At 38.6% G+C, this 111,193-nt stretch overlaps 5 protein-coding genes across 6 annotated transcripts; 3 read left to right on the top strand and 2 right to left on the bottom strand.

Annotated features, from left to right (window-relative positions):
* Positions 1 to 305: 305 nt before the first annotated feature.
* On the bottom strand, positions 306 to 10,419 carry slc47a3 (solute carrier family 47 member 3). Its single transcript, XM_077207417.1, has 17 exons — positions 10,312 to 10,419; positions 6,073 to 6,174; positions 5,895 to 5,963; positions 5,656 to 5,804; positions 5,432 to 5,474; positions 5,127 to 5,171; positions 4,955 to 5,052; positions 4,759 to 4,856; positions 4,557 to 4,670; positions 3,661 to 3,728; positions 3,478 to 3,586; positions 3,248 to 3,323; positions 2,306 to 2,375; positions 1,959 to 2,091; positions 1,326 to 1,420; positions 1,176 to 1,218; positions 306 to 1,091 (listed from the first exon to the last, which is right to left on the bottom strand). Exons 1-17 carry the CDS (start codon positions 10,417 to 10,419, stop codon positions 877 to 879), a joined length of 1,635 nt encoding a protein of 544 aa, XP_077063532.1. The 3' UTR covers positions 306 to 876.
* Positions 10,420 to 21,251: 10,832 nt separating this feature from the next.
* On the bottom strand, positions 21,252 to 29,144 carry slc13a5b (solute carrier family 13 member 5b). Of its 2 annotated transcripts, XM_077207419.1 has the most exons (13): positions 29,043 to 29,144; positions 27,396 to 27,524; positions 27,171 to 27,307; positions 26,839 to 27,055; positions 26,272 to 26,278; positions 24,412 to 24,583; positions 24,195 to 24,317; positions 23,902 to 24,114; positions 23,554 to 23,660; positions 23,300 to 23,421; positions 22,444 to 22,605; positions 21,708 to 21,845; positions 21,252 to 21,377 (listed from the first exon to the last, which is right to left on the bottom strand). In XM_077207419.1, the coding sequence occupies exons 1-13, from the start codon at positions 29,142 to 29,144 to the stop codon at positions 21,252 to 21,254; spliced, it is 1,755 nt and encodes a 584-aa protein (XP_077063534.1). The 2 variants fall into 2 exon arrangements, with proteins under 2 accessions (XP_077063534.1, XP_077063535.1); XM_077207420.1 differs by lacking the exon at positions 26,272 to 26,278 and having other exon boundaries at positions 26,844 to 27,055.
* Positions 29,145 to 32,031: 2,887 nt separating this feature from the next.
* Positions 32,032 to 45,692, top strand: wdr81 (WD repeat domain 81). The gene is made up of 12 exons (XM_077208295.1): positions 32,032 to 32,275; positions 33,245 to 33,643; positions 34,105 to 37,640; positions 37,778 to 37,885; positions 38,003 to 38,196; positions 38,390 to 38,571; positions 38,692 to 38,857; positions 40,318 to 40,483; positions 40,572 to 41,399; positions 42,198 to 42,343; positions 42,477 to 42,659; positions 43,870 to 45,692. Exons 2-12 carry the CDS (start codon positions 33,285 to 33,287, stop codon positions 44,194 to 44,196), a joined length of 6,195 nt encoding a protein of 2,064 aa, XP_077064410.1. The 5' UTR covers positions 32,032 to 32,275; positions 33,245 to 33,284; the 3' UTR covers positions 44,197 to 45,692.
* Positions 45,693 to 45,988: 296 nt separating this feature from the next.
* Positions 45,989 to 53,532, top strand: serpinf2b (serpin peptidase inhibitor, clade F (alpha-2 antiplasmin, pigment epithelium derived factor), member 2b). Its single transcript, XM_077208296.1, has 10 exons — positions 45,989 to 46,220; positions 46,349 to 46,378; positions 47,345 to 47,416; positions 47,508 to 47,585; positions 47,670 to 47,958; positions 50,304 to 50,447; positions 51,214 to 51,402; positions 51,577 to 51,719; positions 51,804 to 52,008; positions 53,003 to 53,532. The coding sequence occupies exons 3-10, from the start codon at positions 47,360 to 47,362 to the stop codon at positions 53,332 to 53,334; spliced, it is 1,437 nt and encodes a 478-aa protein (XP_077064411.1). The 5' UTR covers positions 45,989 to 46,220; positions 46,349 to 46,378; positions 47,345 to 47,359; the 3' UTR covers positions 53,335 to 53,532.
* Positions 53,533 to 54,435: 903 nt separating this feature from the next.
* rpa1 (replication protein A1) lies at positions 54,436 to 103,336 on the top strand. The gene is made up of 17 exons (XM_077208307.1): positions 54,436 to 54,618; positions 55,062 to 55,109; positions 55,698 to 55,776; positions 57,416 to 57,524; positions 62,165 to 62,253; positions 66,550 to 66,624; positions 75,150 to 75,267; positions 75,378 to 75,480; positions 75,555 to 75,623; positions 75,745 to 75,937; positions 76,507 to 76,643; positions 77,744 to 77,892; positions 86,226 to 86,355; positions 91,911 to 92,087; positions 92,708 to 92,815; positions 93,122 to 93,208; positions 102,718 to 103,336. The coding sequence occupies exons 1-17, from the start codon at positions 54,586 to 54,588 to the stop codon at positions 102,820 to 102,822; spliced, it is 1,809 nt and encodes a 602-aa protein (XP_077064422.1). The 5' UTR covers positions 54,436 to 54,585; the 3' UTR covers positions 102,823 to 103,336.
* The last annotated feature ends 7,857 nt before the right edge of the window (positions 103,337 to 111,193 follow it).

The following is a 111,193-nucleotide window of genomic DNA, read 5'->3' on the forward strand; positions in this document are numbered from 1 at the left end:
AAACATTATATTTAAATATCAACACAATATGAGCAAGAAGCCTACAAAATGACCCCATGTCATGTAAAAACAGAACAATGCACTGGTACTTAAAGCATGGACAACATCTGAAATCCCGGAAAGGTGTCCTGCTTTGAACCTACTTTTTAGATACTAATGGCGCTTTTCCACTGCATGGTACGGTATGGTACGGCACGCTTTGCCGCTTTTCCACTGCATGGCACGGCCCACTTTGTGGCGCTTTTCCACTGCACGGTACGGTACAGTACGGCTCGCTTTAAATGGAACCACCTCTGTTGAGGTTCCAAGCCTACCGATACTAGAATGTGACGTGGAAACACTGCAGATCACTGATTGGTAAGACAGAATCGTCACTACCATCGTCATTGTATTTGCGAGACATCAAACCCGCTAGATTTAAATAGCCAGTAACAGCCACCGCTGTAGCAACTGTTTTAAAACTACTTGGTTGACTTGCTTGAAGAAAAAAGAAAGAAAAAAAAATTCCAAAAAAGAAATGGCTGAATCGTGGTCAGTGGACGAAGTGCAGATGTTCCTCTCGTTGGTTGTCGAGGAGCGGATAAACTATAACGACAGTCTATAATCCCACCCACTTTGAAGTGGTACTAACTGCAGTGGAAAAGCAAACCGAGCTAAAGCGAACCGAGCCGTGCCGAGCCGAGTCGTAGCCTACCACGCAGTGGAAAAGCGAAGCGAGCCGAACCGTGCCGAGCCGTACCATGCAGTGGAAAAGCGCCAAAAGTGGACATGTTGCACAGGTGCGCACCTTTTGGGTGGCATCCTACCATAATCTGGGTGGACTGTCTGTCTGCTTTAAGACATTTCCCCAATACCAGTCCTTCGGGTGTTATGCTGTCATCTGTTAAGAAGGAATTTAACACCGAGTCCAGCAGCGAGGAGCAAAAGCATAGCTACCAGAGCCAGGCCACGGCGCAGCACTAACACCCTCAGTGGCAGCTGTATCCTCACTGTAACAACTATCATATCATTCTGATCATCCAGCAGCCCATCCACATCTGAATTATTATTCTCAGCACAGTCCTCAATATGTCCGCCATCCTCTTGTGCACCTGTCAAGAAAATGACTCCTATTACCATGCCTCATTAAATATAATCAGACTTTTGAATCATTAGCGTCTAAACAAACATATTACCATCATCCGTCCTTATAGGCAGCACACCAGCCCTGATCTGTGCCTGAAAAGTTCACATTTAGATCAAGCTTCACTCAAATGCACTGTAAAAGAACTAAAGCAATTTAAAGTTGTAATGCTTTTAATAAAAGGAAATCCTATATCCATCACCTCTTCAGATACTTTTTTCCAGTTCAGTTTGAAAAGAAGGACAATGAGGAACACTGACTGAAGGAAGACTGAAATTAACAGGCCAGTCCACAGACCTTAAGGAGATTAAAACAATGATTTACATAGAATGCAAGACTGTGAAACAGAAAAAAATATAATTAGATATATTACCATATACTGCACATGTTTATATATGTAAGATTAATAAAATGTGTGTATGTATATATATATATATATATATATATATATATATATATATATATATATATATATATATATATATACCCTCTCTCTCCATATGTAACTGTAGAGAGGAATGATTTACATAAAATGTAAGAAAATGAAAACAAATTACATGGATTGTTAAATATCATAAAAATGTTTAACATTTTAAATACAATTTATGATTATTTATATGTTTATATATTATATGTAATATATATATATTAATAGATATTATATATAAAAAATATATATATATTTATATATATATATGTGTGTATGTATATATATATATATATATATATATATATATATATATATATATATATATATATTATTTAATAATAGAATATTACAATACTGAGAATAGAACATTTGAAAATGTATTATATTATATCATATATGTCTCACCAAAAATTCCCATTTTAGCAGCAAACATCAAGGATATTCCAATTGGACAGCCAACACCGTAATATCCCACAAGGTTGCAGATTGCCCCTAGTTTCTGTTTTCCCAGGCCTTTCACTATACTGCCACCTGCTGCCTGATTGGATTAAAGAAAGAAACAATAATTAACATCATCTCCCCAGATTACCCATTCCAGTGCAGTCTCAGATTTATTTATGTGTGAAGGACAACATCCAATGTAATTAAGGTTTGAACTCAACTCTCTCATGATCATTGTGTTGTTGTCAGTTTTGTTATTAACACTTAATGAGTGCTGTGAGTGCTCTAACACAACTCAGCTAATGACTTACCGCTGTGGCATCAAGAAGATGGAAAGGAGCGTATAAAACCATTACCGTAGCAACCCTCGCTCTGATGTCTCTGTGAGAAGGAAATTTATTATTTTTGTCAAAATGCTGGTTTCAAGAAACATTTTTTTGCTATTTTATGACTTTGAGGCTATTCATTTTATGAGTTTGGGGATTTGAAAATATGTTATTTCCAGATGCAAAATCTAGAATTATTATAAAGAAAACTAATTATTATTAAAAAGTATATACAACTATTGAGAAAGCAATTTAATTATAAAATGTATATTTTAAATAACTTGTATACTGCATACATAACTTGTTTTTGTATCTGGAAAAATGTTCATCAAAAACTTCTTTTGAGCAAAGATTTTGAAATGCTTTCAAAATATAAAGTTAATAAACGGAGCAATTCCAATAGGGTCCTCTCGCCATCGGTGCTCGGGCCCCAATAAAGCATCACCTGAGCAAAGTTCATTCTGGAGTTCCAATTTAAGTACTTAAGACAGATTAGGAGCAAATTACACAGAAGAGAATTACGGAACAAAGTTTCAAAAACATAGTTCAGGCATGAAACTCTAACCGAGCGCTGATTGGTTCTTCCAACGCAGTGGCATCAGCCAATCAGAAGTACTTCCTAATCCACGTAACCATATGTCTCGTATCTTAGCCTGCATTGCCCTGCTTTGTGATAATGAAAACTTCTGTCTATCCCTCCTCCTCCCCGGCACCACCTGTTGACATCTGCTACAGTGGTTCTACCATTTTCTTGCAGCAGCCTGTCCTTTTTGTTTGTTATTTTGACTAAACTGAACAAATACTTGCATTTGTGCAGCAGCAGTGTAGCAGATCTCTTTCTCCAAAATTAAGCTCATGTCCCATGCAAGTAAATGCTGGTTGAAATAATCCACTCTGAGAGTTTTTAACTAAAGGAAGAACACTCACTTGTCATTTGTGAAGATATAAGCAATTACATTCTTTGAGGAACCAATGACAGTTGCCAAAACCACTGCAACAGAAACTGTAAATAAAATATAAAATCATAATTTACACATTTCTCATAAGAATAAGAAGAAATGTATAAAAAATAATGAATAAGAAGAAAAATGGATAAGCAACCTATTTGCAAACAACATATCCAATACAGCGGGACATTTGTTCTTTCTTAGCATTACCTGCACAAATCATAGAGAGTCTAGCTGAGAGCTTGGCTTGAGCAACATCTCCTGCTCCCATGGCATTCCCCACTCTCACACTGCCAGCCACACTGAAACCTATAGGGAACTGAACACAGGCCACTCACTTATAGTGTTCATACAAGCTTGAAATAAAACACTTCCACACTAATGAATATATACCATGAAAGCAATATTTGCCAGTCCATACACAACTGACTGAGCTCCAAGCTCCACTTCACTTATCAGACCTGCCATAAAAATAAAAATAAGAAATCAAAGGTCAGGAACAGGGTTCTGTGCAATTCAGAACTGGATTGAAAACCCCTTTTAAATTTCAAATGATTTCCTGAATTTGAATTGAGAAGGACTGCAGACTTGTAATTCAATTTAGAACATAACAAAGTAGAATTAAAATGAAATTAAATTCCAGGAAATTAATTTAACTGCTATGAGAGTCGTTTTCCAGAATTCTATCCCACAGCCTTAAAAATGGAATAAAAAACATACTAAAGGTCATTCATCTGTGTTTAATTTCTTGTCATTGCAATACTTAAAGTGTCAAAGTGTCTATTTACATTAAGAGCAAATACATAGCCCATCTTATTGGAAGAGGCTATTTACACTAACTCCGCCCACCAATTGTCTGATTGAGCCAGACAAAATTACAAAAGTAACCCGTCTGTTAACAGGATCATTGGAGTGTAGTGCAAGTCTAGTGGTGCTAGCTTTTTTTTTTTTACAAAAGTGAAAATAAAGTGCTTAACAGGTATTTAATAGTGGGAATAAAGTGTTTTACTGGTAGCGTTACGGAAAGGGAAAAGTAATGTCCCAATAAGGCAGCATCCAATTATGATTTTAATAAATATAATCATATACACTGAATATGTTTTTATTACGGCATACTGTTTTATTATATACTACAATAAACTTTATGCAAATAACATCTAACTACTATTTACACTTAGTGCAAATAGCTGGTGATTGTTAATTCCTCTTTCCGTAATTCCAATTCAACATCCCGTGGGTTCTGGCCTATTTGTTGTATCTGTAAATGTTTGAGAAGCATGCACTCTAACCTGACAGCAGCCCTCCAATCTCGTACGTCCACCACTCTGCACACAACATGAGCATACTTGGAATGGCCAGATGGATGAATGAGTCCCACTCCTGCAAACAGTCTATCGACCAACCTATACGGCGACAAAGAAGTGCTTTAAATGTATCCGTCAACTTTCATTGGCTTTCGCATGCACATAATAATACAGCTTTTGAACTGACCAGCCCATGTGTCCTTATGAAGACCTTTGCATCGGATGTAGACAAACAATATGATCGCCAAACTGTACTGAGAGATGGTATTAGCAGCTGCTGATCCTCTGAAGTTGGAATACACATGGTCAGTAAGCTATCATGTCTTTGATTTACATTTTACTTTCTGTCCTGTAGTGTAAGAGCAAATGTTATGGAAACTCACGCAACACCCATGTCCACAACAAAGAGGAGGATATAGTTGATTAAAACATTTAGCACATTTGCCAGTATTCCAGTTATGACCAGGGGCCAAATTATTCCCTGAAATGAGAGATTTCATTAAGTTTCACATTCATGCTTTCTCAGAGCAGTTCATTTTCATGTTTTTCTACTACCTGATTCTGTAGATATTTCGCTTCAATAATGAACATAAATGCAGCCTATGAGATAAAAATAATATGGTATTATTTTTCTACACTGAGAGCCCCTTTAAATGATTTAAAGTACTTTAAATGATATACCTGGTCATACAAATGTAGTATTTTAGTCACAGAGTTTATGAAACAACAACCATTAGACCATAAGTAGTGAAAAATACCTTTTTTAAACATTCAGTAGCTTTGAGATGTGACAAAATAAGAGTGTGTGTTACATTGAAGTGTGGTAACTTTTTCAGATAATGTGTATATGAAGAACATACCGGAAGACCAGGCAAAAAAATGTTCACATACTGCTGAGATACTCTGAAACAGAATAAGGTTAATGATGATATATTATGCTCTATCCTGTTCTTTCTTTGATAACTAATTCCAGTTAAGTACAGAAATATGTTCCATAAAGCTATGACTAACATTGCATGGACTATTGTAGTCTATGCTTGTCTCCAGTCCCTGTTTGATAATGCCAGTCTTGTATAGTGCTCACCTGGCAACCTCTGGGCTTTGTCCCACAACCAGCAATATTGATTCTGTATTGATAAGAAGGGCGCAGCATGGAAAACATGCGAGTAACAGAATTAAAATTGCTCTCTGAGTTATAACACCAACTTGATGCAAGTTACCAGCTCCATAAGCCTGCAAAGACAGAGCGACAGTGTGAGACAAATAATGTTGTATTTGTTTGTGTGTGAATGAACCGGGTAATGCATTGATTGCAGCCTCTACCTGAGAAATAAGTGTGTCACATGCTGCAGTCAAGCCATAGCCAATACCAATACCCATAACACTGATGGCCTGTTGGTGAGAACACAGCGAAATGTATTATTATTACTCTCTTATTACGCTACATATATATTTAAATTACATTACACATTTGAAGAGGAGATAAATATTTTAAACTCACAGCTATGGCAAGCGTCACACCATCAAGCTCTACCTTTCCCAAGTGTCCACAAAACACAGTGCTTACAAAAATTATTAAATAGTCGAAAAGATAGGACAAAAACTGAGAAGAAAGCACAGAGACAGTCTAATGGGTAACATGGCTATTAATAAAGGTGAAGTGTGTAATTTCTGTGATGCTAGCCAAACTCAAAAGAAGGATTTATATAAACTTCTTCTGTTGGCTTGCCTTGAAGCAATAATGTAATGTCAATTTTCTATTTATTTATTTATTAGCTATTTCTCTGGGAGGAGAAATAATGTAAGGTTTTTTACATAACAGATGCAATTCTGTTAGCTTCCGCTGGGGTAAAAAATGACGTCACTTCACCTTTTAAAGGCCCACTGATGTTCCTTGAAACGCGCAGCATGTGTATGATGTATTGGCGTAATTTCCAAGGGGGTAATCCATCAGCCGGAAACTGAATCCTCGCGGGAGCCGCCATTGTAGCAGAACTAAACCTGCTGTTAGCATTCTATTGACTCCCATTCATTTTGGCGTCACTTTGACAGCGAATAACTTTACATCTGAGGCGTCCAAAGACTTAATTTGTCCATTATTTATTTATAAAGAAACTCGACAATGTACAAAATGCTATCTGACGTATCTTACGTTTTGGCCCCGTAGAAGCCGTTTTTGCAAAAATAGGCTAACGATTGCGTCATAACCACGCAACTTTCTGTCGCGCAATAGAGAAATTACCGTATAGACAGGAGGAGAAGCACGCAGGCAATCTTTTACTGTCTATGAGGCAATCGGGGGGACATAGAGGCATAAAGTCAAGGGAGAAGTCCATAGACAGAGAGTCCATAAAAGCAACAGGACAAAATATTTCAACAACGTTTTTGAGGAATTAGGTGATTTAGGTTTGTCTAGGTACAGCTACTAGAAGATTTACAACTGTCAAACTGTGGTCAAGCTCAGTTTGAGCCTGCACAGTACGCTCAGCCATCAGGAAGTGAGTGGTCTAATCGGGCTTCAGTTTTCTCCGTTGAAATCAAGGGGGACGCTGTGTCCATTTCTTTTACTGTCTATTGTAATTTCCACTGAAACAGGAAGCTAAGGTGAGACATATTGAATGTCTCCTGCCCCTTCTGAAATATCCAATAGAGAGCCCTCCCCACCGCTTCCGGCTCATGCGACCTTATTTCCGAAAAAAATATTTAGTCAATGGCGAGAGACAACTTATCTTTTCATTCCGTCTGAACTGTGCCCTGAATTACACATATGATGTTTGTCAATTTAAAAGATAATTATGAAAGTCAAGAAAGTCACAGTTTGTCATAAAACAGAAGAGTAACATTTAGTTTTATGTGAAAATGGTGGCCGAGAGGTGCAAAACAAATCACAATTATAAAAACAAAATAACAAGTCAGAAAACACGACAATTCAGAAAAACAAAATAACAATTCAGAAAACACAAAAATAATTAGTTGGTTCAGATGATTAGGTTAATAGCTCGTTTAGAGAACCTTTTCATGATATGCTAATTTTTGAGATAGGAATTTTGGGTTTTCATGAGCTGCATGCCAAAATCATCAGTATTAAAACAATAAAAGACCTGAAATATTTTAGTTGGTGTGCAATGAATCTAAAATATATGAAAGTTTAATTTTTATCATTACATTATGGAAAATAATGAACTTTATCACAATATGCTAATTTTTTGAGAAGGACCTGTAAAGTCAGAATTGTGAGATATAAAGTCGCAGTTGCGTGTTATAAAGTCAGAACTGTGTGATATAAAGTTGCAATTGCGTGTTATAAAGTCAGAATTGTGAGTTATAAACTATTCTGAGGGGCAAAAAGTCATTTCCCCCCCCATAGAATTGGACTTTATAACTCGCAATTGCGAGTTTATATCTCAAAATTCTGAGAAAGTATGTCAGAATTGCGAGATATAAACTCGCAATTATGTGTTATAAAGTCGGAATTGCGAGAAAAAAAGTCAGAATTCTTATTTTCTCTCTCGTAATTCTGACTTTATAACACGCAAATGCGACTTTATATCTCACAATTCTGACTTTATATCACGCAATTCTGACGTTATATCTAACAATTCTGACTTTATATCACGCAATTGCGACTTTGTATCTCACAATTCTGACTTTATATCTCGCAATTGCGACTTTATTTCACGCAATTCTGACTTTATATCACGCAGTTGCGACTTTATATCTCACAATTCTGACTTTACATCACGCAATTCTGACGTTATATCTCACAATTCTGACTTTATATCACGCAATTTCGACTTTATATCTCACAATTCTGACTTTATAACACGCAATTGTGACTTTATATCACGCAATTCTGACTTTATATCTCGCAATTCTGACTTTATAACAGGCAATTGCGACTTTATTTCACGCAATTCTGACTTTATATCTCGCAATTCTGACTTTATATCTCGCAATTCTGACTTTATATCTCGCAATTGCGACTTTATTTCACACAATTCTGACTTTATATCTCACAATTCTGAGAAATAAAGTCAGAATTGCGAGATATAAAGTCACAATTATTATTATTATTTATTTATTTAGTGGCGGAAACAAGCTTCCATAGAAAACGGAATAAAACTCGAGCACTTGAGCACAAGGGCGTAGATTTGGTTTGAACATTGGGGGGGTTGAAGTTTGGGTATGCCTCCTGATATTGTGATCATGGTATAAATAATGGGGGGGTTGTAATGCATAGATTTAAATATTGGGGGGGTTATATCCCCCCCATCCCCCCCACAAATTACGCCCCTGCTTGAGCAACCGAACACACATCTCCAACCCATATTGCTCCGTGACGTGTCTGTCAATGGTAGTGCTGTCCGGTTTGTGAACGAACCAGTTCACCAAATCGAACTGAATCGTTCAAAACAGTTCGCGTCTTGAAACAGCACTTATCCAGTTTTCTAAAGTTACTCACTTTCGGACGTGCCTGACAGTCACTCTGGCACAAAATAAACCAAATATCCTTGAGTAATGTTACTCAGTAACTCCGACAGTTAATAGATGGAATTTATGAATTATGAGCAGCTGACACGTGTTTACTAGGCTACCGAACAGTCAGGTACAGCCACGGCACGGTCGCTTTGGCCAGGTAAATTTATAGCAAAGGGGGCGGGACACTTCAATTTCTAGAGAGAATTTGATTGGACAGAAGATGTGATGAGAAGCTGAAGTCCGTGGTGACGTCTTAAAACTCCGTGATCCATTTTAGCGGAAGCGAGAGACTAAAGGCTTGTTTGAGATGCGCCTTGCCTCGCCTGAAATGTAGTCGAGAGTAGGCGGCTGCAGTGAGAGGAGGAGTGAAAAAAGCGAGGCAAGCCGGACAGTTCTCGCTTCTCGCAGTAGATCTGACACCTGCGAGATCAATGATGGATATCGCGGGATTCATGGGATTCACAGTGTTGCTTATAAACTGGATGTAATTTAAGTTCTGTTGCTTTTATATGAAAATAAATATAATGAACAAGACACCCAAAGTACTTGTTATTTAATTCCATTCCAAATAAGTGTTTATCAATCATTTTTTCTTTAATACAGACATAGGCTATGTGTTTTTTATATATATATAATAAAATGACATTGCGTAACCCATAGAGATCGCACTGTCCGAGAGTTTGGGAATATTCACACATAACATATAGCTACACATTAAACATGATATCCGACTTTTAAAATTAAACATTTTTATAAGAGAACAATACATCCGGTTGTTTAAACCAATCAACATTAAGCTGTGTCGTCAGCAAGTCGTTTCCCATCATGCTTTTGATCAGCGCAGTCGGTGGAGAGCAACTCCACACGACTGCAGAATCCGACACGTCCGCCTTGCGCTCGAGAGAGTTTTTTTTTTCTGTCAGCATGACATTAGATCAAGGCGGACCGCACTCGGACACATTTCTAACCGGCATGCATTACGCAGTGATCACCGGTGATCGGTTCTGCGCAGATTTTGCTCATCTCAAACAAGCCTTTTGAATGCTTATCTCCTAAATGCGAATTTTGTAATTGCTTTGGAACACACCAGCTTTTACTTTAAGAACGGAAAATTGATTTTTTTTAAATAAAAAGGCTACTGGTTAAAATAATAAAGAATACTAATAAAATTATACTAACATTAATAAGTTAATCGATTAAACCATGAAGTTAAAAAGCAATTTAGAGTTAAAATAAATTACTGTAGGCTACCTGTACTTACCACGGGCAAAGCTATACAGCACAAGTTTACTATTTCTCTTGTGAATTCCACAGGTAAAAAACATCTCGAGTATCCTTGACATGTGGATGTATTTTCTGCTTCGTTCATCTTTAAAAAATGTTTGATGGCTGATTCACAGAAACCTGCCTGGAACACATGCCGTGAAAAGCCGTTCAGATGATTGTTCACTTTTTATCTATAGGCTATGCTTAGTTCAACCGCACTTTTCATTCCTGGTCCCAATAAATGAGTCACAGATCGTAGTCCAATCCAGCTCACGTGAGATGGGCGGATCGATATTGAAATATTAATATTTCGGATTATTTTAGGCAAAGACTTTGGCGATTGTCGAGAGGATCTGCGTATTGGCTATAGGGCCTACTATATGAGTTTTCAAACTGATGGTTTTATTATTTGTTTATCGTCCAAATGAATGCGTATCGTAAGGCTTGAAGTGGGGGAAAAATGTGCTAGCAAACAGTTTTTAATGATAGGAACCACTTATTTTGCTTATTTCAAAACGTAAAACTGAAACACACAAACAGCAGTAAATAGATTCAAATCTTAGTGAGAAAGAGCACACCCACCTCTAATTGTGTTCATTTACTTTTAAAATAGTTTGTAGTATAATAGCAAATGTGACCATCAGAATAAAGAACCGCAGCCACAGAACCGAAAATGATGGGCGGGGCTTAATCAGTCATTTTCTCTACACACATACACGCAATTTTCTTTTGATAAAAGCTGTTTTCACATGGATTTTGGTCGGATCTATGTCTACAATATTATTACAAAACAACAATACTTTTAAATAAAGTAACTTTTCTGTTCATATAATATGCATTAGATCATGATGTAATGAGCAAATTCATCATGATCTACCCCCCCCCCCCCCCCCCCATAATAATACATTCAGTTATTATTATTATTACTAAAATTATTAATATCACAACTTTCCTTTCCAACCAATATCCAACAACTGTACTACGTCGGATGTTGACGTCAGTTTGACGTTGGATGTTGACGCCAACCCAACTTTCGGCACTGACCCCCAAATAATTGCAAGAATAAATAAATAAAATGTGAAACATTCAGTTATTATTATTATTATTATTATTATTATTATTATTATTATTATTATTATTATTATTATTATTATTTTACTATCCTCAAAAGTAATTCATATTAATAAACTTATATGACAAGTTTACATCAATGTTAGCTCAAGTAGAAAAAAAATCTTACAAAATCAGGTAACCATGCACTCTATAAATGATAAATTATGACTTGTGAACCCAAATGTTATAGATAACCTGCTGCAAGTATGCAACATTAAACATTTTAGAAATAGTGAACCCAAATGTTACAGGTCAGGAATACATCTGTTTCACTTCAAGATACCATATACATTTAAACAAAGCATGCTTTAAATAAATAAACATAATGTAAATAATAAACTTTCAACAAAACATTCAGGGAATTTAGAACGTTCTGATGAAAGGGTATATATAGGCCTAGGCTAGAAATATGTTTGAGAATGAATCGCTTGTTTTAAAAGAAAAAAACATATTTGCATAGGCCACTTTGTAAAAAAAAGTTGCAGAAAGAGGCAGATGTAAACGAGTGAGTTTCTACATTTTACTTTCAAAATAAAAACCTTACAAAACCATATTGCTACAGCGATGTTAATTCAAGACCAGTCTAAAACCTTGTCATGTTTGCATTTCATTTTTCAATTGGGGGCACTAAAGTATGGCGCGTACTCCGTGCCAAAATCAAACATCCGAACGTCTATCCGAACGTCTTGTACTTTTGAGTGCCTTACACGGTAAGCTTTATCACAGCTTAATCCATTTGGATCTGATCTCATTTCAATCTCTTATTTCAGTCTTCTGACTCAATTATGCTGTATGGTAATAGCCCTACCAGTTCATTTGTGTATAATTGTGAATTTTAAAATTCAAAACAGAAAATTGTTTGGTCAAAAGTGACCAAAGAGCACCATGACAGTATGGACTTTTTTGGACTTGTAACATTTGTTGTAAAAGTAAATGAATTATTTTAATTATTCTATATAAGATTTTCTTCAGCATTATTGCTCAGAGATTGTCAACCTAACTATTAAAGAATGGCTTCATTGACACTTCAGTTCAAAAAGCGGGCATTCCAGGATTCTCAGGATGCTTAGAACACATCAGTGTTATCTGGCAACGAATTCAATTAGCTAAAAAGGAGAGGAAGGAGCTCCACGTGACATTCCTGGATTTGGCTAATGCATATGGTTCAGTGCCACATGAGCTTCTTTGGGCATCATTTGATTTTTTCAGGGTACCGATGTCGATAACAAATTTAGTGAAAGCCTATTTTGGAGATTTGCAATTTAGTTTCTCAACTCCAGAATTCAGCACTACATGGCAATGCTTAGAGGTTGGAATAATGGCAGGATGCACCATTTCTCCACTGGCTTTTACCATGGCAATGGAAGTAATCATTAGGGCATCAAAATGGGTAGTAGGAGGAGAGCGCTTGGCTTCTGGGATGCGACTACCACCAATCAGAGCATACATGGATGACATGACAACCATGACTACAACGGTAGCCTGCACTAATCGGTTATTGGGGAAGTTAACAGATAATATTGAATGGGCACGAATGCAATTTAAGCCCTCTAAATCAAGGAGCATCTCCATAATTAAAGGCAAGGTAGTAGATAAAACATTCTTCATTAATGGTGAGGCAATACCAACAGTTTCTCAGAAGCCAGTGAAGAGTCTAGGGAGATGGTACGATGGGGATCTAAAGGACACAGTTCGAGTGGGAGAAGTTAGACGACAAGCAGTGGAAGGGTTGAAGAGCATAAACAGCTGTGCTCTACCAGGCAAACTGAAACTCTGGTGCTTTCAGTTTGGTCTACTGCCAAGGTTGCTGTGGCCACTGACTGTGTATGAGGTTTCTTTGACAACAGTGGATAAGCTGGAAGCGTTAATAAGTTCATACATCAGGAAATGGTTGGGAGTTCCACGCTGCCTCAGCAGAGTGGGACTTTATAGTAAAGGAGTATTGCAGCTGCCAGTCTCTGCTTTAACCGAGGAGTTTAAGTGTGCCAAGGTCAGACTGGAAATGACTTTAGCAGAGTCACGTGACAAATGTGTAAGGGAGACAGCCCCTGTGGTAAAAACTGGTAGAAAGTGGTCAGCAAAGAAATCTGTAGTAGAGGCAAAGTCTGACCTTCAAATTGGGGATATCGTGGGACAGGTACAGCATAGAAGAGTGGGTTTTGGGCTCAGTTTAGCTCCTCCTAAATGGCACAAGGCAGGCCCAGCCCAAAGGAGGAAGCTGGTAGTCAACGAGGTGCGAAAGCAGGAGGAGAGGATGAGATGTATAAAGGCCATTTCCCAGGCCAAGCAGGGAGAGTGGATGAGATGGGAGAGTGTGGAACAACGCAAAATGGGCTGGCAAGACCTTTGGTCAATGGAAGAGAGTAGGATCAGTTTCCTTATTAGGTCAACATATGATGTTCTCCCATCACCGCAGAACCTAAACCTCTGGGTAGGAGAGGATCCCTCTTGTCCTTTGTGTTCATCACCTGCCACATTAAGGCACATTTTGACAGGATGTAAGGTGGCTCTTAGCCAGGGTCGGTTTACTTGGCGCCATGACCAAGTATTGCGATGTTTGGCTTTAGCATTGGAAGGCAAGCGTAGTATGACCAATAAATTGCCGCCTGTTCTAGCAAAACATTACACGCAGAAGACAATATTCCTCCGCCCAGGCGAGCAACCACCAAGAAAAGGTGCTAACACCAATTCTCACCCAGGACAACTGGAAGCTGCTAGGGACTGGAAGATGCTGGTTGATCTTGATCAACGGCTTATTTTCCACCTGAGATTGCCACCACTAACCTACGGCCAGATATTGTTTTGTGGTCTGGATCAGCACGCATTGTTCAACTGATAGAGTTAACAGTGCCATGGGAGGATGCGGTAGATGAGGCATATGAGAGGAAGAAACTGCGGTATGCTCATCTGGCCACTGAAGCAGAACAGCGAGGATGGAGAGTCCAGGCTTATCCAGTGGAAGTGGGTTGTCGTGGTTTTGTGGCACACTCTACAACCCGGTTCCTCAGAGACGTCGGATTCAGTGGCCAAGAGTTGCGTCGTACAGTAAAGAACTTATCTGAAGCAGCAGAAAGGAGCAGCAACTGGCTGTGGTTGAGACGGAAAGATTCTAGCTGGCTGTGTACAGGCCGCCATGCTACGGTTTCGTAGAATTCTTGAAAACTTGAAAGGTCTGTTGGTTTATTTGTATAGGTTGTATAGTATTTACAGTCATTACGTTCCTGTGTATATTGCGTGAATGACGGGTGGTTGGGCAGATATTGTGTTTTGCGGTAGGTGGTATGCCATACGGAACCGTTGCCACTGAAACTGCATATTAACGCACCAGTGGGGCTCGACAGCCTTAGTCAAACGGGTTGGCGCGTATGGTTGGGTTGCGGAGAGATTGTGAGATTGTGGTTAGGTCTCAGCAGCAACTGTTGGTTTATTTGTATAGGTTGTATAGTATTTACAGTCATTACGTTCCTGTATATATTGCGTGAATGACGGGTGGTTGGGCAGATATTGTGTTTTGTGGTAGGTGGTAAGCCATACGGAACCGTTGCCACTGAAACTGCATATTAACGCACCAGTGGGGCTCGACAGCCTTAGTCAAACGGGTTGGCGCGTATGGTTGGGTTGCGGAGAGATTGTGAGATTGTGGTTAGGTCTCAGCAGCAACTGTTGGTTTATTTGTATAGGTTGTATAGTATTTACAGTCATTACGTTCCTGTGTATATTGCGTGAATGACGGGTGGTTGGGCAGATATTGTGTTTTGTGGTAGGTGGTATGCCATACGGAACCGTTGCCACTGAAACTGCATATTAACGCACCAGTGGGGCTCGACAGCCTTAGTCAAACGGGTTGGCGCGTATGGTTGGGTTGCGGAGAGATTGTGAGATTGTGGTTAGGTCTCAGCAGCAAGAGGGAAGTAGAGGTCAGTAAGCTGGGCTGAGTTGAGTGGGGGACGGAGGGGGGTGACTCTGGGACGCCAGAGTCACTGTCGAGCCCTCTTGAGGTGTCGTGGGCTAGTCGACGAAACACTGAGGACGGAAGATGCCCACTTGAAGCCCTAGAGATGTTCCCTACTCCGCTCAATCCAGAGGGTTGTTATGGGGGACCGCACTGTGGTTGCAGCCGTTGTGTGTGCTGACGCGCAATACACTGTATTAACACCAGACAGAAGATTCACGTCACTAGATGGAAAGAAGCGTAAATGGATGGAGAAGCATAGGTTACTGTAAAGCTACGTCTTAGTTGGTGATTATCTTGGCGAAAGCCGAGTACAAATCAGCATGAAGTTTTAACATCTACTCTCGTGTAATGGAAATCATTATAAAACTGCTAATTTCAAGACGCTGACATCATGTCAGGTCGTCACGTGGGTCATCCGCTCGGTAAAACACTCAAAAGTAGGCTACAAGCCGTTCGGATTATGGAACGCGAACGGGGTCAATAGTCTTTAAACAAAACGCGTGAAATTTGATCGTGTCAACATGCACTGTTTGTCCGCGTTAACGCGCCAATTTTTTACGTGTTTCTGTTGAATGTGTAGACACGCTCATTCTGGTCGTGTTAAGGCGTCAGTTGTCGTCACGTTACATTAGTGCATGTAAAGACGCACAGTTTTCACTTTCACACGTTAAGACGACAAATTTGAACGTGTTGCTTTACGCGAACATTCTGTAGCCTACATATTGAAGTGTAATATTTGAAAAAAGCAGACTTACCTTTAGATGTTCCTACATATTAATCCTTTAGTTTATTGTGGCATTGCTTTACTGACTACTGAGTAAAGTAATGTTACAATGTATATTAAGTAAGTGCTAATTATCCATATTATACAATTATTATAATTTATCTGTATGGGTTATTATTTTTTTTGTTTTAAAAAGTATTATAGGGTAACTTACACAGTACATATTTATAACTGGATCCACGCACGCACGCACACACACACACACACACACACACACACACACACACACACACACACACACACACACACACACACACACACACACACACACACACACACACACACACACACACACACACACACACACACACACACACACACACACACATTTATTTTTAGTTGGTTGTATAGTTTATGCTTATTGTTTATGCTGTTCTGTCTATATTGTTTCCAGGATCATCATCTTGGCTGCTGCAGGCTGATGAGTGCTATAATAAAAGTACTACATTATATTTAAAATGTGTTTTGATATTCATTATATTTTTATTATTAATATTTTATTTACCCTTAAACTTGTCTTTAGAAAACCATAAGTTATAGTGGCAAGAATAACTTTGTTAAACCTTTAAGGGCGGTTTCCCAGACAGGGTTTATATTAAGACAGGAGTAGGCCTTAATTTACTTAATCATGTTTTAAAAACACAGATTAAGTACAGATTACTAACAAACAGATTTCCAGATTTCTTTTATTTTATTCCAAAGATGATGTGTGCAATTTTTTTACATTTTTTTTGCTTGAATTAAAATAATTGTCTTGTTTTTTTTTATTGCAGTCTTTTTTGTTGCTTTCATTCATGCTTCTCAGTTCCATGCAATTTTAAGATTCTCTTGGTTCACTCCATAGGCGACTTCTGTCACAGTTTGTTTTACTTTTTTTTTTTTTAATTGCTAAGACACTAAAAGTGGAATTTGAGGCTCACTTGGTGAAACCATTCACTCATGTACCGAATCTTCAGACAAAGTCTGCAAAAATACATGGTCATTATATGCTTTGCACTCAGTTTCAAAATTAACAGCTCATGTGTTTCATTTGGGAAACATGCCATTTAAATGCCACATTAATTTACTGATGACCTACAGCCAATAATCATGTGGGAAAATACTTGTACATAAATTGATCACTTAGAAATCAATCAATTCTGTTTTTAGTGTAAATATATATGTTCTATAAGTGTATGTATGTATGTATGTATATATATATATATATATATATATATATATATATATATATATATATATATATATATATATGTACATACAGTATACACACACACATACACACAAATTTTGAACTCTATCCTCACAATGGCAAATGTTTAGTGAAACAGATTGTTTATGTGCACTACTACTACTCCTAGTGTCGCCATTTGGTGGAGCTGTTTGTCCTAAAATTGTAATAGAATGGCGTCTTGGATACACTTTTTATTCCAATGAATATTTCTCAGAGAGTCAGGGTTGATCTATATGATATAACCACATACCTTGACTACAAATACATATATTTACTACGAGAAGAAATCACAGAGACTGTCTAATGATTAATATATATATATATATATATATATATATATAATATTATAATGATTTAATTGAAGAGGATTTTTAACCTACAAAACCTTTGCTAGAGAAAACTATCCCTGCTCTCTCCCAAAGTAGCATACTTCTTTGTGTCACTACAGGGTACTAGAAAATGATTTAGCCTTTTACCCAACATGACTTACCAGAAAGTAAAAAGTTAGCCATATTCAGTTCAACAAAAAGTCTTAGACAAGAATAACATCCAAGAAAAAATGAACTTAAGCTTACTTTTTTGGGGGGGGCTCTTATATATATATATATACATACAGCCAAATTGGAGGCTGAGGCATATGCGCTTTTTGTTCAGATATATAATGAGTGGGTGTTGGAGATACCAAAAAGCAGAAAAAGGCACTGTAATTATATATGTTCCTTCCCTCAAAGATCTAAGATCATAGTGATCACAGTGTCACAGCACACCCAACCGCTTGTTAGGTGCTTACTTGTTAGCCCTATAACAATTTAATTTCTTAAATAGAAAAACATGCATTCTGTGGTGAAATGCAGACCTTTTTTGAGAATCACTTTCTGTAATTCAATTTCATCGCTTTGTTTTATGCCAAAGATTTTTGTGTGTTATATGTGACTGCTATCTAAAAAAAGGATTTATTTGTTTGGCACACTTATTTCGTTCTGCTGCCCATTTGGCCGCATGCATGTGATCTAAAGCTGACCAAAATTGCACCATTCTTCTGTAGTTATTGCAACAATTGCAAGAAATTACCCTGAGGTTTCAACCTGGTCATACCTCAGCAATTGAGGATTATTATGCACTGTGAGGTTGCAGTGTGGCCGCTGTCTGCATGGAGACTATAAACACATGGTTGTGAAGTCTAGTCTTTTGTCTCCACAAGACCATGACCTATCATTAATCCAGTGCTTCTAACATTGGAAGGTTTGTGAAATCATCAGGTGGATTTGCATTGGTGCAGCACTGTCTCCCCTTAGGATTTAACTTGATCTTAGAGATTGTGATTGAGAGTCACAGTCACAACCAAACATTGACTTTTAAAGTCATCACTGTTTGTGTGGAACCCCCTGCTTTCTGTTGACATTAATTATAAGCATACATCATGTTCCTGCTTGAGACCAGAACTTTCCCACACTTTCTTCTCAAAGAAAGTCTTAGCCCAGCTAACAATTTTAAGTTCTGTGAATGTAAAAATAACTAGTAGGGAACGTTCTGTAAACGTTCTCTTTAGGCTGTCAGTAAAAACTTAGTGTAACAAGGTAAGTTTTTGGTTAAACTGAAAAAGTTCTTAGAATTACTTATTGATTTATTAATTAATTAATTGTTTAAAGTAACCAGCTGGAAACAATATGCTAACATTCTGTTTGCTTGGAGGAAACCTAAGAAAAACAAAAAAAAAATTTGGTACTGATCCATCATATAGAAAACTGCCTTTTTTGTGTAGAAAATCTGTTAGCTTTCTTCCTATATTACAGAGTGGCTCTTTATTTTTAAGTGAACCAAGCATATCTGGTTGTGCTTGCATGAGAGAGTCAGCTGAGCTATTTTATAGGACTCAATGTTTATAGAACACTGTCATTGCTGCCATTATTTCTGTGCCATGCCTTTCCCCAAATAGTCCTTGCTGTGATCACATTTAATTTGCACTGGCGGGATCACTTTGAACTTAATGAAAGTTGTCCTCTTAGTGTCCTTGGTGTGCAAAGTTTAAGTTGCAGAAATGAAGCTCTAGCATAAGTTCTGACGGGAAGACTCAATTGTTACGTCACTCATTACCTTCTCATCTATCCAACAGTGTTCTAATACTCGTGGTATATAAGATAGGTACTTACACATGTCTGAGTTCGCAGATGCTGACGCTTCCATTTACCTCCATCCTCCCCACCACCACCGAGATGGTTCCTTTGGTGGTGAGAGACTCGGGTTCGAATCCACTGTGAGACACCAATGTGTCCCTGAGCAAGATACTTAACCCCTAATTGCTCCAGAGGCGTGCAACCTCTGACATATATAGCAATTGTAAGTCGCTTTGGATAAAAGCGTCAGATGATTGTAAATCTTATGCTATTAGGATATAACAGAATATATCAACGCTGAATTTAACATTGGGCATGTTACCAGAAGCATATATAACATAACCACCATAGACATTGAGCAGAATGTAATTTAGGATCAAGCATATTGTTGTAGGGAAAGATATGGTTTTATTCAATTTTATCTCTTTAACATAACAGAACAGCAGGGTGAGAGCATATTTCATTTACAGTAATGCCCTTTAAGTGCTTTATTTTCATAAACAGATTTATTTTTTCTAATAAGTTCTCCAAAATTCCAAAATAAATATTCAGTAAGTATTGTAGTATTCATTCAAACAAAATGAGATACAGTGTATCAATGAGCTCACACATCACACTGGAATATACAGTATAGGTGGATTAAACTCTGGAAGACCTTCCCTCATTCACACTAAGGTCATGTGCTCTACAATTGTGCAGTACTTAAATTTTTACAAATATTCAAGTCTTTTTGATGCTATATGATAGGTGGATTCAGTGGAATTATAGAAAACTTGAAGCGTAGATGTACACAGTATTGAAGTTGCATAATTTACATACTGTAAACTCTGTAAAAACAAAACAATATAGATATATTTTAATAATCTGATTGCCCAAATTTATAAATGTTCAAATGTTTCAGTACACCTGAACTATGAGGTATTTGTTTAATTTAATGTAGGAGTTGCCCGATGTGTCTTTCCAATTCAATGCCCTGAGATTTAAGGCAGTTGTGGATGAAGCTTTCATATCTCAGTCATGAGAAATTCAAATGGGTAATTATAATTGGAGTTAATGTCAACAATGCTGCCTTATTATTTAGTTGAGGGAAGGATTGATCAACTAGTTGTGGTTCTGACAGATTAGCATGCCTTCAAAACATATGTGAAAGATATGCTTGAAAATAATGTTTCTAACCTGCTGCATATATTGGTTCCATCCCTTGTTTGATATGCTTTTGAGTCAATATATAATTTGTTAGATGTACTTATGTCTGCTCAAAATGTGGTGATCCCATACTGTTCAAAGTTTGGGGTCAGTAAGAGTCAGTTTTTCTTTTTTAAACAATGCGTTTATTCAAAAAGGACACAAAGACTGGAGTATTGCCTGCAAAAAATTCGGCTTTCCCATCTACAAAAAAAAGAAGACATTTTAAATACTTTACAATAGAAAACAGTCATTTTAATTTATAATAATATTTCTCAATATTTTGTTCTTATTGTATTTTTGATCATATAAATGCAGTCTTGGTGAACATTTAAACAAATCTTACTGAACCCAAATATTTGAACATAGCATATATGGCTGCTTATTTAGTCAGACCCTTAAGTGAAAGAGGTTATCAATGTGCAAAATAGTCCTGCAAGACATGGCAGGTTTCAGTTTCTCTGTGCTACAGCTTGGATCCATGAAGTTTATGAGAATAATTGGAAGAAAACGAGCAGCTTGCTGTGGTTTCCATTCGGCCTCGTACTGTCCATCATATTACTGTTTGGTTGGCCCATGCAGGGAAAGAATCTAGGTTGAACATGGCCTTGCCCCAGGTGTTGATGGCTAAGGTGATGCAAAAAATCCCTATGACATTCATCATCATGCCAGTTTTTGCCTGAGAAAAACAAAAAGTTAAATGTCACAGAGTGAGTTTATTGGTCACTGGAGCAGCTGGGAAGGGACATCTTTTAGAAGTGGTAAAACAGCTTATGGTTTTGTCTATATATGGAGCCACATTTGTTTGAACAATTCTCTGTTATATCATTCACGGACATAACTACATGTATCATTTGATGGTATCTGATCTTGTAAAGCAGTTCCTTTGTGTTATGATGAGCTTTTAAAGACATTTGAATATGAAAATGAGCTGAAATTGCCGTTTGGACAGAGGAAACCAGGGAAAGTGATTACTTTTGTCTGGAATTAAACCAATTTTGAAACTCACCATGTCTGAAACCTTGAGGTATCCGTAGGAAAAGACTATAGCGTTTGGAGGAGTTGCCACAGGTAACATGAACGCGAAGGATGCGCTGAGTGTGCATGGCACCATGACGTACAGAGGGTTGATTCCAACAGATTGAGACTGTGAAACAGAATCAGGAATATCTGACATATTTATAAAGCAGAAAACAAGATTTAATTGTGGATAGTGCTGACTCATGCGTCTCTGATCTAAGTGCGTGTTTTCTAAGCTCGTCATAAAGTGTCTGTAATGGGGCTGTAATTCTTAAAGATTAGAACAACCTGTGAGTCATGTCTGCACAGAGGCCCCAGTTTCATTGAAGCATTGCACAGCTGGTGAGCAATACAACTTCATGGCTGATGCTATTTTAAGAATTTAAGCGCCTTTTGGGCACATATAAATATCCATATATATGTACACACACACACACACACACACACACACACACACACACACACACACACACACACACACACACACACACACACACACACACACACACACACACACACACACACACACACACACACACACACACACACACACACACACACACACACACACACACACACACACACACACACACACAATACAGTATGTATTATTATCTCATGTTCTACTTGCATTGAAGGCTTTTCCTTCACCTATTCCCTGATAAGTATGAGAAAACCTTCCAAAGGCTTTCAGTTTTGTTCCTGGGTTTCCATTCAATTCTTACCATAGTAGCAAGAACAGGGAGGAAAAGGGTTGCTGTGGCCACATTGCTGGTGCATTCAGTGAAAACGGCAATCACGAGGCACAGGATAATAACAATGGCCCAAGGTGGGATACTGTGTAGGGGAGTCAACTGGTTTCCAATCCATCTGGATAGACCTGACTCCTGAGATACAAGATATATATATGAGATACTATATAAGTCAAATGCAGATCAAAAATATGGAAGTTATTCACTATTTTAATCATAATGATGATTACATCAATCCATCATTATGGTCAAGCTAATTAGTTATGTTTTTAATATCGGAGTAAATTATGAGGTTATGGACATGTGATACACAATATCAATATGATTTCACATTTACCGTTGCTTGGTGAAATTTGTGTTTGAAATCATCATTCAATAGGAATTCGTGTGAGGGCAAAACATTTCCCTACATAGATTTCGCATTGCAGGGATCAAGTTGGCCAAGCGAATTGGCTGCGTTAACAAACAGAAATCTGCTTTGTTGGAAAGTGACCTCTATGTGAGCCATGCTTCATGCATTGCTGTGCTATAGACAACCAACCTTTTTTGCCGACAAAATTTGGCTGATGTTTTTAGAGCATATTGCCACAATTCTACATTGTTAAATATATGCTCTATAAACACGTTTTTATCTATTCTGTTATTGATGTCTTAATTAATTGTATGTTTCAATGATAAATCTCTTCTCCAAAAATTCTGAAAAATGTTTGCAAACGTTTAGAGGCCAGTTTTATGACATCCACCATTTAAATGATTATATCTTGACAGCGGTTTGGAGAAACACAATAATTGTCAAAAAACTTTTTCATTGAGTGCCAAAAACTCTCACCTCACTACCTTTGGCCAGGGCAAATCCTCCACCTAGAAGCAAAACTATGTTCCAGGGTAACTTCTTTTGAGCTATTTTCCAGGACAGCAGGGCTGTACTGGGTGCAGAAGAGAGCTGAGGCTCTGTGAATGAATATGTATATATATTGTGGGTCATAGCGAACAGCATCCAAACTCTCAGCCATCTGACATATAGCTCTAATAGGCTCCAGTGTTTTCAGTGTAGACCTTTTTGTTGTGTAAAATATGTCTTACCTGTTTCAGATCCAGTTGATGACCAGAAGCAAAGCCGAGGTGGTTTTGATGGAAGAATGAAGAGCAACATGGAAATGAAGACTGCAACTGTAGCATCTGTCACATATCTGAATGTATGGAATATTAAACATCAAAAAGTAATATTATTATTCCAAAATGTCCTAAATATATTTGTAATACAATATAATAAACTATACATTTTTGTATAAATATTAAATAATTTATTTTCAGTTTAGTCTATGAAAAACGGCTTAAATCATTCACATTTAGATGGATATCAAACATGGTTAGTGACTTCAATAAATTGCAAATTTGCAATAAATTCAATGATCCAAGACTAAATCATACTCTGCATCAGTGTTGAAGGTGTGTGTTGCCCAGCCTGCCACAAATCCCGGATCTCGACTAAACCACAGCGCCACAAGCAAACTGAAGACAGCCAGAACACTGAGTTCACCAAAACACATCGATCCCAGCTGAAGATGCTGCTCCCTGATCACATTATAGGCGGCTATATCCTTCTCGGACTTTACCACCCCAAATCCCCATGTCTTCCTAATGCTGGAGACATGAACAAAGAGCTTAATGAAAGGAATGTTATAAGCAAAGGTGAAATCTACCGAAGTGATCATATATCATACTTGAATCCCATGAAAACGAACTGAAGATATAGCCAAGCTATCGTCAGCATGATGATCATGTTGGGGAACGCAAACCCAAACCATGAGGCGAAATTGATAACATCACCATTCTCAGGAAATAATCTGGAGGAAAATAAAGCAAAGGGTTCAGTTACTTGTAACACGAATGGTAGTAGTAAAGTGTTTGTTTTTTATCAGAGGGTTAATATATACTCACTGGTTCATCTGACCCTTAAATACTAGGTTAGGTCCGGTGCCTGTGAGTGTGGCCGTTCCCCCAATGCTTGCAGCATAGCACACACACAGAGTCATGCCTTTAGCCATGAGCCGCTTTTCTGCTGACTCCTTTTGCTTGGCCTCTGCTGAGACATCCAACATGCGTAGCACCACTAAGAAATAGGGAATATACTTAAAAGCTATATAGTTCATTCAAAAATAAACATTCTGTCTTGAATTCAATAGTTTGGGATTGGTAAGACTTTGTAATGTTTTGAAAGTAGTCATTTGTGCTCAAGAAGTCTGCATTTATTTAATCAGAAATGCAGCAAAAGTAGTTTTTAATAGTTTTAATAATTTTAATATTATTAGAATTTAAAATAACTCTTTTCTATTTTAATGTATTTTATAAATGTCATTCATTCATGTGATGGCAAAGCTGAATTTTCAGCATCATTACTCCAGTCTTCAGTGTCACATTATCCTTCAGAAATCATTCTAATATGCTTATTTGGTGCTCAAGAAACTTTTTTTAAATTATTATTATCAATGTTAAAAACAGTTGATTTTAGTGGAAACAGTTTTTTCCAAGATTCTTTGATGTCTCGTTTATCTGAAATAGAAGTCTTTTGAAACATTGAAATTACTTTCCTGTCACTTTTGATCAGTTTAATGCATTCTTGCTGAATAAAAGTACGGTCACACTTTAGATTAGAGTCAGTTCTCACTATTAACTTACTATTAACAACAACTTTTGCCTCAACAAACTCCTAATTACTACTGTGGTGGAGATTTTAAACTGAATATTAAATTAACCATGTTTCTAACATCTAACCTTATCTAACATACTAACACTTTGAAACACTATGTACTAAAACGTTCTGTTCTGTGTTTTTGAATGTTGTTGGCCTATGTTGCCCTACTGTATGTTGCCATACCCATGTTGAGTGTAAAAATAACAAAAATGGGAAATGACAGATGACTAGGTTAGAACCTTGAGATTAACAAGGAAGAAATCATTAAAAAAAAGTTTGGTTTACTTAGTAAAAGAAAGGTTTGCATATGAAGAACCAATCAAATTCATGTCATTTTGCCATACCTCCCTATTCTATAAAAACTGTTGTATCTGTGTTAACTGGTGGGATCCTCCGGCCTAGCTTAAAGCTTCTTCTGAGAGATGCTCTGAGAACTGCTCGAGTACTCTCCCCACCGTGATTAAAGCATTTGAAGGACATTTGCTGAAGTCTGTTTGACGATTATTCCTGCGCAGGAAGCAAGTTAGATAGGGAGCAAGTTATTTAGCGAAACACTAGAGAGTGAGACCTTACCACCAAGTGATAGTGTGGAGCGAGTTAAGAGCACTAGAGACCTTACCACCAAATGATAGTGTTTTCGATAGGGGGCGAGACGTCGTTTGACTCTTTGTGAGACTCTTAGGCGGGGTTCAGAGGCAACTCAACTGAGTATAATATTATTTAGCTAAACACTAGAGACCTTAGTACCAAGTGATAGTGTTTGATAGGTTCAGGTGTCAAGGACACTCGTTTCAACTGAAGGAATACAACTTTGTCAAATGTTTAATTTAACTTCTAATACTATCATATATAAACTGAGAAAGTTCTGTAAATTGAATTTAGCATTCAGCTGTGGAGCACGAAAGTCCTGTCTTATTCTGTGTCTCTATATACAGCCGTCAGACGGGTTTTCTTTCTATTGTAAGTTAAATGAAACATGTTAGTGAAACTCTTGGAGACTCTCACGAGCTTTTGTCTTAGCAAGAGAGAGTCCTGTCATTCCTGTTCTGGAGTCTTAGGGTTTGAATAGCTTTTTTCCCTCTCTCTTTTAATACAGGTTCCTAAACCTGGAGTCTCAGGGTTTGAATAGCTTTTTTCCCTCTCTCTTTTAATATAGGTTCCTAAACCTGTATATGAGTTTCCACCATCACAATGTAATCCCTCCCTCTTATAATGTATATATATTACAATGTTTGACTCAAGAAGACAGACGATGTTGGAATGACTGCAGCTACCGACAAGCAATAAAGAACTTCTGCTTGGAAAACTTCCACCGTCTCCTGGTCTGAGCTTCTAACTTTTCTACAAAGAAAAAGTTCACAACACAACCTCAAGTCAGGTTTAGGGAAAAAAAGTCAGGTTTAGGGAAAAATCTACCACACTACTTATTAATAGTTATAGTAGGTAGATAGGTAGATGTTGTTTCGGTATTGGGATTAAGGATGTAGAACATCATATGAATAAGGCATTAAATGCGCTTTATAAGTACTAATAAACAGCCAATATCATAGTCATGCTAATAGTGAGAACTGGATCCTAAACTGAAGTGTTACCTAAAATACTAATTTCTTTCAAAAGTCTTAATGACCCCAAACTTTTGAGGGTTAGTGTATGCACTACATTTTATTCTTCGCCTGACCTTCTTTGTCTCTGTCTTTTGCCGTCTGTTTGTACTCTGCCTCAGGGGCCTGGGGCCGCTCCTCATCGCAGGTCATCTGTGAAGGCTCTGTCTCCTGTTTGTTCAGCTGTTCCAGCACAGCCTGCACGATAGGGACCATCATGGCCGTGGTAGCCGTGTTACTGATCCACATGGAGAGGAAAGCCGTCACCCCCATGAAACCCAGCATCAGGCTGTATTAATACAGAGGACGCAGTCAGAATGCGAATACAAGCGTGAAATCTACATGAATAAAGATTGGATTTAACAATCTACCAATGATTGTGCCTGGCACAGGGTTTAACCTACAGCGCTGGGCGCACACCAACAATGAGCAGCACTCTCAGGGCGATACGTTTGTGGAGATTCCAGTGTTCAACTGCCACAGCGACCATCAGTCCACCCACAAACAGCATGTTAGTGTCCTTCAGGTACTGCATACACACCTAGAGAACAATATAAAAGCTTTAGATTTTGATTGGTGATTTTGGGCTATTCTTCTCTTCATTCATACCTTTAACAGGAACAACTAACCATTTTGGACTGCATGATGCCAAGCATGGGAAAGAGAACAGCAGGTAGCAGTGATGTGACAGCTAAAGGAAGAGCCTCAGTACACCAGTACACTGCCATCAGAATGATTACATAGGCACAGCTGGCCTCCTGGAAGATGGAAACATGCTCTTTAAAAACTACAAGCTATATTAGATAGGCACATATTGGCGCCAAATGTCTGAAATGAATGCAGTTAATGCTATTTTATTGTATTGTATTATTTTATTTTATTTTATTATATAATTTTATTATTTTACAAATCAATCTGATTGAAAAGTTTAATTGTTTTTTTTCTAATTAAAATAAATGTAAAATATCTTAGCATTTGGTATGTCCGTCTTTCGCTTTAATGACAGCAGCACTCTTGAGAATCATCTAAAGAGCATCTTGTGACGTAAGATCATCTGTTCTGATCATCTGTAAAAAGAAGTTCTAATGATGAAGATCACACGCATACTTATTTGATTAGTAACAAATAGTGATGTGCTCTTTGTTTCGTTGATTATTTTATATTGTAATGTTTCTTTGTTACAAAATCCAAAACCTTTGGGTGTTTTTTTTCATTCGATGAATCCCAGATTTTTAATGTGATCGCAGACTTTTGGACCCCACTGTAATTTTATTGCCTTTACAAATATGTTAAATATCTTGTTAAAAATCTTTACAATAGCTTCAATGGGCCTGGCGATGCAAAGGTGTCATGATTCTGCCCTCCTTTCATTTCCTTTCTCTAGTCTTGAGGCAGGATCATGACAGACCCATGTTTTGTGTCCAGGCACATGGCCTTGATTTTGGGTTGTGTGCTTGTGTTGTCTCGTTCTCTTTCCCCGCCCCCTTGTTATCCTCATCTTGTCTTCATTGCCTGATCAGTGTCACCTGCTGTCGTTATCTGTTCTCCCTATATTATCCCCTTGTGTTTGCTGTCCTGTGCTGGTTCATTGTGATTGATTGCGTGTGTATCCACACACGGTAATACTTGTGAGTACCTTGTCTTGAGTTCTGTCTAAACAAAGAAGTTTTCTTGTTATAGTTATTTTGTTCCTGTGAAGTTTTATGTTTAAGTCTTAGTCTATTGTTGTTAGTCTTTTGCTTTGCCTGTGCTGTTTTTCCTCCCTCGTGGGGTTTTGTTTTCCCTTTTTGTTATCATTAAACCTTGTGTGTCAGCAAACTGTCTGCAATTGGGTTCGTTCTTGAAAATCCGTGACAAAAGGATGAGGCAAAAATACACATTGTATTTACTATCAGTGGGAACAATTGATATGAACTTTGCCTCATGTGGACATGACAGTCAAGACCGCAAAACACATTGACTCAGAGTCAGGAATTTAGACTATACTATGTGTTCCCACGCTTGAACATACACAATGACAAAGGGTTAAAAAAACAATTTTGAGGCACAATGAATTATTGTACATGGAGGCCTCAGGGTACGAATGTAGTCCCTATGTACTAAACAGAATACATTTACATTACTAAAGCATTTGACAGGTGCATAAACACTAACAAGCATGACCTCAGACAGAAGCATGCAAAATCTACAGAAGAAAACGATAAGTTTAAGCTCTCAGAAAAAAGTAAAAAGTTGCCAATTTTGTTCAATTCAAATAAAAGCATTCATTTACATACCCTTGTGTTGATGACTACTGGAAGTGGGAGAAGAATCAAAGGAGTGAAGAAAAGAACTATCCCATTCTTCAAGTTCCATATGGATTTTAGTGTTGGGAACATCTCAAAATAAAGACAGTTTTTGCATATAAAGTAAGTTTAACACTGTTGGACTCGTCCTTTTAACCTGCTCAATGGGGTGGAGTGAGAGAGAGAGTGTGTGTGAGTGAGTGAGTGAGTGAGTGAGGTACAGGGAGAGTGAGAGAGAAAAAGCAATTATTATTACAGACTCCAGCACACAGCCAGATTTGAAATCATATTTTTTATCTTTAGAACTTGATGATACTCTAGGGAATCAGCTGCTATTTCTGGGCTGATCAGATTTAGAAGAAAAGTGGATGCTATTTAACACAGAAGCTATTACAGCAACAAAAAAAAAATGCTGAATTGTTTTAGATGGAATGAAAAAAAAAGTGAGGAAACCCATTGCCTTAAAATGATGAAGCAATAAACTTCATGCATAATTGAAAAGTTAAGTTGTGTGAATTTGACAATTCCACATATAACTCATTTTTTTCAATTATGAATTCATTTGATTTACTTAACCATTTTAAAGCAACGGGTTTCCTCACTTCTTACAGTGAGTGAGTATTTCTAGGTGTATTATTGAATGTAAATTTCTGGTATATGCATGTCACAATTCAATCTGCCATTAAGCCTTATGGGTGTACAGCACTTGTAAAGCCCTTTGGGTGTAGAGTAGTACATATGAAAGCGCTATATAAATGCCTCATTCATTCATTCATTATATTTGTAAATGAATTAAAAACATCACATAATTGAAATAAAAAATTTGAAAGGCAACACAAAATATCCAACAGCTAATTGGATATATTTAACAACAAATTTCCCAGGTGACAACTAGGCCATACTTCCCATAATTTCCATAAAGAGTTTTAAGTAGTTTAGCCTAAGAAAATCTAAAGTTATGAAATTAGTTGGTGGAAATTCGTGCATCATTTATTGATTGCCAAACTGAAAATTAATATTGCAGAGGCTACAGACATTTGGATGTGTCCTTTTATTATTTATTGATTTATTTATTGTCTTTGAACATTAGAACAGCACACTGTCAGTTATAAGACTTCATCATAGGTCTTGATCTACACCAGAAACAATAGCATGACGCCCTCTAGTGGATTTCAATAAGGCAGCAGGTTTATCCGGGAAGGTTGAGCATAAAATAGCTTTATAATTATTAGATTAGAAGCATACATGGTGTATCTATCATTAGCTGCTCAGTCAATGAAAAACAACAACAACAACAACAACAACAACAACAACAACAACAACAACAACAACAACAACAACAACAACAACAACAACACACATACAGCTTCTAATACTTTATCATGCTGTTTGTGGACACATACAACTAACAATTATGTCTTTCAATTTCCTCGATCCCAGTGTTTTTCCTGCTCTTTTGAGCCCAACACTGCACATTTTGAACGCTTCACCTCGGATTTATTAGACTCTGCGACCTGAAGGCCTGATATCACAAACAGGATTACGCTTTAGTTCAATTAGGGCATTTAAGTAGCTTTTATCCCTATGCGAAAAACACATTCGGCATACTGGTGTGCATCTTGAGACAAAACAAATGGCACAGACATATTTTAATATGTCAAGTTGCTTTCAGGTAAAACATTTTTAGGCGGGTAGGCCTACTATTAAAGCCTTGTCTGTGAAACCGCGGGGAAATGTCATGTCAAATTAGTACGACGACACCAAACATGTGTAACGTTAGGGGGCGCCCATGAGCAAGAATGACAAACACTGGATTTCTATCTGTCAGATAAAGATCACAAACAATGATTTCGATGGTGATGTTGTTATTGTTTTTTGTTTTGTTTTTGTTTTTTGAGAAGGGGGTGGTATGAATTGCATATTTAAATCACTGCATGAAAATATTTCTCAAAATAAAAAAATGTGACAGTGCTAAAGTGATAATAACAGTGTCTCCTTAAGACTTTGTCTCACATATTAGGCATCAGTGTCAAAAACAGCTTGTTTTTACATTATAGTTGACTAAACTTTCTACTTCACTGATAAAACAATTGGCCTAATTTATAAAACACAAGCAGAATTATTTGCAGAGCCAACTGCAGTGAGAAAGATGTGTTAATCTCTTAAATTGAAACTTAACAGCTCTGCATAAATATCAAGATGATCTAAATGGAAATTGAATAGGCTAAATGTTTAGTTTCTTTTGGAGATCTTACAGGGCCACAGTTCGCATACTAAGAGAAAATGACAGCAACAACAACGAACTTAGGGACATAAGGAGCATGCAGACTATTTATTAATACAAATATACAAAAACTGAAATAATAAGAAAATAAGGACTGATAAATCATATATACTATTTAGAGAGATATTTTAATTGTATTTTTGTATTATAATTGCATTATTTTTTTTATTTTCATTATTCCAGAGTATTATTTTATTTGTATTGGATTGCAATTATGGGTTTTCCGATCGATCGGTTAAAATTGATAGGTTAATTACCCAAAAGGTTTTTTTCTCATAATATCTGGAATGTAATTATTATTATTATTATTAAAATTCATAAGCTATTCACATGGCCATATAACAATGCGTCTCAATCTATGGGTCATTGACCAGCGTTCCTTAGCCAAGAGATTACTCAAAATTATTTAAATATAAGATTAAAAATTCTTAATTTTTATTAATCTCCTTAATAACTGATATTTTTATAGATAAGTTATGTTCCCACGGCACCAATTACACTAAAATATCGTTTAGCTGTAAGCAGATCAGTTGAGTTGAGAATTTCTCTCTAAAACTTTAACCTCACTTCTAAAAAATGTTTTTATTGCTATAAAATATATATAATACTAAACCATGTATATTATGGTCATTTCATTTTTTATCTTTTTTTCTGTAATATTGCGGTGACTTGTATTATGACACAGTTCTAAGGGTTGAGAATCACACGGCCTGGGAGCGCATGTACGCACAGAGATGAGAGTCACGTGAGGCTCTGAACTCAACACTATGGCTTCTGAGGACAACAACATATTCTCGACTTCTTAGGAAATTATTGTGCGGTTATGGTGGTTCTTAAAGTACCGGAAATACAATTTATAAATCCAGCGAACATGGGACTTGTTATCGTAACGGCAGCTTTTCCAGAGCTCAGTTGCTGACAAGCAGCAAACAGTGCAGAGGTGAGCAACAACAACAGCTAGATGCACTGGTATCCTTTACGAATTTGCTTAACGGTAACGTTAGTGTCTTGTGTATTTACATCAGCCAAACAGGTTGCCTTTTGATTTAATGTATAGAGCAGTGCTCCTCTGAATATATAACTTTACAGGCTAGAACTGACAGAAGTGCACTATTTCCTTATCCTCTGGGCAGTGTTAAGAGGAAGTGAAAATGTTACAGAATTTATGTAATACATTTTATCGCTCGATCCATCCAGTAGATTTTTTTTATGGATTATTATGTTGTGATTATAAATGTAGTTATTCTGCTGAAGTATTGCAGAACAGTCACGGGGTAATGCATGACATTATGTCTGATGACATCAGTACTGCCCTCGACAAATCATTAGTTGTTGCTAGAGTTAAGATAGTTTGATCTGAAAGCGTCTACAGTGCAAACATATGGACACCGAAATGTATTAAATATCACATTTTTAAAGTTGTTATATGCATAACATTATTTGTATAATACAATAATTATTAAATGATTCAAGTGTGTAAAATATTTTTAAATGAAGTCAATATTTTACAGTTTTATTTTAGAATAATTTACATCTGTACGTCATAAGCGTTACATTTAAATGTTTTAATATTTTTTGTTTATTTGAGTACTATGCATTATTGTCCTATGGTGTTGAGTTGATTAATTATGAAATGTAAAATGGCGCTATAGAAATTATGCCACTTAAAATAATATTTTTAAGATCATCTAGAGTGGTCTACAGTAACGTATTTATTATGTGTCACCGGACTTGCACATCATGCATTATGTAATTAAGTTTACCATAGTATATTACTCAAGTTTGCAGTCTTTTGCGGTTGTTATTTTATGCCATGAGGTTGAGCATATGTGTTATACAGTAAGTGCATGTCTACAAAAAATAGTATCTTCAATGCTTTTTATTTTACTTCCCGTCATTCCTGATGTAGGGGCGTACAAAGGCCACAGTCTGGTTTACTGAAAGATATCATGGAGTGGTTAGCACCAGCCTTGGAGAGGGACCTGGGGATTGATCAGCGGCAGACTGGACCCAGTCAGCGACCCAATGAACTGTTGGTCCTGGTCCCAACTCGCTGGGTAATGGCCCTGAGAAACAGGAGAGTTACTCGCTGTGCAAGATATGAGTGCTTTAGTGAGGGGGAAATATGCACTCTTCTCCAGCGCTCTCAGATGAAATTGCCATCTGGTTGGACACGTGTTTGTATCCAAGGCCTTAGAAAGCGTAAACTAGGATACCGATTAGCCAGGGAGCCAGGCTGCCATGGGGAGGGGCTCTCTCAGGACTCTTTCATGACTCTGATGCAGGGGGTATCCCAGTCTAATTTAAGGTACAGTACTCTGCCTTTTACTATGTTTTTTTATGATAATAATATGCTTGCATAATTGTTGTATTTAATTCTCTTTCTTAAATCAATCTGTTAAAAATCATCTTCTATTGTGATGTAGCTATATCAAACTATGTCTTTTTTTGTTTCTGATATTAGAATTGGATATTTAATTTTGCTTGCTCATTTGTACTATTTTTACGTTTAAATTGCCTTTGCCATATCTAATGTTCAATTCAAGTTATTCTTTAAAAGCAGTAATAATTTAATAACACTGTTCAATGTAATCTTAAGCAAATATCAAATTGCATAATATCCATTTTTCATGCTGTATATTATGATGTCGTGAGATATATTGTGGTGTTCATTTTTATACTATTTGACAATCAATAAGCATTTGGTGAATTAATGTATACTTGTCATATCCTATGTTGAGCTTTTTTCTCTGCATTTCTTTTCTTCAGAAATCTGTGGCGTGAAGCTTACATGAATCATGTGCAACCATATGCAGATTTGATTGAGCAGACACCTGTTTTGGCCATAGATGCTGTTCGACAAGCCTTGCAGAAACTGTTTTGCTCCGCCTTTATCTCTACCGATCGAGTGTCACCGTCCCTCTCTCCAGCCAAAGAGAAGGAGAAAGACTGCCCATTCCCATCCAGCAGCTCATCCCCCAAACAAATTACTGACAGTGTGTGTCCAAATGTGCTTCCTGTAGAATGCTTGTTGGAATCAGAGGAGGTTATTTATGTAGTTTTCCCGTACACACAGTACACTGTTCATGATATTGTCACCTACAGTCCAGCTAAGCTGGCTAACAGCCACGCTAAGATATTGTTTATTTTGTACCAACTACTCATAGCAATGCGTGAATGTCATGCCTCAGGGCTATTGTGTGGTGAACTCTCCTTACTTGACATTGCAGTCGATGAGCAGCTCTGCAGTCGCCTAAAGATCTCACTGGCACATTATGAAAAGTTTGGAGAATACAGGGGTGATGTGCCGTATGCATTAGGAAGTAGAGTGCCAACAAGTGTTACAGCAAAAGACAATCAGAGTCATAACAGTGGTGTGAGTGAACAGCTTTGTCAAAATTGTCTGGATGAGCTCAAATCTCTGGTCCTAGACTGGGTCAACGGTCGCGTCAGTAACTTTCAATATTTGATGGAATTAAATCGACTGGCTGGGAGGCGTGAGGGAGACCCAAACTATCACCCGGTTTTACCTTGGGTGGTCGATTTTACTGTGCCATATGGAAGGTTTCGGGATCTCAGGAAGTCAAAGTTTCGTCTGAATAAGGGCGATAAACAACTGGACTTCACATATGAAATGACCAAAGAAGCACTAGCAGCAGCAAATGGAAGTGGTGGAAACAATTTTGCCTCAGATATTGGTGGACTTGTTGTACCTGGTGGCTCAGGACAGTCGGATCACCTCCATGTTCCCCATCATATCTCAGATGTTCTGTCAGACATCACTTATTATGTCTACAAAGCTAGACAGACGCCCAAATCTGTACTGTGTAGCCATGTTCGTTCCCAGTGGGAGCCCAATGAATATCCATCTAGTATGGAACGTATTCAGAGTTGGACCCCAGATGAATGCATCCCAGAATTTTACACCGATCCTTCTATATTCCACTCCATTCACCCAGACATGCCAGACCTTGATGTACCCCCATGGTGTAACTCCTACGAAGAGTTTATTGCTGTGCATAGACAACTGTTAGAGAGTCGAGAAGTGTCTCAACAGTTGCATCACTGGATCGACCTAACATTTGGCTATAAGCTATCAGGTAAAGAAGCAGTCAAAGCTAAGAACGTGTGCTTGCACTTGGTGGATAACCACACCCATCTCACCAGCTATGGAGTTGTGCAACTGTTTGAACACCCTCACCCACCTCGTCTTGCACCTTACCAGTATTCAACTCCAGAACCTCCTTATTTTGGTCCTGTGAACGTAACAACATGGCAGATTCCACCACTTGAAACCACGCTGGATGGTGTGGATGGATTGGTCCCAGAGGCAACAGGATGTGAATCCAGTGGCTGGTCAGTGGTAGGCAGGGATGAGGAGCTTGAACAAGCAATGGAAGCCCTTGACTTAAGTGGCTCATCATCATCTGCTTCTATTCCAATCCCTTTGGTTGGTTCTGGTGGTGGAAAGACCAGTGGGGAGAGTGTTTCTTTAGTTGTGTCTCCTTCTCATGGTTCTCTCCCTGGTGAAACACCTGGAAATGTCACAAATACCCTAGGATCAGGAATTAGAGCATCTATGCTTCACAGAGCAGCCTCTATTAGTAAAAAGCCAGAAGCTATTAATTTTGAAAATTTCAAGATAAGCCTGCCGGAGGGATTCAAACCCCTGCAGCCTTTGGAAGAGTTAGAAAAGCTCAACAACTTCTTGGTTAAAGGTCTACATTCCCAAGTCCATCATACAATCGGTCTTGACATGAACAAGAAAGACCTGAGACCTGTACTGAAAGTTCCTCTGTCATTCACAGATCTTTTTCAGAGAGATATGCAAGCCTTGGGTGTTCTCATCGCTGAGATATTTTATTCCTCCAAACTGCGAGGACTGAGTCCTGGAACACATCTGAGTGATCGGTTTCAAGCAGTATTGAAGCTATGCTTTACAAACCTTCGAGATGTTCCACTACCACTCCATCATGCACTGGAGACTCTTCTGCAGGTCCACAAACATTGTTCCAAGACAAAAATGTTCACAATACACCAACAAGGCCTGCCGTTTCTGTTCAAATATGACCCTATTTGTGAGGGTCTTCCACCACCAAACCCTTGGCAACTGCTTAGTCCTGTTCTGTCCCCTCTACCCTTTCCAGCATATTTCCCAACACTGCATAGATTCATATTCTCCTACCACTCCAAGGTGGAGTCCATTAACAGTGCTCAGGGCCGTGACATTGTCTTCAACTTATGGCAACAGTTGGAAACACTTCTAAAGGGTGGCATAACTGCAGAGGGGCTTGAAATTCTTCTACCCTTTGTGCTTTCTTTGATGTTAGAGGAGTCCACTGCTGTTTATGCAGCCTGGTACTTATTTGAGCCTGTGTCCAGGGTTCTTGGGCCTCGCAATGCCTCCAAGTACCTACTAAAGCCTCTGGTAGAAGTGTATGAGAATCCCCGATGCCTTCGAGGCCGCTTCTACCTCTACACAGATTGCTTTGTGTTGCAGCTTATCGTAAGGCTTGGTTTGCAGGCCTTTCTTTCCAGCCTTCTTCCACATGTTCTTCAGGTCATCACTGGGTTCGAAAGCTGCAATACAGCTGGAGGGACTGAATGGGAGGGCTTAAAAGTTTTAAGGGGAGCTGCTGGTGCCTTAGATGAAGAAGAGGAGGACTATGAGTGTGAGGATGGGAGGTCGTCTACTGCCACATCTTCTGGAAAAGTAGGAGGAGGCAGTGGAGGGGCAAGTGGAGGCGTTGGGGTTGTTGGAGACCAAGGACTTGTGGATTACTCCTCAGGCATCAGTCTCACTGACCAGGTTTTTCTGACTGAAGGTGAGGACTTTCAGAATGGCTTTTATGTGAATAATAATGCATCTGGAGCAACAATGATGCTTGCCGCCAAACAGCAGAACCAAAGCCCATCAAATAAAGACCAAGACCAGGAATCTCTTAGTGTGGGGAAACTAAGCGACAAGAGCAGTGCTAGTGAGGTGTCCATTGGAGACCGGGCAAGTTTAAAATCAGCTGACAGCTGTCAGGACCTGAAGCAAGCTAGTGATGGTGAGGATGGTGGAGAGCTTGAGGATGAGGAGGAGACAGTGGAAGATCGAGAGATTACAGTGCAAAGGGTGCCCAGTCTAGAGATGTCTCTTTCAGTCTGCACAGAGGAGTCTGTGGCAACCGTGGCCACACTTGAGGGAGACATCATGAATGGAATTGTGCAAGAAGATGCAGAGAAAAACATGGAGGAAGAAGAAACTGAACATGACACTTTAGAGGACTGTGAGGAAAAAGAACACAAAATATTGTTAGGTTAGTTAAAATAGATATATCTTTTTGTTCATTTTTAGGCATTTGATTTATTTGTAAATCTTTAATATTCAGACAATATTTTACAATATTCAACAGTACACCTGAATTATGCAATACAAATACATTATCTTTTCCAGACACTGTTTGCAAAACTGTCAGATGGTTGTCTGCAAAACTTGGTCCGACACTGACATCTCGATTCATCGCTAGGAACCTGCTACGATTACTTACTGCATGCTACATAGGTACATCTACAATTTCTTAACTGACATTTATCTCTGTATTCTAAGATTCTTGGTGGTTTTGTCTTTGAACATTTGTCATGATGGTCTCTGTTAAAAATAAACTTTTTATGTTTTAAGGTCTTGACAAACACCAGTTCATCCCCTCTACGAATGAGGAAAATAGCCTTGAGAGCATAGGAAGTGTATATGAAAAGAAACCAGTTGTTGGTGACCAGACTGCACGACCAGTTCTTGAGTGTCTTATTTACATAGCGCATCTCTACGGAGAACCAGTGTTGACATACCAATATCTACCTTACATTGGTTATCTGGTAACTGAAGTTTTTGAATCTAAATAGTTTTGGAAAAAATAGCCTGGCAAACTCTATTGATGTCTTGAAAATTCATTATAATTGAGAATTTTTTTAAAAATTATTTGCTTGAACTGATTAATAGTGAAGAGTTGGCTGGTCATTTTTTTCTTCATAGTTTTTATTTAAATTTCTGCTCCCTTGAAACTTGCAGGTCTCTCCACCTTCTTCTTGCCGTTTGAACACTCGAAAGGAGGCTGGGCTTTTGGGTGCTGCAGTACTCACTCAGAAGATTATAGTGTTCCTGTCAGACACCACTCTAATGGATATGCTGATGAAGATTAACCAGGAGGTTCTGCTGCCTCTGCTGGATTTGTTAACATCAACTAAGATGGGGTAAAAGCTTACTTGTAGTGCATCAGTCAGGGTCAGGAAGTTAAAACTTCCCATGAGAATCAGAGCTGCCCTCTGCTATGTGCTCCACATGGGCTAAAATGGCTTATTCTCTGTGTTCAGCTTTCCTAGTGGAGTGCAGACTCGTTCCGCATTGTGTCTGAAGACTCTGAGCCTTATGGCACTGATCTGCCTGCGTATTGGCCGAGAGATGGTACAGCAGCACATGGCAGAAACTCTCCGTAGGTTCTTCCAAGTTTTCTCCTTCCTGAACTGTCTGCAAAATCAGGTAACCAAAGACAATATACAATTTATTTTTAATTTTGTTTAACCTTTATTTAACCAAGCAAGTCACAATAAATTATTTTTTTCAACAATATTTGTTGGGACCAGCGTGAATGACACTCAGGATAGGTGACGGAACTGGAATATATATATATATATATCAATAGCGGGTGGTGCATTTCACACCTCGGCTTTCAGTGGTGTCCTACCCCAATTAATAACTTTAAATAGTGTAGCGCATAGACTGTTTATAATTGTTGTGAAATTGCTGTTTTATTTTGCACCGGCAGTTATAGGGTTAAGGCGGTGAGTTCGGAAAAGGTCGGTTAGAGAGAAATGAGTGAGTGAGTTAGGCTGATGCGTTTGTGTACAGCTGTTCTTGCGTTCCAATTAAAAGAAAACAGAAACAGCCTTTCTTGTCTGTCGTTCCTCAGACATTACAATAGTATGAATGTTTAAAAAAAATTCAGCACAGAAAAAACGGGGACAAAAAAAAGCATTATACTCACCAAAACTACTGATTATTTTTTTCACAAAATCTTCCTAATTTCTTTCCTCAAGAAGACTTCAATTACTCTGTTGTACAGGTTATCTGTGCGTTTCAGTCCCAACAACCTTTTCTATCGCAATGGAGGCTGATGCTGAAAGTCGAGTCTGTCCAGACATATTTCTGGCATAAGGTTTCATTCGCTTTAGAGTTGAGAATGTCCGCTCGACAGAAGCAGGACAGTCTCCGCCAAACATGACAATGTGTACAGCTGCTCTCACCCAGATTTTTTATCTTTAAAATCAGTCATGGCATACATTACAATAAGTTCTGTTTTTACCCGAGACAGATCGAATAGAGTTCCGTGACTCTGTGTTAAGCTGGAGAAGGCTGAATAAGGGTTTTTTTCCCGGTAGGTTTGAAACTGCTGGGGGTTGAGGAGGGGTAGAAAAAATATTAAATCTACAGGAATTTTTTTTATTTTATGCAGTTCCCTCCAGATGCAGTTTGCTAGCTCTGACTACTAGTTATGACTCTGACTACGCGTTCTGACCATATGTATATAATTTTATTAAAGGGCTAGTTCACCCAAAAATTAAAGTTCTGCCATCATTTACTCACCCTCAAGTTGTTCCAAACCTGTATGAATTTCTTTCTTCTGCTGAACACAAAAGATATTTTGGAGAAGACAAGAAATTAAACAGTTGATGGACCCCTTTAACTTCCATAGTGTACATATATATATTTTTCATATTATGGATGTCAATTGGGTCCATCAAGTGTTTGGTAAACCATATTTTTCAAAATGAAAGAACATTCATAAATGTTTGGTGCAACTTGAGGGTGAGTAAATGATGACAGAATTTTCATTTTTGGGCGAACTATCCCTTTAATACTCGGCCATTGCAATTTGTGGTCTGATTCATAAAAAACTACAAATATATATAGTGATATAAATGAATATTCTTTATGTGCAGATGGGAAGTGCTCGTCGTAGGGAGGTTGGAGACTGCACATACCTAGACGTGTGCATTCCAGATGGAACAGAGGTTACTTGTGAGCTTGGGGTTTTGGAGGAACTTCAGGCTGTGTTTAATCCTGAAATGGCTTATGCATCTTACATTCCTTTCTACTGTCTCATTGGTAAAAACACATTTCTATTGGTTAGCTTGACAAGCACATCTTGTAAGCATTGATAAAGGTGATCCATTCACTTGTTATTTTTTTTAAGGTGATGCAGCAATTCGCAAACTGGTTCTTAATCATGAGCTAGTTTGGAGTCTTGCCCAATCATATCATGAACGAGCAAGTCCAGGTAGCCCAGAAGCCAACTTAGTTGGAGGACAAAGAACATCTGCTACAGGCCTCTCTCCTAGTATGAGCCGCCATATGGGTCGTAGTCCTTTCCCTGCTCCCTCGTCCACTTCCACACCACTAGGTGGAGACATCCTGCCCGAGTCAGGAACCTTTGGCAGTCATCTGGTGGGAAACCGTATCCAGGTACTCCGAGACACTGAAGCCTGTGGGAGTCCAAACTTGTCCTCTTTGGAAACATGGACACGCCCTTATGGTACCAATGCTCCCCAGACGAGTCTTGCCACCACTGCACTTTCCTCAGCTGGACCTTCTTTCTCTCACTCCTCATACTCTTGGGTCCTGGGACCCACTCCTGAGGACAGCGCACTGAAACAGGACCTCCCACGCAGCAGCCGCTCCCTGCAAGGTAATTGGCTTGCATACTGGCAGTATGAGATCGGCCTTAACCAGCAGGACTTGCACTTCCACTTCCACCAGATCCGTCTTCAGAGTTTCTTGGGTCACTCCGGCACTGCAAAATGTCTGGCTCCACTAGCAGGGGAGGACTACTTCCTGTCTGGGAGTAAAGACAAAACTGTTAGGCTGTGGCCGCTTTATAACCACGGTGATGGCACACGAGAGGTTGAACCCCGACTCACGTATGCAGAGCACCGCAAATCTGTATTTTATGTTGGCCAGCTAGAGGCCTTACAGGAAGTGGTGAGCTGTGATGGTACTGTGCATCTGTGGGATCAATTCACAGGTGAGGAAGAAATACTACTGTTAATTTGAGCATCTGTAGTATTACTGACCTTTTGTGGTGTACTGTATGTCAATAGTTAATTTTTGTGTGATTAACCTTTTGTTTTGTTTTTTCATTCATATACGAGTTTCTTATATACTGTATATAGTATACATTCATATACATGTTTCTTCTTCATTCAACTCATGCCTTCACTAATTTATTTTAGCTACTTTTGAGGTAGATTTATGCATAGACTTCATTGTTTACCCTCGTACCCTTGTTTACCCTAGACTTACAATTTTACACTTTGAAAATCCATCATTAAAATATGAATTATCAATTTAAAAATTAAAAATCAACAAACATTTAATTTACAATACAATTATTAATATTTCAGTATTTTTTTTCATTAATTCAAATATTTACTGTGAAATAGTTTTATACCAATTTTTTTTAGAATTACGATTGTTCTAGTGTCACCAGTGAAATATGAGATGTGATATATTTTTTGCATAATTTCCAATTAAGCTGTAATTTTGGCAAGGTAATTTTGCTCATGTCCTATACATAAAATGGTAGCTGTCAAATTAGCCATAGGAAGACAAAGGAGTATGCCATTTTATAACAGACAACTGTCATTTCCATCACAGAATGCTATTATTAATATAATCATTACATTTACAAAACTTATACATTACAACTTCCATTACAGAGAAGTTTACATTTCTTGTACAGATTGTGTGTTTTGACTGTGTCTGTCAGACCAACAGATTTAACATGATTCCTTGTTTGGCTCTCTCTCTTTCATATGACTAGGTACGAATATACGCTGTAATGAACCTCTGGATGGGAAGAACCCTATCACAGCTGTTACCACTATGTCTGCTCCTCACTGCAGCGTAGTTTTTGCTAGCGCTGATTCTGTGCTGCGTTTCATAGACCCGCGCAAACCTGGCTTGCAGGTACTGCTCAGTCCTCTGTCATCCAGTCATTTTAGATTATTATTATCAGTCATTATAGTGGCCAGGCTGTTGTTTTTTTCCTTCCTGCAATGCTCATTATTGCCAGTTAGGACTGTTATTTCTCTTTTGACAGCATGAGTTCCGTCTAGCCTACAGTAACATGAGTGCCGGGCTGATCCGCTGCCTGGCTGTCAGTCCAGGGGGACGCACTGTGGCGGCAGGTTTCTCCACTGGATTCATTGTGCTGTTGGATGCAAGAACGGGTCTGGTGCTAAGAGGCTGGACTGGTCACGAGGGAGATATACTGCAAATGAAAGTGAGTATGCATGTCCTTGGTTAATGTGTAATGTAAGATGTGCATACGACTGCATGCTCTAATGTCCTTTGTTTTCGCAGTTCACGTGCTTGTAAACAATATTTGCGCCTGTATTTTTATTAGGGTATTTTATGTAATAAGGATACAGACTGTTCATAAAAACTGTGAATCATATTGTTTACTTCTCTAGCACACATCATGAGTAATTAGTCCAAATGTTCAGGATTACATCTACTATATAAACCGGAAATCATGAGGGTTGAGTGGATTATGGGAAATTATTCTTGATTCACATCAATATTTAGAATTTCAGTATGATGAGTAAAACGTGTACAGTGTTGGTTTGTTCAGATGCAGTCAACAAGCGACTAGAACTAGGCAAACTTTATTTAACCCTGATTTGTGGGGTCAAAGGTCTGTCTCTGCCACCAGAGGCCCATGTTTGGGCAAATATAGACATGAGTTACTCATTAGGACAAAATCTATGAGCCTTGCAGATTGCCGCACAATTGCTTTATTATTCTTAACTCTATTAGGAAATGGATGAACCTTAGCAGGGTTCAACAATATTTAGCAGAGTTCCTGCTGCCCCAGGGCAAGTGTGACGGAGTTTTGGGCTGCTGCTGCGTTGCTACTGATAATCTCTCATTTATGGATCTGGTACATCCATTGTTTTATGCCTTTATGAATTTAAAAGTTTGTTTTTTTGACACTTATTCTGACACTGTTATAATTATAATTTTCAGATTCTCTTATATTTCTGCTGATTAGTCAACAAGATAATGTTGTCTGGCTGAATAACTGATTTGTGCAAAAAATGAGTTGGGATGGTCTTTAGAAAGTTTGGGGTCAGTAAGATTGTAATTAATAATTTTAAATAATCTGCAAGGATACATTAAATTTATCAAAAGTGTCAGTAAAGACATTTATAATGTTACAAGATTTCAATTTCAAATAAATGCTGTTTTTTTAAAACTTTCTATTCATCAAAGAATACTGAAAAAAAGGTATATTTTAGATCAAACAAATGCAGCCTTGGTAAGAGACTTCTTTCAAAAACATTTACAAATCTAATTGCCCCTAAACTTTTGATCATTCTTTTATAGTTGGGCCAGTGAAAATGTTGACACGGCAAGTAAAAATCAAGTACTGAGTCGTTTAAAAACTGCTGACACTTCCCCACTTGACAGTGATTTTTTTTATTTTGTAGGCAACAGATGGAAATTTGCTCATTACTTCTTCATCTGACCACACATTGACGGTTTGGAAAGATGTGGAGCACAAGCCACTACACCAGTACAGGACTCCCTCCGACCCCATACATGCATTTGATCTTTACGGTGCTGAGATTGTGGCAGGAACTGTTGCCAACAAGATCGGGGTGTACTCCATTCTGGACAGCACAGCCAACCTGGGGGGATCCACCAAGCTCAGCTCAGAGAACTTTCGTGGGACTCTCACAAGTCTGTCTGTGCTGCCCACCAAGAGGCTTCTGTTACTCGGATCTGACAACGGTGCCATCAGGCTGCTGGCTTAAACTAACTAGTGTTGTGTTGCTTTTTTAATACATTCCTTGTGCCACTTTTGGCTCCTTCCCCAGAATGAAACAATCTTGCCAACCATGCACAAAGAAATTGTTTTTTAGTCGTAGAAGGAGCTGCCTGATATTTCCATATTATCCTCGCTGAAAAAGAACTTGCAACTTTGCTCTTTAGTAAGTGACCAAAACTGAATATTGCCTCTGATTCATACAAAAGTCAAATGAATGGTCTCTTAGATGCATGCATGAGATGAGCTGCTCAGGAAAGTTAAAGTGTGGTTCTAGTGTAGCATTTACACTTTCCATTAGTCGAGTGAAATCACCAAAAACAACACTGTGAGAATCACAGGTTAGACTTGCTTAGCAACTATGCAGTATTCATGGTAGACGTTTATATTGCACCATGTTTGGCACTCTTTTCTATACTACGCAGTACATTTTTACATCCATGTCATTGGAGCATAATGAACAAAACAAATGTGATCAAAATGTGATCTTGGTCAAGTTTAAGATGCCTCTTCGTTCTGTAACTGTACACTGACTAAGAGTGTAAACACCTAATATGCAATGGGATGGTCCTAAATCCTGAATTTGGGCCCTCTGACATTTAAAATGTATCTCGACTATTTAGATCAATTTGATGCTTTATTAACCTTGATGATGTATTCATTCATTTGTTTGTCACATCAAACCCAGGTCAAGTGACATGTTACATTTTACACACAACATACTGTATGTATGCTTGTATATACATACACATTTATATATTAATGATATATAAGATATATATCTTTGTTGAGCCTAATGCTTATTATCTAAAAGAATACTTTTTTGCAACATCCTTGAATAGATATGAACTACAATCAAACCTATTTAATTTATTACTGGAATGCTTTATATAAAACATTATGGTCTCTTGACATTCCATATATAACATTAGAATATGTAGTGAGAATTTATTCAGATTTCTAAAACATGCGTTACTGACTCCACTCTATATTTTCTGAAACCCATTAGCTGCCAGGTTTGGAGATTTGGCTTGAGTATTATGTGTTCTGATAGAAGTTCAGGCCTTAATTATTATGTGTTGAAATAGACTGGTTAGTGTTCAAGTTTTCATTTTGTAAAGCACATTATTTTATGTTACTAAGTAGAGGTTTTCAGTGAATCCTGTACAGTCAGGCAATTTGGAAAAGTGGATATTGCTTTATATCTGACTCCTTAGAAGTATTTAAAAATCTAATTGGTTGTATTTTACTCAAACAGCTTGATGATCCTATAGTTCATGCTAAATATCTTGTCTATTTGAGATTTGACAAACATCTGCCTGATTTAACACAAGCAACACATTGTCTGAAACCACATTTGCCATTGCTCTTTTGTATTCCATTGTGAGTAAATTTCTTTTTTCTTTTTTAAAATGTGACCTTTTTCTATATTCTCACTAATATGAACCTTTTCAATGATTTAAAGTAAAAGAAATAGATAATAAATTTGTCTTGTATTTTCTTTGATCAGCTGAAAAACAATTTGGATGGAGCGATTGAATGACCTCCTCATTGATGAATGGGTGGGATGATCAGTTGTCCGGTTCGCTCTGTAGATTTTCTTGCTTAGAACCAGAGCACCTATCGGAGAGGTTATTCTGATAGGACAAAGTCCATTTGATTGTTTGCAACGCACTGCTTTTCAACTGCTCTCAATTTGGAGATCTTGGCAGATGCCACTGGTTTGTTTGTGTGGCATATAAGAAAGCAATATAAAAGCCCTCAATATCCAATAACAGTCTATATTAATATCAGCATTGGCAGAGCTGACTTGTCATCTCCTCCTCATTTATGTGCAGTTTTTCTTATGCTGCATATTTACTCAAACTCAGTGTCTGACATTCACTGTCAGCAGCTCAGCTAACTATACAGTACCAGTTTATACCCTACTCCATACTTTACAGATCCACAAATCTACACACTCCAGTTTGATGTTTGACCCCAATGTCTCTCAATATTTACATCTATGAAGAGGTAGGTACTAAGACTATATGAGGTAAAGATCAATGAAAGTTGAAATGTAACTATCTGCTCTGAGAGTGCCAACCCCCAAGCCAAGAATTTTCACATTGCCTATTTTGTGCGTTTCTTTCCTAAATCAGGGCTGGAACCCACAACTGGAGATTTGCGCGGTAAGCACACAGTTTTGTTTGTTGTCTTGTATACATTTTCTTTGTAAATAGTTGTTTGCAATGTATTATGAATATATTGTGTTGAAATATAGAAGTTGATTCCAGCTCTTTGGGTGAGTAAATATGTACATTTCATCTTTGAAGTATAATAAATTAATAATCATTTAATTCCCATAAGAATGTTTTGTTAAAAAGCGTTTTTGAAAATAGAAATTTTGTGTGCACAAGAAGAGTATCAGTAGTGAAATGCTGTAACATTTCCATATCTATATCTATATATATATATCTATATATATATATATATATATATATATAAAGGTGCTATATATGTGTGTGTATATTTATATATATATATATATATATATATATATATAAATATAAAGGTGCTATATATGTGTGTGTGTGTATATATATATATAGATAGATAGATAGATAGATAGATAGATAGATAGATAGATAGATAGATAGATAGATAGATATTTTCCCCCTGTGATCTCAATTTATTAACCTGTAGTTCTACACAATTTTAAAAGGCTTAACCCTGGAATTATGCAACAGCTGACAGACCTTTAGCCATGTTAAGCATTTATTGATTATTCGACAATCTGTGAATTTAAAAATAATCCACCTGAAATTTGGGATGTTAATCAGTTCACTTCTATATTTGTAATTTATTGCCAGATTTTAATGCCATGTTGCTGGATTACGGATTTCTGTGCAAGTGAGGGAGACCTACAGGAATTATTTTTAAAATATTTTCTGTCAATAAATTATACGTGTGAGGGTGCTTGTGTTAACATCTTAACAATAGATCCCAAAATTTTTATTTATGGATGTAATGTGTATTTTATCTATAATAATATGTAAAATGGAAGACTACATTTGAACAAATGACCAGTGACCAATGAAAAAATCAAGCAAATAATTCCAAATGCTTTATAAGTTGTTCTGTTCTTTGGTTTTTAGACAATCTTTTAGAACATGAACTTGTGTTTTCTGGCATTCCTCCTCCTCTGTTATGCCAAGCAAGGCTGGACGGTAAAGCACTCAACAGATCTTATATTGTTTTTTTTATTTTCAAATGATTTTATTCCATTGAAATGCCATGAATTGCTCTTTTTCACTGCAGGAAGATGTGATTGAAACAAAGGATGGAAGGGATCCTGTAATTCCTTTCATCCCACTGACGTCAAGTAAACCCATATCAGTAAGAACCCACAATGCTCAGTGCTCATCCTTAAGGGTATACACGTTTAGACATTTGACACTCCAATCGCATTGTCCCTCTCAGGATTTGAAGGGCACTCTTGACCCCACCATAACAGAAGCACACACGGGTACTCCAGATGGCCTGGAAGCAGATCCTTCGGCCACGGTTCCCTCTCCTGGGCAGAAAGAGGGCTCCTCTGAGGAGGACCGTGATGGGGAAATGTCTAGCCTACAGATGAAACAGACCATAGGCAATGGCATTATGAAGCTTGGCCTTTGGTTCCTGGAAAACTTGAAGCCTAGTCCTGAGCAGCCCAATCTCATCATTTCTCCTCTTAGCTTGTCCGTTGCACTCTCACAGCTAGCGCTGGGTAAGTTTGAAATTTACAATAAAAACAAGACTCATAGAATAACAAATGTTTGGTTTTTGTTCTGTTTTTGCATGCATTCAATGTTAGACATTTCAAGGGTTTTTTACAGTAACTTAAGTTCTACAGTACCATTACCATATTTCAGTTTTACAGTAACCACATGGTACTGTAATTGTGTACCAATTACAGTGTACCAATTACGTTTCACCAGTGCATTACTGTAAAAACCAAGCTAATCAGTGAGAGGAAAATTCCATATTAGTGTCAAATTATTTTTAACCTCCTTTTTTTATTATTATTTTTACGATAACTTAAGAGAATATATATTTGTAAACAGCTATACATTTGTCAATAGCATATTCAAACATTTCAGCTGAACTAAATTAGTGTACTGTAATTATTTTTATTTGTACTAAATATAAATTAGATTTCATAATTTCTATATAGAATTTATTTTATTTGTATCCTACATAAGTACTACTGACATACAAATCAATTAGACAAAATTATTACAAAATACCTTATTTTTATTATTTAAAACGTTTCATATATATCACGAAATAAACTGTAAAATGTAAAAGTCTGCCAATGCTGGAAATGATGTGTTCAATTTTTACACATTAATGGGTGAGTTTAGGGACAAAGTTTTATGTGTTAATTTTAACTCATTCATTGTGTTAAAGATTTTAACAAAGTAAAAATGTCAAAAAGGTTAGCACAAAGATGTGTAAACGTGTTAAATTAAATGCGTATCCACAAACACAAATGTACACAGTTCTTCAGAGGAGATCCTGGTTCCAACACTATTTGAGAGAGAGAGAGAGAGATAGAGATTGAGTGAGAGATAGAGATAGAGATTGAGTGAGTGAGAGAGAGAGAGAGAGAGAGAGAGAGAGAGAGAGAGAGAGAGAGAGAGAGAGAGAGAGAGAGAGAGAGAGAGAGAGAGAGAGTCAAATTATTTTGAACCTCCCTTTTAATTATAATTTTTACTATAACTTAAGAATATATATTTGGAAACAGCTTATTTGTCAATAGCATATTCAAACATTTCAGCTGAACTAAATTAAATTATGCCAGATTAAATTTTAATACTTACATATCCTAAATTCTGTCCAAAAAATGCTGAGAGCCATAGAGAGAAAGACTGAAATCGATGATTTACCTGTTTGAGACAAATACACAGTAAGACGCATGCAAGAAATCACTGAGTGATGATCGTTCTCCTTCCTACAGTATTTAACCCACCTGTGCGCTGATATTAGGACCTTCCTGGTCAGGTGGGAGTCTTCTGCCAAATAAAATATCAAAATAATGCAAATATATAAACTTAAGTTGTTTAGAATGCTAGATTTGGTATGAATGAATTAGTGAAAGTTTTACTGCAGTGATTACAGATACATTTAATCTGGTGAGACTGAACATAGAAAATGGTCCACCTTCTGATTGGTTCATTTGCTGTGTAATTAATATAATGTTAGACATGATGCAAAGGTCACTTATATGATATAAAGTTAGCCAATTTCATAGAGATTTTATAAGATATTGTATGCTACCTAGTGTGCACCAGTGGCTCTAAAACACTTATCGCATATTGCTAATCATTTCAGCAAACTTATGTCAAAATATATCAAAAATATGATTTCAAGTACAGCTTAGGCCTACCTCAGGAATCTTGCTAGAAGTCACTGGCGCGAATTGGCGCTTTGTAGTTGCCTTTAAACACATACAAAATTGCAGTAAATATTAAATTCCATTAAAAATATATATGTTATAGTTTGCAAACTAATGCTAAAACTAGAAAGGTGGCCACTAACCATAAAACTTGTAAGCTAATATGCAATGTTATTTTCTCATCAGTAGGCCAACATTAGCTACAACCAAAATAGAATTTCACATTATAATGTTAATGTAAACTAAGCGTTGCTTTTAACATAAATATTCAGATTTAAATATGTAAAAGCTGACTGATGAGAATATTGCTTCAGAATAAATTATATTTACAACACACACAAAAAAAAAATCAAATTTTTTTCTGAACAAGCTATTTTTTTACTTGGACAAGTGAATGACCGATTTACTTGTTCGAACGACAAGCACACGAAAAGCCTTAATGTTGATCCCTGAGTTATATTTTATATAGTAGGCTATTATGTTTATGTGCGGAGCCTGAGTATAGTTTTACACATCAGCCCAGTCTATTCTGTTTTTTTGCACATTAATCTGTCAATAAATGTGGCACACCCAGTTTTTCTTACGCACACCCAGAGACGCTTTTCTGGCTAAGCTAGTGGTGTAGCTACATATCAAAAACACTGAGACAATCTTGTTGTTTATTTGAATCTCAGGGGCAACAAATGAGACGGAAGAGCTTCTTCTACACCATCTGCATGCAGATGCACTGCCCTGCTACCACACTGCCCTCAGCAGCCTCCTGCGCAACTTCCGTGAAAGGAGCCTGTCATTCGCCAGCCGCATCTATCTGCAACCTGGTGAGAGACACACAAATGTAGCTTACACAAAACATACTCGTTGTCAGCAATTGGATGCTATACAGTGGCCCCCCAAAAAGTTTTTTTGTGTGTATATTTAGGTCACGTGTATATCTAACGCATTATGTGTATATGCATTAATGAAGATAATTTCCCCTGAAGTTCACACATGAACATATTTAATATGTACATTCAAGATATATTCATTTATTTTAAACTAGATTAAAAGGGTTGTAGACAAATTTGGATGTTGGCTTAAGAAAGCCAGAACATTTAAAGTAGTTTTAACAGCTTTATGTTTGAATGTTTTAAGTTTTAGTTTTGCACTTTTAAAAGCTAAATAGATAGATAGATAGATAGATAGATAGATAGATAGATAGATAGATAGATAGATAGATAGATAGATAGATAGATAGATAGATAGATAGATAGATAGATAGATAGATAGATAGATAGATAGATTTTTTTAAATGGTAAGGTATCCAAATATATTTTTACCTTTATTTGGTTAGTAATTTTAAAAAATAAATCATATTATCAACCATGGATATATGGAAAACTTGAAGCCTAGTCCTGAGCAGCTCAATGTCATAATTTCCCATCTTAGCTTGTCAAATCTTAGCAAATAGGTTATTTGTTTTTTTTCTTCATTTGTTTTAAATAGGATTGGGCATTTTTTGGGGGACTAAATCTTAGTTGATATTTCTGGAAAAATTAATTACTGTACTATGCAAAGATATGAATGGTTTTCTTTTTTCCCCCTCAGGATTTAAAGCAAAACAGGAGTTCATGGAAGATTCTCAGAAACTGTATGACTCAGAGCCGGCCACTTTGACTGATGTTAATGAGATCAATGAATGGGTTAAGAAAGCCACAAATGGGCACATCTCAGAGTTTCTGTCCAGTCTCCCTGCCAGCACTGTTATGATGCTGATCAATGCTATGCACTACAAAGGTCAGAACAAACACCTGTTACCAGCAAGTATTTTGCAATTTCCTTTTGTGCTTCAGTGAGTCACATCAGAGGTTTCGCATTACTCAGATCTGTTGCATTATCGTTCCCTTGTTATTTCACAAGTGTAAACCAAAAAACGACCATAGAATCCAAGTCTTATTTTTTCTCTGACAGGAGAGTGGCTCACCCGCTTTGACCCTCATTTCACCTCAACTGAGCTCTTCTACATAGATGAAAACCAGATTGTTAATGTGGACATGATGCTTGGGCCAAAGTACCCTCTCAGCGTTTTCACCCACCCTGAGCTGGATGCCCAGGTTACTGCCTTTAAGATGCTACTTCATAAAAAGTACTGATTAAATCTCTTTTCCTCACCTTTTCTTCTGCTTTTACCTCTACAGGTTGCTCGATTCCCCTTTAAAGGCGATAGGAGTCTACTAGTGGTAATGCCAACATCTGAACATGTGAATGTGTCAGCCATCGCAGCTAAGCTCAATATCTCAGATCTGTATATTCGATTACCACGAGAAAGAAACATGCAAGTCAAACTCCCAAAATTCAAACTTGATTTCAGCCAGGACCTTCAAGAGGCCATGACAAGCATGGGTAAGATGTCTTGAATCCAGTGCATGCACATTGTGACTCGTTAGTGGCAAATATAATTTAACCAGCTATGAGCATCTATAATATCTACTGTATTTTCAATTGCCCCATGATAATCCAAGGAGATCACTTTGGATTCACAGTCATTTTAATATTTATTCTATTTATGTATGCTAATGTAAGGGTGGCTTTCCTGCAGGGGTTCAGTCTGCAAGACTGCCGAATGACTAAAGAAATTTTATTAGCATGATGGTAGAAAACTGTACATTTCTTGTCTATTACCACCCACTGCTACTTATACCAACGACGGAAATAAGCACAGTTACAATAGCTTAATATGTGGGAGAGCGTTGCTATATAGAGTGACAATATTGTATTGCAATAGGTAGCACTTCAAAGTCAATACCAAATCAAAACTAGTTAGCACATTATTTGTAATTGAAAAGGTTTAATGACAAAATATTATGGTTGCACTTAAAATAGTTAATAATAGATGTATTAGATGATAATAACTTATATAAATAATTGTACCCAGCATATATGTAAAATGTTACCAGAGAGAGAGAGAGAGAGAGAGAGAGAGAGAGAGAGAGAGAGAGAGAGAGAGAGAGAGAGAGAGAGAGAAGGTAAAGAGAGAGAGCCCCAAGAAAGGGACACAGCGAATAAGAAGAAAGCCAGAGCATAAAATGAAAGAGCAACAGTTACAGTTTTCTTTTATCATTCCCTGAGTCCTTCCCATGTGACTTTAACACAAATGTGAGAAGTTCAAACTGACCAATCAGATAATTACAACTTCCACCATTGTACTAAAGGTGTGACAATTCATAGACCCCCTTGATCACTATCTGTGCCTTTGGGAACTCCAAATGATCCTTGTGGTAGAAAGAGGGGGTCGAAAACAGTAAATGAAATGTCTTGCAAAGCAAATGTTCATTTCAAATATCTTGTATTATTTTCAATCCTACACTAACACATATATAATTCTACTGTAATCCAGGTCTAGGAATGCTATTTAGTCACCCGAAGCTAGACCGCATCTCAGAGGGCCCCTTGTTTGTGTCCAGTGTGCAGCATATGTCCAGTATTGAGATAAACGAAGAAGGGGCAGAGGCAGCGGCAGCAACAAGTGTGGTCATCTCACGCTCCAACCCTTCATTTACTGTCAATCAGCCATTTTTCTTTGCCCTAATGGATGACTTGAGTCAAACACCATTTTTTCTGGGAGTTATTTCCAACCCAAACCCTGGAGCATCCACTGTGGTCACAAACCCTGGAAATTCAGATAAAACTAATGACAAGCCACTATCTTTTGAAGTTCATCCAAAGTAGTTTTTATACTTTTAGTATGACTGCATAGTTGGTTCCCACTGGGAGGCAAATTAAGGACATATTTTGTAAAAGTACATTGAGGTCAATAAGATAATTTGAAATTACTCCCCCTATGTGAATTAATGTTGTTCTAAATGTCCTTGCTAATCTTGTTAAAAATTCATGATTTTTTTTTAATTAAAGAAATTTGAACAGAAATTCCTAAGTGCCTCATGCGTGTATTTATTTAAAGGGTTAATAGTTCTAAATATCACCTTGTTTCAGGTACGATAACATAACAATCTGCAGTTCTACTAACAGAGAAATTACTTGTGCAGCATTTTATGCGATTTTACAAACATGTGCTTCAGATTATTTCTGTTTTTTATTAAATACTGTTAAAAATGTACTGCACACTATTCAATAATCAACAGTTTTTGATCAATTAAATTGGATTTGTCACATGAATGAACACAAAGTAGGTTTGTTGAGTTTCAGTTTTTCTTAGTATGCTGCAGGGGAAACAACTTTCTTTTAAATTCAAATGAAAAAAATATTTTATTATAATACATATGATTTATCACAGTTATCTGTTTTAAACACAACACATTGTGGACCGGACAGAAGAAAATTGTTATAGGCTATCATTATTTTGAAATAATTTAGAAACCTATTTTAACATAAAACCGGGGTGAATAAATTGTATGTATTATTTATTTTCAGAACGACATTTTGGAATGTAAAAAAAATGCAAATATTTAGTTTATTAAGAAAATACCATATATTGTAGGCCTACAAGGCTCTTATTTTTTAATTAAAGTATACATAATATTTTGATACAACAAAAAAAGGGAGCTAATGTCTGGCAGCTAATGTTGTCGATAATGTGACTGTGAATTGCTCTTGTGGGATTCAATACAACTGTTTGTTACAAAATTTGTTTTAAATAAAACAAACATTAGCCACATTTACTAGTTTACAACCTCACAACATATTTATTAAAAGTATTTTTCAGACTCGCAAAACTTACTGAATCAAACAGTGATTAAAACTAGCCCGCTTCAAGAAACATTTGGCTCGTCGTCTGTTATATTTATTTTTGATGTTCAGCGGAAGTAGATCGAAACGGGAAACGCGTCATCGCGAGTCGCACTTTCGCGCGTTTGGTGTGAGTTGGCGCGAGGATACAGGAAAGTGCTGAGGACCAGAGACGGTTGTGATCTTTTGTCAATACAACATTTAATCTTTCGTTTGCCATATTTTTGTGAAAACATGACTGTTAGACTGTCAGAAGGGGCAATTGAGGTAAGAATAAGACCGCAGCATTATTTCAACCGTTGCAGACCAAAGCTTGCTAAGTGAGTTAGCCAGCAAGATTTTCTGCGGTTTCGGACTGTGACAGTGAGATAAAATCCAACTTTTACCATTGCCTTTTGTTTATTGTACTTACCCTTTTCGATAATTACATGTGTGAACTGTATCAAAGTTAAAATCAAGGATGAAACGTGTCAACGCAATGCAGAGACGCAAGAGTTTTTATATGGTCCGCTCAATGCAATTACATTAGCGGATAACGTTACATGAGCAGAACATGTAAAAACAGTCTCAGTAAATGGTTCATCATGTGATCGGTTTTCTTTCCCGAGTTTTGAATGTGTGTGTGGAATAAGGCAGATATCTGAATTCACTAATATTGTTGATCTGTTTTATATGAGTGAAAGTGTTGAATTGTTTACTTCCCCCCCCAGTCCCTGACTAAAGGAGTTGAAGTCAGCAACCCTGTTCTTCAATGTGTGGTAACTGTCAGATTCATTGCACACTGTTTACAAGTTATTAAAGTTATTTTGTTACATCACCTTATATTCTAGCGATGTTGATGTGTAGACCAATATAGTAGACGATGACATCACATTCTGTGATTTCTGAGGGGAATAAAATGTTAATGTATAAATTTAAGTAAATTAATCCATAAAATGATGTATTTTAATAAGGTCTCATTTTTTAACATTAGTTAATGCATGTAACAATGAGCAATATATTCTAACAGCATTATTTAACGTTTTTCATTTTAGTTAGGCTAATAAAATTTTTTTATTTTCATTGCATTAACAAATGTTAACAGACACAACATTTAATCTTAAAAATCTTTTGGTAAATGCTGAGATTAACATCAAGATTAATAAATGCTGTAGTTTTAGTTCATGTTATCAAGTTAAACCTTAAAAAGTCTTAACTTTTTATTATCAGTGTTTTTAGTAATTTAATGTTTTTATTAGCTTCTGAAAGTTTAGTTTACGCTTGTGTTTCTTTAATACACCAGACCATTTATTTCCATTCTAGTTATATTTAGTGTTATACTGTAAAATGTTGAATATTCTCTCCAGAACATCCGCAAGATTGATGGGGGAAATGGCCTATCTCGTTTCCGTCTCATGATGAGTGATGGGCTGCACACTATGTCCTGTAAGTTTGATCAAGTTTCAGATGCCTTTGTGTATTTCATTTCGTGTCTGTCCCTTAAATACATTGTAATTTTCATGTACGGGAGGATGTTTTTTTGGATGTTGTTTTGAATTGGCTGTTTGCTTATTGATCATCAGCACCAAAGCCATATGTTTATCTAATACTTTTGTTGCATAAGCATTACAATTTTCATGTCCAGTGCTTATGTGTTCGAAAGTTGAATGGTCTATAGGGCTGGGCGATATGGCCTAAAAAAAAATCCCAGATTTTTCCACAAAAAATCCGATTTACGATTTAAATTGATTTTTTTCTCTCCCTACTTAAAATCAATCTGCAGATGACAAAGAAATTGTTCAAAACAATTTTTAACTTTATTTTGTTTTAATATTCTCTTCTGGGATTTGATCTCGATTAAAGTGCAATCAGAAACAACAAGCCAAAAAGACAAGAGGACAGGCCCTGTCTTTGAAAACAATGAAAATGTAACATAAAATAAAATGGGGGGATTGAGATTGGGGGGGATGTGTAAAAAAACAAAAAACTTGCATCACAATAAGTGTATTGTGATTGTCAAATTATTTGGTAACTAAACATAATTTTATTAAGTTTACTGGTATGATACTGTTTTTATTATTGCTTAACACAAATTTCATAATTTCAATTAAATTCTTGTGATTTGATTCTGATCTTGATTCAATATAAATTCCTTTGGATAGATAGGTATTGTAGATACGTTAATGTGTTAATTGTTCTCCCCAAAAAAAACACAAAAAAAATCAACTAATGCTGTAAACATACAGAGAGCCCTGTCAGCTGGTATTATTAAAGGTTAAAACTAACTCAAATTAAATATAATGCGTTTTTTATTTTATAATGCGTCTAACTAACATGCTTGCTATGGGTCATTAAAGGGCATCCTGAGGTAAATGTAACGTTACGTGACATATGTTGTTCTCCAGCTGTTTTATGGACATCTTTCCGCGGTTGAAAAACTCTAATCGATCGATTTTATTACATCTCGGTAAGTTGGTAGTAAAGAGTAACAGATGATCGCTTCACATGCCGCTTGAACTGAGATCTGCCAGCGTTCTTTCACGTCACATTTACAAGCGCCAAAATGGTGTTTATTGTTTGAATTTTGTAATAAAATTGACAGAATCTGAGAGCTGAGAATCTGTTTCATATCGATAGTAACCTGCTCTGTCTTGTCTGTCGGTGTCAGTGTCCTCTTTGCTTTGCGATTTTTCTCTGCGTGAGAAAATGGATGTGTGGCGTTATGTGTGTAAATGTTTTCGGCAGGTGTGCTTCTGCTGCCGCGGTCTTGCTCATTTGCCATGTTGTTTGTGTATCTGTATCTCTATCATGGCAAGCGCTGAGCCCGGTCGGAACTACGGGAGCCCAGATGGGAGCGTCGGCGGTTGTTAAAGAGAAAACCGATTTTCATTAAAAAAAATCGGCGTAAACTACACATTCGAGTTAATCGATAAAATTGATTTATCGCCCAGCCCTAATGGTCTATTTGAGATAATTTTGCTCATGTCATTGGGATGTAAACCCCAGGTTTTCTAAAACATGCAAATATGAGAAAGAGAGTCCTAAACCATGTATTTTTTTAATATTGTTTGTCCCTTGCATGCAGCATTCATGCTCTCCACACAGCTCAATCCCATGGCTGAGCAAAACCAGTTGGCCTCTAACTGTGTGTGTATGCTGAAAAGGAGCGTCACTAATGTTCTCAAGGATGGACGGTAAGCATTCGTCTCCAGGTCTTGATCAGATTTTTTTGTTTTTGTTTCTTACAGTTGTTATTATTAGCAAATTTCTCTGGCCCTGCTTTGTTTAAACTAGGGATGTGCATCTCCATAACTGAAGCCGATGGGATGTGCATCTCCATAACTGAAGCCGATGTGATTCGCATCTCGATGCATAGCCTACGATACGTTACAGATACATATAAGCAGCTACCGATGCAATGAAATGCGATTCACTACTATTTAGGGGTGTGCCATATCATACCGTCCACGATAATACCGGTATACATTTTTACATGATAAAAAAGTGTCATATCGCGATATCAATGATATAGCGACGCAATGACGTATGGCGCATTTACGTTCCCTAGCACACACAACAACAACACCTGTCTGAGCGCGAGAGCAGCCTGTCAGCCTCCGATGACGATTTAGCAATTTCACAAACAGCTTGAGTGTCCAGCGGGGCTGCTGACGCGCGTCTTCTCTCGCGCGCGTTTAGGAGTCGGGACATGACTGAACAGTCTCTTGCACAATCGGGCCATCAGTGCATCGTAACTAAAGTTTATAATTTTTAAGTCTTCTTAATTCTTATCAGTTTAAACATTCAAGCGGTTTTAAACTATCCAGTAAGCTACTCGCGCACTCTCTGAGTTGCACTGCGCGCATACATAGAGTAGGCTACAGCTCGCGAGAAACTAAATTTATTTTTCGCGGATTATATCGCTTTAATGGGGGGAAAAACGCAAAAATGTGTAAAACTTCCGGTCTTGGTAAGTATACTCATAAACACAGTCGGTTATGTATAAAACGCATGTGACAGTGTGACAGACAGTATAATGAAAACAGCAGTGGATCCGTGCACTAGCTGTAAAAGTGACAGCAGCCATAGGCTATGCGTCTGTCATTAATGTTGTCGTCAAAACAACAAAAGATAGCTTTAATTGTAATGAATGAGAATTATTAGCCTATGTATTTAATTTAATCAGGAAACAGAACTAAAAGACTATGTGTTATTTTACATTTGATTACTTTATTATGTTTCTGTAGTATTTCTGAATACTGGTGTTAGACCTACACACATTTAACATTTAATTCAAAGATTGAAATCAAGCTTCCTTGTGTTGTGTAAACTCTTAACAACAAAATTACCACATTGTAAAAACGCAATGAGTGAGCAATCATTTAGGCGAGATAAACACAATAAGAAAATTTTCAACAACAACAAAAAAAAAAGTCTATATCGTCAGAAATATCATTATCGCAATTATTCTTGAAATATCGTGATATAATTTTGTGGCTATATCGCCCACCCCTACTACTATTACGATGCGATCAGATTTCGATTCAGTGCGATGCTGTTCAATTTAATGCATACAATGCAATGGAGAAAAATATGATGCTATGCAATTCAATATGGTATAGGTAGTTAACTTTTATTTATTTTGTTCAGACATACAGCAAATCATAAAGTAGCTTAAGTGCCACTGACTTTTAACGCATGGCTCTTTCACAAATAAAAGATTTGGTTTTCACACAACCAAAAGATTAAATAAAAACAGACATTATTTTCTTGTCCTGTCTCCAGTTACACTTTTAAAAGCTCACACATTTAAAAGTGAAGAAATGTAAGGATGCTCAGGGATAAACAATGAATAAATGTTCCATAACTTGCCAGCTGGCTAGTGTGATTTCAGCAGGTAGGCTAACTCCGTAAGCAGAAAGCAGGTGCTGTTTTAACATGATAATAAATAAATAAATAAACTTGAATAACTGTAGGAAAAAAATACTGTATGAAATGTAAAAAAAAAAAAATATATATATATATATACAGGTCCTTCTCAAAAAATTAGCATATTGTGATAAAGTTCATTATTTTCCATAATGTAATGATAAAAATTAAACTTTCATATATTTTAGATTCATTGCACACCAACTGAAATATTTCAGGTCTTTTATTGTTTTAATACTGATGATTTTGGCATACAGCTCATGAAAACCCAAAATTCCTGTCTCAAAAAATTTGCATATTTCATCCGACCAATAAAAGAAGTGTTTTTAATACAAAAAAAAAAGTCAACCTTCAAATAATTATGTTCAGTTATGCACCCAATAGTCAATACTTGGTCGGGAATCCTTTTGCAGAAATGACTGCTTCAATGCGGCGTGGCATGGAGGCAATCAGCCTGTGGCACTGCTGAGGTGTTATGGAGGCCCAGGATGCTTCGATAGCGGCCTTAAGCTCATCCAGAGTGTTGGGTCTTGCGTCTCTCAACTTTCTCTTCACTATATCCCACAGATTCTCTATGGGGTTCAGGTCAGGAGAGTTGGCAGGCCAATTGAGCACAGTAATACCATGGTCAGTAAACCATTTACCAGTGGTTTTGGCACTGTGAGCAGGTGCCAGGTCGTGCTGAAAAATGAAATCTTCATCTCCATAAAGCTTTTCAGCAGATGGAAGCATGAAGTAATCCAAAATCTCCTGATAGCTAGCTGCATTGACCCTGCCCTTGATAAAACACAGTGGACCAACACCAGCAGTTGACATGGCACCCCAGACCATCACTGACTGTAGGTACTTGACACTGGACTTCAGGCATTTTGGCATTTCCTTCTCCCCAGTCTTCCTCCACACTCTGGCACCTTGATTTCCGAATGACATGCAAAACTGAGCAACAGTCCAGTGTTGCTTCTCTGTAGCCCAGGTCAGGCGCTTCTGCCGCTGTTTCTGGTTCAAAAGTGGCTTGACCTGGGGAATGCGGCACCTGTATCCCATTTCCTGCACACGCCTGTGCACGGTGGCTCTGGATGTTTCTACTCTAGACTCAGTCCACTGCTTCCGCAGGTCCCCCAAGGTCTGGAATCGGTCCTTCTCCACAATCTTCCTCAGGGTCCGGTCACCTCTTCTCATTGGGCAGCGTTTTTTTGCCACACTTTTTCCTTCCCACAGACTTCCCACTGAGGTGCCTTGATACAGCACTCTGGGAACAGCCTATTTGTTCAGAAATTTCTTTCTGTCTTACCCTCTTGCTTGAGGGTGTCAATGATGGCCTTCTGGACAGCAGTCAGGTCGCCAGTCTTACCCATGATTGCGGTTTTGAGTAATGAAACAGGCTGGGAGTTTTTAAAAGCCTCAAGAATCTTTTGTAGGTGTTTAGAGTTAATTAGTTGATTCAGATGATTAGGTTAATAGCTTGTTTAGAGACCCTTTTCATGATATGCTAATTTTTTGAGACAGGAATTTTGGGTTTTCATGAGCTGTATGCCAAAATCATCAGTATTAAAACAATAAAAGACCTGAAATATTTCAGTTGGTGTGCAATGAATCTAAAATATATGAAAGTTTAATTTTTATCATTACATTATGGAAAATAATGAACTTTATCACAATATGCTAATTTTTTGAGAAGGACCTGTATATATATATATATATATATGAAAAACATTTACATTGATTAATTTAGCAGACACTTTTATCCAAAGCGATTTACAAATGAGAACAATAGAGGCAGTGAAACAAACAGTAGGACAACAATATGCTCTGCTGTACTCAGGCTGTGTCGGCGCTTCAAGTGTGTTGTTAAATTAGCAGTAGGCCTACTGCCTGTATATTTTATAGTGGCGCGACATATTTTACAAATTGCAGTTTAAAAAAAAAAAAGTGTTTCCAAACACTGGATTTATAATTATTTGGTGGCTCCGCCATGTTGATCTGTTCTAGGTAGGTGACTCTCAGGACACGCCTCGGTCTCCGTAGTGTTGTGAAACGTCATATTCACATAGCAGCTGCAGCAGGGGTGTTGAAAGAACGTGCGTGAGCAACAGTTCAGAAAGGAGAAATCAATCTAACAGTTACATAATAAAATATTGTTCACTATAAATAGTAAAGTATAGCGCATCTACTAATAAAACTATATATGAATAAATCATTTTTTACTGATGCAGATATGTTAAAAACGATGCATCGTGATACAAATGCCAACTTGTATCCGATGCACATTATTTAAATCGATGCATCGCATTGTTAGCTTTTATGCCGATGCGCCAATGTGAATCTTACCATCCCTAGTTTATACTGCCATTTAAACGTTTGGGGGTAGTTAGATTTGTTTAATGTTTTTGTAAGAAGTCTCTTATGCTCACCAAGGCAGCATTCATTTGATCAAAAATACAGTAAACCTCTATTATGAAATGTAGTAATAACTGTTTACTATTTTAAAATATTTAAAAATGTAATTTATTCCTGATAGCAAAGCTGAATTTTCAGCATCATTACTCCAGTCTTCAGTATCACATGATCCATCAGAAATCATTCTAATATGATGAGTTGCTGCTCAAGAAACATTTCTTATTACTATCAATGTTATAAAACAGTTGAGCTGCATAATATTTTATTATGGAATAAAATGGAAATCTGGATGCATTTTTTTCAGGATATTTTGAAGAATAAAAAGAAACAATATTGATGTGAAATCGAAATCTTTTGTAACATTATGAACAACTTTGGGAAATTTAATGCATTTTTGCTGAATAAAAGTAAACATTTCTATCTCAAATTCTTACTAACCTCAAACATTTGAACAGTAGTTTATTTTCATTAATGCATATTATAGAGCTTTTGTGTTTGTTCTACACAGACGTGTGGTGGTTATACTGGACATGGAAGTACTCAAGTCTGCCGACCAGATGCCAGGAAAAATTGGAGACCCAACTCCTTATGTAGAGGGTGAGAGAGTACATTTGACACATGTCAAATTTAAATCCCGGAGTCTCCCGCGAATTGATAGGTGCTCCCTGATGCTCACAAAGTATGTACAAGATCCCAGAAATCGAATGAGGCGGAGAGACGCTGTTTCCACCTGGTATTAATGTGTGTTTTCAGTGATCTGATCACAGGTGGTCAGTCAAGAAGCATTACTGTTTACACCTGGTATTATCATTAGGGCTGTCGCGGTGAAGGAATTTCCCTTGCGGTAATTTTGAGTTGCTCAATAGCGCGATATGCGGTTTTACCGCCATTTATTTATTTATATTTATTTGTTGCTATATAAATACGTGTTATGATGTGGTCAGCATACACAAAAACAATGTAACCAATGTAACCGAAACTAAACAGCGTCACTTTTGGGCAAAGCTGAAGCAATGCTTCACTTAATAGAGACCAATGACATTGATTCAATGCGTGACTCGCTGCTTTCCCCCCACGGCTTCCTCGCGCTGTGTAATGCTGACCAGCGCTGACGCCATTCATGGTAAATACCCTTACACATATAGCCTACGACAAATATTTTGCTTTCCTTGGAAACGGCAACCTTTTCACGAATATACATGACTTGACTTCAAAGACAGACGCAGGTAATCACACGCGCTCAGTCGAACACATTCACTGTCTGTTTAGGCTTAAGTCCAAATCCACGAATCATCTGTACAAATCACCATGATAAACAGTCTTGTTATCATTATTAACTTATTTAACATTCAATACACATGGTACGAACCACGAAGGGTGGCCTTATGAAAAAAGAAAACGCGGTTCGCGGTTACTGCGGTTACTTGCATTCCTCTGCGGTTGGCCTGTCAGTAGCGCGGTACTGCAATATTGCGGTTATCGCGACAGCCCTAATTATCATGCATTTCATTTGCTTCTCTTTTGACTTGGGCTATACCGGTTAACTTGACAACTGCCCCACCATGGTGGTAGAGCGCCAAAATGTTTTTAATTTTTTTTGTAAATGCTCTTTTACTCTTTGTGAAATTAAATGTTACATCATAACCATGGAAACATCTGGATTTGTGCTGAGTGAAAGAGGTACATGAGCCCATAAATTTAAGACATTTGTTGGCTTTGTATTGTTTTGCAATCTGGTCACCTGATATGCCACAAATTTAACTATTTCATTAGTTAATCCACTGGACATGAAATCTCATTTCTTACTATATTCACATCCTTTAATGTAGAAAAAGGCTGTAGGACATACCTTTTTTCTTGGACGTAAAATCGATTTATTTTTGCACTGATTTTACAGTCTGTAGTGTGTCGTTTCACTGACAGAAGTGCTAAAATAAGCAAAGGTCATTTGTAATGAAATGAATATTTGAGAGACTTAATTTTGGTTTGTATATATCTCCCTGAAATTTTTGAAGGGTGGGATATCTGGTAAAGCAATTTCATGTTAGCATTGAGGTAGGGCTGCAACAACTAATCGATAAAATTGATAATAATCAATTATGAAAATCGCTGTCAACGAATGTCATTTTCGATTAGTTGGTCTGCTTACGTCACGGGGGCCGAATTTCGACTCCCTGCCAAATTATTACCCCTCTCGTTGAAATCAGTATCTGATTGCCTAATCCTAACCCCTCCCCCACACCTAATCCTAAACCTACCATACTAGGGGGTAATAATTTGGCGGGGGTCAGAATTCGGCACCACACCGGTGCTGTTTACACATGGCCACTTCATGCGTTTTCTCAGATCGGATAGTTATCTGATTTATCAAAACGAATCCATTTACACCTGGTCACATAAATGTGTTTTCGCTCTTCAATTCCCGCGCTATATGCAGATTTAATGGAGTTCACGTCACCGAAAGCAACAGATATGAGCTGCATTTTATTGATCATCTGCTAAAATCAAAATCAAAGACCGCAATAAGAGAGAGCGGCAACAGCACTGGTAAGATTATCTCTATTCTCTACTTTTAATGATGATGATTGTGCGTCAAGCGTCTGCGACTTTCACTTTGATTTGTGATATTTTGCTCGTTGGCTTGATGAATAGAGTTTCTCATCCGCGGTAATGCGTGTTGCAGTAGCGCCGTCATATCTGGCTTAGGGCTGGGCGATATATCGATATAAAAAAATATATCGATATATTTTTAAATGTGATATGGAATTAGACCATATCGCATATATCGATATAGTTCAAATTTGCGCTATGATCCTTGCTCCAAGCAAGCTGCTGACTGCTTTTGTAGAAATATATAGTATATTGTGCATTCTATCAGTAGCAGTTCTGGCGCCTCCGTCTCCACAACAGCATTAGTGTACAACGCGACAAATACTCACATCAAATATTAACACAGAGGAACAGGGACACATCAGCTCAGTGAGTTCACAAAAGTTCATTATTTGCATTTGCTTTAAAGCCTTGCCGGTTAAACATGTCATTCACTGCTGATGCGCTGTTCTAACATGCGCTTTACTGAGCGCGAACACCCACATGCACCCGTACATGCACTAAAAGCCTGTCTAACAAACAGCGCCTGGTTACTGGACTAAGTTATCTTTCGAGTCTTATTTTGCTAATACTCTCAAAAACACACAAGTTTACATAAGGAAAGTTGGTTATGTCTAAACTGAAAGCAAACCGAGAAAATTGAGAGAAATCTGCTTGCCAAATGCGTGTATAGACGCGTCGCGTACAGGTCTTAAAGAGACAGTAGCCCTAGTAGTAAACATGCAGCTGCTTGTCCTTAAAGGTATAGTTCGCCCAAAAATAAAAATTCTGTCATTATTTATTCACTGTAATGTTGTTCCAAACCTGTATTAATTTATTTCTTGTGCTGAACACAAAATAAGATATTTTGAAGAATGTGAGTCCCCATTGACTTCCATAGGGAAAATATACTATGGAAATCACTGGGGTACATCAACTGTTTGGTTACCCACATTCTTCCAATTAACTTCAACAGAACAAAGAAACTTATTCAGGTTTAAAACAACTTGAGAGAGTAAATGATGACAATTAAAATTTTTGGGAGAACTATCTATTTAATGTTAATAAAACAACAAAAATACAGAGGAAATCACTCACTGCTCTTGACTGAGAACTTTAGTAGTAGCTTTAATACGAATCAATGTATAATTTATACAGTGAAGACTATATTTGGCTTTGACTTTGACTGAACATTTGCTCTCACTTTGCGAAAAAAATATCGGGATATATATCGTATATCGATATTCAGCCAAAATATATCGGGATATGACTTTTGGTCCATATCGCCCAGCCCTAATCTGGCTATAACATAACACGCTCTCACAAGTTAATTTTTTTTAGCATTTTTGGGAGGAGTAAAATTTACATATGTGGTTTCAACAACCAGATGCATTTACACTTGTCTAGTTTCGTCTGGAACGTGTCTCAGATCTCCTCCTGAAGTGGTTTGAGCGATCGGGTTCAAATCCGTCTCGAATGCGGTTAGGAGAGCATTTATACCTGGTCTTTTCACAATCAGATAGCTATCCGATCTGAGAAAACAATGCTACTGTGTAAACAGCTTTGTTTACTAACTTCGGGACAGTCACACTAGATCTATTTTGTCTCGAGCATCAGGTTGTGCAATCAGCTCGCTCGCAACATAAGTGATGGATTAAAATAGCGCTACCGCAGAAATCGGTTAAATTAAAACAGTGTTTACAAAGTGAAGCACTAAATATAAAGGCAGTTAATACCAGCCGCAGTAAAATATTGTTTTTTAGTCACTGTAGTCAGTGGTTTTCAGCAAATGCTTGTGCACTAATGCATCATTCGTATCCTTTTAATCAAGCCTGTTAGCTTGCTGCGTACCTCCATTCCGTTCTCTTTATAGCATTTGTCTACTATTAAGTTTTAATTGTTTTTCAAACGCGATTTACTGCGGCTCTACTACGTTCACACGCTTGTTTTCAGTCTTTCTATATTTAATTTATCAATATATTAAGGTTTAAAATGTCAAAAATAAAGATTATATTAGTAAAACTCAATGTGTGGCTTTTACACTTTTTAAAGTACACTTTTACACATAAATACCCTGATTTAGGGTTTTATTTAGTTATAATAAACAACAAAATCAAATTTAATTTAAAAACGTTTTATCCGATTAATCGATTAACTGAAAAAATAATCGTCTGATTAATCGTTTATCAAAATAATCGTTAGTTGCAGCCCTACATTGAGGCATGTCTTTCACCTTGTCTAAAGGGATTTAATTTGATAAATATGTTTCATGTTCCTGGCATGAATTTTTTTTTTTTTTTGTAGGTCAGCCAAAGGCACAACAGAGTACAGCTCCAGCTCCAACTGTACGTCCATTACAGTCTCAGAATGGAAGTGATGGTAAAATAAAATTAACAAATATATATTTAATTTATTTAGTGTTTGTTTAAAAACCTTCAAATGTTTACATTAACACAGTGCTACTGAGCTGTAATTCATTTGCTGACTGCTGTGTTATGAAGTTCTGAATGCTAAATTATTTTAGATTATAGCCATATGGTTACTAAAATAACTCAAATATTTTAGTTGAAAGCTGACACATTTTCAAGATTCACATGGTGTACACAGGGCTTCGTATGTAGTGATGTCTTAAAATTCACTATGGTAACTGATTTGAAAATAAACGCTGACCCACGGTTTTCTAAGGTGAACTGACAAACAACCTGTTAAAGGGTTAGTTCACCCAAAAATGAAAATGATGTCATTAATGACTCACCCTCATGTCGTTCCAAGCCCGTAAGACCTCCGTTCATCTTCGGAACACAGTTTAAGATATTTTAGATTCAGTCCGAGAGCTTTTTGTCCCTCCATTGAAAATCTATGTACGGTATTGTCCTTGTCCAGAAAGGCAATAAAGACATCATCAAAGTAGTCCATGTGACCTCAGTGGGTTAGTTAGAATTTTTTGAAGCATCGAAAATACATTTTGTTCCGAAAATAACAAAAACGACGACTTTATTCAGCATTGTATTCTCTTCCGGTTCTGTTGTCAATCCGCTTTCATGAGTCTGCTGACGTAAGACGAGCTGACGTGTTATCTGGTGCGCCCGAGCTTCATTTACAGTCTGAAGGAGACGCACGCTGTAAACAAAACAATCTTTGCAAACATGTCTAAGGATTTCGACACAGGGGAAGACTTGCATTTTTTTTGGAAGAAAATGTATTTTCGATGCTTCAAAAAATTCTAACTAACCCCCTGAGGTCAAGTGGACTACTTTGATGATGTCTTTATTGCCTTTCTGGACAAGGACAGTATACCGTACATAGATTTTCAATGGAGGGACAGAAAACTCTCGGTCTAAATCTAAAATATCTTAAACTGTGTTCCGAAGATGAACGGAGATCTTACGGGCTTGGAACGACATGAGGGTGAGTCATTAATGACATAATTTTCATTTTTGGGTGAACTAACCCTTTAATAAAAAATTAAAAAAAGAGCACTTTAAAATATCTGTTGGAAATGTTGTAAACATGGAATACTGAGAGTAAAGTAGAAAGCATATTAAACATTTGAATCACCTGTAGTTAAAGCCAGGGTTGCCAAGTTTTTTTCCTACAACAAATATTAATTGCAGCGTGCCATCCATCCAACAATTGCAAAGAGTTTTGTGCTTTGTTACTTCTGATAATAAACAAAATCTCAACTTTCAAATTCTTACCAAAATCTATCACCCCCCCTGAAAAAAATCCTAGGGGAAACATTGGTTTTCCAATGTTCAGTTTGTTAGTTAGCTATAAAAAAGCTCTAAGAGGAGCTTATTTAGTGCTAATTATGTATTTTAAATATGTATGTTTGTTTTTAAGTGTTTTGTAAAAACCAAACGTGCAACTACATTTTAGGTTTTATTTGAGTATGATTATTATTTCTGAAAATAAATGATTAAAGCCGTTATCAGAATATAAACTAATTGTATTCAGTAAAATAATGTATCAAGTGAGAGGGTTCCCTGCATAGTTTACTCTACAGCATTAGTTAGGAGAGATTTTTTTTTTCTCCTTGCAAAAATCAAACTTTCGGTATCGGCTGAGAAATTTTGCATTGTTGTATCTCTAGTAGAAAGTCTTCATTTCATTCTCTTTAACATGTATATACCCATTTTGTTACTTAAGCATTTGAAGGCTTCTTAATTTCATGTATTTTCGGCACGGTTTAATCTTCTTGGTGACATTTTTAACTTCAGTGAGGATTTTCAAGCTGTGTTAAACAGCTGTTCTCTTACGAGAGTTCTCTCGTATTGCGTAAGTTTAGCTTACGCTACGGGAAAGATTCATCTTCTCGAGATACTGAAGCCAAAAAAATAATCCTTAATATTGTATACCTTGTCAACGCAGTGCAGCAGCTAGCAGACCTAGAGCAGGCCATCTCGCGTGCTCATTGGCTGCCCTGCGGGCAACTGCTGCAGCCTACCAGTGAGCCCGGCGTGACGTCACGCCCAATGAAGGGCGCCCGCGCCTTTATAGCGTCACAGCCCGCCAGATAGGCGTGGCTTAGTGTATAAAATAGGGGCTGTAGGCTGAATTCTCTGGTTTTTCGACGACTGAAGCGAAGTCGCTCGTGGCGCGAGCACGGCCGGTTACGCAATACTCGTTCCCTCTCTAGAGAGAACCGAGGTTACGTTAGCGTCACAGCCCGCCAATTCTCTGATTTTTCGACTCTTCAGCGAGCTCTTCGCATCGCTGGATTTGAGAGAAGCCACCGCCGCCGTCGAACAGCGAACAGCCAGCCTAGGACAGCGCTGAGGAAGCCGGCCGTCTTCGCCACCTTCAGCCATCCGTGCGAGCTACGCTATCCGGCGACGTATCCTTTTTTGCTTATTATTCTAAAAGAGCAGCGAGCGTCTTTTTAAAGATGCCTCGCACTTCCTGTGGCTCGTGTAAAGCCCCGCTCAGCGCCGGAGACCGCCATCTGATCTGCGCTCTCTGCCTGGGCCTGGAACACGCAGAGCTCGCCCTCGCGTCCGGGGGCTGCGAGCTCTGTGAGGAGCTTCCGCTGTCGACCCTGCGGGCTCGACTCGAAGCTTTCAACACCACAGCAGTCACTCCGCCCCCTGTGGGACCGCGCAGAAAGAAGCGCCGTTCCCTGAGACAGCCGGAACCGGTGGCCACAGCGACGCGCTCGCCGGAGAACCTCCCTCGAGCCTCGCTCTCGCTTTCCCCACCTCTCCTCACCGACGCGCAGCTGCCGCTTGCGAGCCTCACTGCCGTCGCTTCGGAGGATGAGTCCGAGGGACACGTCACAAGAGACTGCTGCTCTATCCTGGCATCAGACAGCGAGGAATGGTCGCTTCACTCCGCCTCCTCGTCAATCCAGGAATCCACCCGTACCAGCGCTGGAGCTGACGCGGAACTTATGCGCCTGCTGACGCAAGCTGTTGACCGTCTCGGGCTCGAGTGGTCGCTGCCGAAGGAACCCGCGCCGAACAGGCTCGACGGCTGCTTCCTTCAAAGTCGCCGCCGCGCAGTTTCAGAAACTAGGCCCGCTCCATTCCTGCCGGAACTTCATGCGGAGCTGACGAAGTCATGGAATACACCGTTTTCTGCTAGACTTCAGTCACAGGCCTCCGCGTCGCTCTCCCGAGTGGACGGCGCCGCCGAGAAAGGGTACACAGCGATTCCCCCTGTGGAAGAGGCGGTCGCAGCGCACCTTTGCCCGCCCTCCGCGAGATGGCGGTCACGGTCAGCCCTCCCGTCTAAAGCCTGCAGAGCCACTTCCGCCTTGGTCGGCCGCGCTTATGCCGCCTCCGGCCAGGCCGCGTCTGCTCTACACCCGATGGCTGTGCTTCAGATCCTGCAAGCCGACCTCCTCCGTGAATGGGATGAGAAGGGCCGGGACCCAGCTGCGGTTACGGATTTGAGAAGCGCGACGGATATCTCTCTCCGCGCCACCAAAGCCGCAGCCCAAGCCATCGGACGAGCCATGGCCGCGTTGACCGTAACGGAGAGGCACCTCTGGTTAACGCTTGCGGATATGAGGGAAACTGAGCGAGCCACCTTTCTGAACGCGCCGCTTTCCCCCACTGGTCTTTTCGGCCCAGCGGTGAACGGGATTGTTGACCGCTTCTCTGTGGTACAAAAGACCACGCAGGCCATGAACCTCTTCCTGCCGCGACGCTCGAGTTCTGCCACAGGCCGCTCTCGCGAGAGACGAAGCCAGCCTCCTGTGCGAACCACTACCCAGCGTCCAGCACAGCCTCAGCCTCAGCCTTCGCAGCAGATCAGGGCGGCCGCCCTAGATCGCGCTCAGACAGCCGTCACAGACCGCCGCCCCCCAGAGGGCCTCGGCAAAGAATCACGCTGAAGTCCGAGCACGCGAAGCCCTCCTAACAGCGAGAGAGAAAAGACGCGTGTGTCCCGCTGCGGCCGGACCGCCGTCAAAGTTCATTTCCCTGTCAGTCCCCTTCGAACAGGCTACTGCAGTGGTTCAACTAGCAGCCAACGAGCCGGTTTATTCACCCTCTCGCCTGCACACAAACGCCGTTTTCACGGAGACCCAGAGAAATCTCAAAAAGAGTATAATGTCTGGTCCGGCTCACGCCGTCAGCGTTTTAAGTGTAGTGAATGTGCCCACGCCCCAGTGTTCACCCCTACACATAAGCACCCCAAATCCCGTGTCACTCACAGAGCACACTCTCATAAAGCGCAGAAAAGCCGCTCGAGTGTTGAATGTAAGAAATGTGTCCACAGGTCTGTGCCCACTATCTGCCCACTCTGTTACACGATCAAAGAAGCAGGTTATGAACGTAAGTCTCGTGCCCGCCAGAGAGTGCTCACGCTTGCTAACACAAACCTCCCCCCGGGCCCCGCCTGCGCGTTTAAGTGTTATCACAAAACACAGGGCGTTAATAAAGCGCTCCCCATCTATTATGATCGAGGCGTCAGATACAGTTGTAAGTCTCGTGCCCGCGTGCGCGCGCTCACGCTTACAGAGAGCTCTTCCGCCCAGAGCGCTGCTCGCGCGTCAAAGTGTGGTAAAAGTATGTTCCCCATCCCTTATGATCGGGACATCTCACATAAGTCAGCCGGTTTCGGCTGTCAGCGAGCGGCCATTGCCCAGAACCGAGAGCGCGCACGCCACGCTCTCGTCTCCGGTTCAGTTTCACAAGCCCGCAAATGGCGGCGGTCTGAACCCGGAGGCCATTCGCCCCCTAGCGGCTCACATAGCTGCGTGGGAAACTATCCCAGGGATTTCAGAATGGGTGTTGAGCACAATAAAGCAGGGCTATACACTTCAATTCATTCGCCGTCCCCCGCACTTTCAAGCCCGGACCGCGACGATAGTGAATGCGGAAGTAGCACACCTACTTCACGCAGAAATAGCAAAGCTGCTGTGCAAAGGGGCTATAGAAAAGGTACCGCCTTCTCTGAGCGAGTCAGGCTTTTACAGCCGATATTTTCTCGTACCCAAGAAGGACGGAGCCTTCAGACCTATCCTAGATCTGAGATATTTGAACAAAGTGCTTGCAAAAAGACCGTTCAAAATGCTTACGACCAGGAAAATCCTCGCGCACGTTCGCCCGAGGGACTGGTTTATTTCTCTAGATCTGAAGGATGCCTATTTTCAGATTCAGATAGTACCCAGTCACAGGCAATTTTTGAGATTCGCCTTCGACGGTCAGGCATATCAATACACCGTCCTGCCGTTCGGTCTGTCCCTGGCACCCCGTACATTTACAAAGTGCATGGACGCGGCGCTCGCCCCCCTGAGAAGTCAGGGGCTGCGCATAATGAACTATCTGGACGATTGGCTGATATTGGCACAGTCAGAGACAGAACTACTATCTCACAGAACAGTGCTTCTCAGTCATCTGGAAAGCTTGGGTCTCACGGTCAACTGGACCAAGAGCTCATTACTGCCCAGCCAGTCAATTTCCTTTTTAGGAATAGAACTGGACTCGGTGACCATGACGGCTCGTTTATCGACACAGCGCGCGCGCCATGTTCGCCACCTAGCCGCATATTTCCAGAAGGGCAGCTTTCTCCCTTTGAAAACATTTCAAAGGAAGTTGGGCTGTATGGCATCAGCTGCAGCGGTGCTCCAGCTGGGCCTACTGCGCATGCGCCCGCTCCAACGCTGGTTGAACGCTCGCGCGCCTCGCCGAGCCTGGGTGTCTGGCGGCCAGAAAATCAGAGTGACTCAGACCTGCATAACAGCTCTGCAGCCCTGGTTAGTGGCCGACTGGTACCAGCAGGGAGTAATGATGGGAACCATCTCTTATCGGAAGGTCATCTCGACCAGCCTTTGGCCAGTGGTCAGACCAGGAGAAGGGTTTTCACATAAACTGTCTGGAAATTATAGCGGTCGAGAACGCGCTGAAGTGCTCCCTCCCGTTCATACAGGACCAGCATGTTCTTGTCCGCTCGGACAACACATCTGTGGTATCCTATGTAAACCGTCAGGGCGGGGTCAGATCCAGAAATCTCTGCAATCTAACGGAACGCCTCCTTATTTGGTCACAGATGAACCTGCGCTCGCTGAGGGCGGCGCATGTGCCTGGCCATTTGAACGACGGCCCAGACAAACTGTCCAGACAAACAATGTTCCCCCAGGGGAATGGTCCCTGCACCCCGAAACGGTCCAGAAACTGTGGCGCCTATTCGGCAGAGCGGAAGTCGACCTGTTTGTGTCAAAAGACAACGCTCAATGCCCGACGTTCTTCTCGAAGGACGAGGGCGCGCTGGCCCAGGTTTGGCCCAGCCTCCCGCTATATGCTTTCCCTCCGGTCTCTCTGTTGCCACAGGTGATCAAGAGGATCAGGGAAACGCGCCACTCTGTGCTCCTCATAGCCCCGCGTTGGGAGAATCAGACTTGGTTCCCGGAACTGGCACGGCTGTCACATACAGCTCCGTGGCCGATTCCGGTGAGGGCAGATCTCCTCTCTCAGGCTCGCGGCACGATCTGGCATCCCCATCCAGAGCGCTGGTCTCTGCATGCATGGTTGATCAACGGGTACTCGTTGCCCTGCCAGAAGGAGTGATGAACACGATCACGCAGTCTAGAGCCCCTTCCACGAGAAGCCTCTACGCGTCTAAATGGTCGGTGTTCTCTAGATGGTGCACCGACAGAGGTCTGGACCCGCGGGCATGCGGGGTGGCGCAGCTGCTCACCTTCCTACAAGAGCTGTTGGATAAGGGAAGGTCCCCATCCACGCTCAAAGTATACGTGGCGGCCGTGGCAGCGTTCGCGGAATCGACGCACGGCCAGTCACTGGGAAGACATGAGTTGGTCATCCGCTTCCTTAGAGGAGCTAGAAGGATGAATCCGCCGCGCCCGCCGTCGGTTCCCATGTGGAATCTTTCATTGGTCCTCGAGGCCCTGAAAGCTTTTCCATTTGAACCACTAGACTCCGTGGGGTTGAAATATCTATCACTAAAAACCGTTTTTCTGACTGCACTGTCGTCAGTAAAACGTGTAGGGTATCTGCACGCGCTGTCTGTCAGCGCGTCGTGTCTTGAGTTCGGACCAAATGACTCTAAAGTCATCCTCAGACCTAGACATGGTTATGTCCCTAAAGTGATGGGCACTCCATTCAGAGCGCAAGTTATTTCGCTGTCAGCTCTCCCAGCATCTGACAGCGAAAGTGATGTGAATCTCCTCCGCCCTGTCAGAGCACTGAGATTTTACATTACGCGCTCCGCCTCCTTCAGGCGTTCGGGACAGCTTTTCTTTTCGTTTGGTGGGCGCGCCAAGGGGCTCGCCTCCTCGAAACAGAGCCTGTCCAGATGGATAGTGGACGCTATAGCGGCAGCTTACGCGTCAAAAGGTCTGCAATGCCCTCTGGGCATCAGGGCTCATTCCACGAGAGGCGTGGCCTCGTCGTGGGCATGGTCCAGTGGAATTTCTATCCATGACATATGTGTAGCGGCGGGCTGGAGCTCCCCGTCTACCTTTGCCAGGTTTTATAACCTAGAAGTTCCTGCCTTGCAGGCTAAACTGTTGTCAGTCTGAAAAAGAGGTGTATTCTGCCCAGATCTCCTGCTCAGATCACTTTCATGACTCTGTTCTCCTGGTTGAGCTGCACTAAGTAGGTTATGTGCCATATGACTATACAGACCGGTGCGCTGCTCTGTATTCCCTATGTGTGCTTATGTACAAGTGATGGCCCGCGTGGCTGGCCACCTTATTTTTTCCACTTATGGGGTTCCCCTCAAGCTCGGGGTCTCATGTGGATGCTTGGCGCGCACGGCGTTGACAAAGTGTTCCCGTAGCGTAAGCTAAACTTACGCAATACGAGAGAACCTCTCGTAAGAGAACGATACTCGGTTACTAACGTAACCTCGGTTCTCTCTAGAGAGGGAACGAGTATTGCGTAACCGGCCGTGCTCGCGCCACGAGCGACTTCGCTTCAGTCGTCGAAAAACCAGAGAATTCAGCCTACAGCCCCTATTTTATACACTAAGCCACGCCTATCTGGCGGGCTGTGACGCTATAAAGGCGCGGGCGCCCTTCATTGGGCGTGACGTCACGCCGGGCTCACTGGTAGGCTGCAGCAGTTGCCCGCAGGGCAGCCAATGAGCACGCGAGATGGCCTGCTCTAGGTCTGCTAGCTGCTGCACTGCGTTGACAAGGTATACAAAATTAAGGATAATTTTTTGGCTTCAGTATCTCGAGAAGATGAATCTTTCCCGTAGCGTAAGCTAAACTTACGCAATACTCGTTCCCTCTCTAGAGAGAACCGAGGTTACGTTAGTAACCGAGTATCGTTTTAACTCACACTTAAAAGATTGTCACCGAAGATTGTTTTAGAGGTGTTTTTCAAGACAACATGTCATAAATGCAAATTTGGTGTCTATTTTATCTTGATTATATTGTGACTCTGTTTTAGTTCTTTGTGGTGATCTGTTGTTTTCTCTTCTACTCTCATTAGGTTCAATGAACAGACCTCCCACTCAGAGCTTCGGTAAAAAACCCATGGCTGCCCCTAACACTCCTGGAGGCAGCTCTAAAGTTGTGCCTATTGCCAGCCTCAATCCATACCAGTCAAAGTCAGTCTAAATTTCACATCCACACTCCTGAACTTCCCTTTTTCCAGTCCAATTGACCTTTGCATATCACATTGTGTTGTGCATAGATCATAAGAGTGCGTTTTCTTTAGGTGGACTGTTAGAGCTCGAGTCACCAACAAGAATGCCATCCGCACATGGAGTAACTCCAGGGGAGACGGGAAGCTTTTCTCCATGGAGCTAGTGGATGAAAGCGTAAGCATTTATCAGCAGATCAGAAACTTGTAAGAGTATTAATTTGCAATGACATCTCGCTTTGTTTATTATAGGGGGAGATCAGAGCAACTGGGTTTAATAACGAGGTGGATAAATTCTACTCACTCATCGAGCAGGGAAAAGTAAGCCCTACTTCCTTCTAAATTGTTAGCTGTTAACAAATAATATAGGGCTAAGGCAATGTAAGGTAGCAACAGCTGTTGATCACGTGACCTGATTTTTTCTCTCTCTTGTTCTCCTGAGGTCTATTACATCTCCAAAGGCACCCTGAAGATCGCTAACAAACAGTTCTCTTCACTTAAGAATGACTATGAGATGACTCTCAACGGAGAGACGAGCATCATCCCTTGTGAGGACAGCCAAGATGTCCCCATGGTGCAGTGCGAGTTTGTTTCCATTGCTGACCTGGAGTCCCGGGAGAAAGACACCATCATAGGTGAGCATCTCCCCCTGGCCTGTGCCATTGGCATCATCAATAACCAGCATTTTAATAAGTAACCGCTGTGGAGACAGTAGTATGGCTTCTGCGTAACAAATGTGTTGAGGCCCAGGAGGTTGTGGTAATTATAACGTTGATGATGAACGCAATATTAATAATGCTTATGACAGTAATGGCCTGTGGCGCAGATTGACTTTGTGTCCCTGTCGGGTTCTAGCAGAACCGGAGGAGAAAGATGCTGTCACTGGTAGACTGAAGAGTCAATAAGCATGCCTCTAATTATGGTAATAGCAGTTGGAGCATGTCAAGGTGCGGCAGGCATATTTCTTATCCGAGATTTGAGTCAGGTGCTGGCAGTGATTTGTGAAACGCTCCTAATGGCAGCTAAATGATTCATAACGGCGTCTGATATGAGAGGATTAAGATGGCGTGCTGCAATGAAGCGTTGACGGCTGTTGTGAAATTACATTCTGGATGAGTGTTAAAGTCATCCCATACCTATTTGCTGTTGGTACATTTGTGGGAGTAGCAGTGTTGTAAAACCCGTGTGGCGCATGTGTTTACAGATGTGATCGGAGTATGTAAAAACACAGAAGATGTGATGCGCATCACAACCAAGAACAGTCGTGAGGTTTCCAAGAGAAACATCCAATTGATGGACATGTCCGGCAGAGTCATCCAGCTCACCATGTGGGGCAATGATGTATGTAATTAATCTTTAATAATTTTACATTATTATTCAGTGCCTTATAGTACAGAAATAATGTGTAAATAATCAATAATGTGATCTTTTTTTTTCATTACCTTTTATATTTTGTTTTTTGGACCATAAAGTTTCATAAAACTCTGTCGGAATACTTGTGTAAAAGTGTAAAACCATATTTTACAATAGATTTTTAATGTTTCATTTTTAAAAGCTAGATTAATTGCCAAGCTCTAACATTTGTATGTATAAGGTTGACAGATTGCATTGCCTGAATGATGTACACTGCACAAAAGTTTGTGGTCGTTTTTGAAAGAAATCTCTAGTTCACCAAAGCTGCATTTGATCAAAAACAGTAAAGAAAAAAAAAAGTAATGCTGTGAAATGTGAGCACAGTGTAACGGTTTTCTATTTAAATGTTATTTATTCCTGTGATTGCAAAGCTAAATTTTCAGTAGTTTTCAGTGTAACATGATCCTTCAGAAATCATTATAATATGCTATTTGGTGCCCAATTTTTAAAAACATTTTTTTTTATCAATGCTGAAAATGGTTGTGCTGCTTAATTATTTCTTTTTGGAAACTGTGATATATTTTCTTGATTCTTTGAGTAGCAAGTTCAAAACATCAGCATTTATTTCAAGTAAAAAATATTTTGTAACATTATAAATGTCTTTACTGAAACTATTGATCAATTCATCTTACTGACTAAAATTATTATTATCTTTAAAAAAAAAAGTATTGACCACAGACATTTGAACGGTAATGTAACGGTAGCTGACTGGAATCCTCATGCAAACAGTGATATCCAGCCTTAAACACTGTGATCTTGTACTAGATCAGGCCCTTGAGCATTGAGGAGAAAAACTTCCTCCTCCATTACAGTGGCCAGATTTCAGCTTCTATTTCGCATTTCAGCTATTCTCATCTCATCAGGATGTGCCATGAAAGACCAAATGCATAAAACCACAATTAGATGGCAAATCCTTATGGATCTTTTGATGCACTGCTGCTAGCAAGTAAAACGTGTTTACACCGTAGAAGGAATATATGAACTTTTTCAGTGCTTAACTATTCGCCTTTTCATTCCTCACTCTGCAGGCAGAGACATTTGATGGCAGTGGGCAGCCAATCTTGGCCATTAAGGGGGCAAGATTATCTGACTTTGGTGGGCGTTCTCTTTCGACTCTCTACAGCAGCACAGTCATGATCAACCCCGATATTCCTGAGGCATACAAACTGCGGGGCTGGTGAGTGATCCCCTACCCCCCCCCGTTCCTCTCAAATCGTACAATACAGAATATACGCGGCATCTGTTGTTAAGTGTTTGTCCTAGATGAAACAGATGTGTTCTGATGCTCCCCTGTTTTTATTTCTCCACTTGTGAGAATTAGGACGAGTATAGAGCAAAAACTAAAATGCACACTCCAGAACTCAGAGAGGGTGAGCATGCTCATGCCTTTGATATCAAGATTAGCTCTATCAGCGGCACTCTGGTGGGCTTTGCATTCAGGCTGACATAGGAATGCAAATTATGGCTAATCCCCTGCCAAGATGTTCAATTTCCTTGGTGAACTCATGTGACTCGGGTCCATTGAGAACAGGAATGTTTATTTCTGCCCTGGGGATGTGAAACAAGGAAGATGGGGAAACGACAGCACGAACGCCTTGTTGAGAGATGATGTTATAAATAAGTGCATACAAGGAAGCAGCAATGAGTATATGATGGCTTCCTGTGTTTATGGAGCACGGGCTGTCCTAATCCTCATAGATTCTTATTGGTTATTGAAGGAATTAAAAACTGTTATTACTCAATAACTCTTGTTTTCTTCTGCTTACTCATGCTAATTTAGGTTTGTGTTGGGGCTGCCAAATTTATAATTATGCGTCTTAAAATATCACCAGATTGTGATGATTTGAGTAAACCACATTCATTGTGCACTTTCAGTGACAAACCTAAATTGTCATCTAAATATTGAATTCCATGTAATAATCTTGCGCTCTTGCTTTCTATCTAATTCAGTCGCAATTTGAAAAAGTTTTTGGTTTTCATGAGACTGTGACATTTCCTACTTAGCCAATTCCACTCCATAATATATGGAAAAGTCAATAAGTGCTCCTCTGCCGCCATCTACTGATAGTGGTAATTTCATGTCTTTTTTTTAAGTGTTTGTTTGACACAGTGTTAGTTTTCCTACATCTTTAAACTTATAGTTTTACAAATCATCACAATAAAAACAACATTAAAATATAATGATATTTAGAGCCTTGAAGTGCTGGAAAAAGTGTAATGCTCTTCAAAAAGTCCTTAAAGTGCTTTAATTTCACTCTTAAAAGTTTGCATGAACCCTGAAATTAATATTGTAAAAACATTTGTCCATTTCTCCATGGTTACAGTTAGCATTACTACATTAAATCCATAGTGAATGTTGATTTTTAGGGATGGGTGCTGAAACCCAGTATTAAATGAGCCCTGCTGCTAAATTGAAAGACAGGATCGGTATGGCCTGCTTGTATGTGATGCATTTTTGCCATTTGCAATCCAGAAGAGAGATCTCTCTCACAGAGCTACGGCATGCGCAACAACAGGGGCGATGACCGAGATATTAATCTAATTTTACTTTTGATTTTGGGTTCCAATGATTTAAACAAAAAAAAAACTTTTACGTCAGAATCCGCACAATCGGTGATTCCTGTAAAATGCAGTCTCTGTGGTTGCTAAATAGAGGGACGTGTTTGACAATAAAAAGAGCTAATAAAAGCACAACTGCGGAAGAGATGCTGTTTCCAACTTCAAGCCTTTGTGTGTGTGCTCTCCAAAATGGACCGCAATATAGACAAGCACATTATACTTTTGCCTTACTTTACGCTTTGCTTTTCCACTGCGTGGTACGATTCGGCTCGGCACGACTCAGCTCACCTCGCTTTGGCTCGGTTTGTTTCTCCACTGCAGTTTAGTACCTCTTCAAAGTGGGTGGGATTGTAGAATGCACATTGAAGTTGCTGAAAAACTTTTTCATTCCTGGTCTTAATATCCAGCTCTCGCTGGATCTGCTCCTCTGCTACCAACGAGAGGAATGTCTGCACCTCATCTACTGACCAGTCACCATGATTCAGCCATTTCTTTTTTTACAGGTTATTTTTTCAAACAAGTCGTTTAAAAAAAATTGTGCTAACAAATAATACTGCGGTGGCTGTTGCAGACAGTTTAAATCTAGCGGGTTTGGTGTCTCATGTTGCCAATGACACTGGTAGTGACAATTCTCTCTGACCAATCAGTGATCTGTAGTGTTTTTACGTCACATTTTAGTATCTGTATGGTACGCTTGGAACCTCAACAGAGGCGGTACAGTGGAAAAGCGCCACAAAGTGAGCCGAGTCGTACCGTACCGTGCAGTGGAAAAGCGCCATAATAAACCTACTACCGATTGCGCCATTAGTGTGATTGTGAATCAAAGAAAGAGAAAATTACTCAGTTCTTGAATGAATAACTTAACATTTAATAAGCATTAATATATTCATTTATACAGTGAAAATTATGCAGTGTTATTTAACATTTGATTACTTTATTAGATTTCTTTTGTAGGCCATATTACTTAGATGGACAGTAATGTTAGTAGACCTTTTCTGAAATTAAAGCACTGCAGTTCATTTGTATCTTTGTTTTATTGTCTTTATTTGACCATTTGTTTGTACTTTGTATCTTTGTTCTTGTTCTTATTGTATCATATCTCAGGATTATTCCTGCATAGAGAATTACGAGGCGGCCGCCACTGTCAAATTTAGTGCCGCCTCCGGCTCTCAACAAAACTTAGAAAGTTAGGCAACAGTCACTGTCATATGCTCAGATACCCACCGTGTCCACTATCAACCCGTATAATTTGCCAATAGTGATGCGCTGATTGTGGTTATATCCGTGGGTCAGGTGGGCCAAGTAATAAAAAAATAGAAACATAAACATAAATCAGAAACGTAAAAACACTAGCCTATATTACAAATTGTATGTTAATTATTTACATCAATATAGTGCTTGGCTATTTAAGCTTCACAGTCAAGGCAAGTGACCTCTCTTCTCCTCTTGCAGCAGGTGTTGTGGGTTTTGTTTTGACTGCAGCTTCTCCGAACCTGGCACTGCCTCCGCTTTGTTGTCTGCTGCAGTGATTTTAATCTAATATACTTTTTGTTTGTATAAGTTAGCATATATGCAAACACTCAGGACCGCTATTGACCTTTCTGTTGACAGTGAGAGAGACAATGGTCAATTATTGGTAACTATTATTGGTCCAAGCTGATAAACGGTCTGCACAGCTCAAAGGAGTAGCACGGTTTCGTTCTGCTTTCATTTCTTTTGCTGTTTCGTGTTTCTCATATGCAACAGAAAAGACAGCTCTTATCAGTTGGGCAGCGTAGTGGTGGCACCAGTGCAACCTCTAACGAAATGTTGTCCCACCGGCAGGAGAAAAGGTTGCAGTCTGGAGCCCTGGTATGCTACCCATGAAGTATTACTCGGACTCTTACCTCACTTAACCCTGTTTTTTTTATAGGGCCACACTGACTAATTACTTCCCACCTGTGTTTACAATCCATACTCGTCATCTAACAGCCCACCTGGCCGAAGCGGTCCACGGTTGTCTCTCTTCATTCTCCCTGCAGGTTTCAATCAATTTCTCTCCGTGTGCTCCATTTATTTAGCTACCAGTAACAGACCTCCAGCCTTGAAGGGAAATAAGATGAAAGTGGTGCATAAGAATTGAAATCCACTTTATTTTCTACCACTTTTTTGGACATTTTGACAAGTGATTAAAACCTGTTTCGCCAGCCTCTAGTCTACCATTTTGAGAGGGTAATTATTTTGGGGGATCTAAAGGCTTCATTTACATAATGAGTGTAGTGGAATGTGACTGAACTCAGGGTGAGGTAGAGCAGCTTTCCTTACAGTTTTGCAGTGTCAGCTCAAAGTGTCTGGTTCCTCTGCATGGCAGTGCATAGGATTTGGACAGCGTATATCCTTGCATTGTTTGTAGGACTAAAAATGCTCTTTGTCAGCGACGTTTCAGAACTAAAATTTTGCTGATCCAGTCGTAGGTAAGTTCAAGCGCTTAGTCTGTAGGCTCACGTCTGTCCTCTTCTCACTTGGAAAGCCAGTGATAAGGAGCTTTCAAATCATGGGCCAATGCACAGTGCACAACCTCTTGGCCATATTTCTGAAGGTCCAGCGAGCCACCGTGGAATCAATAGATGTCCTTTAATTAGCAGAGCTGCAGTAAGTGGTGTTTTGAACCTGGAGGTGTTGAGGTCTGCAGTACAAGGACTCATTCAGACACTTGACACACTGTGCCAGTTCTCTACTTCTGAGACCTCTCTAAGTTGTAACTTTAATTTGCAGCTGTTGTAGCGGTCCATTTTACTGCTACCAGTGGTTAAAATAATGCGCAAAGAAGATAAATACTGTTGTTGTTTTTAAGTCCATAAATAATATTCATCTGTTAAGGTCACTTGCTGGATAACCAAACTATTTCTATGCCTAAATATGTCTTTTACAGTATTTACTGTTAATGCTTCTGTAATTGTTCAGCTTATATGGTCCAAATTATGTTTTCTTTATTCACATTCCCAGTCTTATTGTGCACGGTAGTCCAAAGGAAAGTTTGTCTAATACTTCGATTTGAATTTTTATTTCCTGTGACTGAGCATCACCAAGTACTTTTGTTTTTTAACCCCTCCCCCCCAACCATCTGTCACATATCCTGTTTTTTTTTTTCCTCTTGAATTTTATTCAGTTGCGTCTCCTGTTTTACTTGGAAATGCATTACATCATGTAAGTGAAATGTGTTGCTAACACTTTCATTTTGACTCTAAATGACGTGTCCACCTTTGATCTGTTAAGCTGTAGGCCCAGTGGGATTTACCCTTGAAGTCTGGTCCTCGTGGAGTTGAACATGTTGGGGCAGTCAGATGTTGCCTGCCATTTAAAGTCAATCCAATTAATCACATTGATCGAGGATCCTTCGTTCTCACGCTCCGGAGCTCAGTGTAGGGGGAGTTGTCATCGCAGTGCTGCCTTACTGTCAGAATTTCTGCCATTGTGTAGTTTGACACTCTAGACAATGTTTCATTTCTTCAAAAGTTATAGTGCAGGAATTGAAGGAATATGTAGTTTAATGCATGTTCCTGCCTATTTCTGTGATTTTTATTTAATGTTAAAAATGTGTCACATGGTTTTGTTTACACACTTGTGTAAATATGGTTTTGAGTAAGTAAATGTCAGTTTTGTGTAATTCTCTTTTGGACTCCCCCAAATATATCAAGAAATTTTAAATTTGCGGTTTCCGAACCTGGGAAAGTCATATTCATTTCTATAGTAAATATATATTTTTCTTTTTATGCTCAGCACTAAAATATTTCATTGGCAAACAGTTGCTCTGTCATCGGTAATGACAGAAAAATGCATGGGACTCCATAGGTGTCTAATGGTCTCTGTCTTAATATGCACATTGCAGCTGGACCCAGTTCTTTAGAGATCGGTAATTGGGAAAAACCCATGTTGGTCACTACTGCTTGCCTCGGTTGGTTTTAGTCTAGCAGTCAGTTTACACATTTGGTCAAAGCTTCCATAAGCATATAAACTAACCCTTAATGCTGCTAGGTAATGGATATCTCAGCATTATGATGCAAGCATTCTTTTGTCCGATAGATGGCGTCAGAGATTAGAAACACTCTCAATCTGCTCCTCCTGCAGAGTGGACTTCACACTCCACCATCGGTCATGCCTCCCGTCGTTCCTCACCCTGTCACTCTCGCCCTGTTCATTATCATTCTTTCTCGTTCACTGATCCACTCTTACTCATAGGTTGCCAATTACTCTGACTGGCTCATTTTCGACAGTCTGCTCAGAGGCAGTGAGACCTCTCCTGCCTCCACCCCACCTGTCAGAGCCTTCAAACCAGCATGCGGAATAAAGCAACGCACACCCAGGAGTCTGTCTGTGCTTGCACCTTCCGTACCTACACTAAATATCTTCATCAAACTCAATGTGAGATATTAAGCGAGGGTCATGAGTCTCTGTGAGTCCGTTTTGTTTAAAGGAATTTTAGGTGGTGGCTGCTTGGCTCACTTGTCATGACCAAAATTTCTCCCTGGGGAACGCTATTGTACTGTACAATAAGCTTTAAGAGAACGTTTGCTGCCGTGCTGTTTCCATAAAACGTTATCGTTTACTCACCCCCATGTTGTTCAAACCCAGTGTTGTTTTTTCAGTGAAACACAAAAGGAGATTTTAGGCAGAATATTTATGCTTTTCCATACAGCAGAAGAGGATTTATACTGCCAAGCTCCATGAAAGCAGTCCATATGTCTGGTGTGTTTATATTTTCTTCTGAAGCCTTTGTGTGAGAATCAAACTGAAACGCAAGTAGTTTTTTTTTTACTGGTATCTTATTTAAATATCTAAAACGTCACTAATGTTCAATTGAAACATCAGATTTTCAGATTTTTAAGCCAAATGGATTTGAATGCTGCTTCCAAAAGACAAGTAATAATATTTTTACATTTGATAATTAACCCTTTGAAGCATACAATCACACCACTGTGCTTCACATTATCAATTGCTAAGTTCAAATCTGCATTCACGCTTTGGCTGAGCCAGAGACTGACACGCTCAAGTCTCGTTATATATCACAACTGTTTAGTGTTTTCAACCATTACATACAGATAAGTAACTAGCAAAAAGCATGTATAGTTTGTAAAATATACACTGACATCCAATATACACATTGGAAACTTTACTTTAAACTTAATATTGTAGGCAGTACAAAATCAATAGTACCTCAAAGAGTACGAATGTCATATTTTGGAGGCTGTATGTCACATAGCCTAAATAATTCATGCAAAACCATAATTTGCCTTGCAGTGTCCATGCTTATACTTTAAATTTGTTTGTTTCTATAATCTACAAAAGACTGAAATCGATGCAGGATTTATAGTCCTAATATTGTTAATATTCTGGAATAGCGACAGTTAATGCATCAATAGGCCTAATGTATGTTCTAATAGGCCTAATGTAGTCATTACATTATGACTACATAATAGTCCCCCCCCCCCCCCATACAGCCATACATTTTTGGTAAAGGTGTAGCCACATGAACCATTATTCTGTGAATTTCTGTTATTCCTTTCATTGTCTTGCTGATGAAACCTTTTATAACATGCATTGGATACTTGGTTTTAATCAGTATGTTAATTATCTACTACTTTTAGGTGAAGGACCTAGTTATGCCATATTGAAATAAATGTTTATTTACACTTCATTTTTTTGAAAGCAGCAAAAAATGTTTTTAAAATATTGTTGAAAGAGCGCTCAGCCAAGACTTTATAAATGGCAGACCCTGATAGATGCATGCGCATTATTAATTTTTTTTCTCTTACTATTCCAGTCACAAGTATTTCATGTCCTCTGACATGTGACACTCCGTTCAGTGCTCAATCTCGCTGCTTTCCTCTTGTTGTCTGCTCTGCTCAGTTCAGACACGCTGCACTGAGCGCAAGCCTGTCACTCCACTGCTCTAAAGCACATGCTATTTCCAATTTGCTCCTCTGGTGTTCATTCTGCCTTCCTCTATGGCACTGGCCGTCATCCATACATTTGAACTCAGTCAGCCAATTACCACACACCATTAGGTCTTGTCTATGTGAAGGGTTTGTTTTATTTTGCTGTATTGTTTATTTTTATGACTCACAATTAGTATTTCTTTATTCCAGCATAGTATCACTTTTCACACTGTATGAATACACTTGACAACAGGCCTGACTTTACTGAATATCTGCTATTCCTTGAATCGTGCTGGAAATGGTGGGGACAACAAAAAAAATATTTTTAATCAGAAGTAGGTTGATCCTTTTTGCAACGCATGACTAGTGCTATATTTAAGGGAATTATTTTGGGAATTTCCAAGTGTGGCGATATAACAAAGAAGCTGAAAGCATATGTGAGAGACTGCACTTTAGAATTAAGCCCATTTTTCAGTTGGAGAAAATACACAGCCCATTCATCCAGGGCCACACGCTTGTCTTTTAATGTGGATATTTTCAATTAGTCGTGGATCCCAGAACAAGCCCTGAACCCTTGTATTTACCGATCCACCCCGTCCTACCCCTCTGGTACCCTGTCCTACGGTCTCTAGATTATGCTATATCGATTCCTTAGACACAGGGCTTCATCCTAAGAGAGCTTTGTTTTTTTTTATTCTCTCTCTTCCTTTCCAGCCACTCTGGAGCATCAGTGAAAATGGGTTTCTGATTTCACCATTCCATCCTGACCCCATCTCCCTGAACCATTCCTACACTTGATTCGTTTCACAAGTAGCTCAGTAGCCCAGCACCTCTGCATCCACCGCTGCTGTTTTTTGCTTGTATCGCCCTAGCTAGTCAATGCTTCTTTCAGTCTCTGTAGATCTAGTTAAGATATCAGCTACTTATCTGCCTGAACAGATGAGGTAGTGCCTTGTATGTAGAGACTAACAGATGTCTGACTGATTTATTTTTTTGATGATTGACCGCATTAAAAGCTTTTTTTATTTTTAAACAGGTATGATAAGGAAGGACATGCTTTGGATGGACAGTCGATGACTGAATTGAGAGGACCTGGTGGTGGTGGAAACACAAACTGGAAGACCCTGGCGGAAGTCAAGAATGAGCACTTAGGCCATGGAGACAAAGTATGTTGCCCAAACATTTAGTTGACTCTCAAAGGGATTTATTTTGTCGTCTGTGTAGAGAATACATTAGAATACATTTACAAAAAAAATCTTTATTCTATTTATTTATTTATTTATTTATCTACATAACTTTATGATTATATATTTTATTTATTTAAAATGTATATTTAATTATATTTAATATTTTTTTTTAGAATTTTAAAGCGGCTCATTCTGAAATCATCAGATTTCTATAATCAGAAACCCCAAACACTAGGTTGCACACATTTATACTTAACCAAAGCTTACTATAAAATGTATTAAAGGTCATTATGTAGCACACAACAAACATGTATACATGCACTACTGGTCAGAAGTTTGAAATAATTAAGATTTTTTTTTTTATGTTAAATTTTGAGAAGTTTTTAATGCTCACCAAGGCTGCATTTGATTTGATAAATACAGAAAAACAGTAATGATGTGAAATTTTATCACAATAATAAAAAACTGTTTTCTATTTTAAAATGTAATTTATTCCTGTGATGGCAAAGCAAAATTTCCAGCAGTCATTACTTTAGTCTTCAGTGTCACACGAACCTTCAGAATTCATTCTAATATGCTGATTTGGTGCTCAAAAAACATTTCTTCTTATTAATATTGAAAGCAAATTTATTGCTTAATATTTTTGTGGAATTTTAAATTGTAGTAATTTCCCAGTATTCCTTTTTTTGTTCTTTTTTTTAGTCAAATAAATTAGGTGCTGCAACATCTTATTTTGATAATCGATTAATCTAACAATGATTAGAATGATTTATCGACCCTTTGCAAAGATCCGCCCTTCCTTAGTTACTGTTGCTACGTCCTACTAGCCATGGCGCCACATGGCCACATGTTCTCATGCCGTGAAAAATACATTGCAGAGCAAAGAGGACACTGACAACGCGTCGACAGACAAGACAGAGCAGGTTACTTTTGGTATGAAACAGTCTCTGCTTTTAAATTTTCCTCTAATTTCCTAAGAAATTCAGACAATAAATGCCAATTAATGGCTCTAAAATGTGTCGTGACAGATCACTGTAGCGCCTCAGTTCAAGCGGCACTTGAACAATCATCTCATCCTATTTGCTATAACACGAAATAAACCTAAATGAACATCAGAAGGTACACGTATGTTGTTTCAACTGCAGAGACGTCAATGCACACTATTTTTCAAGTTCAAGTTCACCAACGTTAATCTACTAACTCTCCTGTCTGGTTATAATTGGTCAGATCACCTGTCAATCAAACTCCCACAAAGGTTGAATTGATTATTTCACAGATTAAGCAGTACGCTTTGATCGATTATTCAGCTTTTGCAGTTAGTTAAAATATTGAGTATACCCATTCTAATTAATAAATAACACAAAGCAGTAATTTTAGCTTTTGAAAATGTCTTTTTAATGAACTTCGAGGCAGCTGAACAGACCCATCTCCTTCAGGTCATCAAAATGCCAACTGCTTTGCTTAGAACTGAAACAGAAAGAAAGAAAGGGGCATTTACTTCAGGATACATAGAAGGCTAAAATATTTATCTACAAATAATTATTATTAGTATGCAATTACATTTTATTATACAATTATTTTTAACCATACAAATAATTTTTTTTGCACACAAAATGAGACAACAGGCAGAGAGACATTCACCATTTATGTAACTGTATCGGTAAGATGATGTAAGAATAATGCATCATTCAAGCAGTTATTGTAAGTCATGAATATGGAACAAAATAATGGGAAGTTATGACATTTTGTTTTTGGATTAACTATACATTTTTTAATTCACAACATTTTCTCTGTTATAATACCTTTATTTTGTCACAATATTCAAAACAGTGCTGAGCTAGACAAAGCCTTAATGTATGGGTTGGGTGCCTGGGTATACACATTTTACGGTTCGATTTCGATTCACAAGCTTGTGATTTAATTAAATTCTGATTTCGATTCGATGAGTATATATCAGTTACAGTACGTGACAAATTTTCTAACTAATGCTGTAAACTATACTGGCACATTACTATAATATTAAAGGTTCAAATTAACTGATTTGTATAGGCTACATACATTTAAATGACACAAGGAAGTGTATATATAATAATAACGTTACTAACTTTTTAACGACGTAGTATATGCAAAATACTACATTTAAACCAGTGGTTCTCAAACTTTTTTCGTCGCGCCCCCCTTTAAACCTTTAAAAGAAATGCCCCCCCCCCAAAAAAAAATTAATAAAATAAATTAATAAATAAAAACGGACATTTTTTTATTATTTAAAAAATCTTTCCAAGGAAAAACACCTGCAATAGTTTCGCTTTGTAATGTCATTATTTCTAGTAACAGTAATAGAGAGTAATAATACAGAACTTAACTTTTAATTTAAATGAACAAAAACGAACTGCTTTTGACAGTGCCTCACGTCACGAGCTCAGCTTCTTGTTAGTCTTCTCACCGGAACATGCAAAGCAGCGGAGTTGCTTGCGCGTTCACAATCGCAGCTTGTGATTCGGTCCGCTGAAGAGGTGCTTTTCTATAGCGAGCAAGTTCTATGTTGGGCTTGTTCCAACGGTGACAAGTCAATGGTCTGAAGTAGAACGATTCAGTGTAATTTCCATTCAGTGCTGCTTTAAGACAGAGCGCTAAGCGCTATTCACGCACTTGAACGCCGTTGCAACGGATGCCCACAACCCCCCCCCCCCCCCCCCTTTTTGGTGGAAAAAACAGAAATTGAAAGAGTTGAGACATAAATATGACCCTATTTAGGAATTCCTCTAAAGTGTTTTGTAGAGCAACACCTTAATTGTCTGTTCATCTGATCAGTTAGTAATCAGTCTGTCCTGCGTGGTGCATGTTCTGAAACAGAAGACACGGGGATGCAGTCATTTAGTTACACTGTTACTTTTTTCTTTGCTCATTAATCACACATTGTAATGCCCTTCCCATCTTCCCAAGGTGTGTGCTTAAGCATTACTCACATTCAGCGCTGGAGATTGAGGATGGAGATTAGCGGGACTCCATTTACTGAGCCTAATAATTAAGAGATTATACTAGATAAGCTGCATAATAAGTCTGACCTTGTCTGCTGCCTATTTAAAAAAAATTCTGGCATATGTGTGGGAGTACGGTAATCACGATACCAATGTTTTGGATGAGACCAGTACCAGAGAAATTTCACAATTGTAAATGCCAAATACCTTTCTTTTATACCTGAGAACAAGAGGTAAACATAACAGGTTGTTTTTATTTAGTCATGAATGATTGGATATTATAATCTGTGTTTGAGTGGCAATATTAAAGAGGGGATGTCCAAAAAAGAGGGAGAAATTACTATCTTATAGAGAGAGAGCACATCAATAAAAAGGGGAGGGGTGTGTCAGAAGTCTCAATCAGATGAGAGGGTGAAAAATGGGAGTACTGTGCTCTCATCATTGTAAATCCCTGATGCATGCTTTCTGTACTGTGAAAAAGTATTTGATTTAGCACACAGACACTGGATGGTTTTTTTTAAAGTTTACACTTGCTTAAATACCTGGCTGTGATGGACCACCGGCCCATGCGTTAACATCATAAAAGTTTGCATTTTTTAAAAAATATATAGAAAACGATAGGTTTTCATGGTGTTTGATTCAGTTAATGGTACATATGCATTTTTGCTTCTATGCTTATATAACTTTGCTCTGACAAACTAGAAATAATGTTCTCCTCTGCACCCTCTGTGAGGACCCATTCATCTACAAATGTGACAATAATTACATTGGAATTTACTGGATTAATTATTATATTTCAGCGAGGCAGAAATGTTTAGAGGTATTTTTTTGTCACTAAGTGACATGACAGTAATTTACGATGGTTATTTCACTTATTGAATTTCAAGCCTTTTTTTCTCTCTATGCTTTCTGCCTTTGTCGTTCACATTTCCAGAGAGGCTTTTTATTTATTTGAAGTGACATGGAATATCAATTCTAGCCCTTCGAGAAGTTAATTGGGGTTGAATTCTCAAAGCGAAACAACTGGGTGGTCAGCTTTAAACCTGTTAGAAGAGAAATCAATTACAGTTGTAACACGTTTTTGCCATTTGTTGTTGCTTTTGTATCCCATTTCCTTAGAAAATATGGGGTTAAGACTTTGCCAGAGGCTCTGTATAGATAATGGTCTAAAGAGAGATGATAAATCCACTGCGAGCTGAATTCTCAGTCCGCGGAACGGCAAAGTGCCCTTTTTTTGCGTTTCATTAAAGTCTTACTGCAGAAATATGAATCAAGACCTGAGTTTCTGTGCAATGTTTCTTAAGCTCATTGTAGGTCATTGCAGGGGGATTTTATCTTAATGCTCTCATCAGCACCGTTGTCACCAGGGTAAACATGGGTGCTGTGTGTGTTGGAAAATTGATTTAATGTGTTTCTCCAGAGCCTTGTGACGAGCAGAGTCATGGTCAGGTCCAGCCGCTGACCCCTTTTTCACATTGTAATCCGCAGTCTCCTGTGCCTGTCTTTCTTTTTTTTTTTTCTTAATGTGCGATGTGTATAAAATAGTAAGGTGCCCTTAGATAATTCTTTAAGACTTTTAGTTTCACCTCCTTTCTCTTCTCACCCTTCATCTACTGTGCTAGAAGAGGTACTTAACATGAAAAGTCTACAGAATAGGGGGATTGGTGATTTTACAACAATGGTGATTTTATTTTCGGTGTACAAATTTTCTAACCTTTTTACCCGTTAAGCTATCAGTAGGAGGTTATCATGTTTAGGACTAAATGTTGGTTTGTAGTTGTTGATAAACATATTTCCCAAATATTAAAGAGAGCAAGTGTTTTTAATATTAAAAATCGTCTCATGCAAAACTCTTATGCTGTTATTTTTGTTAGATAATAGTTTATTTGCCTCATCTTATAGCTGTCACAACAAAAACATGGTGTTTTTTGCCTCTAAGGCTTTCAGAAAAGTAATTGGGACACCAAAGTGTACTGTATTCAGTGAAAGTGCCAACAGCACAAAATAATTCCTAGTATTGCTGTCTCCAATTTCATCTCCAGCCCCAATGGCTCTGAACTTCCTGTCCTCCTATTGTCTCTTCGGCATACATTTAGCGCAGAGCCTTTGACCTCCCCTCCAGGTGCTCTACGGCTGCTCTTTTCTTTCTGCCTCCAGTCCTGTTCAGAAGCCCTTTTTATGTTTATGCATTATGCTCTGCTTTGCATATCCCACTTTTAAAAGTCTATATATTAATGTAACTATAGGGATTTTATATGCCTTTCTACTTGGCCCATTTTGCAACTAGGTTGCATTTTGTTTTTCTTTTTTTTAAACACTATATATCATGTTATGCAAGTCCTGCATATATAACTAAAACTTTAAAGATTTGATACATTACCATCCAAACGTACACACCTTCTCTGTCTTTACTATTCGTTATGTGCAAAATAATAATAAATTGCTACTGTTTAATAGAATCAGCTTTGTTACACAACCAGTACTAATGTCTCCTTTTACGCTTCTATTAAAAAAAATCCTATAAACTTAAATTGTGATGTCTACTGTCTTTCCCAGGCTGATTATTTCTCTTGCATCGCCACCATAGTCTACATCCGAAAAGAGAACTGCTTGTATCAGGCCTGTCCCAGTAAAGACTGCAACAAGAAGGTGGTGGACCAGCAGAATGGCATGTACCGCTGTGAGAAATGCGACAAAGAGTTTCCAGACTTCAAATATCGCCTCATGCTCTCGGTAAGGGACTTGCACTTGGCTCTTTTGCCCTTTCTGAAATAATACATGGAGCTCCTCCAGTCAGTATTCTCTAGTTGTCTTATAAAATAAATATCTCTGCCATCCTCTTTATGCTCTCTGAAAATAGTCATTTCTGAAATGAATGGTAGCAGAGTTTGTTGCTGTTTTACAGCTCTAAACGCATCGCTCATTTGAGCCCACTTTATTTCTGTTTTGCTGTTAATCAGCTCAGAGTGTTTTGTTAACTGCTCCTTTTTGTATTTAAAGCTGCCTCTTGAATTCTGGGACAGGGCAGGAATGGGCCAATAAATAAATACTTACTGCTGGTCTGCAGCCAAACATTTTAAAAATAGAAGTTTAATATTATCACTCTATTTAGGCTGTATTTGGTTCCAGCATCCTGACATGTTGAAAAGTCATTTTTTTATTGTTTTTTTTTGTCACATCTACAAGGCACATCACTGTCTTTAACACTAGAGGCTCTGATGTTAAGGGCCTGTCCCACTTTTCTGAATCTCACTGCCAAATCTACTGATTTGTGTTGGATGTGACCTCTAATGAATTAGGCGTGAATTCATTCTTTTGTGCTTTTTATTAATTATCGTCTCATTCTCTGTCAGGTCAATGTCGCTGATTTTGGAGACAACCAATGGGTGACTTGCTTTCAGGAAAGTGCTGAGACCCTTCTGGGCCAAAACTCAAGTTATCTCGGCCAACTCAAGGACTCTGTGAGTTTCTTCTTCCTGCCTGCTTCTCACTCTAATTTTTTTTTCCTTCCCATGTTTTCCATCTGTGTGGTACATGAAAGTGTGGCCTTGAGGATTGGCCTCGAGACACTCTGAAGAGCAGCACATTGTGTATCAATTTGGAGTTCTTTTTGTGGTGTGTTTAGGATATAGGCATTCAAGCCCAAAGATTTTTAACGAGATCTGAATCAACCTCTTGGAGTGCTCTATATTAAGAGACAAAAATTGTTATTTTAAAATGTTTTGTTTATAAGCCTCTTGTAATATTGTCTTGCCTTGCTTTTACAGAACGAAGCTGCATTTGACGAGGTCTTTCAGCATGCAAACTTCAATACTTTTGTCTTCCGGAACCGAGTGAAGCTGGAGACCTACAATGTAAGTTTAGCTGATAAGAACATCTCAGGGGCATTCAGCATGTGCTCTATGTAGGTACAGCTAGGTGTTGGCCAATTAAAGTTTGACCTTATACTAATATTTTAATGAAAAAAATAACCCAAAAAGTTCTTGTTTCATTGTCACTCCAACTTTAAAATATATTAAGTAAAAATAAATATAACTATTTCAATATAAAGTCATCATTGTAAATAGAAAAGATGCCTTTAGTGACAGTAGTACCGTACTTCCACAATGTTTTAGAAAGGAATTCTATTTATTAGCCTGCTTTTTTTATAGAAAAACTCTCTATTCAGAGAATCCTGCAAAAACATTGATTATAAGAATTGTTTCTATTACACCAAATCTGCATATTAAAATGTTTTGTGAAGGACTTACATTAAAAGATAAAAATATATTTTTTTTAAATTGTAATATTTGAAAAAATACTAATATATTTCTAATCAAATGAATACCTTGGTGAGTATAAGAGACTTCTTTTAAAACTTTCGAAAAGTAATGCACGTAAATATATGTATGTTATTTAGGAATGCACGATATTTCAGCCACCATAAGAGTATTGGCCAATACATGTTCATTTTCAATGTTAACAACCCTATAAGAAAATTAGGACTATATATTAAACCCGATAAATAATGGATTATTTTCTTAAGCTGATTCACTTCAGATACGCACTGTTCTGGATTTGAATTGCTTAAAATATTATTGGAATGACTCAGAAAAGGATAATACAGTTAAGTGCAACATCTGCAGCACAAGTCTGCCATATAAGTTACATAAATTATATCTCTGATCTCATATAGGATGCGTTTGGTAAGGTTAATTCATGCGGTGGTGACCATCTTTAGCTTCAGCGAATGCACCTTAAACATCACAACGATTTCCATTACACGAGAGTAGATGCTGAAACGTCATGCTGATTTGTACTTGGCTTTCGCCAAGATAAGCACCTACTAAGACGTAGCTTTACAGTAACCTATGCTTCTCCATCCATTTACGCTTCTTTCCATCTGGTGACGTGAATCTCCTTCTGTCTGGTGTTAATATCTGCAGTGTATTTGCGCGTCAGCACACACAACGGCTGCAACCACAGTGCGGTCCCCCCATAACGTAAATTATTTGGGTTTAGTTTGCATACAGTGGGTTGTTACGGGAAGTGCACATCCACATCAAGAATTACACATTCTGACTAGCATGTAACTTAAGATTTTATGTTTGTTTTATAAATATCTGATGCGTTTTGAGTTAATTAACCCGCTAACAGCACTTCAGTACCTCAGCGCAGCTCAAACAGCAATGCTGTTATTTAAAATGGTAATATTCATTTTAGATGATGCTTCTTCAACAAATATTGATGCATTATTGACTAACACTTTTCTCATATTATTATTTTCATCAACAATATGGTTTAATTAAAATAATGTCATTAATGTCCGTGCGTAGGCTATTCCTTTTTATATATCCATGGCAAATGCATTTTTATTCTTTATATGTGTTTTCCAATCACGTGTTTGCATTATTTAGGCATTATTAATTTTTTAAAAGGCAACAAAAAATTTATTTAAAAAAATGTGTCCAAACGCAGTGTAAAATGTTTTTTAAGTTAAGATATCTTACACGGGTTCAAACTAGGCAACTGTATTGTGTATGTTTGATTTAAGTTGAAGTGCTTGGGACATGGCTTTTAATGGTAAACCTTTTTGTTTTTGTTATCAGGCTCTCAAAAAATTATATAAAAATTTAGACTTATCAGCCAATATATCGGATATCGGCTTTCAAATATAAAGAATTTTTTGTATCGGCCAAAATGTTCATATAGGTGCATACCTAATGTTATAAAGGCTAGGTGTAAAATGCAAAACATTTTATGCACACTGTAACAAACTGTTCCATCTCTCTTCACCAATGGGGTCCTTGGCCTGAAAATTTTTGAAGACCCATGCTTTCTATTCTCAATCTCTTTCTATTTTCATTGTTTCTTTTCAAGACAAAATATTTGCTTAAATTGCATAGTGATCAGAGTGGAAGGAATCTTTTTGAAGTCCAACAAAACGTGTATATCACCATGTTTTTCGCACCTTTGATGTGATTGAGATTTATGAAAATTGACAGCATTTTGCCACCCCGTCCATCACAGCGCTGTTAATGAAAATTGCTCTGTGCCTTGTTCTTTCTCCGCATCACGTGTTACACGAGATCTGTGTAAGAACTCCATTGACAGATTAGCTGTGAATATTAACGATGTTTGTGTTTCTGTGAACCTGAAGCCAAAACCCACATCTACTTCATTTGCCTTTCTCACACACACCTGGTCACAAAACCCAATGCAAAGAATTTCAGGGCTGTTTTCTTTTCCATTACCTTTTTTTCCTTCGGATAATCTGAGTTGATATTCATGTTACTTATCAAATCAACTTAATTTTAACATTCCATATTAGCTACATAAAATGTATAGCCTTAAATTGGCCATCTTATTTCTTTAATGGAGTTAGACATAAAGCGGAGCTACAGTCGGTGTTTGTGTAATGTGATATTATTCTGCTGGGAAATTAGTATGCGTCTGAAATACTGTATCATTATCCAAATTTCCAGCCATCACATTGCTGGAGATCGTAAAATTGCATATTCAGGTAATAAAATCAGAATACAAGGCCAAAGTCAGCACTTGTGAATGTCACCTTTAACTTGGGTGTATAAAAAAATATGGATTTTATCCGATTTAGGAGTTTCTCCAGAGACCGACATGAGTTTGTTTGTAGTATTAAAAACCTGGTTTGAACTATCAAACCTGCAAAATTAGTGGAGATTATTTATCAATATGAATGTATAATTATATAGAAAAGAAAAAAAATGGTAACACTTTACAATAAGGTTCGTTTGTTAACATTAGTTAACTTCATTATTTAACATGAACTAATAATGAACTGCACGTATACAGCCTTTATTAATCTTTGTTAATGTTAATTTCAACATTTACTACTACTTTATTAAAATCTTGTTAACATTAGTTAATGCGCTGTGAACTAACATGAACTAACAATGAACAGCTGTATCTTTATTAACTTGCGTTAAAAAAAGATTAACAAATACTGTAACAAATATATTGCTCATGGTTAGTTAATACATTAATGTTCTCTAATGAACCCTTATTGTAGAGTGTTACCGAAAAATATATGTAAAAATCACTTGTGTGGGGTGGATGGTGATGATGATAATTCTTGTTGTTATTATTTATAATTATATTCCCATTTTATTTGGAAATATATTAGTTATAGGTATTGGGAACCCCGTAGAATAAATGTATGTAGAAATGCACATAAGTGAAACATGCCTTTTGATAATTACTATTATTATTTAGAATAACCCAAATGGCAGAACAAATTAATGTGTATTGTGAATCCTGTGGGTGTGTGAAACTTTTCTGCACACTTTATGGAATTAGTAAAAGAAACCAGTGAACCCAAAAATAGTATTTAGTATTTTCCTACCTCTTAATCCAGTCTTCATCATGTTGATTTGCATAGGAATGTCTGTTAAGGTTTCTGAGAAGATATGACCAAAAAATATTCAGTCAGTGGCTTGAGGCAGGAGTGTATATGGTTTAGGGCTGTGCAATAATATCGATACAGCTTACTCTTACAATATTGTTTTTCACTATATTGTATCGATATTCCCACCTCTAGTATCGATACTTTAAAAACAAAATCCTGTTTTAAATGACGTTAACATTTCATTAAATCCCTCTGTGTGTCAAACGACCTCCTCAGTTCCTGTAGATCGCTCACTCGCGGTCTACAACGCTAACAGTTGCCCGTCATATACATTCATACGGCCAATGTCTCAGAAGTAAGCAGGAGCGAGCATGGCGATATAAGAGCGCCTCCAGCTTGCAGAGCTGACGTGTGGGTGCACTTTGTTACTAAAATAAGTCAGGGATTAATGAATTAGATAAAACAAAGGCTGTTTTTAAGCTTTGCCAGGCTAACACTATACTATTCAGGAAATAACCAACTTGTCTCATCACTTAAGACACCACGCAGATGAAATGGCACTAACTCTGCAACCTCAGCTGAAATTTGATTCAAGGCAAACTACACTGGATAATAACACCAAGCTTTAGTCTACCTCAGCTCGAGCAAAGAGGATAACGGAGTCTGTGGTGCATTTCATTTGTAAGGATTTGCGATCGAATAGAGTGGTTGAAGCGCACGCTATGTGATCTCGACTCGCAGATGAGTCATCAAAATCAAATATCAAACAACTGTTTACAGCACAGTCAAGTCATAGTCGCTCTGGAGAAAACAGTGATGTCATCGATCAGCTAAGTTCTCATACAATGGTGTCAATGCACGCAGATCAATTACAGGTGCTGGTCATATAATTAGAATATCATCAAAAAGTTGATTTATTTCAGTAATTCCATTCAAAAAGTGAAACTTGGATATTATATTCATTCATTACACACAGACTGATATATTTCAAATGTATATTTCATTTAATTGTGATGATTAAAACTGACAACTAATAAAAATCCCAAATTCAGTATCTCCGAAAATCTGAATATTACTTAGGACCAATACAAAAAAAGGATTTTTAGAAATGTTGGCCAACTGAAAAGTATAAACATGAAAAGTATAAGCGTGTGCAGCCCTCAATACTTAGTTGGGGCTCCTTTTGCCTGAATTACTGCAGCAATGCGGCGTGGCATGGAGTCGATCAGTCTGTGGCACTGCTCAGGTGTTATGAGAGTCCAGGTTGCTCTGATAGTGGCCTTCAGCTCTTCTGCATTGTTGGGTCTGGCGTATTGCATCTTCCTTTTCACAACACCCCATAGATTTACTATAGGGTTAAGGCCAGGCGAGTTTGCTGGCCAATTAAGAACAGGGATACCATGGTCCTTAAACCAGGTAATGGTAGCTTTGGCACTGTTTGCAGGTGCCAAGTCCTTTTTGAAAATGAAATCTGCATCTCCATAAAGTTGGTCAGCAGCAGTAAGCATGAAGTGCTCTAAAACTTCCTGGTAGACGGCTGCGTTGACCTTATACCTCAGAAAACACAGTGGACCAACACCAGCAGATGACATGGCACCCTAAATCATCACTGACTGTGGAAACTTTACACTGGAATTCAAGCAACGTGGATTCTGTGCCTCTCCTCTCTTCCTCCAGACTCTGCGACCTTGATTTCCAAAGGAAATGCAAAATTTACTTTCATCAGAGAACATAACTTTGGACCACTCAGCAGCAGTCCAGTCCTTTTTGTCTTTAGCCCAGGCGAAACTCTTCTGACGCTGTGTGTTGTTCAAGACTGGCTTGACACAAGGAATGCGACAGCTGAAACCCATATCTTGCATACGTCTGTGCGTGGTGTTTCGTGAAGCACTGACTCCAGCTGCAGTCCACTCTTTGTGAATCTCCCCCACATTTTTGAATGGGTTTTGTTTCACAATCCTCTCCAGGGTGCGGTTATCCCTATTGCTTGTACACTTTTTTCTACCACATATTTTCCTTCCCTTTGCCTCTCTATTAATGTGCTTGAACACAGAGCACTGTGAACAGTCAGCCTCTTTAGCAATGACCTTTTGTGTCTTGCCCTCCTTGTGCAAGATGTCAATGTTCGTCTTTTGGACAGCTGTCAAGTCAGCAGTCTTCCACATGATTGTGTAGCCAACAGAACTAGACTGAGAGACCATTTAAAGGCCTTTGCAGGTGTTTTGAGTTAATTAGCTGATTAGAGTGTGGCACCAGGTGTCTTCAATATTGAACCTTTTCACAATATTCAAATTTTCTGAGATACTGATTTGGGGGTTTTCATTAGTTTGCAGTTATAATCAACAAAATTAAAAGGAATGAACACTTGAAATATATCGGGCATTACGGATACATGGTGTAAAATTTTTAGTAGTCAAAAAGCATGTCTAATTAATTTAAATCATGAAACTTATAAAAAAATTTAACTTATACAATATTTAAAAAAAATAACTATTAAATGTTTTTTTCTGGTAATCAAATGAAGACATACAACATTTATTTTATTTCTTTTAAGCATATAATATTAAACAAACTTTTTGTCAAACAACGTGCTGCACAATGAGTTTTACTGTCAAGTTAAAACATGGAAGAAAATGGAAGATTATTACTTAAATAATAAAGTTTTGATAATTTATTTGTATTAGTGTTTGTATTATTGCTACATTGAGATGTATTTAAGTTCTATTGTACAACTATTGTAATATATTTCTGTCAAGTTAAACCAGACTTTTATTTTGACGGGTTGCCACGAAGACCTTTCACCTTTGAGTTTTTGTGTGTTTATGACATGAGGATAGTTTTTCTCAAATGAAGCGGTTAAATGCTCACGAAGTGACTTTCAGAACGGATCTAGAGTCTGGAGATTAAGTTCATGCATTCATGTTCTCATATAGCAAAATACAGTGCGAGCGTCACGTGCTTCAGTGTGTGTGTGTGAGTGGGGTAAATGAAACTGCGCGTCGTCTGCACCATGCATTCACACAGATGCAGGATTCGTATTTAAATAGTCTTTTTGTGGTTTTATATTCACACACACTAGTCTATATCTGGATTTGATTTCAAGTGTACTGAACTGCTTTTTATTTATTCATCAAATTCAGTGAAATTCTGAGTTATACAGTAAACTCCGTTTTTATGACTGTATTCCGCAATTCCGTCCACATTTTCTGCTCGCACGTCCGTTTTTTTTGTTGAAATAGCCTATATCTGTAATTCTTTCAGGGGGGGGCGGGTGGTCGTCTTGTGGCGACGGGCCACCCCTCCAAATCAATAGTAGGGGAAACACTGTTGAATATTAAGCATACTATTTAAGTTTTATGAATGTTTACTTAATGTACTTAATTTATTTACAACATACTACTTCAGTTTTGAAAATATTGTGGCATCCACATTTTTAGTTAAAAGTGTTCAGTGACACAACTTCATACATTTCGATGTGTTAACTTTGCAGTGACTGTGCAATGCAAATAGTTTTGCTAATAAATTGGAATGGAAGTTTTTAATTTCCTGCTGAGTTATAAATATAATGTGATACACATACCAGAATACCTCAGGTGGTACACAGCAAGTTGAATTTTCAGCTCTATTTTTTTTTTTTTTAAATTTTTTTTTTTTTTTAAAGTATTGCAATATATCACAATATGTATTGTATCGCAATACATTGTGACACGCGTGAAGCAAATAACCAGGCCTAATGTGGTTGGTTGGGTTTCATGTAATTAAGGACTCAAGAAGTAGGGCTGCACAATTAATTGCACTGAAACCGCACGCGATTTGGCAATGGCTGCGATTATTTTATGTGCAGCTTGTCAGTGCAGTGCGGCTGATCAGTAGTAAATGCTGCTCCATCTGAACACCAGAGGGCGCTCTCGTGCAGACATGCCAAATCTGCCCCACCACAGAGCTGGATAAACGCCCGTCATTCCAGGAAATCCCTATCGCTGTAGCTGAATAAACAGGAGATTGAAACGCTTTGATTAAACATGACCAATAAACACAACATGCTGCGTTCTGCATGTTATTCTGCGTAAGAAGCCACATCATCTCACAGAAGGATGCTCAACTGTCATTATGAAATGAGTTTGGAGTAAAAGCATGCTATTAAATGTCTTTTGTTGGACAAGAGGTTATTAAATGCTTCTCATGTTTTTGTTTTTTCAAATTCACGTTATATGTGATTCAAATTCACAGTGCTTTCAGATGGAGCAGCGTTTACAGAGCCGTACATCAATGACAAGTTGCGCATACAAAATAATCGCAGCCTTTGCGATTTCAAAATCGCGATAAGCCATCTCGATTTAAGAGCGATTACATGGAAATTGCGATTAATCGTGCAGCCCTATCAAGGAGGAAGTTTAAATCTACAAATGACTACTTTAAGATTGCTAAAATACAGGCAACGGTTTGTCTTTTTGCCCATCATCTACTTTCAGCAATAAAGCTTGTGCTAACCTAAATCTTTTAAATGCTTCTTATTCAGGTTCATGTCATTTGATTATTTTTGTATCCTATGGGTTTTAATGAGAATGAGTTTATTAAAACTTATTAATGTATGGCAGATTTGCTTTTAGTCTGCGCTCTCTGTCTCTGAGCCAATATCACATTTAAAGATGTTTAATGCCTGCAGTTGTGGCTAAATGGGTTTTTAGGTTAAACTAATGGTGATAGGAATTTCCACAGGGGTTGTTAGAAGATCTCGTAATTTTTGCAAAAGTGTAGTCTATTTACAGGTAAATCTCAGCGTTTTCTACTTGCTTCATAAATCATATTCAAACTGAAAACCCCTTTGATCCCTTGAGAGAGCTTACAACTATGGATGTCCCAAGCTAATCTCAAGGATTGGTATCGGAGCCGATTAAGCATTTATTTAACTGAGCCGTTTCGGCTATCTTAAGCCAGACCATTTATTTTACGCCAGCTGTCATGCAGGTATCGTGCAGCCATTGGTTGACAGACAGGCATTCTGTCAATGCAAGCTTCATGCTTTCTAACCTTAAATCCACTTTTTTAATTTTTTTTTTTTTTTTTTTTAGCTTATTGCATTTTGCTTATTGTTCAAATAAATTACAATAAGTTTATATCAGTAGTCTCATATTAATCTCAATTGTGACCAGACGGTGTGTTTACAATGTCTACATCGTAAAATGTTTACTATCTACCAATTCATGTATGTATGCATGCATGCAATATAGACCTTTAAATATAATTACTGTAGTAATAATTGTTATATTCCTTTAAATATAATTACTTTATTAATAATTGTTATATTGAAATGACTCCATAGTGATAGATGGCCGTTTTTTACATTTGAGCCCCTGCCCCTGAGAAACTCTCTGCACATCCCTTTGTACACTGGATTGATTTTAATAACTTGAATATACTTGAAGTGTACACCAAGCACCAATAAAATACAATTATCGGATCGGGACTCTGTATTTGCAGAAACTCAATATTAGAGATGCACGATATATCGGCATCGGCCTATATATGTTCATTTTTAATGTTATCGGCCCGATAAGTAAATGTGGCTGATATATTAAAGCTGATGAATAATAAATTATGTCCTTCAGCTGGGACACTTCAGATGCACAGTGTTCACCACCAGTTCAGTGCAACATGTGCAGCGCAAGTCTGTCATATGAGAACATTATAATTGTGTTTGGGACGTGGTTTTTAATGGTGAGACTTTTTTTTTGTAATCAGGAAAATTATGTATAATTAGGATTTAGATTTATCGACCAATATATCAGTTTTCGCTTTCAAATATAAAGAATTATCGTTTGCTGGTATCGGCCAAAATTTTCATATCGGTGCATCCCTACTCAATATTTGAGGACTCTGATCGGATTTAGAGCACAAAAAACTTGATCAGGACATCCCTACTTACAACTACTCTTGGATGGAATTGAGTTGGAAAATGTAGGGACATGGATTGTAATCCCTTTTGTTTTGTCTTCATAGGATGAATCTCGCATTAAAGTGACAGTGGTGGATGCCAAGCCTGTGGACCACCGAGAATACTGCAAACGGCTGATCATCAACATAAGGAAGGTGGCTGCACAGTAGAAGAACTGCCATAGTTACATAGAACAAATCCCACAGCCAGTGTGACTTTTTTTGAGTTTCTTACAGTATCGTGTGTACTAATTTGTACAACAAATTTGTTTTCTTTTCTGCTGCTGTTTTTCCCCATTTTGTATTTCTGCCATTCATTTCACAAAACTTATTTCATTTTTTTTTTTAAATGCTGCATGTCCAGATTAGCTTGTGCAGTTGTCCCCCAGAATTGACTGATTGAAAAGGCCCTTTAGTTTAAACGCTGATGCAGTTTGTGATAAAGTAGAGGCAGGAATGTAGGAGTCAAATGGAAAAAGAGATGGACTTGGAGTTTGGAGGTTAGCTAGAGGAAATTACAATCCCTGTTTTTGTGTAAGAATGCCTGGACCAAACCTGCAGAACCTTGATAAGCCTATTCCTACTCGTGTGCTTACAATGCACACACTGTATTTATATAGAGATACACTGTATGTCTCTGCTAATTCTGTTGTACAAGTAATAAAGCTGTTTCTGTTCTCAAGTATATTTTTGTGGCTTTATTTTACGTTCTGAATTTTCTGCTTCATAAAATGGGGTGGGGTGCTTAAATGTGCAGTCACATTTACTGTTTGTGAATTTTCTGGGTAATCATGCTATTGTGAATTTTGCAGTATTGTTGAGCCAAAGTAAGACTTGTTTTCTCCTCCCATTACATCTGATGAATACAAAATCCCTTATTTGGCGACAAGACATCTCTAAAAAGCCCCTTAAAACTGTTTCTGTTTATAGCTGTCTGATGGTAACCTGCTCTGGTGAAATCCCCCAGCAGCAAACCACACAACATAAACATCGTTCTGGCACACTGTTAACATCAGAGGTACTTTGTTGTATTCTTCGTGAAGGCCAAACAGCCTGTTTTCCTTTTCATTCATTCTTTCTTTCTTTCTTTCTTCATCACCTCACCTTGGCACATCCTTCACCAGCCTGCTGTGATTTGTAGTTTTTAGTGCTATTATTCCTGTTCTTAAGGTCTAGTTGACAAATCTGTTTGTGAATACTAAGGCCCGCTCATATTCTTTCCTGTTATTCACGTGTAACAATCTGCGCAAGGAGAGTAGCGAGCGCCACAGCGACTTGCGCACTATTTAAAGACATTTGAGTAAAAACTGCATCCATAGCTTCACTTAATGCTTCGTATTATTGCAACTTAGTTTTCGTGAGGCACTGAGACATAATGAGTGTTATGTATTTTGTTTAAGCCTTCGGTCAAGTCCAGGCTTAGGAGGCGGACGCACGGTGCAAGTCTGCGCCTCTAAGTTTGCCCCTGGCTATTAAGAACAGCATTAAAATATGGCTAAATTTCTCTTTTTTGTATGTGATATTGAACTCTCTTTAGTCAATATTATGAATATTTCCATCTGAAGTCTGTATATTCCATTCAAATCCAATAACTTTGTACTGTTAAAGTGGTACTGAGCTTGTGTTTCTTCACATTACAATTTAAGAATTCAATTCTCAGTTGCGTTTATATTCCTAAGGCTCACACAAACTGCTTTAACCCTTAAAGGGTTAGTTAACCCAAAAATGAAAATGATGTCATTAATGACTCACCCTCATGTCGTTCCAAGCCCGTAAGACCTCCGTTCATCTTCGGAACACAGTTTAAGATATTTTAGATTCAGTCCGAGAGCTTTTTGTCCCTCCATTGAAAATCTATGTACGGTATTGTCCTTGTCCATAAAGGCAATAAAGACATCATCAAAGTAGTCCATGTGACCTCAGTGGGTTAGTTAGAATTTTTTGAAGCATCGAAAATACATTTTGTTCCAAAAATAACAAAAACGACGACTTTATTCAGCATTGTATTCTCTTCCGGTTCTGTTGTCAATGCGCGTTCATGAGTCCGCTGATGTAAGACGAGCTGACGTGTTATCTGGTGCGCCCGAGCTTCGTTTACAGTCTGAGGGAGACGCACGCTGGAAACAAAACAATCTTTGCAAACATGTCTAAGGATTTCAACACAGGGGAAGACTTGCATTTTTTTTTTAACCAGACATATTTATTTGAACCCGAATACACGGACGCACCAGATAACACGTCAGCAGCGTCTTACGTCAGCAGCGTCACTGGCCTCGTGAACGCGGATTGACAACAGAACCGGAAGAGAATACAATGCTGAATAAAGTCATCATTTTTGTTATTTTTGGAACAAAATGTATTTTCGATGCTTCAAAAAATTCTAACTAACCCACTCAGGTCACATGGACTACTTTGATGATGTCTTTATTGCCTGTCTGGACAAGGACAGTATACCGTACATAGATTTTCAATGGAGGGACAAAAAACTCTTGGACTAAATCTAAAATATCTTAAACTGTGTTCCGAAGGTGAACGGAGGTCTTACGGGCTTGGAACGACATGAGGGTGAGTGATTAATGACATAATTTTCATTTTTGGGTGAACTAACCCTTTAAATGCTTACCTCGGGTCTTTGGTCACCCCGGATGTCATTCACTACCCCCCTCATTAATTATTTTTGTGTAAGTTAGATATCAACCTTATTAGTATTCCTCAATCTATTTATTCTAAACAATATAACAAGAAGAATAATGTAAAGGGTCGCTAACAATCCGTTATGTGTGATGGTGTAAAGATTTTTTTTCTGCACTATGAATAAGTGCAAGTCACCTTTATCCCACAAGGTGGCAATGTCAGTGACGTTTCACTCATAGTTACCGCAGGCAGAAAACAAAAGAAGAAGTATCATCAGCAAAACTTGAAATGGCTCAGCGATTTATTGCAGAGCAAGTACTGAACGCAATCAAATATTGATGTCACTGTCACTTGACGGTGGATCTGGTGAAGATGTTGAAAATAAGTTTTGAGAATATGTTTTAGGATGGTGAATATGAGCCAGATGCTGAATATACTATGAAATAACCTGACGACGGAAGTTATGATGGTATAAAACATCTGCTCAATCTGAAACCTTCCAAGCTCCAAAAGGTAACAAAAAATGCTTTATTTTATTATTTGTAATTGTTACTCTAATATCAGTTTTATATTATCGCGACAGGTAGAGATCCATCCGTGACCAGAATATGTAAAAATAAGTGGCGAAACATTCATGCAATTAAGGGTTATTATTGTCAAAATAATTCACTGCCTTAGTGATATAGGCTACTGTTAATCACTAGATAGTGCCATTTTGGAAACAATTAAGGCAAGACATCAGGTGAATAGGGTAAAACAAATAAATAAACTAATAGATATCACCATAATTCCCCAGTTGATTGATACATTAATAATTGCAAAAAAATGTTGTACTACCAGTTTCCTGAAATGTTATTTAAATATGCAAATGAGGCATGATCTAATTAAATATACACTAATTTGCATACATTTCTAGAACAAATATTTGAACATTGGATAAAGCCAGGTTCAAAATTCTTATTTCATTGTGTTGACATTAGTCAAAGATTTTTACTGAGGGGATTTTGGACATTTTCACAATTTTTTAGAAATAAAATGTATAAACAAACCTCTCTGTAAAAACCTTCAGAATATAGATATGCATAAAACTGTAAAATTTGGTATATGTAAATGCTACTGGAGTGGAGATTTCTGACTCAGTGCAGGAGAAAAAACTCATTTTGAGAAAACAGCCTTTAAAGATATGTACTGTAAATGAAATCTGCAGACGCAAATAGATAAAGTGCTATAAAAGATACACTTAAAAGTGTATTTTGGATGCTTTCTTTCCACTAGTCTAAAAAAGACTTTATGAAAAGCCCAAAATTTCATAATATACAGATGCATGAAGAAAAAAAAGTGTTTTTCCCTGTAGTGTCTCTTCTTAAGATCATTATGCTTTCGGAGTATTTTATTTAATTGACTCTGCTATGAACTTAACATGCATAAACATTAGTATGAACATCAAACAATAATTTAAAATGGAAAATTGGCATTGTTTGTATTTCTCTGGGTCTAATTTTGTATTGAAGCGTGGTGAGGATAAAAGCATTTATTTTTTAATTGTGCAAAATAAATTAAGTTCAAATATAATGACAATTGAAATACCTCATTATGAAAATATACAACACTGATAAAATAAATAAAACAACTAAATAAACATTTTTACTCTTCTACATTAATCTACCTTTCTCTACATTTATATTTGAAAATTTCTGATTGTGCACAGTATTTATATATAATGACAATTCAATTACAAAGGGGAAAAACAGCAAAGAAAAGCACATTACCTCAATATAAACAAAACCTTAAAATAATTATTCATTACTTGATATAATTAATAAATAAAATTAAATAATAAACTGAACTAAACTTTTTTTTATTCTTCTATATCAGTCTACATTTACATTATATTTGAACATTTTTGGCAGAATCTCTAACCATTTTGCACTCTATATTGCGTCATTATATTGTTCGTTGATGTTTGTATTCTTCTGTGACATCTCCGGATGAAGCCAAACAGATAAACGGTTTGTCAGCTGCACTTAACAAAATCTAAACACCATGAAAAGTCTTATGAATCCACTTTAGTGATAACAGCTGAGAAGAGAGTGGTGAAGAAGTTTCTGCAGGAGGATTATCGTAGACTCCTTAGAGAGAGATGCACTCTGCTATTACCCAGACTACCAAAGGTCTCTTGGCAGATCTCAGAACGGCAGATAAAGGAAGATGTGTGTGGTAATGAAGCTGCCCGTTGATGTTGGTTGTTTGGAGTTGTGTGTTTGCATTGCGCTGAGGCCTTCCGCCCTGATTAAGACCTTAAACAGGTATTTGGCTCAGGGGAGTGATAAAGATGGCCTCTTTTAGGCTTGCACTGGTCTAGCCCTGCTTATTGTGACAAGGCTGAGAAGCACAGATAGTGCGCCAAGTGTTTTCATTCTGACAAATGAAGTTGATGCACAAACCTTCCGCACCAAACTTTGACTTTAAAAGGATAGTGCAAGAAAGGAATTCATACAGGTTTGGAACAACTTTAGGGTGAGTAAATGATGTGAGAATTTTCATTTTTGGGTGAACTGCCCCTTTAACTGTGAAGCCTGTTGTGGGAATTCAGCTAATGGCATCTTTTCCACTTGCCTTCCCTTAAAGGTGAATTTTGTGTTTTTGTACTGTTAAAGGGGTGGTAAAACACATTTTTTCAAAAGTCTTGATTGTGTTTGTGGGGTGCACTGTAACATGTGTTCATGCTTCGTTTTTAAGAAATTGCATTATTTTTCAAATATTTTACCTTTATTCTACACTGCTCTGCCCCTCCTTGTAAAAACGGTCTGATGTTTTCCGGGTTCTATGAAGCCAGTCCCTCAAAAATACGCAATGGGCTGAGATTGGTTTGCTGGCCCAGTGGGTTGTAATTCGTTAACCGACTAGTGCACGTTTTACGGAAACGTCACGCCCTGTACCTTTACCGGTAGCCTAGTTTGTGCTTTGGTGTATTGTAAACGATGGCGTCAATAAAACCATACAAATTTGAGCCCGAATAGGATCCAGAGAATGTTAGTGAAGATGATCGAGCAGAACCTGTTCAAGAACGGCTGTTAAACGACATTTCAGAAATGTTTGTTTTTTGTTGTCTCATTACCTTTTAGATGCGCTGTTATTTAATTGTACTAATTATTATAGTATTACAAAAAATAAGCTTCATAAACAAGAATTTCATATAATCTTTCAAACAAATTAATACTACAGTCCTCAAAGGGATTTTTTTTGAGTAAAGACTGTGGATCTATAGTGATCGTTACTGACTGTATGGCACGGTTACTTTTGTATTTTTAGAACGATTGTAGCAAAATATCTGTCGACAGAACTATTAACCAAAAACGAAGACTATTTGGCTTTACTGACCTCTCTCCCAGGCCAAGGCTTCATCCATTAGAAATGGGTGTATGGTAGCATCGCAGATGTATTATACAACTGAACTCCCTGGGCAACCAGTGACTTCCAGGAAAGTCTGGATGGCAACGGAGGAAGATCGGTGACGCTGGAGAGTCAGCTGACCTCCAGGAAAGACTGGTGGGGTAACAGGGGCCAGCAACCCCTGTTGCAGCACTCGCAAGAGGGCACCAAGCAAGCTACAGAACCGACAAATGAGCAATACCCCCAGAGTCTCCCGAGAGGGGGGGAGGATGAGAGGCTCACCAGGACAGATTCAAGGCTAACGACAAGGACAGTGACACAGACACAGAGAGGGCTCAGACAAACCAACTTGACCGGGGAGGCACCGGAATTTAAATGCAGCTGCGGAAGAATCTGCAAAGGCGTAAGAGGGCTCAAAATACACCAGAGCAAGTCCACGTGTGGACAAGGACGGATGCATGCACACCGCTCAGACGAACCGTCTGGTGAGACCCAAGAGGACCCTAGGCAGGAATCACACCATAGTCCTAGTGATCCCTCAGTGCCGGCAACCCCCCAAGATCGCACAAGGAGAGCCTCCAACGCCATTCCAGAAAGCTCAGCCCAGCCAACAAAGGAAAGAATCAAGTTGCCCAAAATGAGTGAAGGGAGGATTGGTCCATGTTAGATGAAGATCTGGACAAAGTGCTTGGAGCAGTTCAGCGGAAACGAAGGTGGATTTACTGACAGCCATCACCTACAATGTGGCAAAGGAACGGTTTGGAACAGTGCAAAGGAAAGAGAATAAAGAAAGACTTGAAAAGCAGGAAAACAGAAGAGAAAGAAAGATCAGACAACTTAGGAAGGAGATCAAAACCCTGAGGAAGCAATTCAAACTGGCAAGCATAGGATAAAAGGAAGGAATAAAAGAGCTGACAGCCAGCCTCCGTGAGCAGCTCATCAGAACAAGTAGAGCGGAGAGGTTCAAGCAGAGGGGGAAGAAGCAGGAAGCTGCTCGAGCACAGTTTATAAAGGACCCTTACCGCTTCACCAAATCACTTCTGGGGGAGGCGAGGTCTGGGACTCTAACAAGTTCCACAGAGGCGGTGGAGCAGTTTGTTGAGGAGGCATTCAGTGACCCTACAAGAGACGAAGCCCTGGAAGGAAATAATGGGCTTATCAACATCGACCTACCTACTATATCCATCAGCACAGAGTGCCCATCATGGAGAGAGGTTCAAGAGGTAGTCAAGCACGCAAGATCATCTTCTGCTCCAGGTCCTAGCGGTATACCGTACAAAGTATACAAAAAATGCCCTAAGCTCCTCCGAAGGCTATGGAAGCTTATGCGGGTAATTGTGTCTAAGGGAACCATTCCAACAAGCTGCAGAAGGGCAGAAGGGTGCTTTGTGCCCAAAAAACAGGGATCCACACAGATCAGTAAGTTCCGAACTATCTCCCTACTTAGTGTGGAGGGAAAGATTTTCTTTGCTGTGCTTGCGAAGAGAATGAGCGCTTACATGACCCAGAATGGATATATTAACACCTCTATCCAGAAGGGCAGTGTTGAAGGGTTTTCCGGGTGCTTGGAGCATACAGGGGTCCTCAGCCAACTCATCCAAGAAGCAAAGGAGAAGAAAGGCAGCCTAACAATTGTCTGGCTTGACTTTGCAAATGCATATGGGTCTATTCCCCATAATTTGATCCAAGTTGCTTGGGACTACTACCACATCCCACATAGCATCCAGGGCATGATCACCAGTTACCTGAGAGACATCAAGCTGCGATTCCAGTCCGCCAAGTTTACAACAAAGTGGCAGCCAGTAGAGAAGGGGATAATGACAGGATGCACAATCTCTCCCATCTTGTTCATCATGGGAATGAACCTGATCATCTCTACAGCGAGCACAAAGTCAAGAGGGCCGAAAACCACAGCAGGATGTCAACAGCAAGCAATCAGGGCATTCATGGATGACCTTACCGTGATTACACCAACTCACGTGCAGGCAAGATGGGTCCTGGCAGAATTGGAGAGGAAGTTCAACAAGCACCTTAGAAAATGGTTGGGAATACCCCCGAGCTTTACAAACTTGGGGCTCTACATGAGGTCGGGCCAGCTCCAGCTTCCCCTGTCTTCAGTGGTGGAGGAGTTTAATGTCGCCAAATGCAGACAGTCCCTGACATATAGGGACTCTCAAGACCAACTCACCAGGGAAGCAGGAGTAAGGACAAGATCTGGCCGTAAGTGGGCCGCCAGCACGGCAATTAACCAGGCAGAATGTTCTCTCATGACCAAAGATATCATCGGAAACCCTTGCACTGGAAGACGGGGTCTAGGAACAGCACATTTTCAGCAGTGGTCAAAGTCCACCCCGAGGGAGAAGAGATCCATGATCCAGGATGAAGTCCGAAACCTTGAGGAAGAAGGGAGAAGAGCAAAATCCATTGAGCTCGCAACCCAAGGTGCCTGGACGAGGTGGAACCTCCCCAAGAGGACAATCACATGGGGTGAATTGTGTTTATGCGACGAACAACC

Source organism: Siphateles boraxobius, unplaced genomic scaffold, assembly GCF_051911475.1.
Source record: "Siphateles boraxobius isolate OS27281-9 unplaced genomic scaffold, OSU_SipBor_1 6, whole genome shotgun sequence".
NCBI classification, from domain to species: domain Eukaryota; kingdom Metazoa; phylum Chordata; class Actinopteri; order Cypriniformes; family Leuciscidae; genus Siphateles; species Siphateles boraxobius.

Bases quoted from the DNA above. Each gene is read 5' to 3' on its own strand.
- slc47a3 (XM_077207417.1), bottom strand. From the start codon at position 10,419: ATGAACGAAGCAGAAAATACATCCACATGTCAAGGATACTCGAGATGT. The intron at 3,587-3,660 runs GTATATATTCAT...GCCTGTGTTCAG, and splicing joins TGGCAAATATTGCTTTCATG to TTCCCTATAGGTTTCAGTGT. The intron at 1,219-1,325 runs GTGATGGATATA...TGAACTTTTCAG, and splicing joins GGAAAAAAGTATCTGAAGAG to GCACAGATCAGGGCTGGTGT.
- slc13a5b (XM_077207419.1), bottom strand. From the start codon at position 29,144: ATGTTCCCAACACTAAAATCCATATGGAACTTGAAGAATGGGATAGTT. The intron at 23,422-23,553 runs GTAAGACATATT...ATTCATTCACAG, and splicing joins ATCAACTGGATCTGAAACAG to AGCCTCAGCTCTCTTCTGCA. The intron at 21,378-21,707 runs GTGAGTTTCAAA...TGTTTTTCTCAG, and splicing joins ACCTCAAGGTTTCAGACATG to GCAAAAACTGGCATGATGAT.
- wdr81 (XM_077208295.1), top strand. From the start codon at position 33,285: ATGGAGTGGTTAGCACCAGCCTTGGAGAGGGACCTGGGGATTGATCAG. The intron at 38,197-38,389 runs GTAACTGAAGTT...TGAAACTTGCAG, and splicing joins TACCTTACATTGGTTATCTG to GTCTCTCCACCTTCTTCTTG. The intron at 41,400-42,197 runs GTGAGGAAGAAA...TCATATGACTAG, and splicing joins TCTGTGGGATCAATTCACAG to GTACGAATATACGCTGTAAT.
- serpinf2b (XM_077208296.1), top strand. From the start codon at position 47,360: ATGAACTTGTGTTTTCTGGCATTCCTCCTCCTCTGTTATGCCAAGCAA. The intron at 47,959-50,303 runs GTAAGTTTGAAA...TTTGAATCTCAG, and splicing joins ACTCTCACAGCTAGCGCTGG to GGGCAACAAATGAGACGGAA. The intron at 50,448-51,213 runs GTGAGAGACACA...TTTCCCCCTCAG, and splicing joins CCGCATCTATCTGCAACCTG to GATTTAAAGCAAAACAGGAG.
- rpa1 (XM_077208307.1), top strand. From the start codon at position 54,586: ATGACTGTTAGACTGTCAGAAGGGGCAATTGAG. The intron at 76,644-77,743 runs GTATGTAATTAA...CTCACTCTGCAG, and splicing joins TCACCATGTGGGGCAATGAT to GCAGAGACATTTGATGGCAG. The intron at 92,816-93,121 runs GTGAGTTTCTTC...TTGCTTTTACAG, and splicing joins TCGGCCAACTCAAGGACTCT to AACGAAGCTGCATTTGACGA.